General features: G+C 41.3%; 3 protein-coding genes and 1 non-coding gene across 4 annotated transcripts; 2 read left to right on the forward strand and 2 right to left on the reverse strand.

Annotated features, from left to right (window-relative positions):
- Nucleotides 1–34,047: 34,047 nt before the first annotated feature.
- On the reverse strand, nucleotides 34,048–34,169 carry LOC118574919. The gene has a single exon (XR_004943794.1). It is a non-coding gene; the product is annotated as a U6atac minor spliceosomal RNA (small nuclear RNA).
- Nucleotides 34,170–53,131: 18,962 nt separating this feature from the next.
- On the forward strand, nucleotides 53,132–72,081 carry LOC118573601 (medium-wave-sensitive opsin 1). The gene is made up of 6 exons (XM_036173881.1): nucleotides 53,132–53,265; nucleotides 61,012–61,308; nucleotides 64,306–64,474; nucleotides 65,950–66,115; nucleotides 69,757–69,996; nucleotides 71,872–72,081. The coding sequence occupies exons 1-6, from the start codon at nucleotides 53,169–53,171 to the stop codon at nucleotides 71,980–71,982; spliced, it is 1,080 nt and encodes a 359-aa protein (XP_036029774.1). The 5' UTR covers nucleotides 53,132–53,168; the 3' UTR covers nucleotides 71,983–72,081.
- A 340-nt stretch (nucleotides 72,082–72,421) lies between these two features.
- On the reverse strand, nucleotides 72,422–83,365 carry Tex28 (testis expressed 28). The gene is made up of 4 exons (XM_036174077.1): nucleotides 83,354–83,365; nucleotides 80,990–81,672; nucleotides 73,609–73,744; nucleotides 72,422–72,778 (listed from the first exon to the last, which is right to left on the reverse strand). Exons 1-4 carry the CDS (start codon nucleotides 83,363–83,365, stop codon nucleotides 72,422–72,424), a joined length of 1,188 nt encoding a protein of 395 aa, XP_036029970.1.
- Nucleotides 83,366–91,712: 8,347 nt separating this feature from the next.
- Tktl1 (transketolase like 1) lies at nucleotides 91,713–116,287 on the forward strand. Its single transcript, XM_036175376.1, is given in 16 exon segments — nucleotides 91,713–91,846; nucleotides 96,138–96,255; nucleotides 99,095–99,192; nucleotides 100,789–100,980; nucleotides 101,059–101,186; nucleotides 102,861–103,054; nucleotides 103,714–103,881; nucleotides 106,820–106,925; nucleotides 106,928–106,966; nucleotides 108,639–108,695; nucleotides 108,698–108,768; nucleotides 111,048–111,131; nucleotides 112,117–112,213; nucleotides 112,447–112,472; nucleotides 112,474–112,567; nucleotides 116,115–116,287. Coding segments are annotated over 16 exon segments (1,779 nt in total).
- The last annotated feature ends 6,370 nt before the right edge of the window (nucleotides 116,288–122,657 follow it).

Raw genomic sequence — 122,657 nt, forward strand, 5'->3', positions numbered from 1 at the left:
ACGTTACATTAGATTCCCAGCTCCAGTGTTGAACAGCTCACAATCACCTGTAACTCCTGCTCCAGTGGAATCTGACATGTCTAACCTCTAATGGTACCTGAACTCACGTGGCCATACCCCCCCACACACACACAGACACACATATACACATAATTACAAATAATACATAGAGGAACTATGCCATGACTTCCCTCAGTGATAGATTGTTATTTGGAAGTATAAGCTGAAACTAGCCCTTTCTTTCTCAAGTTGCTTTTGGTTCTGGTGTTTATCACAGCATCAAAAAGCAAACTAGGACAAAAAGCAAGGGCATGCCTCATGATTGGCCACTCCTGGAGTTTTCAACTTGTCCGCATTGTTTTTAGATTTATTCATATTCATCACCCAGCAATTTATCAGGTATAGTTAAGGTGTTCTTGTGTGGGCTCTGGTTCCTAAGTATGTTTCTAGCTGACCTGATGGATTATGAGTCTACCCATCTGTCTGTCTCTGGAGGGGTTTGGTTTGTGTACTCAATTCTATCACCAATCTTAGGTTCAGCTTTTATTTATTGCTAGAATAGAGTAGTAACTTTCAAATTCTTTTCATGTAAAACAAGATGAAAGAGTAGATTAGAGGGCAAATACATTTGAGGGCTGGTTTATCCCTGAATGTTCTCTGTACAAACTCAAAAAGTAGCACATTCTTCTTCAATCTTTCCTCACCCCTAACACTGCATCTTCAGGTTTTTGTCTACAATATTGCTTTTATATTTTCTAGTGATTTTTTTTCTTTGCTGGAGGATCAAACTCTGAAGCCTTACACATGTTCACCCATTGCTTTTCCATTGAACTACAGCCCCAGCCTCAACCACAATTTGTAGAATTTTGAGATTTCAGGTAGTGTTACTCAGGCTGGACTTGAACGCACAAGCCTCCTGGCTTAGCCTCTGGTGTAGCTGCAATTACAGGCCTATATCACCAGGTCCAGATTCTAGCTTTTTGTTTGTTTTTGTTTGCTAGTTTGGTGCTGAGGATTGAAACCAGGGCCTTCCACCTGCTAAGCATATGCTTTACCACTGAGTTTAGGGCAAGGCTACAGAGTTTGTTCCTCCATGGGGCTAGTGATTTTATTTTTGCTTTTGAATCATAATATGAACCTTCATTACTTGGCTGATAGATATTAAGTGTCTTTTCTTGGTAAGATCAGGCTTCTTGAAAATGATTTTATTCTTTTCTATATTTTCATAGCTTCTGACTTCTATGTTCTCAGATGCTTACTTAGCTTTCTCATCGTTCTTCATGTATATGGATTTAATGTTCACTGTCATTCTTCAGACCGATGTTGCTCCATGTATCTGGGCTTGCTAGATGTTGTCATCAAACATCTTGGCATAGATCACTTAACATAGGTTCTAGAATTTTCCTGTCAGATAATCACTTATTTCTGAAATGAAAATGTCTTCACACAAAGTAGTTACTAAAGACATGCCTTAGGCCTGCCTAAACCCCAGGGGCCCTCCATTGTAAAGAATGGCTTAGCTAATCTGTTCCTCAGATCCAATTGATTGAACAGTCTAGATTCTTTAGAATTCTCAGCAGCATCCTTTGGTTTGGCAAACACATGTAAATCAATGGAAAAGCAATATTAGCATCTGACAGAGGAAGATTCAAAGAACATTAAATGATATTAGAAATATAGCTTTTGTTTTTAAGATAGGGCTTGCCATGTAGACCTAGACAACCCTTAACTTGTAATTCTGCGTGCCGTGGCCTCTTGAGTGCTGGGATCACAGGCTTAGGCTCCCACATTTGGCTCTAGAAATGTTGGACCCTGGCCCCCGTTTTGGGGGATCTGTTGCCTTGTTTGCTGACCTTGATCAGATGTCCTCCCTCAGCTAATTCCCTGTCAGTTTCATTCCTCCTAAACAGCTTACCGAAGGTTCCTTGTTTGCATATCCTGCATATTGGTGTAATGCTAGAATGTAAAACATCTATAGCAAACTTTTGCCCTCCCAGGTTCTTCCACTGTGCTGTAAGTCTGTATTTAAGGCCTCCTCCCTCCTTCAATAAAGGGCATTCTACTGAGATGAATGAAGGGCTATTTTTGTCTCTGTTTTAATCCTCAGCCCCTCGCTCAGACATGGTGAATGGGTAGTAATATAGGTGTTGCTACAAGTAGAGATTCCACTGAGATCCGAGAAAGAAGGGACCCGAAGAAAGGCTGGCCAGCATTTTAAAAGAAGGTAAGAGCAGGTGAATTGTTATGGGTGCAGCCATTTCTCAGTCGCTCCTGGAGGAACAGTTAATTGGACTGTTGAAGCAACAGGGCACAACCATTAAGAGCAGGATGGCTAAAGATTTCATTCAGATCCTCCAGAATGATAGTCCCTGGTTTCTGGTCTCTGGGGGATTTAATATACCAGATTGGGAACAGGTTACAATTGACTTACAAAAATACTTGCATAGAGAAGGGACAGATTTCATTCCAGAAAATGCATGATCTGAGAAAGCTGCTAGAGTTTGAGGCAGATTCTGGAAGGAAAAAAAAAAAAAAGCCCCATGTCCAAAGGCAGCTATCAGAGGTACCAAGCCAGAGACAGATAGATACTTGAAGCTCTGCATCCGGGGAGCAGAAGGAACAAGCAAAATGAGATAAATATCTATCAGTGAAAGACTCTGAAGGGCTATGGAAAAGCTCTGTTGTAAATGCTTTTGTTTTTCACTGACTAGCTAGGGAAAGACACAAGCTCTGAGGAAGGCTGCTATGAAATGCCCGCCTTGGACACGCTATCAAGGCAGGTGCAGTTCTGATTCAGGGCTAGTGTCTGATAAAGCAGAGACACCAGTTGAAGCCAGCTCAGAGAGAGCAGAAACTTCTGATGTTCCGTAATTGAAAACTTAAACGCTTGGTTCAAATCTCTTGTTGCAAAAGCAAAAACTTAGTAAGCAAGTCTGGTCAAAGTACCAGAAGTTGACTCCCAGACCCGAAAAGAACTATGGGAAATGTAGTCCATAAGCTAGCTTGTAATAGGGAACTGATATTGAGAAATGTATTCTGGGAAATGTAGTTTTTCAGCTAAAGATGGCAATACTGTCCAAAACTGGGTTTTCAGCTCAGAATGAAGTTTCTTCTCAAAGCATTGCTAGACATGGTGAATGGGTGGTAGCATGGGTGTCAATGAAGAGTCCATTTGGACATAAAGAGAGAACTATAATGAATTGTTATGAGCTAAGCAGCCTTTCATTCAAATAGAGAATGAATAATTTCCTGGAAAACACAAAGAAAAGATGGGCCAAGAAATAACAGAGCCTTATTCTTGAGGTGAAAATCAGGAGTGTGGTGATGTATTTTGTACCCTAATAAAATTTGTCTGAAGATCAGAGAACAGAACAAGCCACTAGATTAAACATAGAGGTCAGGCAGTGATCTCACACACCATTAATCCTGGCACTCGGGAGGCAGAGATCTGTCTAAATCTCTGTGAATTCAAGGCTACACTGGACTACATGAGATTGACTCAGTCTAGGAGATAAACAGAGCCAGGCCGTGGTGGAACACACCTTTAATCCCAGTATTGGGAAGCACACATGCCTTTAATCCCAGGAAGTGATGGCTGGGCAGAGAAAGGTATATAAGGCATAAAGAGACTAAAGCCTTTTCAGCAGAAGCATCCCTTTCAGCTAGAGGGTTTTTTCAAGCTGAGGAGTTGGTGAGGTAAGAGGTGGTGGCAGTGGTTTGTTTCTCTGATCTTTCAGCATTTACCCCAATATCAGGTCCTGGGTGTTTTTTGTTTTGTTTTTGTTTTTGTTTTTTATTTTTATTAAAAGACCTTTAGAATTTCGAACAACAAGGGGGAAAGATATAAATTAGCTAAAACTACAACCCATGCTTTTGATTTTTCTATATATGATGTCCACACTAGAAAATATGTTGTCTAGTTCCAATGAGAAATTTACAAAAAAAATTACATTTATCATTCCACAAAAGAAGTTGGGACAATTCCTTGTCTTAGCCTTATTCACTGGTCTTGAAACAGAAGGAACCACCAGTACTGCCACTACCTATCCTTCTTAGCATTCAGCTTGGTCTCCCTTCCATGATGTTAGAGATTCTGCAGGTTGGTATATTTTTTGTCTACTCTGCTGAAAGGAGGGGGCCTCAGCCAGGCATGGCAGAACATGTGTGTGGTTCCAGCACTGAGGAAGTGAAAGTAGGAAGATCAAGGTTAGCCTCAGCTACATTTTCCTGCTCTATCAGTGCCTGGCCTCATATTGGCATGAGAGCATCATGTGAACTGAACTGATGAATTCCCAAAATACACTATACCCCGTCACATTTGCTATTAGTGTCGAGAAAGAACTAGCATCTTTGGTAGAGTTCTCCTCTGTCTCCAGTCTAGAATGTTGAGCAGTGAAAGAGCTACAAAGTGTCAATGAGGTGACAATGAGAAAAGTGATGACTAGAAAACTCAAATGGTAATTAGTACCTATACTATACATAATTAATATTATATATAGGATGCAATGGAGTATTACACACACACACACACACACACACACACACACACACACACACACGAATCAATGTGTATAGAACTAGAGATCACTGTGTCAAGTAAAATAAGTCTCAGAAAAATGAGAACCAGGGACTGGGATGTGGCCCATCTGGCACAGTGCTTGCCTTGAATGGACACTAGATTCCATACCAAGTACCACATAAATAGGCATAGTGCTCCACACCTATCATCTCAGCCTATGAGAGGTAGGGACAGAAGGAACAGAAGTTGAGAATCATTCTCAGCTACATAATGAGTCTAAGGACAGCCTGGTCTATCTAAGACTGGGAAGATTGCTCAGCAGTTAAAGTTCCTGCTGTGCCAGTATGAGGACCAGAGTTTCATGGCCCAGAAACCCACATAAACACCAGGGGTATATCTGTCAGCATGCCTATAATTCTAGCCTCAGAAGGTGGAAATGGGATCCATGGGGCAAGCTGGCTTGCAAGACTAGTTATATCAGTGAACTCTGGGTTTGATGGAGAGATCCTGCTTCAATAAATAAAGTGGAAAAATGATTCCTAATATATGCCTTGGTCCTCCACAAGCACTTGCACCAATTTGCACCACACACAAGCATGCACACACATTCACACCACACACACCCTTATTTAAGAAATGGAAAAAAAAACAAAGATGAACCTCATGATGTTAATCACAAGTGGAATCTCAAAAAGTTCATCTGCTAAATGTTGAAAGCAGCATGGTGGTTATCCGAGCAGAGATTAGGGAGAAGGGAAGGCTAGGGGGAATGTTGATTGATGGTATTAAATTAGTTAGAACAGCATAAGAAGTGTTAATGTACTATTGTACAGTAGGGTATGCTGTGAATATGTATTACTCTCATTGGTTAATAATAATGCTGTTTGGCCTATGGCAAGGAAGGATAAAGTTAGGTGGAACAAACTGAGAACTTGGGCAGAGTTGAGGGAAATGCCAGTGAGCCACCCAAGAAACAAGATGCTAGAGGACAGGTAAAGTCACAAGCCACATGGCAATACATAGATTAATAGAAATGGATTAATTTAAATGTAAGAGCTAGGCATAGCCGTTTAGTCGTTCATTGAAGGAAGAAAGATCTTCCTTTCTACTCAGCAATTCTAAACAGCTGGTCAGCCCAGCCCGTGGCTCTAAGAGAGATCGTCGTTACCAGAAATCGACAGAGTTGCTCATCTGGAAGCTGCCTTTCCAGAGGTTGGTGGGGGAGATCACCCAGGATTTCAAGACCGACTTGAGGTTTCAAAGTGCAGCCATTGGTGCCCTTCAGGAGGCCAGTGAAGCGTACCTGGTGGGGTTGTTTGAAGATACCAGTTTGTGTGCCATCCACGCCAAGAGGGTCACCATCATGCCCAAAGACATCCAATTGGCTCACCAGATTGGGGGGCGGGCTTAAGTCATGGTTTTTATGGCATTTTGTAGTAAATTCTGTAAAATACTTTGGTTTAATTTGTGACTTTTTTTGGTAAGAAATTGTTTATAATACATTGCATTTGTACTTAAGTCATTCCATCTTTCTCTCAGGATGAATGGGAAGAGTGACTGTTCAGACCTCAGGAGTGACAAGTTGCTCATATGCAGAAGGGATGGGTGATACTACTTGCTTCTCATGATGCATGTTTCTGTATGTTAATGACTTGTTGGGTAGCTATTACGGTACTAGAATTGATAAATGTGTACAGGGTCCTTTTGCTATAAAACTGGTTATGACTTGATCCAAGTGTTTAACCATATATCACTGTGATAGAATGTGGGCTTTTTCAAAGTTTGAAGATACAAGTTTTAACCACAGTATAACAGTTTCCTAAAAAAAGAAACAAAAAAAGGAAGAAGAAAGTAAACCTGGCAGCTATAGACTACACTATGTGCATTTATAATAGCTATTTTATATATTGTAGTGTTGAACATTTTTAAATTAAATGTTTTACATTCACAAGTGGTGGGGAGTCTTGTCATTAAGGTGTGTGTAATTTAGTCCAGTTGGTATTTCCTGACTATACTGCATTTGTTTAACAAAGTAGAAAATGCTATCCATATTAAACCTTGTATAAGTCCTCATTCTACCACAGGTTAACTAACCCTCTACCCAATAACACACACACTAACAGGGATTTTATTTACAAGGGCTCTAGAGTACAATAACAAGTTATTCACACCAGCATCACCTGTTACTGATCTAGATAGTGCAGCTTTCCATTGTGTTGTTTGGTCTTATAGGTAGATTGAGTTTGGTTTTGTTTCTTTTTAATCTTTAAGGGGAAAAAGAGTACAAGGTTTGTTTTTTCCTTGTGGAGTTTAAACATGTGGTAAAGAGTACAGCTTCAGTTTATTGGACCTCTGCCAATAATGATGTGTTAGGTTACACCTGGTAAAATCCTTTTTATAGAGATGGCCTTCAAGTGGTTTTTAAAAGTATCCTATTGAAGTTTTTAGGTCAATTATGTATGTTGACTAAATTTACAAATAAACTTGTTTATTCCTAAATAAATAAATTAAATAAATAAATAAATGTAAGAGCTAGTTAGTAATAAGCCTAAGCTATTTGCTGATCTTTTTGTAATTAATATAAGCTTTTATGTGTTTTTCTGAGACCCTGTGGTCAAGACAGAAAAACTCCACTTCCATTTACATATACCCAACGTGGGGCACGTATATCCACATAAAGCCTGAAAAAGGTTTTAAAAAGGATTCTAGACATACAAAAACAGAGCCAATAGCAGCTTTATAGTTCATATTTCTCATGCAGGCCACGATACAAAGATGACCCTGGCTGCATGCAGCATGTTGACTTGAGCTCCAGCTTTACAGATCTTCATAGTCTCTAATGTGGTGATATTTTATTTGTGCTGAAATGTGGTGATATTTTATTTGTACTTTAATAAATAAAGCTTGCCTGGAAATCAGAGGAAAAATCCAGACACATCACAGATGTAATGCAATGTTAGCACATGCCTTTAATCCTTTCATATCGATTGGCAGGAAGGATCTCTGTATGTTCAAGGCCACACTGGAAACAGATGCAGGTGTGGTGTCACATGCCTTAAATTCCAACACTAGTTAATCATGGAGGTCTGTACAGATAGACAGTAAATGACAGAGCTGGGCAGGAAAAGGAAGTGATGTAGCTGAACAGAGAGATCAAATCAGATGGCAGAACAGCAAGGCATGTAGATGTGGGTAGACAGGAAATAACTAGCATTTGTAAGCTGCAGAGTTGGTGAGGTAAGGTTGGCTGGTGGCTTTCCCTGTTTCCCTGATCTCTCTAAAGCTTTCACCCTATATCTGGCTCTGTGTTTTTTATTTAATAAGACCATTTAGAAATTCATCTACACTAACATGAGCTACAATACAGAGAGGCTTCTCCCAGCTGCTGCCTGTAGGCTTGAGAGCTCCCCCAGCACACTGCATGGTGGATTTAGGGTTCTTGCTCATACAGACAAAAAGAGTTAGAGATACCCAGTAAGAACAGGTTCAGACAAAAAGGCCTCTAAACGGGTCACAATATGTTTAAAAATATGTGTAGGCTTGGGAGAGAGAAGAGGAAAAATAGAAACAGTCATAGATTTTAAAAAATAATTAAAAAATAATACTAAAGTCCTTAAAAAGGAAATAGAGTAATAAAAAATTATGATAAGCCACATAAAGATGGAAAATACACCGAGAGTCTGGATTCTATATTTTATTGTGTTCTCTTTAGATTTCTTGTCTGTTAATGGGTGAATGATAACTGCTGAGAGACATTTAATTGTAAAAGCTACTAAATTAAGCCAACCTATATATTTTTAAATTACCTTGACTTCAAAATTTAAGTCAAAAGATATGTTACTTTGAGAGAGAGGTTATTGTAGTTAGAGTTTCCTGCCTGGCCCAGTCAGGACAAATCTCTCTTACCCTCCAGTCCCACAGTCGCTCAGACCCAACCAAGAAAGCACACAGAAACTTATATTGCTTATAAACTGTATGGCCGTGGCAGGCTGTTTGTTATCTACTTTTTCTATCTTAAATTAACCCATTTCTGTTAGTCTATACTTTGCCACATGGCTTGTGGCTTACCAGTGTCTTTACATGTTGCTTCTCATGGCGGCGGCTGGCGGTGTCTCCTTCCAACCTTCTACTTCCCAGAATTCTCTTCTCTCTTGTCCCGCCTATACTTCCTGCCTGGCCACTGGCCAATCAGAACTTTATTGACACAGAGCGATATCCACAGCAGGTTATGCTTTGGTTTCCACAGGAAATGAGAGGCTATGGATTCATTCCAGGTTAAGAAAAATCAGGTCTCATCAAGGAAAACCCCCTGAAATCCTGACTACAGACTTGGAAAAATAAACCTAAAGTAACTACAAGACATGTGATGGACATTTTACCTGCTCAAACATAAAACAAAAAATTATCTTTGGCTGGCTTATATACAATGCACAGTTTCTATTTATATTAATACAGATATGTATGTTTCTTTTAAAGGTTTATATGTTTTCAGAACAACAACAACAAAAAAAGACACCAATAAAAACAGCCCAGATGATCCAACATCCAAAACAGCTTTAAGGCCACTGACTGAGATGATCCAGCCTCACAAAATTCTCCAGTCAAGACTTAATAATTATCCTGATTTTCTCAGGGTCCCACAAAGATTACCAGTGCCCACCAATCAGCAGGAAGTAGTCTAAAAACCTATGCCCACATTCCCAAAATATTTGTTATAAATGTTTTCATTTAAGAGGGGTTGGTTACAAATTGTTATAGTCAATCTCTTTCTAAAAGAAGAAAGGGAGATATGATATAGAGATGATGTGGCGAAAGGTAGATTATTATGATGTGAAAAAGGGGTAGATTATTGAATCTACTTTAATCCCAAAAAATAACTGTTAATCTCAATATTTTACATTGGTATAGATTTTAGTTTATTGATACAAATTTAAAGTTAATTTTGTATATACCGTATATATATTTCTACTCTTGTTTAAGATATAGTGTTTAAGCAGCTCAATAAAAAATGTAATGTATAAGCTGGGCAGTGGTGGTGCACACCTGTAATCCCAGCACTTGGGAGGCAGAGGCAGGCGGATCTCTGTGAGTTCAAGGCCAGCCTGGGCTACAGAGTGAGTTCCAGGAAAGGCACAAAGCTACACAGAGAAACCCTGTCTCAAAAAAAATGTAATGTATAATTAAAAATTACAGATTAATAGTTAATCATATATGATAGCCAAACTTACAGTCATGTTAGGTTTTCTAGGTAAACAGAGATATGTTTCAAATAGATAGGTTAACTTCAAACACTTCAAAGAGCTACAGAATATGGCATTTAAAATGTTTTAATAACTTAGACTTTTCTTGACATAAGATGAATCTGCTTCTGGCAGCACCAAATTACTTCAAAGAGAACTATAGGCATCAAAGAAACTTCACATAAAGTTTATTTTCTTTATGGCAAAAGCTAGCCATGTGTGCAAAGAAACTGCCCTTGCCTCAATTGCAGACTGTTACTATCAAAACTGGACCAACAGGAGCCAAGAAAGGTGACTGCTGAACTTTGTCAAGACAAGGTAGGGCAGTCCTTCAGAATTCCCTGCTTCACAGGAAAGTCTCTCAGATATACTAGGCTTATGGGACAAAGTTAGATGTCCCAATATCACAGAAGAACTTTGGGTGACTGTCCAGGCAACCAGATGTCCATGTCATTAGGTAACATTTCACCCTTCTGGAGTCTTTGATGGAGTTGAACACTAGATAGTCATAGCTATAATTTTTCTTAGTTAGATGAAAGGCTAAATTAGATATAAAACTTTGGACTCACCAAGATAGGATGGACAATTTAGTGTTTTCTCTGATTTTGTCAAATACAAATAGACTGGATATTGTAACTGTAATTCTTGCTTGATAACAGTTTTGTTGTATGTAATTTTACTATGTTAAAGTTAAAACCTTCCTTTTTGATTAGACAGAAAGTGGGAGATGCTATGGGATGATCCCTCTGTATGCTGTGAATATGTATTACTCTCATTGGTTAATAATAAAGTTGATTGGCCTGTAGCAAGAGAGGATAAAGTTAGGTGGAACAATCAACCTGAGAACTGGGATGAAGAAGGGTGGAGTCAGGAGAGACATGAGTGAGCTGCCCAGGAAGCAAGATGCCAGAGGACTGGTAAAGACATGGCCATGAGGCAATACATAGATTAATAGAAATTGGTTAGTTTAAATGTAAGAGCTAATTAGTAATAAGCCTGAGCTATTGTCCAAGCATTTTGTAACTAATACAGGCTTTTGTGTATTTATTTGGGACCTGGCGGTTGGGACAGAAAAACTCTGCCTCCATTTACAAGGGTATGTCTATAATCATTAATAATCATGGGCTGTACATTTTGAACAGCCAGAAGAAAAAACTTTGAATGTTTTTATCATAAAGAAATAATATTTGAGTAAATGTGTTTTGAGCATTATACAATGTACACATATACTCAACATCACATTACTCCATTAATATGTACAATATTATACTTTTGTATACTAGTTGAAAATAAATTGAATAAATAAAAAGGTTGGGCTTGGGAGAATACTCAGCAGGCAAAGGTGCTTGCTGCTAAGCCTGATTGATGGCCCAAATTTGATCCCTGGGACCCATATGGTAGAAGTATCAACTCATACAATCTGTTGTCTAAACCCTTCCCATGTATTGTGGCAGCCAGATGTCCCATTCCAACACATAGACATACCCACACAAAATAATCAAATATAAATATAACAAAATGTTTAATAGCTAGAGACATGACTCAGCAATAAAGAGTAGTTTTTGCTCTTGTTGGGGACCCAGGTTCAGTTCTCAGCACCCACATGTATAGTTGCTTTCTTTTACTCTTTGGGGGCCCACACCCAGCTCCCAAATAAATACATAGAGACTTGTTCTTACTTATAAATGCCCAGGCTTAACTTGGCTTGTTACTAGCCAGATTTTCTAACTTAAATTATTCTGTTTCTCTTTAACTACATTTTGTCTCTGGGCATACCTTTCTCTATTCTATATATCTTTCTTTCCTTCTTACTCCATGGCTGGCTGGGTGGCTGGCCCCTGGAATCTTCTCACCTTCTCCTTTTCTCAATCCTCCCTCCCTAGATTTCTCTCCCAATTTATTCTCTCTGCCCACCAGCCCTGCCTATCTGTCTTTCCTGCCTAGCTATTGGCTGTTCAGCTCTTTATTAGACTCATTAGCTGTTTTAGGCAGGCAAAGAAACACAGTTTCACAGAGTTAAACAAATGCAACATAAAAGAATGTAACTCATCTTTGCATCATTAAACAAATATTCCACAGCATAAACGAATGTGACACATCTTAAACTAATATTCCACAACACACATGGTGGCTCACAAACATTCTCAGGGGATCTGACCACCTCTCCTGACCTCTGCCAGTGCCAGGTATGCACAAGGCACACATCACACACACACACACACACACACACACACACACACACACACATGCACACACACACAGGCAAAACACTCATACACACAAAATAAGATAAATATAGCTAAAAAATATTTTCTCAGCAAAAATGTTTACAAAATAAAAACCTGACAGCCTAATCTATATAGGAAGTTCCAGGCCAGCCAGGATTATATAGGAAGACCTTTCTTCAAAAGAAAAAAGAAAACCTGGATAGTGAGCAAGGAAGGGGCAACTGCATCACTCTGTTGAGATAGGGAAAGGATGTCTTCTCAGCAAATGTTCTAAAATGACTGGATATCTGCTATGGAATGTTGTTCTGTATGCTGTGAATATGTGTTGCTCTGATTGGTTGATAAATAAAGATGTTTGGCCTATGTCAAGGCAGCTTAGAGGCAGGTGGTAAATCCCAGAGAGAGACAGGTAGAAGAGAGGCAGAGGAGACACCATCCTGCACTCCAGGGAGCAGCATGTAATGGCACACAGGTAAAGCCACGTGACAACATATAGATTAATAGAAATGGGTTGAGTTTAATTATAAGAGATAGCTAGCAAGAATATTGAGCCATAGGCCATTGCCATACAGTTAGTAAGTAATATAAGTCTCTGTGTGTTTACTTGTCCAAGTGGCTGCAGGACGGGCAGGACACAGGAAAACTTCCAGCTATAGACATCCATGTGGGAAAATAAAAGAATGTAGATACAGACTACTGTAGTTTGGATGCATATGTCCTCCCTCCAAAATTCCATGTTGCAACCTAACTACCAAGGTGATGGTAGTAGGAGGCAGGCCTTTGTGAGGCTGTGACACCCTTGTAAGTGCCTCAGGAATGGGAGTGGAATTTACTGGTAGAGTACTAGAAGCCTTGAGTCCCATCCTTAGCACCAACTTCTCACCATATACACACAGTCTCCAAAGAGTTGACTTGTTTTGCCTTTTTCAGTGTGTAAAGAGGCTGTAAAGAGATAACACAGTGGGCCAGACTCTCAGCAGACACTGAACCTGCTGGTGCGATGGTTTTCTACCCTCCAGAGAAGTGAGCAACATATTTCTATTGCTTGTAAATTAGCCAGTAAGGTAGTCTGTCACAGCAGGCCAGACAGATTGACAAAGACATTACAATTTTCATGGACATCATCTCAAGTAGAGCAGAGATTCAAATGTAAAACCCCAAACTATAAATCCTAGATGTCTTAGTTACAGTTATTATTGTTATGATGAAACACTATAACCAAAGAAACTTGGAGAGGAAAGGGTTCATTTGGCTTACACTTCCACATTGTTGTTCATTGATGAAGGAAGTCAGGACAGGAACTCAAATAGCAGGATTCCAGAGGCAGGAGCTGATGCAAAGGTCATGGAGAGGAGTTGCTTACTGTCTTGCTCCCCCTCAGCCTGATTCTTATAGAACCCAGGACCACCAGCCCAGGGATGGCACCACCCACCATGTGCTGTGCCCTCCCCCTTTGATCACTAATTGAGAAAAATCCCTACAGCCATATCTTATGGAGGTATTATCTCCAAAAAGGTTCCCTCCTGTCAGTTGACTCTAGCTTGTGTCAAGTTGACATAAAACTAGCCAAGACACTAGAAGATATTCTGAGCCTGGCTTTGGCTTTTGAAATCCCAAAGCCTACCCCCAGTGACACACTTCCTCCAACAAAGCTACACTTCCTAATCCTTCTCAAATAGTGCCACTCCCTGGTGACTAAACATTCAACTGTATGAGCCTATGGGGCCCATTATTATTATTCAAACCATCACAGCTATCAGTTTTCCTGAGAGTTCCCTTCTGGGGAAGCTGGTGGGCAAAGCCAGAGGTCCCCAATCAAGAAGCAAATTGGGCTGAAATCAGGAACTACACTTGTCTGTATCTAGACTAAACTTTTCTGCTTCAGACTGCCTCCCTTCAAGCCTAGGATCTGCACTCATGGGAAATTCTCATGCTGGGTTCCCCTTGCCTCTGACCTCTATGGAATCTTAGATCCTAGTAATCTTTGTCTTCCTTGAGCTTGTCAGGACATAGTCTCCAATTCTTCAGCAGAACTTCTAAAAAGAGAGATGGGATATAATTTTGAGAACTGGTACATCTGACAATGTTTCTATTCTGTCTTTTGATGCTACTGGTAATTTGGCTACTGTTGTGAGCACCCTATGCCAGAAACATAGATGAAACATTTGTGTCTTTCCAGAATGTCAGAATGTATTACACACAGAGAATTTATAACAATGATTTACAAAGTTTAGTGGTTTCAACTATAGCAATTTTCTCATATTCCACCTACCTTGTTAGCCTGGCAATGTGGGTTCTTTTGTCTGAATCTTAATTAGTAATATTAACTCTCATATCACACATCACTCATCACATAGTAAATGCATCTCTCTTTATATATATATATATATATATATATATATATATATATATATATATATTATTTTATTTGTACTGAAATGTGATTTTATTTGTATATTAATAAAGTTGCCTTGGGGTCAGAGCAAGCCAGAGCAGAAGCTGGGCAGTGGTGGTGCATGCCTTTAATCCTAGCATTTGGGAGGCAGAGATAGGCAGGATCTCTGTGTGTTCAAGGATACAGGCAGCATGGAGACACACGCCCTTAATCTCAATACCAACCATAGAAGACCTGGAGGTCTGTACAGACAGGCAGTGACGAGGAGGTCATATGGTTGGGTTTACAACCAATGAGAAAACAGAACAGAAAGTCTATAAAAGACAGGACACAGGAAGTAGGTCTCTTGCAGAGAGGAAAGACAGCAGCAGCAGTGAAGGGTAAGGTTTTCCGCTCTTGCTCTGATCTCTTGGATTTTAACTCTGCAATTGGCTCTGTGTTTCTTATTTAACAAGATGGTTACATCTACATTTGGTGCCCATGTGTCAAGAATTCATTAAAATACCTCTTGGCTTGGCAGTGGGTCCGGCCTCCCGCCTGGGCGGGCCCGGCTCCCTAGCTCAGGCCTAGCTGGCTTAGGACTCAGGCCCAACCTACCTTAGCTACAAGTGGTTACTTCTGCAGCTGGAGTTACTTGCTTAAAAAGCCAGTGCTACAAACAACTCAGGCCTGTGGGAGCTACCACTGTTTGCAGTAGCTACATGCAACTGCAGATAGGCTGCTTTTGGCTGAAATGCCAACTCACGTGGTCAGAGCATAAGGAATCCAGTGCCCAGGCTCGACTCAGCTCAAGCGGGAACACATGGTTGGATTCAAGCTTTTAGCCAGAACATGGCTAAGCTTGCGCTCTCTCTCTCTCTCTCTCTCTCTCTCTCTCTCTCTCTCTGGATTACCACCTCGGACACTAGGTAGCTGTTTTGAAATTCCCTCAGATTTCTACTGTTCTACACAGACTTGGTAAGTCAATTATATCAGATATTTTAAAGGAAAATATTTAAAAGAGAATTTTTCCACATTAAAAAAATTGGTTTTATGTGTACATTGGAAGAAAATTGGGCTTTGTTTGAAATTTTAGGCAGTCTGACAATGGAACAACTATACGAGATTAATGTTGATCAAATTATGCACGTTATTACTCTTCTTATCCTTACTTTACTATTTAAAAAGATAGCCAATTTAAGTGCCAGGATAAAAATTTTAGAAAAACCTGTTAAACTTGTTAAAATGAACTATAGAGAAACTCAGATTCAGACAGAAAAAATTAACAGTGAAGTTGTTTCAGGATTGGATTATAAGGTTACAGAAAGAAAGCCTGTTTTCACACAATCACCCTTAATTCATCCGGTAACCATACAACAGCAACCTGTTCAAGTGAATACACAAAATATTTGGACTCCAGTTGAAATGTTAGCTTACAAAGGTTTAAGGAGGCAATAGTATCTTATGGCATGCATTCCCCATATGTAAAACAAATGTTAAACTCCTGGTCAACTTATAATAGGGTTATACCACAGTACTGGTGGGAGCTGGCACATGCTGTTGTGGAACCCGGACAGCAGCTCCAGTGGCAAATGTGGTTCGAAGAGGAAGCTAAAAACAGCAAAACAATGTAGGGATAAAGGTATACAAGTCTTCCAGGATCAGCTTGTTGGAGAAGGCCAATATGCTGCAGTAGAAACACAATGTTTATATGATATCCAAACTCTAATTCTATGTCGAATGGCAGCCTTGAATGCATGGGACAGAGTTGAGGAACCAGGAAAGAAAACTGAGTCATTTACAAAGGTTATACAGGGCCCAAAAGAATCTTTCACAGATTTCTTACAAAGACTGACTTCAGCAGTAAATAGAATGGTCCCAAATTCAGAAGCTAGCCAGATAATAATTGAATCTTTGGCTTTTGAGAACGCAAATGCAGCATGCAAGAGAATAATCAGGCCGTTAAAGGCAAGATCTGCACCCTTGGAAGATTGGATTAGAGACACGGTTAATGTTGAGGCTCACGATCATGATAATATGTGGATAGGAGAAGCAATTTCAAGAGGTTTGAGGAATGTCAGATGTTTTGGATGTGGAAAACAAGGACATTTGAAAAGGGACTGTAAACAGGGAACTTCTAGAAACAATGTTTCTTCAAGGAACAATGGCAACAGAATGCCCCTTCCTTCTGGAGTATGTAGAAGGTGTGGTAAGGGAAAACTCTGGACCAACAAATGTAGATCAACAAGAGACAGACAAGGTAATACTTTGCCTCAGTCTTCGGGAAACTCCCAGAGGAGCCCCAGGCAGGCCCCTACAGTGAATCCAGTTCAGACCTTTCCTGCAATCGTAGAGGAGACCCCTACTCAGAGCAGTTAAATGACCAAATGCCTACTCAGAGTAATGGAACAACTGAGACAGAGAGAACAGAAAATTCAGGAGAAACCATAAAGAAAATTTTTGGCAAACTTCTATAAATGAACAAAAACCAAAATTAACAATAAAAATAAATGGGTTTTTTATTGTTTGGCCTGGTAGACAGGTGCTAATGTGACCATAATTGCACCAGAATTTTGGCATCCAACTTGGCCTCTTCAGGAGGTAAACGTTCAACTCTTAGGAATTGGAACATTATCTCTGTAGTGGATAGCCAACCCAGCACTGGCCTGGAAGTTCCAACCCCCATTGAGGCTTCAGTAATGATCACTCCCACAAGGCGGGGCAGAGGAGGGAGCGGAAGACCAAGGATCAGGAGGAGGTTGCTCTCTTTGTTCGGGGATGCTGGACACTGGAGGTAGACCGAGCAGAGTTCTCCAGAGAACACCGCCAGACTGCGCTATACCTTTGCCAGACCCTGCAACCTACCCCTTCATTTGTAAGTTACCCCACAAAATAAACCTCCCTTTTAACTACGTGGAGTGGCCTTAATAATTTCACCAATATATCTCAAGTGAAACAGAGTACAAGATGGCTCGAATGTATAGGTTCAGAAGGACAGAGAGGCAGATTAAAACCATACGTGGCTAACATAGCTATGAACCTGTGGGGTCGAGACCTGTTACAACAATGCAATACTCAGATTAACATCCCTCCAACCTCAGAAATAAATCATAAACTAGCACATGTTTCTGAGAGAAATATTAGAAGGTATTATTCTAATGAGTGGTCACCAGCCATCCATATTATACAGGAACAGGGCATAACAACTGATGATCTTCCAAAGACACCAACAGCTCTAACTTTAAAATGGTTAACAGACAAGCCTGTATGGGTTCATCAATGGCCTTTAACAACAGAGAAACTCCAGACTTTAGAAGAGCTTGTAGAAGAACAGTTAAATGCTCACCATATTGAAGAATCTACCAGCCCTTGGAATTCTCCTGTATTTGTTATTAAAAAGAAATCTGGTAAATGGAGAATGGTAACAGACCTTAGAGCAATTAACAAAGTAATTCAGCCAATGGGCTCTCTACACTCTGGGATTCCTTTGCCTACTCTGTTACCAAAAGGATGGCCTCTCATAGTTATTGATTTAAAAGACTGTTTCTTTTCAATACCCCTACAAGAAAAAGACAGAGAAAGATTTGCTTTCACAGTGCCTACTTGTAATAATTCTCAACCAGTTAAAAGATTTCAATGGAGAGTCCTCCCACAGGGAATGTTGAATAATCCAACCCTGTGCCAATATTTTGTACAACAGCCATTGGAAGTGATACGTAAAAAATTTCCTAAATCTATAATTTATCATTATATGGATATTTTACTAGCTGACTCAAATGCAGATACTTTAGAAAGAATGTTTGAAGAAGTAAAGAAAATTTTGCCTTGCTGGGGCTTACAAATTGCTCCTGAAAAGATACAAAGAGGAGATTCTATTAATTATTTAGGATATAAAATAGAGCTACAAAAAATTAGACCTCAAAAGGTGCAAATTAGGAGAGATCGACTACAGACTCTTAATGACTTTCAAAGAATATTTGGAGACATTTCTCATCTACAAACTATTGTTGGGGCAAAAAATGATGAACTGAATAATTTGTTCAAAACCTTAGAAGGTGACAAGGGCTTAAATAGTCCAAGAGAATTATCACCTGAAGCTGAGAAAGAATTGGCCTTGGTAGAAAAGAAAGTACATGAAGGACACGTGGATCATATTGATCCAAAGCTGGATTTCATTTTGGTTATTTTACCTTCTAGGAATTCTCCTACAGGAATATTAATGCAGAGAGAAGATATTATATTGGAATGGATATTTTTAACAAATAAACCAAATAAAAAATTAAAAACTTATGTGGAAAAAATCTCTGACTTAATTTTGAAAGGAAATTTGAGACTTCATCAATTAGCAGGAATAGACCCAGCAGAAATTGTTGTACCTTTAACTAAAGAGGACATTGAAAAATTATGGACAGAAAGTGAACCTTGGCAAAGAGCTTGCAGTAATTTTTTGGGAGAAATTAACAGCAAATATCCCAAAAGCAATAGAATTGATCTTATAAAGAGAGATGATTGGACCTTGCCTCAAATTGTACAGGAAAAACCCATATCTGGAGTTTGTACATTTTATACAGATGCCAACAAACAAGGAAAGTCAGGTTACAAATCAGAAAATTTAAGTAAAGTGGTTCAAAGTCCTAATAATTCAGTTCAAAAATTGGAATTTTATGCTATTTTGTTGGTATTAATGGATGTTTTAGAACCTCTCAACATAGTTACTGACTCTCAGTATGCTGAAAGAGTGGTATTACAAATTGAGACTGCAGAATTTATCCCTGATGCTTCAGAATTAACTTCACTCTTTATTCAGTTACAAGATACAATCAGGAAAAGGAGTCATCCTTTATATATAGCTCACATCCGATCCCATACTGGTCTGCCAGGCCCTCTAGCACAAGGTAATGATGAGATTGATAAATTATTGATAGGAAATGTGCTGGAGGCCTCAGAATTTCATACAAAAACATCATGTAAAGGTTTAAAAAAGGATTTTGCCATAACCTGGCAACAAGCCTAGGAAATTGTTAAGAAATGTCCTACTTGTTCCTTCTACAATCAGACACCATTACCAGCAGGATGTAACCCAAAGGGTACTCAGAGTAATGAAATCTGGCAGATGGAAGTGTTTCACTTTGTGGAATTTGGAAAATTGAAATATGTACACCATACTATCGATACTTATTCAGGATTTCAATGGGTGACTGCTTTGAGTTCTGAAAAAGCTGATTCTGTAATAACTCATTTGCTAGAAGTTATGGCCATCGTGGGTATTCCTGCACAAATTAAAACTGACAGCCCTCCTGCATATGTCTCTGGTAAAATGAAACAGTTTTTTGCTTATTACAATATAAAGCATATTACAGGTATACCACATAATCCTACAGGCCAAGCAGTTATAGAAAGATCAAACATAACTCTAAAGGACATGCTAAATAAACAGAAAGGGGTAACAAAAAACCCCAGAAATAACCTGCACAATGCTCTATTATCTTTGATTTTTCTCAGTGCTAATGAGAAAGGAACAACAGCTGCAGAGAGACATTGGATAATAGAAAAAAACTACAGAATTAAATCAGCCTATATACTTCAAGGATGTGCTGACCTCAGAATGGAAACCAGGATATGTGTTACATTGGGGACGAGGTTTTGCTTTTGTTTCTGCAGGAAAAGATAAGCTGTGGGTCCCATCAAAATTGATAAAGGTTTGATTTGAACAAGAGAGACCTCTTAATTAGAGGAGGTGATAGTTCATCAACCAACATGACTATCCAGTATAAACTAACTTATACCATTAGCACATGCCTTTTCATTTAATCAGATATAACTTGCCAAAAGGGAACCTCTCCAAAATTAGTCTTGGGGAAGGGTTTTTGTTTTTGTCTTTTAGGAGAATGAAGGCTCAGGAATCTGAAGAACACTGGACAAATGAGACAACTGAAGAAAAAGGACAAATCATCTGTCCCAGGAAACAGAGTAAAATGGCCTATTGGTATATCATCTACAAAATTTCAGAAGTTTTCCTAAATGTTTGTTTCTGCTCGTCTCTAAAAAAATTTAACACTATTGGTCTTCTTGTAGTCCCAGTTCAATTAAAATTTAAAGCTGACTTTGGAGTTGGAGAATGGCTCTCTCCTTCTTTAAACCCAAGCATGTTGTTAAAAGGAAAATTTAAAATGCAAACTCCCTGTATCATACCAGAAGAAAGAGCCATCTTCTGACATGGGACAGGAGAAAAACCAAATTAATTAAGGGACTATTCTATTACTAATCTCAATTCTTTGATTCTATTCTGATTCTTCTTAAAGTATGAATTTTATATCAAAATTTACAAGATTAACATATATATATATTTTAAACTTCATTAAGATAATAATGGTTGTATAGAGTACTAACTAATTTTAGAAAACAGGCTTCAATTAGCTGCCTATATATGTCTTTGTGTTTGAGTCTCTTATCAGTTTTCTGCAAGAAATCACGGCCAGGCCTAACATCTACTGAACTCTCCAGGAAGAAGATGGGGCCCCGCAAAAATAATTCCACATGGACAATAATAATATCACTAAGCTGACAAACATCATCTACAGATCAGCTTTGGACTACAAAGTGCTTAGAGCAATTTTGAGATGGCTAGCCTGAGATGATCCAATTTCAAAGACTATTTGAATAAGGACTTGAGATAAACCCTAAACTTTGGAATTATAGGTAACAAAGAATATAGTTACCATTCCTAGAATTTGACAATTAACCCAAAAATTTTCTTTTCAGAATAAAGATACTTTTGCCTATACCCAGCAAGAAGCAATTTCAAGAATACAATGCCCACATGACCAAAGAGGTGGTGTGGGGCAGGTGGTTTTTTGGTCTTTTAATGGGTTTTGGGTCTGGGATAGTTTTCATTGTTTAGGAGGGTTGGTTACAAGTTGTTAAGGGTTAGGAAAAGGGCTAGGCAAAGGAGATTAGATAAGGTGCTTGTTTTTTAAAGAGAGAGAGAGAGAGAGAGAGACAGAGAGAGACAGAGAGACGAGAGAGAGAGAAGAAAAAGACAATTACTAGTTTTAAATATTTTACATTGGATTGGTTTTTTTATATTATATACAAATTATATATATTTATTTATATAAATAGAGATGGTTAGAATATGCCATACACATATTTCTAATCTTGCTCAAGATATTGTACTTATACCATTCATTTAACAATGTAATACAATTTACTGATCCTTGAATGTTATTATTACCAACTATTAGGATATAAAGAAATGAAAATTAGTAGTTAGACACTAAAATTGAACTTGCAGTCATATTAGGTGTGTTTTCAAGATCGAGCAGATATTTTTTAGATAGACAGGTCATCTTCAAACCCTTCATAGATATACAGAATATGGCATTTAAAATGTTTTAATAACTTAGAAAATTTTTCTTTTTTGTTATGACTATGAGACATGTCGGCTCCTGGCAGTATCAATCTACTTCAGAGAAAATATGGGCATTGAAGAAACTGCATATGGAGTTAACTTTCATTGTGGCAAAAGTTAGCCACTGGACAACAAAGTATCCTCGAATCAACTGCTGACAAACAGGACAGACAGGACATGAAATAAAGGACTACCAATTCTTGCCAAGACAAGTGTGGTTGTAGCTTTAACAAAAGGCATCTTCTGAGGCCAGGACAATATGGCACCATACCTGAAGTGGCCTTTGCAAAGGTACCATGCCCTTTTCGTCAAAGGCAGCTGAACAGGCAGTGGACCAATGTCTTCTGATATGCAATGGAACAGCAGCTGAAACAGTTATTCTTGAAGAATAACTAAGCTCACCCCTCTCAATAGTAGACTGGCATTTAATAGAAGGATGTGGAAAAGAACAGGATGCTGAGATGAAGCCACACACACACAGCCAAGAAGAATGGACAGCTGAATTAAAAAAATATCAACAATTTCCAAAATTTAAAATCCTGAATCATGACATGACATTAGTGGAATTCAGATGTTTCTGGTACATGGACTGCTCTCACCAAATCTGAGGTCAAACTGTTTACCTTCTGTACATCCTAGTTCACAAATGAGTCTGTCAGATACACTAAGGCTATAGACTGAAGATAATGCCCCAACACTGCGGAGAAACCTCAGGTCAAGGCAGCTGGCTGTTTCTGTAAACTCTCATTTTTTTTTTGGAAGCTGCTTGCATGCATGCACTTCCTGTTTTTATTTTTTATTAGGTAGTAGTATTTCCTTCTTGGGTCTCTGAGGGAGTTGAAGATCAGTTAGTTATAGTTATAGTTTTCCTTGTTAAGAGTTTCAGAAAAGGAACTCACTAAGAGGTGTATGTGTATAAATTTGAAAGATGTTATAAGACAGTACTACTAGTAATATAAGTTACGATAGCAAGTGAATCAGGTACATTTTGGACTTACCAAAATAGGATAGATAATGGAATTTTTTTCTCTGAATTTGTCAAATACAAAAGGACAAGACATTTTTTAGGTATTTATTGCTTGTATATATGGTACATAGTTATTGTACTTTTGTATATAGTTTTTCTTATATTAGTTATTATATATAACATTTTTCCTTTTTTATTTTTACTAAAATAGAAAAGGGGAAATATGGTGATATTTTATTTGTACTGAAATGTGATTTTATTTGTATATTAATAAAGTTGCCTTGAGGTCAGAGCAAGCCATAGCAGAAGCTGGGTGGTGGTGGTGCACGCCTTTAATCCCAGGATCTCTGTGAGTTCAAGGATACAGCCAGCATGGCCAAACATGCCTTTAATCTCAATACCAACCATAGAAGACCTGGAGGTCTGTATAGACAGGCAGTGATGAGGAGGTCGTGTGGCTGGGTTTACAACCAATGAGAAAACAGAACAGAAAGTCTATAAAAAAGACAGGTCACAGGAAGTAGGTCTCTTGCAGAGAGGACAGAGCAGCAGTGAAGGGTAAGGTTTTCAGCTCTCAGCTACTGCTCTGACGTCTTGGCTTTTAACTCTGCAATTGGCTCTGTGTTTCTTACTTAACAAGACCATGATATCTACATTATATGAATATATACTGTTTACAGAACAAATACAAGTTAAAGAGGCTGCAGCAGAGTTCAAGAGGTTTCAAAAGTGGGCCAAGAAAGAGTCTGTATTGATAAGATAATGAATCAGACCATTGCAGGAGGGAGCTGCTGCTGGAGCTGCTGGAGTCAGGGTTTGAGAACTACATTGATCCATTTAAGTTTCCAGGTGAAAGGCTAAACCAAGAACAGGAAGTAGTTGGTTCAGGTCCAAATAGGTGAACAGATGAGTGGGCTGATAGTCATGTAGGCTGCATTAACAGTGAGAGACTGAACTGAGCTGAAGCTCCAGAGATAGTCAAGGAGTCCTCTGCTTGTATGTCTTGGACATACACATCAAGTATCAGAGGATAGGTAAGTGTGGACCCATACCATTGAATCATGAGGTGTACATCCCATTATGGGTGTCAGGTGAGGGATTTATACCATTTCCTTGTTCTGATGTGTCTGATAAAATTCTTGGGCCTGCTTTCCCAGATGTGATTTTAATATGCCTCTGTGTCCCCACAGTCTCAGCTCTCCCTACACTTACAGGGTGGCTCCCTTTCTAATCCCAGGAAAAAGCCATTCATCATTCTGTGCACGATGGGGCTACCAAAAGATGGTGCAGTTTCTGTGTCCACCCAGGGGCTCCAGTCATCCTTCTCCCTCAAAATGGAGTTAAAAGCTACTTCTCAAATGGAGTTTCCTAAGGCAAGGCATAGCCTGAAAAAATTTTTTATACAATATAGTGCAACTTAGAGTAGGGCATAGCCTGAGCTCAACAGCCACATAGAGAGTTCTAATTTGGAAATGTTTTCCCCCTTGAGCATTTGGAAGGAATTGTTGCATTAGCTACTGTAGCATGAATCTTAAAAATTCTTGTTAATAAAATCAAACCTGAGGCCAGGTATTGGGGTGAATGCTGGAAGATCAGAGAAGCAGAACAAGCCACAGTTTCCTCACCTCGCCAGTTCCTCAGGTGATCCTGTTTCCTCAGACTGGAAGCCTCTGAGTCCTCCTATCCAAATGGATCTCAGCTAAACTACTGCTAGAAGCCTAAAAGCTTGACCAGCCAAATGCTTAACCAGCCAAATGCTTCTAGTTTCTGGTTCCCACGACTTATATACCTTTCTGCTTTCTACCATTACTCCCTGGGATTAAAGGCTCATTTTTTTTCTAGGATTAAAGGCATGAGTTACCATGCTTGGCTGTATCCGTGAACAGATGGACTTCTGTCTCTGAAATGCTAGGATTAAAGGCATGTGCTACCACTGCCTATCCTCATGTTTAATATTGTGGCTGTTCTGTCTCTGACCCCAGATAAGTTTATTAGAATGCACAATATTTTGGGGAACCCAATACCAGCACAAGCTACTAGTTCTAAATGTTGTCATTGCAGTGTGTATGTGTGTGTGTGTGTGTGTGTGTGTGTGTGTGTGTGTGTGTGTGTGTGTCTATGTGTGTATGTGTGTTCTGTATATCATGATGTTTAGGCATAAAAAAATTACCAAAGCTGGATTGTGGGTGTAGCTCAGTTACCTAGCATTCATGAAGCCCCACTGGGTTCAATCCCTTGTGTAGCTAGAGTTTTCCTGCCTGGCCCAGTCAGGACAAATCTCTCTTACCCGCCAGTCCCACAGTCGCTCAGACCCAACCAAGAAAGCACACAGAAACTTACATTGTTTACAAACTGTATGGCTGTGGCAGGCTGCTTGTTATCTACTTCTTCTATCTTAAATTAACCCATTTCTGTTAGTCTATACTTTGCCACATGGCTCGTGGCTTACCAGTGTTTTTACATGTTGCTTCTCATGGCGGCGGCTGGCGGTGTCTCTCTCCAACCTTCTACTTCCCAGAATTCTCTTCTCTCTTGTCCCGCCTATACTTCCTGCCTAGCCACTGGCCAAACAGCATTTTATTTGTACAGAGAGATATCCACAGCACCCTTGCACTGCATAAAATGGATGTGGTTGTGCATGCCTATAACCTTAGCACCAGAGAAGTGAAAACAGGAGACTCAGAAGTTCAAGGCCATCTTATGTACCAGGGTTTTTCTTTTGGGTCACCAAACAGCTCCCACATCATGACACAGAGATTTATTATTAGGTTTGAATGCTGGGCCTTAGCTTAGCTCTTATTTTAATCTGTTTCTCTTTATCTATGTTTTACCCCAGGGCTTTTTACCTTTCTCTCTTTCTGTATATAGTATTTTCTTGCTGTCTCCATGGCTGGCTGGCAGCTGCCTGACTTCTGGCTTTGGGCGTGCCCCTCTATTTTTTCCCTCATTCTTGCCTCCTTCTCCCACTTATTTTCTCTGCCTGCCAGCCCCACCTATCCCTCTCCTTCCTAGCTATTGACAGTTCAGCTTTTTATTAGACCAATCAGGTGCCTTAGGCAAGCAAAGTGAAATTAATGCAACATATCTTACAAATTTAAAGAAATGCAGCATTGTGGGAGCCCACAAAGGTTTTCCATTGAGATCTGAGTTTGCTTTATACAGCAGGGCTGCATTAGGGGATGGTTTGACTATGTGTGTGGTTACTAGGTGTTTGGGATGATCTGCACTTGGCTGTGCTGGGGAATGGTCTTTTGCTCCACCCCTTGGCATTCCTTTAAAAGCCCTTTAATAGAGACAGAAGGGGTCGGTGGGTTTTGACCCAGGCCTTCCTGAGGGTGTCCTATCTTCTAACTATCTCTCTCCTCTATATTTCTATCTAAATATTTCTCACTTCTCCCTCCTCAAGAGTACTCTGGGGGATAAAGTGGAAGCTGGTCTCTCTAACAGCATAAACAAATGTAACATACCTTTACATGGTTTAAGTAATATTCTGCAGTGTAAACAAATGTAACACATCTTTACATAGTTAAAATAATATTCCACAACATCCTTAACCACAAAATGAGTTCGAGGTCAGTCTAAGCATATATGGCAAGAAGTTGTTTCCAAAAAAAAAAATGAAAGGTAACTGCGGGGGTGGGGGCATACTTTTAATCCCAGCACCACTCGGGAGGCAGAGGCAGAGAAATCTCTGTGAGTTCAAGGCCAACCTGGTCTACAAAGCAAGTTCCAGGACAGACTCCAAAGTTACACAGAGAAACCCTGTCTCAAAAAACATTAAAAAAAGGAAAGGAAAGGAAAGGAAAGGAAAGGAAAGAACCAAAGAGAGAGGGGGGAGGGATAAAGAAAAGAGGGAAAAGAATACTGATGATACCACATATTTCAGTTGCAACACACAGAAAAATAAAGCTGGAAACTTCCTAATTTGCTGCCTTGAGTTCATAGTACAAGAAGATGCTAAGATGCTTGCTGAAAGTGGGGGAAGTCATCAAGAACAGTCTTGCCCAGCTGTGAACTCTTTGAGCTTTAATACCATTGCCAGGCAATATTAGCTTGCCTATTATGTGTTAACCAATCACTTTCTGATTAGATTGAGGCTTGATCATGAAGGGAATTCATTCCTGGAATGGTAAATCTGGTCAAAAGCCTATGTCAAATTTCTGTCTTCTAAATACTTATGTTTATGCTCATAGATTAATGCTACTCTCATCCTTGATCTAAGAAAGATTCCAATTTACAGGAGGTGAACGTTAATGTAGAGGCTCATAACTGGTTAAAGTGTTGAGAATAAATAACGGTTGAGTTTTTAGCCCTAAACAGGACATCTATGTCTCCCCCCACATAAGGCTCAGGAAAAAACACAGAAGGGCAGAAAGAATGTAAGAGCCAGAACCAGAGGATAAGGAAGATTCTTGTGGCTATGAAATGCTGTCTTCTGGACATGGCATGGCCATTGCATTCATGAACTTACAGCAGTTGTGGTTACTTGTACAGACCTGCACAAGATGGACTTATCAGTATTCCAGCATGCAGGGGGAAGGGGCTCATGAGGCCCCACCTCTCTCTGAGGAGCTATTGGCAGTTAATGGTTGCTGGGGAAATCATTTTATTCAGTAGTGTAGCCATGTTCATGCAAGTAACTCTAATTAAACTCAGTGGGCCATGCGTGCACACATAAACATGAACACACACACACACACACACACACACACACACACACACACACACACACCAAAAAGGACATGAAAATAGGAGTACTTATTGAGAAGAAGTGTTGGCCATACCTGAAGTGCTATCTCACAAATAAAAACCCTGCAGCATTCTTGACTGGTAATTCTTGATACTGAATTCTCCACAAACTCTGCTTTCCTCTTCTCTTCTCGCCTTTCCCTTCCCTTCCCTCCCTTCCCTTCCTCCTTCTTCTCTTCTATTTCTCTCTCTTATTTTGCAGTGTGCTGTGGTGTGGTGTGTGTGTGTGTGTGTGTGTGTGTGTGTGTGTGTGTGTGTGTGTGTGTTGCATATATGTGAGTCTGCAGGTGTGTACACAGGCAGAGACCAAAGTAGGGCACTGAGTATCTTTATTGTCTTTTGCCTTATTCCTTTAATTCATGGTCTTTCACTGAACTTGAAGCTCAGCCAGGCCAGTTTGTCAGAGGAGTCTCAGGATCCCCCTGTCTCCATCCTCCAGTATTGAGGTTACAGACACATGCAATCATGCTCAGCTTTGTATGTGGGTGCTGGGATTTGTACTAAGACCCTCTTGCTTGTAAAGCAAATGTTTTCACTCACTGAGCCATCTCTCCAGCATCTCCTTTATTTTTTGAGACAGGGTTTTATGTAGCCCAGGCTGACCTTCACTTCCTGATTCTCTTATCTGTTTCCTAAATGCCAAGCTTACAGGTGTGTGCTGTCACACCTGAGCATTTTTCCTTCTGCTTCTCTTCCCTCTCCTTCCCTTCCTTTCCTCTCCCTTTACCTCCCCACCCTTCCCTTTCCTTCCCTTCTCTTCTCTTTACTTTCTTTTCCTCTTGTTTTCTAAGACAGGGTCTTGCTATGCAGCCAGGGCTTCGTTTCTTCACAAAGTCTACTTATTTTTTTCTTCTTTTTCTCTTCTGCCTCAAAAAGAGGGTAATATACAGGCAACATACAGGCAACAATCTCAAAAAGAATATCAAAATAGTTGTAAGCAAAATTAGTAAAGATGCCAAACAGAAGAGGGGTAGCTACTATATGCCTACTTATATGGAAAAATCTAGAACATACCAACAAACCTGCGATAGACAGCAGATGTGGGGCTGTTTGCATGCTCCTAATTATGGAGACATTCCCACACTTATAGAAGTCATTTCTAGCTTTACCCTTCATATTTACTTTTTAATCTTTGAAATTGAGTTTTGCATGTATCATGAAACAGAGGTGTAGTTTCTTTCTCTTCTTTGTGTGTGTGTGTGTGTGTGTGTGTGTATTCATATGTGGATGTAGGCACACACACATGCACATGCATGTGGATCCTGGACGACAGCTTCAGATGTTCTCAGGCACTGTCTTACCTTTTCTTTTTCCTTTTTTTTTATTATTATATTTGTGTTTTAATTTTACATATCAGCCATGGGTTCCTCTGTCCTCCCCCCTCCCACCCACCCCCACCTTCCCTCCAGCCCCTCCCCTCCATTCCCATCTCCTCCAGGGCCAAGACTCCCCTGGGGATTCATTTAAACCTGGTGGATTCAGCACAGGCAGGTCCAGTCCCTTCCTTCCAGGCTGAGCAAAGTGTCCCTGTGTAAGACCCAGGTTCCAAACAGCCAGCTCATGCACTAAGGACAGGTCCCGGTCCCACAGCCTGGATGCCAAGCAGTTCAAGCTATTCAATTGTCTCACTTATCCAGAGGGCCCTGATCCAGCTGGGGGCTCCACAGCCTTTGGTTCATAATTCATGTGCTTCCATTTGATTGGCTATTTGTCCCTGTGCTTTTTCCAATCTTGGTCTCAAAAATTCACACTCTTACAGTCCCTCCTCTTTCTTGACAATTGGATACCTTAAGCTCCACCTGGGGCCTGGCTGAGGATCTTTGCATCCATTTCCATCAGTTATTGGATGAGAGTTCCAGCATGATTGTTAGGGTGTTTGGCCATGTGATCACCAGGCTAGGTCAGATCAGGCTTTCTCTCGACCACTGCCAGCAGTCTACAGAGGATGTATCATTGTGGATTTCTGGGGACCTCTCCAGCTCTCTGCCTATTCCTGTTCTCATGTGGTCTTCATTTAACATGGTCTGTTATTCCTCATTCTCCCTTTCTGTTCTTGATCCAGCTGGGATCTCCTGCTTCCCTAAGCTTTCTTTCCCGCAAATCATGCCCTTCATTACTCCCACTGTCGTCCAGGTTGTTCATGTAGATCTCATCCATTTCTCTGTCATTGGGTGATCCCCATGTCTTTCCTAGGGTTCCATTTTCTAGGTAGCGTCCCTGGGATTGTGTAGCAGTCTAGTCATCTTTGTTTTACATCCAGTATCCTCCTATAAGTGAGTACATACCATGTTTGTCCTTCTGAGTCTGGGTTACCTCACTCAGGATGATTTTTTCTAGATCCATCCATTTGCCTGCAAACCTCATGATGTCATTGTTTTTCTCTGCTGAGTAGTACTCCATTGTGTATATGTACTATATTTTCTTTATCCATTCTTCAGTTGAAGGGCATCTAGGTTGTTTCCAGGTTCTGGCTATTACAAACAATGCTGATATGAACATAGTTGAGCATGTGTCCTTGTGGTATGATTGAGCATTCTTCGGGTATATGCCCAAGAGTGCTACAGCTGGGGCTTGGGGGAGATGGATTCCCTATTTTCTAAGGAAGTGCCATATTGATTTCCAAAGTGGCTGTACAAGCTTGCATTCCCACCAGAGGTGAAAGTGGGGTGTTGAAGTCTCCCACTATTAATGTGTGGGGTTTTATATATGATTTAAACTTTATTAATGTTTCTTTTACATATGTGGGTGCCCTTGTGTTTGGGGCAGAAGTGTTCAGAATTGAGACTTCATCTTGGCGGATCTTTCCTGTGATGAGTATGTAATGTCCTTCATCATCTCTTTTGATTGATTTGAGTTTGAAGTCTATTTTGCTGGATATTAGGATGGCTACACGAGCTTGCTTCTTAAGACCATTTGATTGGAAAGTCTTTTCCCAGCCTTTTATTCTTAGGAGGTGTCTGTCTTTGAATTTGAGGTGTGTTTCTTGTATGCAGTAGAAAGATGGGTCCTGTTTTCGTATCCATTCTGTTAGTCTGTGTCTTTTTATAGGTGAATTAAGTCCATTGATATTAAGGGATATTAATGATCAGTGATTGTTTGTTCCTGTTATTATTTTTATTTTTTGTTGGTAGTGTGTGTGCACTTCTCTTCTTTGGGGTTTCCTGCTGTGGTGTTATCTATTGCCTGTGTTTTCATGGGTGTATCTGCCTTCCTTAGGTTGGAATTTTCCTTCTAGTGCTTTCTGTATGGCTGGGTTTGTCGATAAGTATTGTTTAAATCTGGTTTTGTCTTGGAAGGTCTTGTTCACTCCATCTATGATGATTGAAAGTTTTCCTGGGTATCTTAGTCTAGGCTGGCATCCATGGTCTCTTAGTGTCTGCAGTATATCTGTCCAGGTCCTTCTGGATTTCAAAGTCTCCTTTGAGAAATCGGGTGTTATTCTGATAGGTGTGCCTTTATAAGTCACTTGTCCTATTTCCTTTGCTGCCCTTAATATTCTTTCTTTATTCTGTACGTTTAGTTGTTTAATTATTATGTGGCGAGGGGACTTTTTTGGGGGGTCTTGTCTATTTGGTGTTCTATAGGCTTCTTGTATCTTCATAGGCATTTCCTTCTGTAAGTTGGGAAAGTTTTCTTCTATGATCTTGTTAAATATATTTTCTGTGCCTTTGAGTTGCTATTCTTCTCCTTCCTCTATCCCTATTATTAGTAGGTTTGGTCTTTTCATGGTATCCCAAATTTTTTGGACATTTTGGGTCATGACTTTGTTGGTTTAGTGTTTTCTTTGACTGATGAATCTATTTCTTCTACCGTATCTTCAACACCAGAGATCCTGTCTTCCATCTCTTGCATTCTGTTGGTTATACTTGCATCTGAAGTTCCTGTTCATTTACTCAGATTTTCTATTTCCAGCATTCCTTCTGCTAGTGTTGTCTTCTTTTTTTTTTCTATTTCCCTCTTCAGGTCTTAGACTGTTTCCCTTGGTTTTTCACGATTTTCTTTCAGGGACTTATTGTTTTCTTCTGCTTTAATTGTCCTTTCCTCTAGTTTTTTATAGTGTCCTTCCCATTTTTTGTTTGTCTGTTCCTCCACTTTATTTTTGATTTCTTCTATATAAGGCTCTAGCCTCTTCATGATGTTACTTATAAGGTTGTTTTCTTCTTCTTCTTCTTCTTCTTCTTCTTCTTCTTCTTCTTCTTCTTCTTCTTCTTCTTCTTCTTCTTCCATTCCATGATGTTCAGCTCTAGCTGTTGGAGAAGGGCTAGGTTCTGGTGATGCTGTATTGCTCTTTATTTTGTTGTACGTACTTCTGCCTTGACATCTGCCCATCTCTTTGTGGGTTCGTTCTTGGTCTTATCAGTGTACTTGGTCCAGACAGAGCTGACAGATTTAGGGAGCCTCTCTCTGGTCTAGATGGGAGCTCTGGGCCAGATGGGAGCTCTGGTCCAGATGAGCGTGCTGGCTGGATACAAGCTGGGGGGCTGGACTCTGAGTCTCAGGAAGTCCCTGGAGTCTCCTTATCTTGTTCAGATGGGAGCTCCTCTTGTCCAGATGGGAGTTCTGGGACAGGATGGAAGGTCTGGTCCAGATGGGAGTTCCGGGGCGGATGGGAGCTAGGGGCTGGCCTCTGAGTCTCAGGAAGTGACTAGGGTCTCTGGTAAATGGGTGTGGGGGCAGGGTGTGGAGACTGCAGGGTCTGCCTGCAGTCTTGGAAAAGGGGAAAAGCCTGCAGGGCCTGACAAATGGCTGGAAATTGGGACCAAGTTGGGCAGGTCCTCCCAGGATGGTGCCCTGGCGTGGGACCCAGGGATAGTTGCCTCTCTGACTACAACCCCAGGCACTCACCTCTGGTCCAGATTGGAGTTCTGGGGCAGGATGGAAGCTGGGGGATGGTTTCTAAGTCTCAGGAAGTGGCTGGGGTCTCAGGCAGATGGGTGTGGGGGCAGGGCATGGAGGTTGTAGGGTTACCCAGAGGGTCTTGGAGAGGGGGAACCTTCCCGGTGGGGATGGGGGGTCCTGCCCTATGGATAGAACCTGGGGCCCAGTTGGGCAGGTCTTCCCTGGAGTGGCTGGTGCCCTGGGCTATGACCCATGTTCGGGCCTTTCTGGGTGTGACCCCAGGCACTCACCTCTGGTCCAGATGGGAGTTCCCCTTCTTTTCTTTTTTAAAGACATATTCTCCCGCTGACTTGAAGCTCACCAACTGAACTATACTGACTGGCTGTCGAGCCCTAGGGGTCCTCCTGTCTCCATCATCTCTCCTGACTGCAATTACAGGTTCCCAATATTGTTCATTATCAACAACTTTGGAGACTCTGCATTTCACGCCTTTAATCCCAGCACTCAGGAGGCAGAGTCAGATCTCTGTGAGTTCGAGGCCAGCCTGGTCTGCAGAGTGAGCTCTAGGACAGGCACCAAAACTACACAGAGAAACCTTGTCTTGAAAAAGAAAAAAAAAGGTGTGTTGCATTGCATTCATGTTGCATTTGTTTAACTAGGCAAAGATGTGTTACATTTGTTTATGCTGCATTTGTTTAATTATGTAAAGATGTGTTGCTGTTTTACCTTGTCTGCCTAAGGAACCTGATTTGTCTAATAAAAAGCTAAATGGCCAATAGTTAGGCAGTAGAGGAATAGGTGGGGCTGATGGGCAGAGAGAGTAAATAGGAGGAGGAATCTAGGCCCAGAAGAGAGGAGAAAAGAATGATGGAGAATGAGAGGGAGATGCCCCAGGGCCAGCCAGCCAGGCAGCCGCCACACAAACAGACACAGAGCAGGACATACAGAATGAAAGAAAGGTAAAAAGCTATAAGGCAAAACATAGATGAAGAGAAACAGGTTATTTTAAGTTATAAGATCTAGCAAGAAAAGAGCATAAGATAAGACTAAGCATTCATAACAAATAAGTCTCTGTGTCATGATTTGGGAGCTGGTTGGTGGTCCAAAAGAAAGCCTGCTACATATGGTGACACTGTAAATGTTCTTTATAAATTTTTTGCTAAGCAATTTTATTTTTGAGTTCCTGAGTTTCCTTCTTAATTAAGCCTGAATGGACATTGAGTTGTAGCCACTGATTCTTATGTACCTGAGAGTTGCCCACCTCACATAATTTCACTGACTTCAAATAGTCTGTTCACATCTTGAATCCCTTAGTTGATGAAAATACTGATGAGATCCCTTTGTGATCTAGCCCTCTCAGAAATCTCTTCCCAATCATACCCAGAAGCATTCTTTATGGATCTCTGAGGCTTCTCTCTTAATTAAATTGACAGTCAACATTAACCATTACAAGATTATTTTTCATATATATTCACAAGTGAGCTTGGCTTAAAATTCTCTTTTTCATAATATTCCTGACAAGTTTTAATTTTTTTTTTTGAGCTGAGGATCGAACCCGGGGCCTTGCGCTTGCTAGGCAAGCACTCTACCACTGAGCTAAATCCCCAACCCGACAAGTTTTAATTTTAAGCTTATGTTTGCTTTCTGTCAAAAGTGTATCCTTTTGTATGTTTAATGCTGGGGCTAGAATTCAGGGCCTCATGCATGCTAGCTCCACCTTGCAAATTATGGTTATGTGGTTCAAACTAGGTACCAATCTCTTAAACATGTGTTTGTTGTCATACCTGAGGGCTTCTTCTCTTCCTGTCAAGAGAAGTGTTGATCTCTCCTTTCATACAATTCTTTTTTATTCTCTTAAAAACCCATAAATTGGAACTATTTATTTTTAAGTAGTTGATAGATCATGATGATTAATAATAAACCATTAGAACTTACTTTGGAATAAAGATATTTGGTCACTGAGAACAATTTATAAATATAATTCCTTTTTTGTTTTCCTTCCTTCCTTCTTCCTTTCTTTTTTTCTTGACACAGGATCTTACTGTGCAGCCCATACTGGTCTTGAATTTGATTTGTAGCCAAGTTGACCTCAAACCAAAAAAACCTCCCATTGGGCATAGTAGCATACACCTTTAATACCAGCACTCAAGAGGCAGAAGCTGGCAGTTCTCTGTTGTAGAATGGAATATTTGTTTAACTATATAAAGATGTATTGCATTTGTTTATGCTGCATTTGTTTAACTATGTAAAGTTGTGTTGCTGGTTCACCTTGCCTGCCTAAGACACCTGATTGGTCTAATAAAAAGCTGAATAGCCAATAGCCAGGAAGAGGAGGGTTAGCTGAGGCTAGTGGGCAGAGAGAAAAGGGGAGCCAGCCAGCCAGATGGTGGCCAGCCAACTGGGGAACAGACAGACAGACAGGAGGAAGCAGGAAAGCAGGATGAACAGTATGTAGATGAGGAAAACAAGCCTCAGGGGCATCACATAGGTTAATAGAGATGGGTTAATTTAAGTTTTTTTTAAAAAGCTAGCTAGAAACAAGCCTAAACTAAGTCCAAGCATTTATAATTAATAAGTCTCCATGTTATGATTTGTGGGCTGGCAGTCCAAAAAATCCTGTAAGTCCAAAGTCAGCCTGACCTACATAGGTTCAGGCCAGCTAGGACAACACAGTGAGACCCTATCCCTCCAATAAAGAACTCTTACAACTCAACAATAAACAAACAACCCAAATTGGGCTGAAATGATGGTTCAGCCGTCAAGAGCAATTGTTCTTCTTGCAGAGGACATGAGTTCACTACCTAATACCCATATGGTGGCTTACAACTGTTGGCAACCATAGTTCCAGGGAATATGACCTCTGTTGGCACCAGGCATGCACATATATGAGTGCAGGCAGAGCACTTATACACATAAAATAAAAATAATAAAAATATTTTTTAATCCCCACAATATTTTATCACACTCCTGCCTGTGCTCCCCAAGTTTTAGAATTAACGGTGTGTGTTGCCAAACCCAGCTTCCATTTTTCTTTAACAGATACTAGCAATAGTTTTTTCTAGAAATTGGTTCATTACAACTCTATTTTCAAATACATTGATATATAGCTAGTTACAACATCTAAAGAGGAAAAATCAGTAGCCCTCTTGAGAGTCAGCCCCCATCTCAAGGTATCTGCTGACTTATAAATGAACCCAGAAGCTGACCAGTAATTTAGATCTGACCAGTAATTTAGAGCTGACCTAGAGATGAACCCGATGCTAACCAGTAGGTGAACTTAGACTGAAACAATAAATCTGAACGTATATATCCTGGACCCAGCAAACAGGACATAGGGAGTAAAAATGTACGTCTCATGGATACCCTGCATCCTGTCAGGCATTAGTAATTTCATGCTTATAGTTCAGCCAATAACTTCAAAGAACTACCTCACCCCTAGCTCCCTCATCCAATCCTAAGACACTAGGATGTGTAACCCACTGCATATAAACTTTTCCTATATAAACCCCTTGTAATAAGTGCTCAAGGTTTCCCCCTTCACTCACTGTAAGTGTCAGATGATGAAGTCCTTGCTGAGACTTCGCTTGAATAAAGAAACCTTTTGTTTTTGCATCAGAAATCCGCTCCTTGGTGGTCTTGTTGGGGGAGGGGAGAGACTCTCAACTCGGGCATAACACATCCATTGTTTTAAAATCTTGAGGTCTGGGGATCTAGCCCAGTTGATAGAATGCTTATCTAGCACTCATGTATTCAGGGTTCAGTCTCCAGCAGCCCATAAAACCAGCTGTGGTGGTGCATACCTGTAATCCTAGTAGTACTCAAGAGGTAGAAGCAGAAGATCCAAAGTCCAAGGGTTGTCTTCAGCTATGGAGAAGGTTTAAGGCCAGCTAGGCTAAATGAAATATCTTAAGAGCAAAAACAAGGGGTTGGGGATTTAGCTCAGCCTAGCAAGCACAAGGCCCTGTGTTCAGTCCTCAGCTCCGGGGGGGGGGGAGAAGCAAAAACATGAAACAACCACCTCCTCCCTTCATTACAATTTCAGGTTATTTGTCCCTTCCTATTTGTCATGTGGTTTACCTTGGCTTTTCTCCTTCCTGTTAATGAAATTTTTAAATAGGAAAGGGCTGGAGAGATGGCTCAGTGGTCAAGAGCACTAGCTTCTCTTCTAGAGGACCTAGGTTCAGTTCCCAGTACCTAGATGATGGCTCCCATTTGCCTGTAACTCCAGTTCCAAAGGAGCCAATACCCTTTTCTGGCCTCTGTAAGCACTGCACACATGTGATACACACATACATACACGCAGGAAAAACACCCATACACATAAAATAAAATTAAAATTTCAAAATAATTAAAGAATGACACAAAGATTCCATGCACTTCATTCTAAACAAGACAAAACACATTTCCTCCAAAATTAAGCAGAATTTCATTGTAAGAAAACACCGGATTGTCATGATATATACACAACACCTGGCTTCTGTTATTTCTGACAGACGCTCAAAATTATGTTAATTGTTTTTTCTTTTTTTCTTTTGTTTTTTTTTGTTTTTTTTTTGAGACAGGGTTTCTCTGTAATTTTGGTGCCTGTCCTGGACTATCTCTGTAGACCAGGCTGGCCTGGAACTCACAGATATCAGCCTGGCTCTGCCTCCCAAGTGCTGGCATTAAAGGCGTGCACCACCGTCACCCGGTGTTAACCATTATTTCTAATTAAGTTTCCTGTACCTTCCAGTCATGGTGTCACATACCTATAATCCCAACACTCAGGAGACTAAGGCAGGAAGAGGAAGATTTCCAGGCCAGTCTGGGCTATAGAAGGAAGGGAGGAGAAGGAAGGAAGATAGGAAAAGGAGAAGAAAAAAGAACAGAAGAAAGACAAATGACAAAAGAAGAAAGATTCCCATATCTGGTGTTTCTTGGAGATGTATCTGGGTTGTAGGGTCCTGGAACCCCCAATTTGGGCAACTGTTACCTGCTTGCCGACCTGGACCAGATGTCCTCCCTATGCTGATTCCCTGCCGGTCTCCACCCTCCTGGAAATTCAAACTGCATTGACTTAGCATTCCAAGTCCTGACTGAAACCATTTTCACCAGAAGTTGGGCCCGTTTAAACTTTTAGCTCTAGTCCCTCTCTAGGCCTCTGCTCGCTTGGCACTGGCTGAGGCTGGGGCTTCAGCTTTGGCTCCACCCAGTGCTTGGGCTCTAGTACTAGCACCCGCCCAGGCTGTGCTCCATTGCAGCTCCACCTCCCATGGGGGCCATCCCGTGCCTTTGTCCACTGCGCAGACCCACACACGCTCATTCCCCTTTAAACTTCCTCTTATTCCCGTGAAAGGATTATCTACTTAAGGGAAGTCCCTTGTTTGTATATCCTGCATTTGGTATAAACAGCTTAGATGCAAGAATGTAGAACATTCAGTAGCGAACTTCTGCCCTCCAGGGTTCCTCCATTGTGCTGTAAGCCTATATTTAAGGTTTCCTCCTTCTTTCAATAAACAGCATTTGGCATTCTGCTGATACGAATGACCCGCTGTCTTTTGTATCTTTTTTTCGATCCACAGCCCCTCACTCAGACATGGTGAACTGGTGGTGGTAGCGCAGGCGTTATCGCAACATGGGTCAGTGTGATTCAGGTTTAACCCACACAACTCATAAATAAAGAGTAGATTTTTGTTGCCTCGAGACAAGGTCTCACTATATTGCTCACAATAATCTTGAACTCCTAAACTCAAGCAAGCCTCTGCCTCAGCCACCCAAATATCTGGGACTGTAGGTGCTTGCCACACTTGGCTGACTAGCAGAGTTTTACCCTGTGGGTAACTAACCTGTTGAGTTTATCAAAGCTTCCACCTACATGCTCCTTTCCCTCTGAAGCCTGGGAACTGTACCTTCGACTAGCTGGCTGCTTCACTGCACTTGGACACAAACTCTGTGTCTCCTTGGCTGAAATCACAGCCTACACAAGTTAGAGGTTTCCCCTAAAGTCACTGGCCTCAGGCTAGACGCTATCTAAGCAGAACCCTGGCATGGGAATTTTCTTCAGGGCGCACTGTGGGGTTTCAGTATTCCACTCTCTTCCCTAGGAAGACTGCTGCTGCTAATGAAGGTGGGAAAGAGTCTTGGTCTCAGCCATTGAGCTAACTTCTATGTTCTTTGTCTATAGAAGTCTAAGAGCCACTTGTCTTTCTGGTCCTCTGAAATTTTTGGTTAGTTCCCCTTCTCTTTCAAGATACAGAGCAAAAGCCCTGTTTCTGGGGGGCTGGAGGGATGGCTTAGTTAGCAAAGTGCTTGCCTGAAAGAATGAAGACCTGAGTTTGATCACCAGAACCCAATTAATAAAGGCCAAGTGTGGCTACTTGTATTTGAAATTCCAGTGCTGGGGAGAAAGAGACAGGTAGGTCTCTGGAGCAAACTGGCCAGCCAGTCTAACCTATTTGGAAAGTTCCAGGCCAACAAGAGACCCTGTCACTTAAAAAGAAAAAAAAACAGTGAATGACACCTGAAGAATGACAGCTGAGGGATGACTTCTGACCTCCACACATAATATGAACACACCTACACACGCATACATGTACGCACACACACAAAGTCCTGTTTCTGGGAACACGACAATAGAGCAACAAAAGAAAAATCCATTTTGTCTCAGTTCTTATGGAAACGTTGTGATATGAAACAGGGATTCTGTTTGGACTTTATTAGTGTAGTTGGACATTTGTTTCTGTTGTTGTTGGGGATATGGTCTCATTCTGTAGCTCAGGCTGCCCTAGAACTCATGCCAGCCCTCCAGTCTCAATTGAATTATAGGTGTAAGCCACCATACCTGGCTTATATCTGGTTTTGTATGCTTACTTATAAATATTTTAATTTTACTTATTAGAGTGTAATAACCAAAAATTCTACAATTTGATAAACTTTCCCTCTTCTTTTTTAAGTATTTAGAAGTTAATTTTGTGCACCAAAACATGGTTTATATCCACAAAATTAACTTCTTTATACTTTTTCAATATCTAAGTTACCATGTACACAGGAAGGAAGATCTACACTGTATAGGAACCAAAGTCTATACAGTTGTAGGTCCTTCTTTAGAAAAAAGGACACAAAATTAGTTGCAAACATGTATGTTTACTTAGAAAAAAATAAATCACAATAAACTGCACAAATTAGGAACTTGACAAATTCCATGAAAAAATAGCAAAAGCCAACAAAATGCTATTACTGTTGTTATTATATTTTCTTCTTGTCTTATCTCCAGTATCCTACCCCCATTTTAACTGCATACTCTCTGATTATGTTTTTTCCTTTTTTTGTTTTTTTTTGTTTTTTTTTTTTTTTTTGGTTTTGTTTTTGGTTTTTGGTTTTTGTTTTTTCCAGACAAAGTTTCTCTGTGTTGTTTTGATGCCTGTCCTGGAACTCACTCAGTAGACCAGGCTGGCCTCAAACTCAGAGATCCTCCTGGCTCTGCCTCCCAAGTGCTGGGATTAAAGGTGTATGCCACCACTGCCCAGCATCATGTCCTCTTTTAACAATGATTTTGTAACGTAATTTTCTCTAAAGGCATAGAAAGAGAAGGCAATCTTTCTTATACCCTGGCTGATGTGTTTTATTGTTGATGGTTTTGCAGTCTCCTGTTTCATAGGTCTTAATGAGTCCAACTATGTAGTATGAATCTTAAAGGTTCTTATTAATAAAAATCAAACCCTAGGCCAGTTATTGAAGTGAGTGCCGGAAGATCAGAGAGACAGAACAAGCCACAGCTTCCTCACCTCAACAGTTCCTCAGCTGGTCTTGTTTCCTCAGACTGGAAGCTTCTGAGTCCTCATCCAAAATGAATCTCAGCTGAACTGTGTTGCTCCAAAGCCTTAAAGCCTAACCAGCCAAATTCTTAACCAGCCAAATGCTGCTAGTTTCTGGTCTTCACGCCTTATATATCTTTCTACTTTCTGCCATCACTCCCTGGGATCAAAGGCTGAATTTCCGGGATTAAAGGCGTCTGTCACCATGCCTGGCTGTTTCTAATGTGGCCTTGAACTCAGAGATCCAGAGGTATTTCTGCCTCTGGAATGCTAGGATTAAAGGCGTGGGCTACCACTGCCTATCCTCATGTTTAATATTGTGGCTGTCCTGTTCTCTGACCCCAGATAAGTTTATTTTGGGGAACACATAATATTTCAGGGAACACAATACCACATTTCCCCTGTTTTTGTCTAAAATTAAAAAAAGCTTATAACTAATACAAGAAAAAAATCACATCCAATAAGTATATACAATATAAGGTCAAGATTTACATTAATGATATCTAGTCCATTAACACTTGACAGATTCAGATAAACAACACCATTAATATATAACCATGTCCAGTCCAGTAAAACAAGTAGTTCTTTTTTAAATGTAGATTCAAAAATTGATCTTTTTTCCTTATCATATTTATATTCTCTTTTTTCTTTTCATAAAAGTTCCAATAATCTACTTTTTGTCATTTTTATATCTTTCCCTTTTTCTTTTTAGTGTAGATTCAATGATCTACCCATTTATCCTATTATTTCTTTATCTTTTTTTCTCAGGGTAGATTCAGTAATCTACCTCATATCTATATTCTCCTTTTTCTTTTTTAAATAAAAACTCTATTTTTGGGTTAATTGTCAAGTCCTGTATCATTTGTCCATTCTCTGCATAATGGGAAAGTGCAGAGCTTGTCACAGGTCCTTGTTCAAGTAGTCTGTCAGGCTGGATCATCTCAGCTAGCCATCTCAAAATTGTCCTGAGTAGTTTGTGGTCCAAAGCCAATCTTTTGGTGATGTTAATCACCTTAATGGCTTTATCATAGTCCATGTGGAATCATCATTGTGGGATCCTGTCTTCTTTTTGAAGATTTCAAAGTCACTGTTAAGCATGGTCATGGTTCCCTTTAGATTTTTTTTTTTTTTTTTTGCCTCCTCTGTGGTTTGGAGCAATCACAGTCTGATAAATGTCTGTCTCTCGGAACTTTGAACACTCTTCCCTAGTAGAGAATATCTTCACAGCAATTTCTCCCCACCATTTGTCTTGCCAAACTTTTCCAAACTGACCTTTGCTGAGGCTTTCTTGTAACAGGATGGTCCTGGCAATTCTTCTCTGAACAAGCAGTAGTAAACACTTCGTCCCAGGTAGCAGCATCACCACAGCCACCAACACAATGAGAAGCAGCCTGCAACTCAGAGCAGCAGCCGATGCCTCCATAGTTCCACTGCCACTGTTTGTGGCCAGGTCCTGGGCCGAAACTTCTCCTTAGCAAGCCTCCTAGGCTGGTCTCAAACTCAGGGTCCTCCTGCCTTTGCCTCCCTCAGTAAATCCAACCAGTGTGCACCACCACAACCGCCCGAGTGTAGCTCGGGCGTGAGCTGGGGCTCACAGGGTCACAGGCAAGAGGCTTTCTCGTGAATTCGTACCACGAACGTTGGGCACCAGATGTAGTATGAATCTTAAAGGTTCTTATTAATAAAATCAAACCCGAGGCCAGGTATTGGGGTGAATGCTGGAAGATCAGAGAAGCAGAACAAACCACAGCTTTCTCACCTCAACAGTTCCTCAGCTGATCCTGTTTCCTCAGACTGGAAGCTTCTGAGTCCTCAACCAGAATGAATCTCAGCTGAACTGTGCTGCTCAAAAGCCTGAATGCTGAACCAGCCAAATGCTTAACCAGCCAAATGCTGCTAGTTTCTGGTCTTCACACCTTATATACCTTTCTACTTTCTGCCATCACTCCCTGGGATCAAAGGCTGGATTTCTGGGATTAAAGGCATGTGTCACCATGCCTGGCTGTTTCTAATGTGGCCTTGAACTCAGAGATCCAGAGGTATTTCTGTCTCTGGAATGCTAGGATTAAAGGAGTGTGCTACCACTGCCTATCCTCATGTTTAATATTGTGGCTGTCCTATTCTCTGACCCCAGATAAGTTTATTTTGGGGAACACACAATATTTCGGGGAACACAATACCACCACACAACTACCTCAAGCACTGACCCCAGCAGAGAAACAAAGCCACTCTCACAACTGAAGCATCTTCCCAAACAACATGCCTTCAGGGAACTACCAAGGAGACATCCCCCAAGGACAGAATTCCTTCCCCTTAGGCTGGGCCCAAGATGACATCTTCAATGGGTATCCCTTGGGTGCCAAGTTGATCAACTGACAGGGGGAGAAACTGTACCTTTTTCTGTTCTAAGTAAAAAACCCTTGCCATAAAACAAGCATCAGAATTCTAGAGCTCTAGGAAGGTTTGATTCAGTTCTTGGTCAGGAACCTCCAAGCAGGCCATGAGCTTTAAGCTTGGCTTTCTTGACCCGAGAAGTGGATCGAGCCAGCCACCGAAGCCAAGCAGAGCCAGGCGGTGGTGGCTCATGCCTTTAGTCCCAGCACTCAGGAGGCAGAGGCAGGTGGATCTCTGTGAGTTCGAGGCTAGCCTGGACTACAGAGTGAGTTCCAGGAAAGGTGCAAAGCTACACAGAGAAACCTGTTAGTTATTTGGCGGTGCTCTTACCCTGTAAGGAAATGTCCAAAACACGACAAATCCACAGAAGAGTTTTTATTATGATAGGAGAGAAAGAGACAGATGCGAACAGGCCTGTGGGAAACACACGTGGTCAAGAGAAAGGAGAGAGACCTGTGCAAAATGGCGCAAGCTTATAAAGGGTGTGCTGCACATGAGTATAGGAACTCATGTGGCTACTCCACGCATGCGCATAGATCACATGGCTTCGCGCACTTTACACAACCATGCAAAGCCACGTCCTAGTTGCATGAGATGTTTTGACCTGGAAATGGCTATTTTGAACCGGAAATAACTAGGCGGAAGTGTCTAGGTTCACTGGGCACGCCCAAACGTGTGGGCATGTTGTGACTTCATATCAAGATCCTGTCTCGAAAAACAAAAACAAAAACAAAAAGCCAAGCAGAGGTCCTAGCCTCAGTGCTTAGCAGTTTTTGCTCATGCAGAGAAAAAAGGCTAAAAGATACACAGTAAAAGAGATCCAGACAGAAAAAACTGTAAGCAGGTTCCAGTGTGTTTTACAATGTGCATAGGTGTAAGAAAGAAAGAAAAGGGGTGTGGACAGTCATAGAAAGAAAGAAATAGTTTAAAAATAATAGTCTTTAAAGAGAGAAGTGAAATGATAAAAAAAAAAGCCATGTAGAGGTGGGAAATCCACGTGAGTCTGCCTCCTGTTGTGTTGGTTTTAAATTTTTTGATGGACGTTGGGGAAGAGACAGCTGCTGGGCTCTCTTCTCTGATGAGCTCTCCTCAAAGCTCTCAACACTTGTTTCCATACCATCAGTTTCAATTGAACATGAGGAGTTGCCTGAAACCAACGGCAATGCCGTTTAATTAATACCAAAAGCTTTTTTTCCTTCAGGTTCACTCCATTCTTTCAACAGGAATTTTAATAACTGCATATACCATTGTTCCTGAGATGGGAAGTTTCCCATGACCGTGCCAATCCTGGAGTCCTCTTACCCTGAAAGCAAGATTTCCTCCAGTCCTTCAAAGTGTCGGGATCCACTGTTCTTCAAGCCAAGTGTTGTAGAACGAGTGTGTATTCACACTGGTCCGTGGGAAAAAGACACAGTGCACTTTAAGGATGTCTTTAACCTTCCAGCTTCAGGGGGAATCAGCCTCTCAAGGGACTGAGACACCGCTTAGCCAAGGGTATTTTTATTGTTCTCCAAATTTACACTTTTAGCAAGTTGATTTCCATATTCCCAAAACACCCTGACTAAGCTTCCAAAGGGACAATGCCAAATGCAAATTCTTGATTAAGGAACATCATAGTGTGCTGGATTTTTCTCAACCAAGTTTTGCATAGGCTTTGTACCCTTGGGAAACTGTCAGGCAAAATTCACATAGAGGACAAGAGAAAGAAAAGGTAATGGAGAATCAAAAGGTGGATTAAGGCTAGGTGCTAGCACTCTGGGTCCAGACCAGGTGTAGCTCAGTGGGAATTCTCCCATCAGAGCCTCCTTTCTTGTATACAAGAATTAATTATTTTGGAGGTTATGCAGCCTCACAGCATATACAGCTTTTTCCCTCGCTTTCTGCTTTACAATCTTATGTAAGTAAACTAAAACACATTTTAAAGCCAGTAAGATTACTATTGCTAGCACAAGAGTAACACACGCTAAAATAATAAATCTATTGAAGTGATTCATAGGGTTAAATGAGGTTATAGTATCTGCAAGACCTTCCATAATATCTGTTTCTGTCTTATCAGGTAACTTTTTTTGCAAATGTTTCTTTAATTTTCTGCTGTAAATCATAAATCATGTGAGAAGAATTAGGGTGACCCATCAAATGCATTTAACCTTTTCCCAATCATACTTGCTTTCATTAAATTTTAAAGGTATAATACAATAAGATGTAATGTTCCATTCACATTTTAGTTTTATTTGCTCCTTTAATATTTCTAACTGATCTCTCAATAATATGTTTGTCTTAAATCAGCTAACTCATTAACTATCTCCTTATTTATCCTATTTTGTTCAGTCCAAAGTTTGTTAGATTGTTTATGTCAGTCTCTGATGAACTCAGCAGTTTGAATTTCTTTTTTGTTGTTGTTGTTTTTTGTTTTTGTTTTTGTTTTCTTCAAGACAGGGTTTCTCTGTGTAGCTTTGAGCCTTTTCCTGGAACTCGCTTGGTAGCCCAGGTTGGCCTCGAACTCACAGAGATCCACCTGGCTCTGCCTCCCGAGTGCTGGGACTGAAGGCCTGCGCCACCACCGCCCGGCCTTGAATTTCTCTCTGAAGCACCACTCCAACTGTTGCAGAGTATCCGTCAATGCAATAATTCCAATAATAACTGCAATAACCAGTCTGACCACTCGATGTGTCCTTTTTAATATTCTTTCAGTGAGCTTCTGTACCAGGATCATCACAGGAGAGTCTTGCCATGGCCTTGACAGCTTCACCGGTATCCAGATTGCTGGCCTTGCTCTGAGAATGTACAAATTTTTGTTTTTGTTTTTGTTTTTGTTTTTTTAGCTGAGGATCGAACCCAGGGCCTTGGCAAGTGCTCTACCACTGAGCTAAATCCCCAACCCCAAGAATGTACAAGTTTTAAGAGGTTAAGTTTAGGAGAGCGCAAACTCCCAGAGAAGAGGAGGCTAAGGTTGGCCAAGTTTGGAGGCTCCTTATACCTTCGTAAGGGATGAAAAGATGTGCTTTGGATGTTTTGAGAGGAGTGTTTGATATATGAACTTGTGTCTTTAAGCAGAATGTTCTCGAAGACGAGTCTTGGCTGCAGGCCAGTCTGCCAATTGGACTCTGGTTCCGTCTGCTCCAGCTACTTGTTGGGTAGAAGAGCCACGTGCATTCCATGTGTAACATGGACTTAGAGCAATCCAGGAGAGTCAGCTGCACACACCTCAAGAGCTCCAGCTGACAGCTCTGCACTTAGTGCCTCTGTGAGGCCCTAACCACATCCGGCATGTACAGGTTTTTCAGGGTGACAGTGTGATTTACAGCACTGCACAAATATGGGACATGTACCCCAGTGGTCTAAGGACTGTAATAGGGATGAATTTACCTTATCAATGTCAGTTTATAAAAAGACATAGCGTTTTGTAAATATGATGGCTACAAAAGAGATGAAAGAGCCTTCGATGAGTTAAGCTGAAAATGGAAATTATTTTAAAGATTTGCCTCTTCTATCTGTATGGCTGAAAGTATGGATGTGTACCACAAAAGTGCATCAAGAGCGGGCATGAATGAAATGGGAAACAAAAGCAATGGTGTCCACAGCCAGCCTTGTGCAGAGAGCTGTCTGTGCACCCCTTCTCAACTCCATGACCAAAATAATCATTGGTAGCTTGAAACTAACCATAATGCAGCACTCACACTGTGGAAAATGGCAAACCAGAACATTGCTTTCCACAGGGATGGAGCCAATTCACTAACGTGTAACTGCTTCAAACATGGACGAAAAGAAGGTCAAGTTGAGTTTTTTGAAAAAAATAATAAAATCAACAAACATCTGGTGAGAGCTGTTAATAACAGGAATTTCAGTAATGAAGGCTAGCTCTGTAGAAGACAAGAAAGTTAAAAGGTTTTTTAAATAGCTGAATCTAAGCAAGTAAAGGTTATAGAAGTATGCAGATTTCCAGAGAGATGAGTAATGGTGTTAGTAAGCAATTCAAATCTGTACTAAAAAATAAAAAAATTCAAAAAAAATCTTTCTAGAGACAAAAAAGAGGTTAAGTTTAAAGACATACTAGAATTAACACAGGTATGAAGGGATAGCCTTCACAAGCAATGCTGTAATTATTAGGGTGCCATTGTACAGACTTTTTTTTTTTTCCGAGACAGGGTTTCTCTGTGCACCTTTCCTGGATCTTGCTCTGTAGACCAGGCTGGCCTCAAACTCACAGAGATCCTCCTGCCTCTGCCTCCTGAGTGCTGGGATTAAAGGTGTGCACCACCAACCACCTCAGACCTCTTTAGTAGAAAATAAGATAATGGTACACATGCCATAAAAGGATGGCTTTGATTTAGTCTAAAAGACTGAGTGTACTAATCATCCTTAATGTTTAATTTTCCTTCCCATGCCTTAAGAGGGTGGAAGGCACTTGCCAGTTTTCACAAGTTAGTCTGGTTGAATTGCCAAATTGCAGGAGAGGACTTGACATTCCAACTCCATGCCATTGGATAGGTTCATTAACAGAAGCACTGATTTCTATAGTGCCATTCAAACTATACCTCTTCTTTCTTAACTCTGAGTGAGACTATTTTCCAATCTATGATGTTTTCTTGGGAGATATTAATTAGCACTCGAGGTTTCTCACTTACACTGTTGCCAATGGACCTAGTCAGATTCCTTGTTGGTAACCCTCATTTCACAGAACGCTAGATTTATGGAACTAGTAGCCTGCTCTTTTTGAAAGGAAGTAGAAGAGGAGTAGATCTGGGACAGAGGAGAGGTGAAGGGGGGACTGGGAGGAGTAGAGGGAGGGGAAACTGTGGTTAGATGTATGAAAGAAGAATTTTTCAAAAACTTGCATTTATTTTTTTCCCACAAAAAAAGGAAAAACAATGAGCACAGCAGCTAAAATTTGTGTATATTTTACCACAATTTTGAAAATGTCACCAGGCAGTGGTGGTGCACGCCTTTAGTCCCAGCACTCGGGAGGCAGAGCCAGGTGGATCTCTGAGTTTGAGGCCAGCCTGGTCTACAGAGTGAGTTCCAGGACAGGCTCCAAAAAGCTACAGAGAAACCCTGTCTCGAAAAAACAACCACAAAAAAAATGTCAAAGGAAATTACCAAATGGTTCCTTATTCTCTAGCAAATTTAGCCACTGGCTGTTGCTGATAAAGTTCCTGACCTACTAGATGGAGCTGAGAGCTGAATGAAGGTGACAGGCAGTCCCCAGAACTCCTAATAAGCTCTCCTTTGTAGAGTCATTTAGAAATAGATTAAAGACAAGTGTGACATTTAATCTTCTAGGCTTCCAGGACACCAGCTGGCACAAGGGTGGCAGATGATGCTGGGGTGGGACAGAGCAGAGGATGTTGATACTCAAGTTCTTTCTCATTCCATCTCCACAATTACTCTATTCCTCTATACTCCCATTTTCTCCCCACCTTTGCCCTTCATCTCCCTTTCCAAGGCCCCTCTCCTTCCACCCACTCTTTTTGATGGATCCCCAGGGAGCTTTCACTAGAGCTAGGGCGTTCACATGCTCTTGCACGTGTTTGGGGACTTTCTAGGGCAGTAATCAGCTTTAAGCTAAATTGAGACTTGATCTTCTCTTAGCCCTAATCATCAATTAGCACCCTATCGTGCAAGAACCCTAAGACTTAGAACTCACTGCCTTACTCTACCTCCTGTTCCCACCTCTAAACTCCTTCCACAGAATTTGGGGGCACTACTGTGAGTTGTCATCTGTGTAATATTGGACAAGAGCAGGCAGGGCAAGCAGAGGGCTTGCTCTGGATCTCAAGCAAGGTTGGAATCTCTCTCAAACACCAAACTGCTCTACATTTATATAGCACTTCATCTTCACAAGGAGAGCTTCCTGACATTTTCATTCAGTTTTTAATTCCATCCAGCAGGTCAGAGACTTTATAGGTAACAACCAACAGTTGATTTAGCTAGAGGACAAAGACCCCCTTGGCCAGCCACTTCCCAACAATATGGCAGCCCTGGATGTTCATAGCCAGAATAGTCAATTTGAGGGGTCCTGGGAGAAACTCAACCAAAGCTTATGAAACCTCAGGGCAGCCACATACAACTGTGTGCAGTGATCCAGAGAGGAGGTCACAGATCAGGGACCACAAGTTCACAAGTCTCCAGAAGGCCAACCTTTAGGGGGATATTGCTGGGTCCTAACCTAAAGGAAAAATCAATTGAAAGATAAGATGAAAGAGCTATGTGGTGGCATCTAGCATGCTCTCTGAGTTGGACAGTTAGATGGCCATTGTTCTTGTTATTTTCTAATCATTCCTAAGTGACTCCACAAGACTGAATTTATCAGCACTTCTACTGGATGTCTCTCATCTTTATTTAGCTCTCAGCTCCATCTAGAAGACCAGCTACAATACAAAGAATTATTCGACCTTTGCCTTTTACATCTCTAAAATAGTAATAAAACACATAAAAAGTCTACCATCCTAGCCATTTTCAAATGCAACGTCCAATGAGACCAAGCATGACTCTTTTGCTGGGCAGATGTCAGTACCTCCAACTCCAGACAACCAAAAGCCTGCACCCATGAAACACAAACTCTCAACTGCCCTGTCCCCTAGCTCCTACCAATCACCAGCCTACCTGTTATAAAAATGTCTACTCTAGGGACCTCCCAGAATTCATTTATTTGTCTTTTTGTGGCTGTTTCATTTCACAGGGCTTCATGTCCTCAGGGCCATTCATGTTGCTGCATGTATCAGAATTTCCTCCCTTTTTAAAGAATTTTATTGGTTATTTGAGAATCTCACATCATGCTCCCTGATTGTGCTCACTTTCTAGTATTCTCATGTCTTCTCCCTCCCATGTGACCTCCCTCCCCAAAACAATACAAAACAGAACAAAACAAAACAAAAACAAGTCCATTTTGTGTTGTCCATTTATTCACTGGAGCATGGTCAAATTCCTAGTGGTCATCCCCCCAAGGGAAGATGAGTCTTTCTTCATCTGCTTCCCCACCAGAAGCCATCAGCTGAGGAGATATCTTCCCAAATGTAGTGTGACTAGCTCTCCCATACCTTATCAAGATCACTGACCCACATCATGGCCCTCAGCAGCTGCACTAGCCACATACCTCAACATGTCCTCAGGTGGCTACACATGCCAGTCATATCAGCATGGTGCCCCAAGGCAGAAAATCCTTGGGACATCAGCAAGGCATCAGGCAGCGGCACAGACTGTGTATATCCACATGGATCTCAGGCCACCAAGCCTAACTATCCCTGAGATCCACATGGTAGAAGGAGAGAACCGACTCCCACAAGAGTTGTCCTCTTGTCCTCTACACACATGCATGTACCCTCCCTACACATAAACAAACAAATAAATGTAATTTAACATTTTTTAAAAATTGTTTTTATTTTACATGTATGAGTGTTTTGCTTGCAAGTGTCTGTGCACCATATGCATACAGAGCCCACAGAGGCCAGAAAAGGGCACTGAATCCCCTGGAAGTAGAGTTACAAACAGTTCTGAGTCACGATGTAGGTGCTTGGTATGGAACTTAGGTCCATGATCAGTGATCTGTGCTTTCACTTGAAACCATGTTGTGTAGCTGGAATCTTAAAAGTTCTTGTTAATAAAATCAAACCTGAGGCCAGTTATTGGGGTGAACACTGGAAGATCAGAGAGACAGAACAAGCCACAGCTTTCTCACCTCGCCATTTCCTCAGCTGGTCTTATTTCCTCAGACTGGAAGCTTCTGAGTCCTCATCCACATGAATCTCAGCGGAACTGTGCTGCTCCAAAGCCTAAAAACTTAACCAGCCAAATGCTTACCTAGCTCTGGTGCCTGGTCTTCATGCCTTATATATCTTTCTGTTCTCTGCCATCACTCCCTGGGATTAAAGGCTCTCTTTCTGGGATTAAAGGTGTGAGTAACCATGCCTAGTTGTTTCCAATGTGGCCTTGAACTCACAGAGATCCACCTGGCTCTGCCTCCCAAGTGCTGGGATTAAAGGCATATGCTGCCACTGCCTATCCTCATGTTTAATATTGTGGCCGTCCTGTTCTCTGACCACAGATAAGTTTATTTCGGGGAACACACAAAATTTTGAAGGAACACAATACCACAATGTTGATGTCTGTAATTCAGGCTGCAGCTGGAGACCATGTTAACCTCTATGGTCCCATGCTGCTGCTGGAGGCCATGTTCATTTCCATGATCTGTGCTGCAGCTGGCTGCTATGGGCAAGGAAGTTTCTTTTGCAGTGGTTCTAATGACTATAGACTCATAACTGAGAATGAGAGACACTGAAGGCTTCTGTGACAACCTATCCTCTCCTAAAAACAAAAACAAAAAACAGTCCAGACAGAAGCCATTGAAGAGAACTATTAAAAACTGTGATAAAAATGCTGATGCTCTTCACAGCTGATGGCTTCTGGCAGGGGTTGGGGGGATGGAGGGGACTTAGTTTTCTATAAGGAGCTGGCCACTGGGGGTTTGACCATGCTCCAGTGAGTATATGGGCAACACAAATTGGACTTGGTGGGGATATTTTTGTGGGGCAGTGGTGCAAGGGTGGGAAGGTGGACCTGAGAGGAATGGGAATTGAGTGTGATGGAGCACATTGTGTGAAATTCCCAAATAATTAATAAAAATATTATTTGAGGAAAAAATATAAATCTTTAAAAGGAGAGGGGTGGACAAAAGAGGTTGCATTTGAGCAGTGACCATGAGGAACTAGTATACCTAACTCCTCTAATATGAAAATCAATACATACTACTAAAATATTTTTAAATTCTTAATAAAAGATTTATCATGACTAACCAAAATCAATGCAGAGCAGTTGTTAAGGTAACTTTCCATGAACCTCTTAAGTGGTTAAACTTGGCACATACATTCAGGGCTTCCTAATAAATTTGTCAATAATATAAATGAATGTTTTTCAAAATCCTGTATCACAAATGTCCTTCAATTGAAAAGATAACATCAATTTTAACCCCCCTCAATTGAAAAGATAACATCAATTTTAACCCCCCCCCAAGGAATTTAGAAATAAAGATTAAATGTTTAAAAAAAAAGAATTACTCCCATTTCTCCTCCTCCCATGACTTGGCAATAACTTACCTATTTTCTGTTTCAGTGGATTAGCTTTCTCATTTGATTTGCCATCCTAGAATCTATGTGGCTTTTTGTGTCTGCCTTCTTTTGTTTAGCATACTATTTCAAGACTCATTCACTTTGTAGCACAAAAACCACTTCATTCCTTGTGATGGATGGATGATATTTCTTTATGTGAATAGACCACACTTGACTCATTTACTCATTTTTTTCATAGACTTTTGAGTTGTTTCTCTCTTTGAGTCTCATCTGGAGAGTGCTGCTATAAACATACATGTGTGAGTTTTGTGCAGACATATGGTTTCTAGACTGCAGCTGGGCAAGGCTGTGACCAAGATTAAGTTCCACACAGAGCTCCTAGCTTGGTCCTGACACAGAGTGCATCAATTAATTCTAAGAGCCATTCTTGGGATGGGTAATTAAGGTTCTACCTGGCTCCAGCCTTAAGCTTGGAGCCAGGAGTACTGAAGAATGATAGCACAGAAGTTGGAGACATTAATTCCATCAGCTCATGTGACTTTACTGAGGTCAAGAAGCCAATCCAAAGGCAGCTGGATTTCAAGACCAAGTAGAAAGGAGCTTCTGGAACCCTTAAGAGTGGATGTGTTTCCTGAGGGGGCCATAACAGGACATCAGGAGTCTTTGCTTGGAACTGGCCATGTTCAAGGAATTAGTGGCTCCTGCTAATTGTGGAGCCAGCAGCAGCCACACTGCTGTGAGCAAAGGAGGACAGTGAGGCACCCTGTCTAGACACTGTCAAGAAGCAGGTAGCAATCTGGTATAATCCAAGGACAGGTTGTGCACTTGAACAGGCAAGATAAAGGTACCATGTAGGCACTTTCCAGTGCTGTGCCAGGCTTCTGGGAAAACCTACATGGGCCCCTGGTGATTGTAAGAGCTGCAGCTGGTAGAGGTGGAGGAAGAGGGCTGAAGCTGAAAGAGAGATGCACAGTCAGTGCCTATTCTTTTTCCCACGGGAGCAGTCCTGCTAACACACACTGTGGCACAAGGCCCAATTAAAAAAAAACAACAACAACAAAAAAAAACAAAAACAAAAACAAAAACAAAAACTCTGTCCTGCAACACAGTCCTGTTCCAGATCTCTGCCTGAAAGGTTTCCAGGGACTTTCAGCAAAGCCAGAAAGGTACATTGGAACTTTGAGCTGCTTTGATACTCAACACTCTGGTCTATAAATCCCATCCTAGGACCTGTCTGACCTACAGTAGAAGAAAGAGATGGAAGACACATAATCACAAGCAAGGGCTACAGTGACTCCCATAAGCTCTACTGCAAGCCAAGGGTGGAAGGGGTGGGAGTGTGTACTATCCAGGTTCCACTGTGGGCAAATGGCCCTGAGCCACCCCTGTGGGTTGAACTCAGGAACAGGGAAGTGAGGGTAGGAGGGGGTGATCTAAGTCCTGGGCCCAATTAAGAGATCAGATGGTGAAGTGTTTAGGAGCCCTTAAGGTAAGGAGGTCTGGCCTGATCCTGCAGGTTGATATAAAGTTCTGTAACCTCACAGGCAATGTGCCAACTCTGGCAGGTTCCAAGGACAGTGTTTTCCATAGCCATGACCCAAAGGCTTACAGAAGGAGAGATACTGGACCACTATGAGGATAGCACCCATGCAAGCATCTTCACCTACACCAACAGCAACAGCACCAGAGGTGAGCAACAGGTACCCTGGAGGTTCAGTCACCAAACCAAGGTGGCTATGCTAAAAGCTACCAGCCACCCTCAATTTCCCAATTTCCCTCTTCTACGTAACCTTATCTCCCTTAGTTTTTTTTTTTTTTTTTTTTTTTGCCAGAGATGAGGATTGAACCCAGGGCCTTGTGCTTGCTAGGCAAGCACTCTACCACTGAGCTAAATCCCCAACCCCCTCCCTTAGCTTTAATGATCGTGTCATAGTGAGCAGCTAAAAGAACAGTCATCCTAAAACCACACGCACTTCCCTTAGCCTCTGGAAATCTGTGTCCTTAGAAGGATTCATAAGATCTTCCTCCTTGGAGAAGAACAGGATTTGTCTTTTTATCCTCTAAAGCCACAAAGAGACTGAAGAGATGGTCTGGAGAACATAGATCCACTGAAGGAAATGGGAAAGTTTGGCAGGTCTCTGACTGTGCCTGACCCCAGAAAGGGAAGCTGGGGAAGCTACAGCAGAAGACAAATGACTAGGTTAGAAGACCCTGTGACAGCTATATTGTCCAACCCAGGGCCTAAAGCACACCACCAAAGCTGTTCACTTCTGAGGAGGAGAGCTAACAAATGGTCTTTCTGTCTTGAGCAGTCCTAAGAACTAAGGACTTATCAGGGCAGCCTGAGTTCTGCCTTTAGAAGCTATGTATGCAAAAAGCTTTGCATGTGGGGCTATCAAATGACTGAAGGCAGGCCCCAGCCCCCAGCACCAGGTCTCTCCTTAAAGCTTCCCTAAAATCCTGGGTTGGCAACACCCTGCTCTGGGGTTACCAGGGCCACCACTGTAGGAACAGGGACTTTAGGCCAGACTAGCTAGGTTTCTGTACTTCACCTCCACAGGGTTGTTGTGGTTCTAGGCTTCATTATGGCACAACACCCCTGTTTTCTGATGTCAGAGGCTTTGTTTTGTGCAAAGCTTCAAGTATATATCAAAGTAATAGGGACAGTATCATGAACTCAGACCCTTGTCATTCAGCTTCCATGGTTTTTTTTCTTATTTTGTCTGTGACCCATCCACTCTCTTTCTTCCTGATTATTTTTATTTTTATTTTGCATTTTATTTATTTATTTGCTTGTTTATTTATTTATTGAGAGAGAGGGAAGAGGGGGAAGAAAGGAGTTGCATGTGGAGATCAGAGAACATATTGAGGACATATGTGTAGAGGTCTGGGGATAAGATGGGCCAGTCAGTTCTCTCTTTCCACCATGTGGGGACCTGTTGTTCAAATCTTAGATGATCTTTCAATTTAAAAAAATCCCATAGCCAGATATCAGGGCAAAAGCTGAAAGATCAGAGAAGCAGAACAGCCAGCCACTAGTTCTTACCTCTATGAAATCTTCAGCCTGAAGAGAGTGAGTTCTTGTTTCCTCACACCTTATATACCTTTCTCTGCCCTGCCATATTACTTCCTGGGATTAAAGGCGTATGCGCTTCCCAAGCAAAGGCATGAGATCTCAAGTTCTGGGATTAAAGGTGTGTGCCACCATGCCTGGCTCAGTTTCTCTCCTGTACTGGATCAATCTCATTGTAGCCCAGTGTGGCCTTGAACTCACAGAGATCCAGATGGATTTTTGCCTCCCAAGTGCCAGGATTAAAGGTGTGTGTAGTTAGAGTTTTCCTGCCTGGCCCATAGTCAGGACAAATCTCTCTTACCCGCCAGTCCCACAGTCGCTCAGACCCAACCAAGAAAGCACACAAAAACTTATATTGCTTACAAACTGTATGGCTGTGGCAGGCTTCTTGTTATCTACTTTTTCTATCTTAAATTAACCCATTTTTGTTTATCTATACTTTGCCACATGGCTTGTGGCTTACCAGTGTCTTTACATGTTGCTTCTCATGGCGGCAGCTGGCGGTGTCTCCCTCCAACCTTCTACTTCCCAGAATTCTCTTCTCTCTTGTCCCGCCTGTACTTCCTGCCTGGCCACTGGCCAATCAGAACTTTATTTACAGAGAGCGATATCCACAGCAGGTGTGTGCCACCACTGCCTGGCCTGTATGTTTAATCTAGTGGTTTGTCCTGTTATCTGATCTTCAGTCAAAATTTATTAGGGTACACAATATATCACCACAGGAACTAGGATCAATCTCAGTTTGTCAGGCTTGGCAGAAAGCACCTTTACCTACTGAGCCATCTTACTGGCTCCTCCTGATTCTTAGACATAAATCTAACACATCATATCCTTTCTTTTGTATGTACTTTGGATGTATCTCTAAGATGAAAGGACTCTGCAAAACATAACTATGATGCCATCCTAATATCAAAAGGTTAGCAATGTTTCCAGGATATTGTACACTATCTTAGTTGATGTTAGCAGTATCTTACTTTCAACTGGTCATGGTGGCAGATGCTTGTAAATCCAGTGCCTAGAATGAGGAGGCTGAAGGATCAGAAGTTCAAGGTCATCCTCTGATACTTAAGGAGTTTGAGGCCACTCTGCCACACATGAGACCCTGTGTCAAAAATGTAAGTCAGCTAGTAGTAATGGTGCACACCTTTAGTCCTAGCCCTTGTGAGGTGGAGGCAGGTGGATCTCTATGAGTTTGGGCCACTCTGATCTACATAGCAAGTTCCTGGCCAGCCAACGCTATATAGCTCTTAAGACCTTGTCTCAAGAAGACCATGTTTTTGTTTTGTTTTACATTTAAATTTAGTTATTTTGTGAGAAGGCACCACAACATACACACAGAGGTCAGAACTTGTGAGAGTGAATGCTCTTCTTCTACCATATGTTCTCCAGGGACCAAAGTCAGATCGTCAAGTTTGGGGCAAGTGCCTTTACCCACTGGAACTTTATATCCCAGGGTGACTTTGAACTCACGATCCCCTTCCTCAGTTTCCAGAGTCCTGGGATTATAGGCATGCACTACTATGCCTAGAAAAAAAAAAGCGTTATACTTTTTTTAAAGTTGAATTGAATCAAGGCTCAAATAAAGTGTATATATTCGTGTTGATTACTAGATCAAACTCAGACCATTTTCCTTGCACTTTTTTTTTTTTAAGAAAATAACCATTTTCCATGAACTTTTCCTCACTTCAAATATTGCTGGTTACTAGCCTATAATGTGATTTAACATGCTCCTTTGAGTGTATTCATTACTACTTCTTTTGTGGTTTGTAGATTAAACAGTTCATCTGAAGGTCTGACTGGTACCAGAGGCAGAATTTTTTGGCAGAAGTAATAGAAGTGAGAGCAAGCCCTGGGTTAGGAGCTTCCGTGTAAAACTTTATTGGGACATCAGCTCAAGCAGAACATTCACAACTTGAGCAGAAAGGCTGCTTTCCAGACAAAGGGAGAGAGGCAAGCTTGTCTTTGTTTGCTGGAGTGGCCTGGAGATTTTCTCCTGGCTATAGATGTGGTCTCAAAAGATGCTCTATTTTTCATACAAGATATTGGCTACTCCTAGAAATCCAGGTGCTGCCTCTTTTATACTTCTTTCCTGGACTGGTGCCTCCAGTCATGATGGTTGGTTGGTGTCTGAAGCTTCTAGGAGGGAGAAGACACTGGATGAGTGTGGATCAGCGTAGTCCTGGGTTTTGTTTTCAGTTATCAGCAAGTCTATATATACACAGAGCTAAGTAAAATCTAACTCAGAGTTCAAGGCACCAAGGGGGAAGACAGATGGACCAAGCCTTGTCACCCCATCCCAGTAACCCTGTCAGACACCTGCAGACCCAAGTAAAGAGACAGTGCTTTCAGTGCTTTCAGTAAAAGCAGCCTTCAGGTCCCTGAAGAGGAACGTAAGCTACTGTTACCACAACTCACACCTCAAAGTTATTCTCTGCATCAAAGCTAGCAGGGTATGAATGGTGCATGGCCCAGCTGTATGATCTTCAGAATTAGTGATCTTTGGGCTGGAGAAGTGGCTCAGTGATTGAGAGCACTTACTGCTCTTCCAGAAGACTCAAATTCAAATCCCAGCATCCACAACAAGTGTCTCACAGTTGGAGTCTATAACTCCAGGTCCAGGGGATCTAACACCTTTGTCCTCTGAGGGCAACTACACTGACATGCACACACCTGCATGCAGACACACACATCTGTACATAATTAAAAATAATAAAAATAAATCTTAGAAAAGAAGAATTAGCAATCTTGAAGTTAACTAAGAGCCACTAAAGCTAAAGTTCTTAATTAGTTTTCCCTCAATGGCTAGACCAGTATCCAGCTGGTGTTGTGTGTCTCAGTGAAGACAGCTTTCAGAAGAATCTCTTTTCTTGGGGAATCACAAGTTGCTGAAGCACAATGCCCAGATGTGCTAAGCAATTGGAATGCCAAGCTGTTCTTTCCTGACTTCCCTTCCTAGCTTGATTACTTTAATAAAGGGAATCATGCCTCAGTTTCCATCACTGGACTCTCTGAAGTGCAGCATGCGTGAAAAGTAGGATGTATGCTCAATTCTTTCCCCTTCATATTTTAGGCTAAGTCTCCCTATGTAGGCCTGAAGGCCTAGAATTCACTATGTAGACCAGATGGGCCTCAAATTCATGGAAAATCTTCTTGCCACTGCCTCCTGAGTTCTGATATTATGAGAACGCACCACCATGCCCAGTTCTCTTCTTTTTTATCTCTTTTTTTGTTTTTGTTTTTGTTTTTGTTTTTGTTTTTGTTTTTGTTTTTCGAGGCAGAGTTTCTCTGTAGCTTTGGAGCCTGTCCTGGACTAGCTCTGTAGACCAGGCTGGCCTCAAACTCACAGAGATCCACCTGCCTCTGCCTCCCGAGTGCTGGGATTACAGGCGTGCGCCACCGCCCGGCCCACTTCTCTTCTTATGTTTCCATTCTCCAATAGTGATTTGGTTCACCAGTGAAGACCAAAGGTATTACATCTATTACATCTCTTTCCTTTGCCTCCCAATAAGAATCTTCTTATCCAGGAATTAGAACTTAATGTCATATAATTACTCATTTTCTCTATGTTAAAACACATACACACACACACACACACACACACACACACACACACACACATCTCAAAAGAGTGATACAAACACTACTATAAACAATGATATCAATAATGGGTATGGTGGTACCTATCTGGAACCCCAGAAATTGGGAGGTAGAGGCAGGACAATCATGTGTTCAAAGCCATCTTCAGCTAAATAAGCAAGTAAGAGGCCAACCTGAACTATATTATACTTGCCTCCCCTCACTGATGCCCAAAAAGAAAATGACTAAGGTCTCGAGTGACAACTCAATACTTAAAAGCACTGACTGCTCCTCCAGAGGATCTGGATTTGTTTCCTATGGCAGCTTAAAACCATCTATACTTGGCTGGGTGGCATTGGTGGCGGACGCCTTTAATCCTAGCACTTGGGAGGCAGAGGCAGGTGGATCTCTATAAGTTTGAGGCCAGCCTGGTCTACAGAGTGAGTTCCAGGACAGCCAGGGCTGTTATACAGACAAACTCTGTCTTTAAAAAACAAAAACAAACAAACAAAAAATCTGTAACTCCAATTCCAGGAGATCTGATACCTGATACCCTCTTCTAGCCTCTCACACAGTGCATAGACATACATGCGGGCAAAACACCCATGCATATTTAAAAAAAAAAAAGTGAAAATAAGTCTTTAGGAGATTGGATAGATGGCTTAACTGTTTGCTCTTCTAGAGGTACCAGGTTTGATTCCCAGCACCCACATAATGACTCACAACCATCTGTAAGATCCAGCTCTAGGGGATCCTCTTCCAGCTTCTGTGGGCATTACATTAGCATGGTGTACAGACATACATGCAGGGAAAACACCTACATGTATAAATAAATAACAAAATTTTTTTAAAACTTAAATAGGATTACTAAAGACCTAACATTTGTACATGTCCTTTCACACTGAGGATGTATGCCATTGGGTTGTGTAGTTGAGACACTGTACTTTCAATCCCTCTCTCTGGAGTTACACTATTGACTGGACGTGTGCATTTAGGCTCATTTGTTTTGGTTTTGATAACCAGGGGTTACCTTTTTTGTAAAATGACAGGTATGCACCACCACATCTGGCAATCAGATATTACATTTTAAGTTTGAATTTTAGATCAGACACTATGCTTGTAATCCCAATATACAGGATGCAGAGGCAGGATAAATTCAAGGCCAGCTTGGTATACATAGCAAGTTCCAGACCAGCCAGGTCTACATAGACAAACCCTGTCTCAAATATATTTTTATATTTTATATTATATTATGTAATATGTTAGTTATAAAGTTCCAAAGGAGGCAAGCATGGTGGCCCACCATGCTTTAATCCCAGCAACCAGGAGACAGAGGTAGGCTGATCTGTGAATGTGAAACCAGCCTGGTCTATGTAGCAAGTTCCCGCACCATCTAGGGCTCTATAGATCCTGTCTCAAAAAACTATAGTAATAATAATAAAATAATAATAATAATAATAATAATAATAATGTTCCAAAGGAAAATCTAGAATACAAGATAGATTTGAAGAAGTCCAGCTTTCCTGACCCCATCCAACTCAATTGTTTCCTTGCCTGTTTTCCTTACAAACTTTTTGCCTGGGAGTTCACTTTTGCTACCTTTCTCTTGCTAATCTCTTTACGAATCTTGTTCTCCTACTTTCAGGCAGGAGAGACAGGCTGCTGTGGTGTCATTGCTAGAGGCTCTGGACCCCCTCCTTGACTGCTGCCTGGGCCTGGTAGGCCTTACCCACCTTTGTTAGTGCTCTGCCTGGTCTATCATCTGGAAAGGGTGCTGGCTTAGAATCTGTGACATTCAATTGCTCTAACCTCTTTGCTTATCTATAAACTAGAGGTTCCAAATACCACCAGTTCCCCCTGCTCTGCTCCAGTTCACCTGCTGCACTTTCTCAGGGGAGATACATTGACAGTATGAGGGTTCTCTGGGGTCTTTTAAAAGGTCCTATTGTGCTGGGTGGTGGTGCCTTTAATCCCAGCAGAGGCAAGCTGATTTCTGTGAGTACGAGGCCAGCCTAGCCAAGTCTACGAAGTAAATTCCAGGACAGCCAGAGCTGTTACGAAGAGAAACCCTGTCAAAAAAAAAAAAGAAAGGAAGAAAAAGAAAGAAAGAAAGAAAGAAAGAAAGAAAGAAAGAAAGAAAGAAAGAAAGAAAGAAAGAAAAGAAAGAGCCCTATTGCTTCACACTATTCCCTTCTACATAGAGACAGACTCTATGAGTCTTGGGTTGTCAATGTCCTGTTCCTACATCTCATATTGGGGGTTCCTGGGAATCTGTGCAGAGTTTCCTATTAGAAACAAATCGGCCAGTACACAGAGTGAAGCAGAGGTATCACAGAGTACAGCTGTGCTAGGGATGAAATTTACCTGTCCTTCCTAGCATAGCCAGGACAGCCCTGTTTTTCTTGAGCTATTTTGTTCTGGTTTTGGGAGGGGGCTGTGGTTTTTGTTTGTTCGTTATTTGTTTTGTTTTGTTTTGTTTTTTCAATGCATAGACTGTAGAATTCTTGCAAGCATAGGCCTCTTTGTGTGTACTTTCCTAGTGCTGTGAAGCTTTATTATACAGTAGGAGAGATTGGGGCTTGTGACTCTGTCCAATTATTCTGGCAAAAACAGCAATAGTAAATGTCCCCCTTTTATAAGGAAACCAGTCCTACTGAATTAGGGCTCACCTTAATAGCTTCATGTGCAGGGCTCATTTAGAGCAAGGAAAAGTGGGTTCAAGATGCTAATGCAGCTGTGTAATGTTTTGTGCAGTTTCTCTTCTATTCTGTACCTCTTGCCTCCAGGTCCCTTTGAAGGCCCCAATTATCACATTGCTCCCAGGTGGGTGTACCACCTCACCAGCACCTGGATGATCCTTGTGGTCATTGCATCTTTCTTCACTAATGGACTTGTGCTGGCAGCCACCAGGAGGTTCAAGAAGCTGCGTCATCCTCTGAACTGGATTCTGGTGAACTTGGCAGTTGCTGACCTAGCAGAGACCGCCATTGCCAGCACTATCAGTGTTGTGAACCAAATCTATGGCTACTTTGTGCTGGGCCACCCTCTGTGTGTGGTGGAAGGCTACATTGTCTCCCTGTGTGGTAAGCTGAAAGAGACACAACCTGGTGTGCCTAAAGAAAACCATACTGCAAACCCTGAGGTTCATACATGGTGTGTATATATGAGACACAGTATAAAGGGAGATACTCATGGTAAAAGCTGGATCACAGTCAGCACAGGGGTTGTAGGACAGGCTTTAAAAATTCTGAAGGCTTATATCTGAGCACACATTTTCTTTCTTTTTTTAATTAACTTTTTTCCCTTTATTTTACATACCGATCACAGTTTCCCCTCCCTCCTCTCCTCCCATTCCTCCCTGCCCCCCCCACTCCCATCTACCCCCTCCCCATCCACCTACTCCTCCTCTGTCTCCATTCAGAAAGGAGCAGGCCTCCAATGGACTTGAACAAAAGATGGTACATCAAGTTGAGGAAGGACCGAGCTCCTCTCTATATATAAAGGCTGGGCATGGGGAACATGTTCCCAAAAGCCAGGAAAGGGCCTAGTAACTAGATGGTGACAACACAGTATCTCCAGGTCCTAATCTTACTGCCAGGAGCCTTACAAACAGACCAAGCTACACAACTGTCACACACATGCAGAGGGCCTAGGTCAGTCCCATGCAGGCTCCCTAACTGTTGGTCCAGAGTCCATGTGCTCCCACAAGCTCAGGTCAGCTGTCTCTGTGGGTTCCTCCATCATGACCTTGACACCCCCTGGATTGTACAATCACTCCTCTCTTTCTTCAGAACAACTCCCAGAGCTCAGCCCAGTGCTTGGCTGTGGATTCTGCATCTACTTCCATCAGTTACTGGATAAAGGCTCTGTGATGACAGTGAGGGTAGTCATCAATCTGATTACAATAGATGACCGGTTCAGGCACCCTCTCTGAGCATCCATTCTCAACTGTTTGCTTGAGTTCAACATTGAGACAGGCTCTAACTATATGTACCCAGTTTTGGACTGTGGAGCTTATGTGGGATGAGATAGATAACGAAATCAGAGAATTCCAGAACCATATGAAGGGTAGGCTCTGGGCACCTTGGATGGACTCCTATCCAAATCAGGAATATGTGTGTTTCCATCCTGTCTCTAAGGCTGTTAGACACTGTGTGAGCTGTTCCCAGAGAAAGACATCAGAGCTTTTGAGATATTGACTGGATCTAGACACCTTTCTTTACAACCATCACTAAGACCTGTTGGCTATGATTTGCTTAGGTTAGGTAGCTAAAGGCTGATGAGTAAAGATGCCTAGCCTGATGAGGTGTGTTTAATTCCTAGGATCCACATGGTAGAAAGAGAGAAACTCCTGAAAGTTGTCCTCTAACCTCTACATATACCCCATGGCTACACATACATACACACCCTAAAAAGTGCTCGCTAAGAAGTACCATTGTGCTAGGCTCTGTGTTGGAAAGGGCCCAGTAACTAGATGGTGACAATACAGTATCTCCATTACCCCTCTCTTACCTTATTTCTAAATGGTTAAGGAGAGCCCAGTAGTAGCTAGTCTGGAAGACAGGCTCTGTTGAGCCTATATGAATAGGGAGAATTAATTGCCATGTGTATAAAAAGAGACTTTGAGAGGTCTGGACTGGGGTGAGAAACCCACAAATAGACCTGGTTGGAACCCCACTTACCTACCTGTGTACCTAGCAGATATCTACCAGTAGCTTCCCTGCTCTTGGTTCCTCGCCATTGTCTCTCCTTGCCCCTCACCCACTGGGCAGATTAAGTTCAGACCAGAGGGAGTACTGGACAATATCCCAAATCTATAGGGTAATCAGGAAAGATCAAGTAAAGAAAGTCTCTCTCCCAGGCCCAAGCACTTTCAGTTAGAGGTGTGCACCTTGGTGGTTACGTGACCTTTCCCAAGTGGCATCCTCATGTCTGGCTCTGCTTCTGCTAGGCTTGCCTTTGTCCTACTCATAGAGTATTCTTTGTTTACCCATACACACAAAATAAAAATAAATACATCTTTTTAAATTATGCACTAAAAACATTAGCAACAGTGTTCTACACTAAAGTATTTCAAACAAGGATATGATCTGACTACCAATAAAAATTCAGTGAAGTGACAATGAACAGGAATGACATTTTATAGTCTGCCACCTCAGTAGAGTGATCTGAGAACATCTGTCCTTTCTCTAGCTGACCAAACTAGGAGTGTTCTAATACTGCCTATTTCATAATAGATGGAATACAGAGTGTCCTTTAGAGGTTAGGTGAATGAAAAATAAATACTTTTCCCCACCCTGGTTCATGGGTGCCTAAGGCCTGTGTGCACACCTTTGGGCATAAGAAGGAGTGGGAACCTGTGTCGCCTTACAAACAATTGGAGAAACTCTGAGCTGTCCCCAAACACTTAAAAGAACAGCAAACAAGCAGAAAGGATACAGATCATATGTTCTGTTTCTTTGAAACAATGACACCTCAGTGTGGTCAAGCCCATATGAATATGGGCTTCCAGAAACTCCATCAATGGCATCAGAAGAAGAAATTATCAGAGGCCAAGAGGACAAAAAGCCCTTGAAGTACCCCAGTGGACACATAAGTGCAAGGCCATCAGCTACCATAGCATTTTTTGCCTTCTTTTTGGTGATGGGTTGTGCAGGCTGAGGTTGAGGATAGAGAGCTATGAGATCTCTAAGGTACAAGCCTCAAGATTCTATGACTCAGTGACTAAACTGAGAGCTAGGACATCCTGCCCCAGAGCAGAAGCAATTGTGGTTAGAGGGAAGATTAGAAAGAGAGTAGGAAGACAGAGGGGAAGAAGGCATGTCATTGGATTTAGCACAGATGCAAAGCAAAAGAGCCTAAAGAAGAGAAAAGAAGGTGAGACACACATGTCATAAAAATGGACTAAAAAAAAGTCCATTCACCAAGAAGTCCACTGCACTCTGGACCTGAAAACATTTCAGAGGATTTGATGTGGTAGCTATGAGGGAGTCTTGAAAACTGTCAGCTAGGAGGAGGAAGTAGTGTGAACAATCCTTTGTTCCAATTCAAAGCCCTGGTCTATCTCTTCTCCCCCATAGGCATCACAGGCCTCTGGTCCCTGGCCATTATTTCCTGGGAGAGGTGGCTGGTGGTCTGCAAACCCTTTGGCAATATGAGATTTGACGCTAAACTGGCCACTGTGGGAATCATCTTCTCCTGGGTCTGGGCTGGTATGTGGACGGCCCCACCAATCTTTGGTTGGAGCAGGTAAGGGTGTAATGATGCTAGGAAAGTAACCTCTGTAGGACCAAGTGGGGAAGGTCAGACTGTGGTCTCCAGGAATATCAATTCACTTCTGATTTCTGGGCCTGCATGGCTCCCTGCTTATAAGGAGGGAGGAAACTCTCCCTGGGCTCCCAGTGCAGCATGCACATGAATGTATGAATATTTGCCTACAGTATTAAAAGGGGCCCTGTGACCTACTCCCTAGACTATGTAAATGTTTTTCTCAAGTATAAGAAGCTCACAAGATGCTGGGCGGTAGTGGCGCATGCCTTTAGTCCCAGCACTCAGGAGGCAGAGCCAGGTGGATCTCTGTGAGTTCAAAGCCAGTCTGGGCTACAGAGTTCCAGGAAAGGCTCAAAGTTACACAGAGTAACCCTGTCTTGAAAAACCAGAAGAAGAAGAAGAAGAAGGAGGAGGAGGAGGAGGAGGAGGAGGAGGAGGAGGAGGAGGAGAAGGAGAAGGAGAAGGAGAAGGAGAAGGAGAAGGAGAAGAAGCTGCTCAAAAGAACATAGAAAAATCCAAAATGCCCAACCTAGGGCTATAGTGTAAGTAAACACACAGGGTACATTTTAGATTTCAGGGCCCTCTTACAAGCTCTGTGCCAGGCCTTTCTCATACATTTTACCCTACCACCTTCAGAGGTTTCTTGGAAGGTACACCAGGTCATCTATATCCTGGCCAGGCTCATTCTTTGGGGAAAATACTCAAAACTGATGAGGCAACGGCTCAGATGTTTGGTTGGAAGGAATGAGACACGGACTATTGATTTCACTGTTGTACACAACAATCTTGAGTGTGTGTTCTTGTGGCATTTGGACAGGGAATGTTCTTTCTTTGGGAAGCTTCCATCATTCTATAAAATAAGACTTGTAAAAAGCTTGTCTTTCTCCAGAACCACAATGACTGCCAGAAACTAAGAATTTCCTAGGGCTAGTCCTGGGTGGAGGCCCAGACTGGATGATCTAATTTCATCTTCATGGTTACCCAGGGAGCATGTCCATTCATTACAGCCCTGGCACAATGGCCTCAGAAAAATTCAGATATTCATAGGTGTTCTTAAAAAGTAAGAGGAAGAGGAGGCCTCCTTGCCGTCTTATGAAAATAGCCTAGAACCAGGTAATGATTATAATTGCATAACTTTGGGAAAGTCTTCAATGTCATAATGTCAAATTTTATATTATGCATATCTTGCTACAAAGAGAAGAGAAATGATATGAAGCATATGATGGAAAAGTATTTACTAAAATCTTACTAAAAGATTTTAAGGTGATAAGAATGTTCTGAAATTACGACACTGTGTAGATATGAAATGCTATTGACCTGTTAACTTCTCATTGGTTAATTTCTTCTCCATTTAAAAACCTTCTGACTCAAGTCAGGGGTGTGCCCTGGTTGATTGGGCAGGTTCCAGGTTGCCCTAGCCTGAATCAGAATGGATTGCTGGCCCTTCTCTCTAGGTACTGGCCTTATGGCCTGAAGACATCCTGTGGCCCAGATGTGTTCAGTGGCACCTCATACCCTGGGGTTCAGTCTTATATGATGGTCCTCATGATCACATGTTGCATCTTCCCACTCAGCATCATCATGGTCTGCTACTTCCAAGTGTGGCTGGCCATCCGAACAGTAAGCCTTTCATCCTCCTGCCCTCATCCCAAGCTAGCAAGATGCCTAGGCAAGCTCAGAGGCATACCTTGTAACTCTCCTATCTCCACACTACTCTGATCAGAAATCTATCAGTACACCTGAGTCTCTTAAACTACATTTTTGGAGGAAAAAAATCACTATGGAGACCTGGCTGGCCTGAAACTTGCTATGTAGATCAGGCTAGACTCAAACTCACAGAGATCTACTTGCCTCTGCTTTCTGAGTGTATACCATCACTCCTGGCTTAAACTGTTTTTTCAATTCCCATGTGTCTTAGTCACTGTTATATTGCTGTGAAGAGATATCATGACCAAGGCAACTCTTATAAAAGGAAGCATTTAATTGCAGGCTTGCTTACAGTTTCAAAGGCTTAGTCCATTATCATTATGATGGGAATCAGACAGGCATGATGCTGGACCAGTAGCTAAGAGCTACATCCTGATCCTCAGGCAGAGAGAGAAATACTGGCCTGATGTGGGCTTTTGAAACCTCAAAGCCGACCCCCAGCAACACACTTCCTTCAAGAAGCCATACCTACTCCAACAAGGCCACCTCTCCTAATCCTTCTCAAATAGTGCCACTTCCTGATGGCTAAGCACTCAAATACATGAGTCTATGGGGAAACATTCTTGTTCAAACCACCGCACTATACCTATAAGAAAATATTAAGACCCAGTGGTATGGGTGGGACAGGAGATGTCATGTATTGAAGCCCTGAGTTACATCCTAAGCACTGGGAGTGGTGGCACATTCCTGTAATTCCAGCACTCAGGAAGTGAAAGCAGGAGTATCAAAAGTTCAAAGCCATCCTCTGCTACATAGCAAATTTAAGGCTAGCCTGATCTCTACAAGACCCTATCTCAAAAAACAAAACAAAACATTGAGTAGTGTGAAGCAGGACATTCCTTGGGAGATAAATTTGAGGTTCTTTTTTTAAATTAATTAAACTTTTTATTTATTTTATAACCTTCCTCTCCTCTCATTCCCTCTCCCCACCTCCCACCACCAGCCCCAGTCTACTTCCCCTCTGTTTCTGTTAAGAAAGGGGCAAGCCTCCCATTGGGTATCAACAAAGCATGGCATATCAGGTTGCTGTAAGACTAAGCACCTCCCCTTGTATTAAGGTTGGGCAACGCGATCCAGTATAAGGAATAGGGTCCCAAAAGCCAGCCAAACACGTACAATATATTTTGATCATATTCTTTCTCTCTCCTAAATCCTCTCAAATCCTCCCCCACCCAACTTCATGTGAACTCTCTCTCTCTCTCCCTTCCTCTCTCTCCTTCTACCCTTCTCATTAAAAAAAAAAAACATAAAACAAAAAAACAATGGTCAAAACAAATTAACAAAAATCATTAAGACAAAATTATCAAAACAAAACAAAAATGTACACACAAAAAACCAACAACAAGCAAGCAAACAAACAATAGCAACAAAAACATGGAGTCTGTTTTATGTTAGAAGCTAAAAAAACAACAACAAGCAAGCAAACAAACAATAACAACAAAAACATGGAGTCTGTTTTATGTTAGAAGCTACTCCTGGGTATAGATTAGCTTCCTGGAGTGTGGTAGATATACCTAGTGACATTCCATTGGAGAAAACTGATTTTCCCTTTTCCAGCATGTATCAGTTGCAAATAGCTTCTTGGTTAGGGGTGGGACTTCTCTCTGTGCCAGAATTTTGTATGGTTTAAACTTGTGAAGGTCTTGTGTGTACTGTCACAGCCCTAAATGGGATGTCTTTATCAAACCCCAGTCCTCAGGGCTCAGGGATCTGTGCAGAAAAGGAGTCAGAAAGATTGTAAAATCTAGAGGTGGTGAACAGCTCCAAAGAAACAGTGTCATCCAGACACAACAAGACTGATATACATGAATGAAGTTCTTGCGGTCTCAACCTTTGCTTCCTTGTTCTCACTCCTATGGGATGGAAAGTCACTGGGTGCCCATTCCTAGAGGACCCAGTAAGGGAGCATAACTGTGTCTTTCCCCTGGCCCAGAAAAATCCTCCCACAGAGCATAACCACCAGAGCACCTGTATTCCCTTCACAGGAGTCTTAGTTATTGTTCTACTGCTCTGAAGAGACATCATGACCAAGGCAACTTATAAAAGAAAGCATTTAATTAGGGGATGCTTATAGTTTCAGAGGGTGAGTCCATGACCATCGTGGTGGAGAGCATGGCAGTAGGCAAGGAGGCATGGTGCTGGAGCAGTATCTGAGAGCTTACATCCTGTTCTGTAAGTTGGAGGCAAAGAGAGATGGACTGACCCTGGCATGGTCTTTTGAAATCTCGAAGCTCACCCCTAATGATACATCTCCTTCAACAAGGCCAAAATTCCTAACCCTTCCAAAACAGTTCCACCAACTAGGGACCAAACATTCAAATACATGAGCCTATGGAGGGCATTCTCATTCCAACCGCCACAATGGGGTTCTTGAAGACGACCAAGAAGTAGACTCAAGGGTGCTATTTGCCTCCAGGCCTGCTCTTCATTGTCCTGTGTCTGTTGTTCCATCTTAGAAAGCCAATTCTGTCAGAAGTCCCTAACCCATCAACATCCCTACCCAGGCCAGGCTACCACTGGGGATTCTCCTGCAAAAATGATAGTAAGGGGATATGTGAGCTCGGTACTGTATGCTAAGAGCTCTGTGCTCCTCTACCGGTCTCCCTTTCCAGCATAAATTGTCCCTTTGTCCAACAACTTTCCTACCATTTACTTTGTGTCCCATTTTTTCATTGCTGGGACCCTGTGTAACAGAAAGTTCTCCAGGTGGTGCTTTTCCTATATGAAGCTGCTTTGTGCTCACCCCTGCATGAATGGGTGAGCACAATAAGCTCTTTCTGGAAAAGACCATGAGCTCCACCAGGCGGCTCCACTCACTTTAGTGTCTTGTAATGAAGGCTGCAATTTGGTCCCTGGGTTGGTGGTACCATATCAGAATCAATTTCGCTAGCTCCCACAGGGTTTCCTTCAAGCGTTAGCAGTATTAGCTTTTGGCTAGTAAAACCCATCACTGCTGTTTCAGCTCTCCCCAGATTCTAGCCCTCATGGTTCCTTTTACAGCTAACCTTCCATGGCAGATAATGGCTGACCTCTATCCTTTAGAAAGCCTGGGTGAAGTGTGTATATGTCTCTTGCATTGCCACTGGGCACCCTGCCAGACCCGGCTTAGTTAAAGCAAACTTGACTTCTAGAGCTCAGTTAAAGACTCCAGACTCAAACCTGAGCACAAGACTAGATCTTCTTGGAAGGGATCATAGAAAGGCTAAACTCAGTCTCCTTAGTTCTCTTTCACAGGCTTCTGTGAAACTACAGGCAACAGCTTCAAAAGTCTAGTCTGAGGGTTGACCTTGGCCAGGCCAGCCACTTGTTACCTCAAGGCCTACAGGAACTCCTGCAAAGCTCCAGGACCACTCTGTCTCCCAAGTCAAGTCATTCTCTGACTTAGGGTGGAAAGCAGGATTGGGATACTAGGTGGACTATTTCCTACTCCCCATAGATCCCTAGGTATCCCTCTTCTTGTTAGTATCCTGACTCAGTGGCTGAGTAATAGCAATAGTCCCTCTAGATATAGAGCCCTAACTGACTCCTCCACTCCCTGCTCTTGTCTTCTCTAGGTGGCAAAGCAACAGAAAGAATCTGAGTCCACCCAGAAGGCCGAGAGGGAGGTGACACGAATGGTGGTGGTGATGGTCTTTGCATATTGCCTCTGCTGGGGGCCCTATACTTTCTTTGCATGTTTTGCTACTGCCCACCCTGGCTATGCCTTCCATCCTCTTGTGGCCTCCATACCATCCTACTTTGCCAAAAGTGCCACTGTCTACAACCCCATTATCTATGTCTTTATGAACCGACAGGTAAGCAAGAGCATGAGCAGATCAAATTCAAAATGGCCCATAACTCAATGAAGGTTCTTACCTGGAATAAAGTCATCAATGAGAAAGCTTTATGGAGAACCTGGGTGTGGGGACTGCTGATGTGCCTCCAAGAAAACCAGTGTGAAAAGGCTCTGCATGTGATCCACCCTCTCCAGAACTCATCTCAACCATGAGCTCTGTTATCCTTGCACTGTCTCCACCTGAGTCTGGTACTTAAGAAAGTGCAGTGCACTGCAAGTTCTTCCCTTCTGATGACCCCACAACTATGGACAGGAATCTTCAAAGGGTGCTGTTATAATCCAGATGTACTAAGCACTCAGTGAGCACCCAATGACCCTAGCTCTTCCTGATGGCAACTATCCTTAGCTATCATATTAGACTTTTACACAAGTTGCTCATGACTCTTAGACCATTCTGGTAGGTTATAGGTGAACCTTTAGAGGTTCATCACCTTCTGAGTGCCATTTGCATTTCTCTTCCTTGAATCCATCACATGCACTTCATTAAGGGGTATCTTCTGTGTGAGTTATTAGTAATCAGAAGTGTTCACTGGGGCCTCTCATTTCATCAGACTCTGTGAGTCCTTCTAATTGACTCTTCTTTCCTCTATTGTCTTCCTTCCTCTGGTGCTTGGGATGGAACACAAGGTCTGGTGCATGCCAGGCAAGTGCCCCACCCCAGATCTCCTCTGCTAAAAACTGAAAGCAGTTCTAGAAAGAGATCCTTGTGAAACACAGGAAATAAAGGTGGCCAGGTGTGCAAATTTTACTTTCATTCATTCATTTTTATTCCAAGAAAATTGGAACAGGGGATTCCATTCTTGTTCACTGCTATCTCCCTCCAGAATAGAGTCAGGCATGAAGTGAGAACTCAGTAAGTAGATGGTAAATGAATTTCTTGCCTTATCTGCCAGTTTTTCAGCCAAGTTCATGTTGTTATTTAGCCCATCTCTAATGTTGTCAATGAAAACACTTAAGTGTTTTCATTTTGAAAGTTTTAATGTGAGAGGGAATGGAGATAGTCATAAATAGAGCTGAAATTAGATGACACTTTTAGTTTGGGTTCTCAAAGCTTTGTAGTTGAGCTCCTTAGAAGGCATTGGTTTTGGTCACTGCCTAAGTATCCCGAGGTTACCACAGGAAATTCCACAAGCTTTGTGGCTTAAAACAACACAATTGTAGTTCAGTGACAGAGTACTTTCCTAATATACACAAAGCCGTAGGCTAAGTTCCTAGCTCAGCAACAAACAAGCAAACAAAGCAAGAAAATAGGAATTAAGTTTCTCACAGTTCCAGAGGCCAGAAATCTGAGGTCTAGGTGTCAGCATTATTATTGTTCCTTCTGGAGGTGCTGAGACAGTATCAGTCTTGTGTCTCTTTCCTAGCTTCCCTTGTCCTACTACTCACAAACATGCTGTCCCAATATTATTCTTCACATAGTCATTTATCTGTATGTAAAGTATTATCTAAATCTTCCTCTTCTCACAAGAACACTGTCCACTGGACTAGTGACAATGCTAATCCAGTATGACCTCATCATAACATACATGTACAAAGATTCCAGTTCCAAAAAAGGCACAGTCACAGGTTCCAGTAATTAGGATTTGGTATTTTTTAGGAGCAGTCACAATTCAACTAGAATCACCATTAACCACTAAATTAGATGATTCAGACCTCCTCTATTCATATGTGTAAAGAATTAGCTGAACCATCCTCATCCCACTCATAGTATTCCAAATGGGAGAAGGAAAGGTGTACATCCACAAAGTGACAGTACCAAATGTCCAAAGCCTCACCTTCAGCACAGTGCACTAGCCATTTCTGCTTTGCTGAATAATGTTTTCTGTCCTTCTAGTTTCGAAACTGCATCTTACAGCTCTTTGGAAAAAAAATTGATGATATCTCTGAACTTTCCAGCACCTCCAAAACAGAAGTCTCGTCTGTCTCTTCGGTGTCACCTGCATGAGGTCTGCTTCCAACCTGTCCCATCCACCAAAGCTTTGGCCATGTCTTACCTCCTTTCTCCTCCATCATTATGAAATAAACATAATTTCCCCTTGCCCAATCAAGTTCCAGAGATGACTACTACAATTTGGGATTATCTAAGCTACTGGGTGTTCAGGCACTGGACCTGGAGAGAGTACAATGTAGACAAAGAGACCAGAACATATGATTTCTTTCATTTTTAATCCAATCCCCATGTCTATAGATATTATGAAAAGATCATGGAAAATTGGAAGGAGAAGGCAAGTTGTCATCTGCATACATCTCACTGGGCTGGTGGTTACAGAATTAAGAAAATGAGGACAACAGAGTAGCTCTCTAGGGAAGGCTTACTAGATGCACTCAACATCTGGAAAGAGGGAAGAAATGAACAAATTCAGGTGGTTGAGACTCCTTGTCCTTCAGTGTTCATCTAATAGAGGCTTAGCATCCTTGAAGTCTGGTCTCCACTTAAAGGGAACCCAGGCCTGCCAGTCCATGATGGAGATGATATGCCACTTCTGCCAGACCAAAATTCCAAGGCCAATCAACACAAATATAGTGAATGTGTGCAGGCGTGAGTTGAGTAGGGGCAAGGGGCAAGAACACAAGGTAGAGACCAAGACCAAGAGGATAGTGGTCAGTGTAAGAAGTAGGCTTATGAATCTGAACAAAAAGTCCTTGGGACGGGTTCTGATGCTGGCCATCATCTCCAATTGGGTAGCTTGCTGTAGAGTTTCTAGCTTGGCTATTCTGCTCTTGAAAGTCTCCATTACATCCTGTAGGTAACAAACACATATACTCACCAGATGTCAGAACATAAATGTGTTTATCTAATTTAGTAATTTATTTGCTTAGGGGTGTTCAAGAAATACTGTTGAGATAAAAAAAAAAATTGTTTTATTTGTTTGTTTGTTTGTTTGTTTGTTTGTGACAAGATCTCACTGTATTGTTCCAGCTGACCTGAATTTTGCTATGAAGACGAGGCTGTTCTCAAACTTAGAGATCTGCTTGCCTCTTCCTCCCAAGTCCTGGGATTAAAGTCCTGAACCATCACACCTGATGAGTTGAATCTCTTAGGAGAGATAGGAAGAACTTCTAGGACATTCACAGTAGAGACAAGACAGTTGTGGGATGCTGGGCTAATGGGTCCTGGTCCTTATCTACTGCTGAGACTGAGGACCTAGGTGGGAAAGGGATAATCAGGGACAGGAGTAGGAGCTATGAGTGTGGCAAGGACTAAGCGGCAGGAAGGTAGACCCAAAGAAAGGGTTCCCAGAAGCTTTCCCTTTATTAGCAATGCAAACACCTCAGCATCCCTTGGGCTTGTCAGGCTTTACCCCTGATCTGTAGCTCACAGACTCTAGCTATGGCTCAGTGATTGCCCCGACAGGATGAGAAACACAGTCCAAAGTTCACAAAGCAGCTTGGTAAGGAGTGGAGCTTACACAGACAGGCAAGGTAAACACTGTTGGTTCTAAAGCACCATCAGGTAGTCACAGCTACAAGATCTTCTCTTGTCTTGGCTTGGGAGCATACAGATAGATTCACTCATTACCCACCCACCCCCCCCCCCCCCCCACCAGCCCTTCCTCCCTGAGGCCCTCACCCATATTTCCTTGGCTCTTTCATAGGACAAATAGGCCATTTTCTCTTCAGTGCATGCCAAATGCTGTTTGAGGTGGCAAATCTCATCCAGGTATCTCTGCAAGTGATCATTCACCTGTTCTTCCATCAGTGATTGTCTAGAAAGCAAGAAGGAAAGTAATATTCCCTCTGTAGCTTACTCAGAGCTCATGCTGGCACCTTGCGCTAGATTTACTACCCCCACCCCCACCATACCCTCACTAGAATGTAGTCAAAGATGGCTGCCTTCTCTACTTCTGCCTGGGAATACTTACATTGATAGACAGTATTTACAATTACTGTCTAGTAAAAGTCTTACCAAATGTGCCATAGACTAGAAAGTGTAGGAAAAAAATGTTGTTTTTCAAGACAGGGTTTCTCTGTGTCATTTTGGTGCCTGTCCTGGAACTCGCTCTGGAGACCAGGCTGGCCTCAAACTCACAGAGATCTGCCTGGCTCTGCCTCCTGAGTGCTGGGATTAAAGGCATGTGCCACCACCGCCCAGCGAAAAGAAAATTTAAGCTATCTGTACATGCTATCAAATCCCCCAAATATTCCTAGGAGCAGTGTTGAAGTTGCAGTAGTTACTCCATAAATCTATCTCTATTATAGAGCATGGAAAGTCACAAAAGACCACACTAAGTAAAATTCCATTTGTATGCAATGTCCATAAACACAAACAGATGAGTGGATGACAGGGGCTGAGAATCAGGATGAAAAGAGTGACTGCTAATAGGGTTTATTTTTTTCAAGGACGATAAAAATGGAGATTAGACAGTGGTGCTACTAGCTTACTGGAATGGAGTAGAGGTCAAGGCCATTGGGGCCTGAGAGTCCAAATTGTCTAATGGGATTCTTGCCCTTTCAGCCCTGTCTGGCTCTGAATAATACCCCTGCCAGACTGTGCTACCTCTACTTACCCCATAAAGGGGTTCCATGTCAATTGGCAGCAGATTAATCAATCCAACCTTCTCCATTCTCTCTCCACACTTATTACAGTCTTAGATGTTCCAATCATCAACTGGTGCCTACTGTGATTTCTTTGAGAAATCCAGAGTTTCATGAAGCAAAGCTAGCAACATCTTGAGGCAGTGTGAGGAAGAATGAGCTGCAGAACTTGGGTGAAACATTCCCACTTGTAAAGGTCATATAAAGTAGGAGAAATCAGCAAAAGAACAAGAATAAAACCAAGGGATTCACAGAAAGAACAGCATTTAAAAAGCAGGGCTGAAAGCGAGTAAAATTACACACAGCATCATCACAGCGAAATCTTTGAACACCAAAACAGAACAAGTTCCAAGATAGTCAAGGCTACAAAGAGAAACCCTATTTCCAAACAAAACCCTATAAACTCAAAAAAAGAGCTAGAGGAAAATAAAAATATCCTATTCAAAGCATCACCATCAAAATAGCAGCAGCTGGTGGACCAGCCTGGCTCTATCTTAAGATTAGAAACCATCTTATTACAAGATCAAAATATGTTCATCACTGTTTTCTGTAAAACTTAAGTTTGACCCTGTCTTGACCCATTTTCTGGAATTTGACATGTTCCACACTCCATACCCTGACCATACTCTGAACTCCTCCCTGATAAGACGTTCTGCCAAATAATTTTGAGATGTTCTGACAAGTTCCTGTGACCAAAAACCTTTGGAAACTCCCTAGCCTTAAAGTTTTTGAACTTATAAGCCCCATTTTCTCCTATGTTCAATGCTATCCTCTTAACCATTGCTTTAGGAAAATAGCCCTGTCTAACAGAAAATAAAGGTTGTTTAATTTGACCAAAATTTTTTCAGTGGTCTTTACTCTCATTTAGTGGTATTAGCACAGCCTTTTCAACACAAACAAGAGAAGCCAGAATTGATTGTTTTCCAAATGCATCATATTTCAAAGAAATAAATGCTAATCCAGACTTCTGTGACCAGCAAAGATATCCTATAGAAATAAAATGACTCTGCAGGTAAAGACAATTGCTACCAAGTTTAACCACTCAAATTCAAGGGAACAGGAAATGAAAAGAGAGGAGAGGAGGGCATAGGGGTGGAGAGGAAAAATAGAGAAATGAAGAGTCATTTGAAGAATCCATCCTTGAAGATGTGGCCACAAATTAAGGTATATAGCAGCCATCAGGAACCAGAGAAGACAGTGCAACCTTGCCTGGTAAAACTAATTTTAGATGTCTAGTCTCTAAAACTGTGAGAGAATAAATTCAGGTTATTTCAAGCCACCAAGTTTGAGTATTATGTGATGGCAACAAAAGGAAATCAAGGTAGGCAGGGTGCTATTGCCATCTGGTATGTAGAAGCCACATGTAGTATCAATGATCTTACAGTGCCAGAGAGGTCTAAAGGTCAGGGGCTGGCTCCCTGCTACTTCCAGTCAGTACTCCTCACCTATGAGTAATCAATCTCTTCTGCTTCCTGCTAAATTTTAGTTTCATCTTCTCCTTAGGAATTCCCTGACACAATAACTCTAACATCTCCTAGAGAGTGACTATTTTAGCTTATGTCCACTCTTGTTTTTGTTTTGTTTCATTTTGAGTTACCCAGCTGGTCTCAAAGTCATAGTGATTATCTTGCTTGTACCTGAGTTCTAGGATTACAGATGTGTACAACCACACCTGGCTTAGGGCCACTCTTAACAGATACCTTAAAACCAAATTAGAAGGGGTAAAACAACTACAATGATAAACATTCTGGTAGCTGTAGCTGCGTGTAGCGTGTAGTGTAATCTCAGCACTTAAGAGGTAGTGGTGGAGGACCAGGAACTCAAGATCATCTTCAGCTACATAACAAGTTTGGGGCCAGTGAAATCCTGTCAGTAAAAAAAAAAAAAAAAAAAAAAAAAAAAAATTACATCTGAGTACAGATTTAACTTTGTTAAATGTTAAAGGATTTTCAGTTTTAAAAATCTTAGTAGGTGCTGGAGAGATGCTTCAATTGTTAGGAGCACTGGCTGCTCTTCCAGAGGACCCATGTCCAAACTGCCAGTACCCACATGGTGGTTAACAACCTAGTTCCAGGGGATCTGATGCCCTCTTCTAGCCTCCATGCCCACTGCATGTGGTGTACAGACATACATGCAGGCAAAACATCCATACACATAAAAATTTTTTAAAGAAAAAGAAAGCCAGTGGAGCATAATTCTTCAAGCAAGCCAATGAGCAACCTTCTTTCATGGTTTCTGCATTAAACTACTGTTTGCGTTCCTGCCCTGACTTTCCTCAATGACGGACTGTGTGTGACCTGGAAATGTAAGCCAAATAAATTCTTTCTTCCTCTAGGGTAGTTTTGGTTAGAGTGGTTTTTTTTTTTTTTTCAGTTTTTTGGGGGGTTGGTTTTGGTTTTATTGTTTTTGTTTTTTTTCCCAACGGAGTGTTTGTTTGTTTGTTTGTTTTGTTTTTTCAAGACAGGGTTTCTCTGTGTAGCTTTGAGCCTTTTCTGGAACTCATTTTGTAGACAAGGCTGGCCTCGAACTCACAGAGATCCACCTGCCTCTGCCTCCCGAGTGCTGGGACTAAAGGCGTTCATCACCACCGCACGGCTGTTTTTTGTTTTGTTTTGTTTTGTTTTGTTTTGTTTTGTTTTTTATAGCAACAGAAAATAAATTAGAACACAGGATCTATCACTGAACCTAGAACTCATTGATTTTGTAACACTACCTGGCCACTAATCCCTAGTGATTCTTCTGTCTCTGTTCCCCCAATACTGGGGTTACAGGAGTGCACCACCATTCCTGGATTTTTATCTGAGTGCTGAGGGTCTGAACTTAGGCATTCATACTTGAACAGTACTTTACCCACTGAGCCATCTCACTAGCCCATAAAATAAACAATGTCATTCATCTTTTATATGAAAGTATGAAAGACCCACATAGCCAAAGCAATCTTGATCAAAAAGAATAATGTTGAAGGTATCACCACACTTGATTATAATTCATGCACTACAGAGCTATAGTTAAAAAAAAAAACAGCATGGTACCCACATAGAATAGATATATAGATCAATGGAATAGGATAAAAGACCCAGACAAAATTCAGCATTAAAAGAAGAAGAAGGAGGAGAAGGAGGAGGAGGAGGAGGAGGAGGAGGAGGAGGAGGAGGAGGAGAAGAAGAAGAAGAAGAAGAAGAAGAAGAAGAAGAAGAAGAAGAAGAAGAAGAAAGTCAAGATCATGATGGGGAAACCAACAGAGACAGCTGACCAGTGCTAGTTGGAGCTCACTGATTCTGGACTGACAGCTCGGGAACCTACATGGGACCAAACTAGGCCCGCTGAATGTGGGTGACAGTTTGACAGTTGTGTGGCTTGATCTGTTTGTGGGGTCCCTGGCAGCAGGACCAGGACTTATCCCAGGTACATGAACTGGCTTTTTGGAGCCCATTCCCTGTGGTGGGATACCTTGCTCAGCCTTGATACAATGGGGAGAGGCTAGGCTCTCCTTCAACTTGGTATGCCAGACTTTGTTGACTACCATGGGAGGCCTTACCCACTCTGAGGAGGTGATGGGGGTAAAGTGGGAGAGAGGTGAGGAGGCGGGAGAAGGGGAGGGAGGGAGAACTGGGGTTGGTATGTAAAATGAAAACAATTTTAATAAATAAATAAATATAATTTTTTAAATGCATGCAGTTGTAGACATCTAATTTTTGACAAAATGCAAATATATACATATATATATATATTAGAGAAAAAGAGCCTCTTCAACAAATGGTGGTGTGAAAATTAGAATAATGAAACTAGGTTCTTATCTCTCACCCAGTTAAAAAAATCAATCTCAAATGGATCAAAAATCACAATGTAAGACTTGAAACTACAAAAGGAAAGGATAAAGAAAATTCTTTAAAATATAGGCATAGTCAAGGTTTTTCTGAAGACCGTAATAACTCTGTAAATAATAAACAAATAACTGACAAATGGGACTTCTTAAAATTAAAAAGCTTCTATACAGCAAAAGAAAGAGTAATTGTCTCCTCCTGCCTCAACTAAATTGCCCGGCTCTGCTGACTCTTCATGGGAGACCTTGCCTTGGAAGAGGCAGGAAAGGGAGGTGGGTTGGAAGGCAATGCTGGGGGGTGGGAGGAGGGAGGACAGGGGAATCTGTGGTTGATATGTAAAATGAATAGAAAATCTCTTAATAAAGAAAACCTACAAAAATTGTTAGGTAATTGTTTTCAGAATATAATCTCATAATCCGAATAAATTTAAATAAGACATAAAAAATGAAAGAGTAATTGAATGAAGAGATAGCCTATAGAATGGGAAATCTTTGCTAGATATACATCTGACAGATGATTAATATCTGCAATATACTCCAGGCAGTGATGGCACACGCCTTTAGTCCCAGCACTTGGGAGGCAGAAGCAGGTGGATCTCTGTGAGTTTGAGGCCAGCCTGGGCTACTGAAAGTTCCAGGAAAGGCACAAAACTACACAGAGAAACCCTGTCTGGAAAAAAAAAATCTGCAATATACAATGACTTTTTTGTTTTGTTTTGTTTTGTTTTTTGAGACAGGGTTTAATTGTGTAGCTCTGGCTATCCTGGAACTCGCTCTGTAGACCAGGCTGGCCTCTAACTCTCAGAGATCCACCTGCCTTTGCCTCCCAAGTGCTAGAATTAAAGGTGTGCACCACCATTGCCCAGCCTACAATAATTTTTTTAAAAAAACTTAAAAGAAATCTTTCTTTCTTTTGGGGCTGGTTAGCAAGCACTTTCCTGTTGGATCTCTGGGACCTACATTGTGAAAGGAGAGAACCAACTTTTGCAAATTGTCCTCTGACCTCCGCATGTGTGCTATACACACATGCACACACACACATACACAATGCATAAATGTAAAATACTAAAATAAAAACAATTCAATAAGTTGGTTAATGAAATTAACAGATGGTTCTCAAAAGATGAAACATAAACTGCCAACAAACATATACAAAATGTTCCTCCTCTATGCAAATCAGAAGTACACTGCAACTCTCGAATGGCTGTCAGAAAGACAAAACAAATAACAAATGCTGGTCATGATGTGGACAAAAAGGACTCCTTTTATACTACTGGTTGGAATGTAAACTAGTCCCAGCTTCTACAGAGACCATCAGTATGGAGGGTTTAAAAAAAAAAAACAAAACTAAAAACTGGACTGTAGTTGGTGCACACCTTTAATCCCAGCACTCGGGAGGCAGAGGCAGATGGATCTCTGTGAGTTCAAGGCTAGCCTAGGCTAAAGATCCAGTTCCAGGACAGCCAAGGCTACATAGAGAAACCCTGTCTCAAAAAGCCAAAGAAAATAAAAATTTTAAAAACCCAAAAATGCATAAAATCATGTATGTATATGTGAAATGAAAGTAGAAACAAAATTGTCTATGAATATACACAATGAAAGTAATAATAGTAATGAAACCTGTATTTCTCAGTGGCTAGCTTACTTAATGATAGGCTTCTTTATGATGCTCACTAATTTCTCCTTACAGAGACTTAAAATGCATGAATGCTCCTAGGAATCTCTGGGAAAACCCAAGACAATGGTTCCCATTTTCGTTTTCTTCCTTGTATATATAGGTACTAAAATGACTGCAGAGTCCTTATTTTCATGAATATTCTAAAACTCTTGGATTACTGAAGCAACCCCATTCTTCTCTTCCTAGGCTGTTGAGTGTATTTGTATTAATTTATCATTGATTATGCTGACTGTGACATGAGAGTGATCAAGGTACCCAAGGCTGGTAGGGAACCAGAGAAGGAGTGCAACGGAAGTGGAATGGATCCATTGAGAGACTAGATTTATGTTTTGTTGTTTGTTGTTGTTTTGAGACAAGGTCCCACTGTGTGTTGAAGGCTGATCTTGAAATCACTACACAGCGAATACCTAGCTTGCCTCTTTTTTAAGTTGTTGGACCCCTGTTTTGTCTTAGAGGAAAAAAATGAATTCAAGACACAGCATACTGAAGAGAAAGAACTCACAAAAGGTAGTCACTTTCAAACTGAATATCCAATACATCCAGTGCTTGCATTGTACTCCAGTTCGGACTTGAGTCCAGACAAACTTTCCTAGCAAATGGGACCTAGGGGACATTACCTTTCTAATGCTAGCAGAATGCCAGGCTCCCAGTGCACCTGGATGCCTCTGTTGTTCCATTGCTACAGCCTATCTAACCAGCAAGGGGTAAAGGCTGGTGTGAGGCAGCAGGAAAAGAACCACTCATTCCACTGGAGGTAACAGCCACCAAAGAGAAGCGCAGACCTGTTCTTCTCACCAGCCTTCACTCTGACTCTGTCCCTGGCTCCTTCTCAACCTTTCATAGGTGGATCTCAAATTGTATCTCTTGACTGCTTCTTATCTTGGAAGGCAGGGTGTATAAAGGGGCTTTCCTCACCTGGTTTTCTTTTCCTGGAGGGACTCTAGTATCTCCCGCACATCAGTCACATGTCTTTCCTTGAGGCTTTGATGGGAGACCTGAAGACCAACATGAACCTTCTTGGCTTCTGCCAGTTCTTCCTTCATCTTCTGCAATAGCAGCTTTTGTTGCTGGGCCACATACTTTTTGTCTGGGAATTTACTCTGTTGCAAGACTGACAAGTGACCTTCCAGAGTGTAGGGCCTAGCTATGTTAATGGGCAGGCTATCTTCCCCACCTGGCTTATGACTGTCCATACCACTGCCCACTTTCAGCACTGAGCTTGTAGGGCTGCAGCCCTCTTCCAACTCCTTCAGCTGCACGTGACACTGATAGAGCTTTCGTTCTATGTGAGCAATAGTGGCAGAGGTGCGCTGGTTCACCCTCTCAAAGGCCTGTCGGATATGTGGGGCCTGGTGTCGGTCAGCTTTGGATATCAGCTTGAGGTAGCTCATGGTATTCTCATCCCTACTGGCCTTCTCCACTCTCAGTTGCTCTGAGAGGTAGAAGATTCGATGTTTGACACCTTCCCTCACGTTCCGGGCAAGCTCGCCATCTGAGAAGCTGGTGTGACTGCTAGGGCAATCCTCATGGGAGGACAGGGACCTGTAGGAAGGCACATTGGTGGGGAGGGTTGCACTTGAGCTCTTGGTGCTTTCTACCTGCATTGGGAAACAACAAAACATGCAACAGGTGCCCTGTGAGCTTCAAATATATGAATTCACTTCAGAAAAATACATGTGTGCATAGACAGTGATGTGTACAAGGTTTGTGTATTCAAGATAGGCCCAACACAGACTCCTTACTTTTCAACACCTAACTCCTTGCTGGTACCCTACTACAAATCTCAGATGGGTATAATCTGCCCTCTACATCTGCCTCACCTGGCCTTGAACTTCCTATTATTTCTTCCAAGAATTATCAGTTATGTCTCTCGCTTATTAGGGCCTATTCTTACAAAGTAGCAGTAAACTTATTCCCATTAATCCATATGGCTTCCTGTGAAAGACAAACATGGTATGTACTCACTCATAATGGATACTAGATGTAAAACAAAGATGACTAGACTGCTACTCACAACTCCAGGGAGGCTACCTAGAAAACAGGATCCTAAGAAGGACACAAGGATCGCCCAATGACAGAGAAATGGATGAGATCTACATGAACAACCTGGGGGTGAGGGGGTAATGGAGGGCAAGGGTCAGGGGAGAGAGAGCTTAGGGGAGTGGGAGGTACCAGCTAGATCAGGAGCAGAGTGGGAGAATGGGGAGGGAGATATCATGATGAATGAAGACCCCATGGGAAAAGGAAGAAGCAGAGTGCTAGAGAGGTCCCCAGAAATCTACAAAGATACCTCCACTGTAGACTACTGGCAATGGTTGAGAGAGTGCCTGCGCTGACCTGCTCTGGTGATCGGATGGCCGAACACCTGGCTGTCATGATAGAACTCTCATCCAGTGTCTGATGGAAGCAGATGCTGTGTTGCTACTTCTGGGGAGATGATAGGTAGAGAAATTTCTATGCTAACAGGCTTATCCATTCATGAAATCACTTGTCCCATACATGATTTCCTAAGCATTAATGAGACAAAACAGGCAGGAAGTCAAATGAGAGCACTACAAAGGAAATAAACTACATCCTTGAGAAATATGAAGGAATCTTACAAGCATAATGTTGAACAGAAAACTTCACATTGTACCTGGTTTTGTTTGGATAAATTTTAAAAGCACACAAAATGCAGTAATATTTATAGGAAAGTCTACATAGATGACAAACTATAAAGGCAAAGCCTAGTCATGTGTTGTATAAGCATCAGGAAGAAGATTTCCCTGAAGGGGGTTGTGACTGTAATGGAGGTAGAGACTGTGGTGCATGGTCTGGAATAGCAGTTACTTATCCTTATTTCTTAAGATACATGTTTATAGTTCCTGCACCATTATGAGCATATTCCAGATTCTGCAATTTTAAAAATGTTTTAAGTGTGTTCAATAGATGGATGTATTGGCAGATTTTATATGATTAGATAAAGCTGGTAAATAGTAAAACAGAGCTGAAAAAAAAGTATATGAAATCCAGCACGGAGGTATAAAGAAATAGAAACTTTTCAAAGTAGAAACGGAAGACAGGATGAGGAGTTCTAACAAAAATCTTCTCACTGTACCAGAGTGAGAAGATAGAATAAATATTTAAAGAGATAATCCATAAGAACTTTTTAGAACTAATGAAGGTCACAAATCCACATATTAAGAAGTTTAATAAATTCCAAGTAGAAAAAAAAAAAACTCAGAAATCGATCTGTATCAAGAGACAAGATATTAAAGCTAGAGGGGAAAAACATATTACCTTTAAAACCATGACTTTCAGACTGCAATCTGACTTCTTAATAGCATCAATAAAATCAAGAATATGGCTGAATAGTATCTTCAATACCATAAAAGATATACTGTTGGAGAAAAATAAATCAAGTCAGATTCAAAGAACTGGAACTTAAAATGTCTTCAGACTTCTCAGCACAACTAGAAGACAATGAAGAAATGCCTTCAAAGCTTGAAAGATAAATGATTTCCAACCTAGAATTTATTTTATAACAAAGCTATTATGTAAGTTAAGGACTCTTCTTTTCCCTTTTCCTTTGCCTCCTTTTCTGTTGTCTCCCCTACCTCTGCTTTCCTTCCTACCCTTTCTCATTCTAGGGATTGAACCCAGGGCCTCATATGAGGTAAAACTTGTTGCTCACATTCCCAATCCTAACTGTGAATGTACAGTGAAACATTTTCAGACATGAAAGAACTCAAATAGTTTACTTCTTCTATAATCTTTCTTCACATTTTTATGACACATACAGAGAACCACCACAATGAACAAGAGACTTAGGAAACAGGGTACTGGATGGAGGGATGGTGAGGGGAAAGAGGAAGTAGAGAAGCAAGCATCATTTTCTATTTCCCAGATGACAAAAGGAAAGCCTGTACTCATGACTGAGCAGCAGGCCAGGAAAGTAAATTAAAGGCTCATTTGGGGTTGGGGAGATGGCTCAGTGGGTAAACTGAGGGCCTGAGTTTCGATCTCCAACATCTGTAACCCTAGTGCTGGGGGTTGGAAACAGGAGAATACCAGTGACTCACTAGAATTGGTAAGTTCAGTGAAAGACCTCGTCTCAAAAAAAAAAAAAAAGAAAAGAAAGGAAAAGAAAAGAAAGGCAAGGCAAGGCAAGCAGGCAGGCAGGAAAGGAGAGGAGAGGAGGGGAGAGGAGAGGAGGAGAGGGGAGAGGAGAGGAGGAGAGGGGAGAGGAGAGGAGGAGAGGGGAGGGAAGAGGAGGGGAGGGGAAGGGAGGGAAGGAAAGGAAAAAGGAAAGGAAAGGAAAAAGAAAAAAAAAGGAAAGGAAAAGCCAGGCAGTGGTGGCACATGCCTTTAATTCCCAGCACTCGGGAGGCAGAGGCAGGAGGATCTCTGTGAGTTCGAGGCCAGCCTGGTCTACAGAGCGAGTTCCAGGAAAGGTACAAAGCTACACAGAGAAACCCTGTCTCGAAAAACAAAACAAAAAAAACAAAAAACAAAAAAAAGGAAAGGAAAAGGGAAAAAGAATAAAAAAAGGAAAGGAAAGGGGGAAGAAAAAGGAAAGGAAAGGAAAAGAAAGAGAGAAAAAGAAAGAAAGAGAGCGAAAGAGAGAGAAAGAAAAGATTGGCAGGGCTAGAGAGATGGTTCAATGTTTAAAAGCATGTGTTGCTCTTTTAGAGGACCAGGGTTCAGTTCCTAGCATCCACATGGTGGCTTACAAATATCCATAACTCTAGTTCCAGGGGATCTGATTCATTCTTCAGCCTTCCTCTGGTACCAGGCATACATATGGTGCTCATACATACAGGCAGGCAAAACATGCATATACATAAAATAAATATTAAATAAAAGTTACAAAAATGTAAGGTAGAGATAGAGGAAGACATCCTGACATCTACTTCTAGCCTGCACACATACATGCACACAAAGTTCCTTCAGAGAGCTACTGGGAATCAAGTGAGTACAACGCTAGACATCTTTTAACACATGTGTAGAAGGTTTTTACATATACAGTTGGTGGAAGTACTGAACTCAATACAGATAATAGAGAACAAACAGAGGGGAGTACAAATATTGACTCTAAGGAAAAGAAAATGTTATACAAGATAAATAAATAAATGAATGAATGAATAAATAAATAAATACATACATTACATTACATTACACCAATTATTCATTTGTGACTAGCATTCCCTTGGATTTGAAGATTTGACCGTGTAAACCCCAAGAAATGATGGACCTGAATTTACAGCAATCCACCTGCCTCTGCCTCCCATATGCTGGGATTAAAGGTGTGTACCACCATTCTAGGCTTATATTTATACCTTTTTTTAAAATTATAACTGCTTGGCCATTAGTTCAGGCTTATTACTGACTAGCTCTTACACATTTATACTTTTTAAAGATTTGACCATTCAAAACATAAAAATTACACAAAATTAAATTCTCAGTATTCAAACTGAGCAGTGGTAACACACGCTTTTAATCCCAGCACTCATGAGGCAGAGGCAGGCAAATCTGAGTTTGAGGCCAGTCTGGTCTACAGAGCTAGTTCCAGGATGGCCAGAGCTATACAAAGAAAAGAAAATCAAGAAAGAAACATCAGTATTCATAAAAAAAAAATTATTTGCCCAGAGCCACATTTATTAACTTCCCCACCACCTAAGGCTCCTAAATTTTCTACAAATGCTATTTGACCATTTATAGAAAACTTTGTTGACCTATGCTTAAAATAGTTCATATATACCTTTGACAAATGAAGGAACTAAATAATTCCTCAAGGAGCAAGTTATAAATATGGAGAATAAAAATTTGCTCATAACTTTTTCTGGGGGAATTTTATAGACACAATATAAAACTCAAAATTAAAGGGAAATTGTTGGTGTACAAAAAATTAAAAGGGAGGCAGCTATGCTCACCACTATACCACCAACGCTGGATCAAGAACAGAGAGGGAGAACAAGGAATAACAGACCATGATAAATGAAGACCACATGAGACCAGGAATAGGCAGAGTGCTGGAGAGGTCCCCAGAAATCCACAATGATATATCCTCTGTATTCTGCTGGCAATGGTCGAGAGAAAGCCTGATCTGACCTAGTCTGGTGATCAGATGGCCAAACACCCTAACAATCGTCTTGGAACTCTCATCCAATAACTGATGGAAGTGGATGCAGAGAACCTCAGCCAGGCCCCAGCTGGAGCTCCAGGAGTCCAATTGTCAAGAAAGAGGAGGGAGTGTAAGAGTGTGAATTGTTGAGACCAAGATTGGAAAAAGCACAGGGACAAATAGCCAAACGAATGGAAGCACATGAATTATGAACCAAAGGCTGTGGAGCCCCTAGCTAGATCAGGCCCTCTGGATAAGTGAGACAATTGAATAGCTTGAACTGTTTGGGAGGCACCCAGGCTGTGGGACCCAGACCTGTCCTTAGTGCATGAGCTGGCTGTTTGGAACCTGGGTCTTACACAGGGACACTTTGCTCAGTCTGGAAGGAGGGGACTGGACCTGCCTGTACTGAATGCACCAGGTTTAAATGAATCCCCAGGGGTGTCTTGGCCCTGGAGGAGATGGGAATGGAGAGGAGGGGATGGGGGGAAGGTGGGGGTGGGGGTGGGAGGGGGGAGGACAGGGGAACCCATGGCTGATGTATAAAATTAAAACACATAATAATAATGAAAAAAATTAAAAGGGACTGGAGAGATGGTTCAGTGGATAATTACAAAAGCATGAGAACCTGATTTCAGATCATGGTGCCTATGTAAAACACTGGGAATGGCCATACTTGGACCTGTAGCCCCAGTGCTGTGGAAGAGTGGAAACAAGAGGATTGCTTGGGCTTGCTGGCCACCAATGTAGGGTCAGTGAAAGGCCCGGTATCAAAGAATAAGGTAGAGAGTGATAGAACAGGAAACTTGACAGCCTCCTATGGTCTTTGCATGTGTGCACTGCTGTATGCACACACATATGTATATACACCACACATACTACACACACACACACACACACACACACACACACACACAAATTAGTAACTAAAAAAGTGCTGGGGATGTTGTTCAGAGGGCCCACCTAGCACACCAAAGGCCCTGGGTTAGATCCCAGCATTGCTTAAAATGAGGTGATGGAGGTACACAGGCCTTTAATCCCAGCATCTCCAAAAAGGGGAAGCTGGAGGAACAAACTTCAAGCTCAACCTCCTCCTCAGCCAGCTTGAGACCACCTGGGCCACATTAGACCCTGTCTCAAATCAATATAAGAAAAGTTCAATCTAAATGTAAACAAACAAAATTACAAAACACAAAGCAAAATAAAACAAGAAAGAAAAGGAATGAAAGTTTCTTTGCTCTGGCCTGCTTCCTCTCCCGTGGAATTATACTTACTCTTAATAAACTGTCCCTGCTTCTGCTATTTAAAAAGCTAAGGGCTAGAGAGATGGCTCAGTGGCTAAAAGCACTGGCTGTTCTTCCAAAGCACCTGGGTTCAATTCCCAGCACCCACATAGCATCTCACAACCATCTGAAACTCCAGTTTCAGGGGATCCAATACCCTCATACATTCAGGCAAAACACCAATGCACATGAAATAAAAATGAGTAAATCATTAGGAAGGAAAGTAAAAAAAAAAAAAAAAAAACTAGTGTAACCTTGGTGGTTAAAAGTTCTTGCTTCAAAGCCAGACAACCTAACTTGGATCCTCAGAACTTATAGCAGAAAGAACCAACTACTGAAAATTGTCCTCTCACACCCACATATGCACACACACACACACACACACACACACACACACACACACACACACATACACACGCACACACTATACACATAGTAATAAATAGCCAGGCAAAGGTGAAATCCAGGACAGTGAAATCCAGGACAGGCACCAAAACTACACAGAATAACCCTCTCTAAAAACCAAAAAAAAAGTAATAATAATAATAATAAAAGTGTAAGCCAGGTGGTAGTGGCACATGCCTTTAATCCCAGTACTTGGGAGGCAGAGGCAGCCAGATCTCTGTGAGTTCAAGGCCAGCCTGGTCTACAGAGGACCTCCAAGACAGCCAGGACTGTTGCACAGAGAAACCCTGTCTCTAAAACCAAGTTAATAATAATAATAATAACAGTAAATCTTTGTAAATAAAAAATATAAAGAAGAAGCCTGGCCTAGTGGTACCTGTAATCCTAGCACTTGGGAAACTGAGACATGAAGATCTTCAGTTCCAAGCCAGCCTAGGCTACTGATACCAGGTCTTTAAAAAAATCCACAAGAAGAGCTATAAAAATGGCTCAATGGGTAAAGGTGCCTTCCATGCAAGCCTACAGACATGAGTTCAATCCCCTAAACCAGCAAAAAGGCAGAAGAGATCCAACTCCATAAAGTTGTCCTTCTACCTACCTGCACACACACACACACACACACACACACACACACGCATGCATGCATACAACACTAAAAATGATTTTTTTTAAGAGATGGGAATTTATCTCAGTAATAGAGGGCTTACCTGGGATTTACGGGGACTAATGTTTGATCTCTATCACCACAAAAAAGAAAATATAAAATAGGATGTTAATAAAATGTAATTATAAATAGCTATATATCATGATCTTGGGGAGATTACTTAATATTATAAATATCCCAGTAATATATATACTAATTTCTACATTCCATAAAATGACAGTTAAAAATGAAATGGTATCACGTATGGTGACACATGCCTGCAATCCCATCACTTGGGAGGCAGCAGAAAGAATTCAAGGTCAGCCTGGGCCACACAGTGAGACCCTATCTCAAAAAAGCAGAAAGAAAGAAAAAAGAAAGAAAGAAAAGAAGGAAGGAAGGAAGGAAAGAAGGAAAGAAGGAAAGAAGGAAAGAAGGAAAGGAAGAAAGCCAACCAAATGAACAAAACAGCCAAGTGAGAATATCTTGAGTCTTTAATTAACTGACTTCAAAGTTTAGAAGAGAAAAATGCAAAATGCAAAGTAGCTAGGAAAATTTGGGAAAAAATATTGAATTAGGGTCTTAGACTATTCAAAAAATAGAGTGCTTCTTTACTTTATGTACAATAATATAATCAAGACAGAATAAAGAAATAAACATAAGAAACACAACCATAAAAGTATTAAAAGTATCTCTTTAAAAAGGAGGGTTGGAGGGGCACTTAGCAGTTAAAAGCATTTGTTGCTTGCTCTTACAGAGGACCTGGGTTCAGTTCTCAACACCAAGATGGTGGCTCACAGCCATCTCAAACTCCAGCTCCAGGGGATTTGATCCCTTATTCTGATCTCCTTGGGCACTAGGCATGTATGTGGAGCACACACATACATGCAGGCAAAACTCTCATACACATAAAATAAATTAGTTAAGTGGATAATTAAAGAAAAATGAAAGCATGTAATAAATATTTTTACAATTTTTTTTAATAGAAAAGACCTTTCTAAGCAATGCTCAGGCCTAAATGCCATGAAAAAAGATTTACATATTTTATTACCTTAAAAACTCTTATAACCTACTATATGGAAAGAAAAAAAAATGAAGATACAACTTAGGTTTTGATTCACTTTTTAAAAAAATAAAATATCTACCTTACCATTAAAAACTAAAAACAGATATAGGTTAAGGGACAAAGACTAAATATATGTAATAAAGGAGTAATTAGCATCATATTTAAGAAAATCATACAAATTAGTAATTGAAGAACAACCTTACTAAAATAAAATATCAAAAGATAGTATCACATACTTCAGATAGACTGAACTTCGAATGAGCAACAAATATTCTTTTTTTAAAACGGTAGGAAGGGGGCTGGAGAAATTGCTCAGTGGTTAAGAGCACTTGCTCCTCTTACAGAGGACCTTGGTTGGATTCCCAGCACCCAGAAGGTGCCTCACAACCATTCAAAATTTCTGTTTCAGGGGATCCAAAACTGACTTCTTCAGGCACCAGGCATATACATGTGTATATATATATATACACACATGCAGGCAAAACATTCATATACATAAAAAAGTAAACATTTTAAAAATACTAAAAAAATTAAGTAATTAGTAATTTGTATATCAAAGCATTAATTAAATGCCATTCACTTATCCATCAGATTGTCAAAAATTAAAAGTGCTAATAATATACATTAGTTATGAGAATGTAAGGAAAGGAATACTCAGATACTCTGCAAATAGGATCAGTTCAGATTCTTTACTATGCTAAATCAGGCAGCATCTACTGAAAATTTAAATGCAGGAATCTTTTAACATAGCAAGAACAGCAAAGTCCAGTGGCACTCAGGTGACAATTTACACAGGAACTCCTAACTTTTGTATCAAGAGACTGCATTTGGAATCCCATGTTACTGAACCTCGGCACAGCACTGGGTGCTGTGCTGGTGTGAAAGGTTATCCCAAGTCTCTGAGATGAACAGTGTCATCTTTATGGGTAGATACAGCCCAAAAGTTCAAAGAAAAAGTGTATACATTCTACTATAACGAAACTCACCCAAGCCAGGCTCCGCAGTCAAGTTACAGGCCAGCTTTGGACTAAACACTCACTCCGGGCTTGTTGGACAGAAAGTTCTAGAAAGGAAAATAGCTCAGAAATGTCTTTAAGTCTCAAGAAGGCCAGCTCTCCTCACCAGCTGAGAAACCTACTGGAGGTTGAGCTGCTGCATGTGAAGGGTAACCATCCAAAAACGTTGGAATTCTGGGGTGTATTTATTAATATGGTAATAAATTGTGAATATCAACTTCACAATTATAGCTATTTTCAATTGCAAGCTTCAGTTTCACAACGTTCACTATGTTCTTTACATCTCCAGTCACGCACAACTACTCTCTAATTACAGAACTTTTTTTCATCACCTCCAAAGGAAAACTGTACCTGAACATGGAGGTAGTCCCTTTGAGGAATTGATAACACAAAGAAAAATATAAAGAAATAGAATTAGTCTGTATAGAACTGAAAATGCAAGTTACAGATGTTCAAAATTCTTCTGAGATGGCCACACAGAGACAGCATACAGTCGTGCAGTAAAGGGGTAAACGTATAATGAAAAGTGTACACATCTGTGGAAAGCAGAAGGATACACGTGGCGAAGTGATGCAAGAGCAAAAACGGTGGGACTACACGTGCAATGCAGTGGAAGACTATATGTGCAATAACAAAAGAATACATGTATGGGGCTGGAGAGATGGCTCAGAGGTTAAGAGCACCGACAGCTCTTCCAGAGGTCCTGAGTTCAATTCCCAGCAACCACATGGTGGCTCACAACCATCTGTAATGAGATCTGGTGCCCTCTTCTGTATACATAATAAATAAATAAATCTTAAAAACAAAAACAAAAATACATGTGTGGTGGAGGGGATATATATATATATATATATATATATATATATATATATATATATATATATATAGAGAGAGAGAGAGAGAGAGAGAGAGAGAGAGAGAGAGAGAGAGAGAGAGAGAGACATATAACCAGGATAGACTTATAACTGAGTCACGGACTTGTGGTGGAGGAATGGACCTGCAGAGTTGAGGTATAAGCCCGTGGAATATGTGCGGAGGAAATCAGTTCATGCCTGGCCCTTTTAACTGAGTCGCAGGGCTGAGGCAGCCATTTAGTGCTGCAGAGCAAGACGCTCTGGTAACATGTCAGAAGAAGACTCAAGCCATGGGATGGCCCGCAACGCTGGACCTGATGAGAAAACGTTGCAGGTGTTGAGGGACATGGCCAACCGCCTGCGAATCAGCTCCATCAGGGCCACAAGTGCCTCAACCACTAGGTAAGGCTGCCTGAGAGGGCCTTACCATGCGTTCTTCAGTCCTTACTGAAATTGTGAGGCGAATGGAACCTGCCGTTATCCTCCATTTTCTGCCTTTTGGGACCACCTACCGCCTTTAGATACCCATGAAGTATATATAGTCTTCTTCAGCCTTGGCGGCAGGGGCACTCCCCTGACTACTTTGTGACCAAGGTTCTGGAAGCCCACAAGACCTCCCTTAGTAAGGAAAAATCTAGAACCTAGTCGAGTGAGTGAGCAGGGTTCTCTGGCTAGTTCTAGTTTGGCATTTTAGCGAGGAATGGAGTTTTGTGTGTAAGTTGCAATGGAATTGGGGGGTGGGTGTGATTGAGTGGACCCTTACTCAGGACATTAGGGTGAAAAACGAACCACGCTCTCTGGAGAGCACACCAGAAGGGTAGTGCTCTAGAAGGTCGAGTGGGAAAGAGAGGAGGAAATGTGAGAGGCAGCACTTAAGAGGTGTGGTTTCCAAAAAAGTAGTTGACGGCTTGTAAAAGAAAAAAAAACGGTTAGTGGATTTGTTGATATTTATTGTTTGCTGAAGGTAATTTTGCACCGATATCGATGAAGGATAGAGGTCTAAAGTTTTTTGTTGTCTGTGGCCCAGGCTGGCCCTGAAGTTGATACAAGGGATTCACCTGCTTCCCCAATATTTGGAATTAAGACCTATAATGCTGCTAGTCCACAATTCATTCATATTCTCTCTATTCTTCCCCCTCCCCCTCTCGTTTTTTTTTTGGTTTTTTTTTTTTTTTTTTTGAGACAAGGTTTCTCTGTGTAGCCTTGGCTGTCATGGAACTCCCTCTGTAGAAAACTCACAGAGATCTGCCTGCCTCTGCCTCCTGAGTTCTGGGGTTAAAGGCGTGTGCCACCACTGCCCGACCGTTTTTGGGTTTTTTGTTTGTTTGTTTGTTTTGTTTTGTTTTAAGATGTATTTATTATGTGTACAGTGTTTTGCCTGCATGTATGCCTGCCCACCGGAAGAGGGCATCAGATCTTATTATAGATGTTGTGAGCCACCATGTAATTGCTGGGATTGAACTCAGGACCTTTGGAAAAGCAGCCAGTGCTCTTAACCTCTGAGCCATCTCTCCAGCCCCTCTCTATCTTTTTGAGGCTTGTTTGTTTGGAGGTTTGGTCTTTTGGTTTTTTGGGGGGATAAATGTCTCCCTACATATCCCTGGCTATCCTGGAATTCGAAGTGTAGATCAGGCTGACCTTGGACTCACAAAGTTTCGCCTACCTCTGCCTCCTGAGTGCTGGGATTAAAGCTATGCACCACTACACCCAGCTTGTCCTGTTTTTCAATGACTAAAGTATTAATTGTATGTCTATTCAGACTTCCTAATACTAACTAGCTCCTGTTAGAGTTTCTCTTTCTAGAATTTTTTTCAGTTATTTTGGTTAACAAGTTTTTTTAGGAAACATTTATCCACATTATTGTAAAAAATATTTTTCATTTCTTTAGGAGTGACAAGAATAGCCTCAGCTAGGCAATGGTGGCGCACGCCTTTAGTCCCAGCACTCGGGAGGCAGAGCCAGGCAGATCTCTGTGAGTTCGAGGCCAGTCTAGGCTACAGAGTGAGTTCCAGGAAAGGCACAAAGCTACATAGAGAAACCCTGTCTCAAAAAAACAAAACAAACAAAAAGAATAGCCTCATCTTCATTTTCTGAGTTATGTCAGTCTTTTCACAGTTTCGCCTATCTAACTAAAGCTTTGCTAATGTTTTGCAAGGACCAACTTTGGGTCCTGTGGGTTGTACTTCTGTGCAAAATACTTGCCTATCATGCCCAGGGCTTGATCATTAGCACTGCACAAAAAAGAACTAAGTTTAGTTTTGTAGATTTTCTACCTCTTTTGCTGCACTATTTTTTATATCTACTATGATCTGTATTATTCTTTCCTTCTCTTAAAAGCTTTTGGTTTACTTCTTTTGTAGTTCTTAAGTAGGAAAGTTAAGGTTGTTGATTAGAAATTGTTTTAAAAAAATGAGGTTTAGCTTTACATTTTTCTTTACACTGCTTTTGCTGCATAAGTTTTAGATTTTTGTTTTTATTTTCATGCATCTGTTTCTAATTTTCCTTGTAATATTTTTCCTTTGGTTTGTATAAGAGTTTATTATTTAATTTTCACAACTCTGTTGAATATTTTCTGTTTTTCTGCTGGTTTATAATTTCATGTCCTTGTAGTTACACAAAGTACTTTGCATGTATTTTCTTTTTCAACCTTCCCTGGAGTTCGGAGCACAGCTCAATAGTAGACTATTTGCCTAGCATGTGCAAGGCCCTAGGTTCCATCCCCAGCACTGCAAACATAATTTGCCCTGAAACCTAAACCATGACATTAAGAGGACAAGTTAGTTGCATTTTAAGACACAAGATTTTGGTTGGGTGGTGGTGACACACGCCTCTAATCCTAGCGCTCAGGAGGCAGAGGCAGGTGGATCTCTGAGTTCCAGGCCAGCCTGGTCTACAGAGTGAGTTCTAGGACAGCCAGGGATACACAGGGAAACCCTATCTCATGGCAGGGAAAAGACACAAGATTTTGTTTTGTTTTACATTTTTGTTTTATGAATCTTAAATACAATCACATTGCCAGCTTAATGTTATGCCAAGTCTACCACCACCACCACCACCCCCTGCTGAGGTTACAATTATAGGGTATTACACCAGGCTTTTTTTAAATGAAGCAAATATGTTTATTATGTCTTTTATTTTATCAAATACAGAGAAGGATTTAAGAAGGCAAATATTAACGAGGCATAGTGGCAAACACCTTTAATCCCAGCACTTGGGAGGCAGAGGCAGGTGGATCTCTGAGTTGGAGGCTAACCTGGTCTACAGAGTTAGTTCTAGGGAAATCATTTAAAAAGAAATGCTTGTTACAAGTATACCTTACCTTTTTTTTTCTTTTCTTTTTCACCTGCCTCTGTCTCCCAAGTGCTGGGATTAAAGGTATGTACCACCACCACCCAGCTTGTCTATCTTACCTTAAAGTAGAGAGATGATTAGATAATACAGAAGTTTCTCCAGGTTTTTTTGTTTGGTTTTGATTTTGTTGTTTGTTTGTTTGTTTGATTGATTAATTTTTAAGCATGTGTTCTGGTGATTGGCAAACACTTTACTGATGGAAGTAGCTCTCAAGTCCCCGCTTTATTTGTTTCTTACAGTAGCTTTTTTGGCTGGGATAAGATGATATTTCATCATTGTTGTTTGCTTGTTTGTTTGATTTTGTGATGCTGGAGATAGAACTTGAGCACCCACGTGCTAGACAATACTGTACCACTAAGCTGGCTTCCAGCCTCAGCCACTTGAATCCTGGGATTACAGACATCAGCCACCATGTCTGGCCCTTATTGTAGTTTATATTTACATTTTCTTGGTAATTAATGATGCTATTTTTTTTTAGACAGGGTTTTGCTGTGTAGCCCTGGCTATCCTGGAACTCACTCTGTAGACCAGGCTGGCCTCAAATTCACAGAGATCCACCTGCATGTGCCTCTGGAAATATTTTTTATATACTTGTTGGCCATTCACACTTCTTTCTTTGAAAAATCTATTGAGATTATTTGCCCACTTTAATTTGTTGTTAAATTTTTGAGTTCCTTACCTTTTGAATATTAATGATCTGTCAAATGAATAGCTGGGAAATAGCAGGGAATAAGTTTTGTCCCCTGTCATGTTCTCTCTCCCCTATAAGAAATTCATTTTAGGGGCTGGAGAGATGGCTCAGTGGTTAAGAGCACTGGCTGCTCTTCCAGAAGTCCTGAGTTCAATCCCTAGCACCCAAATGGTGGCTCACAACTATCTAACTGTAATGCCCTCTTCTGGTGTGGAAATGTACATACAGACAAAACACCCATATACATAAAGTAAATAAATAAATAAATATTTCTTAAAAATTCATTTTAGGTAGTAGAATGGAATCTGTGTGATGGTTCTGATAGAGTGAAGCACGTGGAAGTTCTAAAGATGATAGCATATGAGTAAAAGAATGCTCAAGTCAGTAAGAAATTGAACTAAGCCCACTGCATGTCACGTGTAGAAAGAGGGATTGGAAGGTTGCTGACCTCTCAAATGGCCTTTAGTGCCTCAAGCATAGGAGGGCATGGCCCAGCACCCTGATCCTTGGCTGAATTCAGTCAGGCCGGGGGAAATGACTGCTGCTTCTAGTTGAAAGACACAGTATACTGCTGCTATACATAGAAGTACAAGGTGCCCACTGGGAACCATTTGCCTGTGAGAAACAACTTGCATTGTGTCTGCCTTTCAGCCATCTCACACTATGCAGCAGTGCTGCCAAGATCATGTCTGTGCTGTTCTTCTACACAATGAGATATAAACAGGCAGACCCAGAAAATCCAGACAATGACTGATTCATCCTTTCAAAGGTATAATAACAGGGGAATACTGCTGCTTGTTGTTGTTTGTTTTGCAGGGGGTTGTTTTTTGTTGTGTTGTTTTGAGACAGGGGTTTGTATAGCTCAAGCTAGCCACCAACTCACCATGTAGCCCAGGCTGACCCTGAACTCCTTATCTTCCTACCTCCAACTTCTGAATTCTGGAATTATAGGTGTGTACCTTGCTTGATGCTTGCTTCTTAAACTACACTTTAAAGACACCATATGTCAATAGGTGCCTTTTGAAATGGACCCTTTTTTTGTTTTGTTTTGTTTTGTTTTTGTTTTTCGAGACAGGGTTTCTCTGTGTAGCTTTGTGCCTTTCCTGAAATTCACTTGATAGCCCAGGCTGGCCTCGAACTCACAGAGATCCGCCTGCCTCTGCCTCCCGAGTGCTGGATTAAAGGCGTGCACCACCACTGCCCGGCAAAATGGACTCTTATAATGGGCCATTTGCTATTTTTTTTATTCACAGTACAGAGTTGTTCTAGTGAGGCCCACTTGGAGCATGTATAGCAGGAAAGATGAAATGTGGCAGCTGGCTGTCATTGGTAATCTGCCTCATTCCACCTCACTCCTCTGAAGTCCCCATAGATCATACTTTCCCATCCTCTGTGCTGCTTTGAGAGGCAGGTGACTTCAGTGAATCTGCCTTGCTGAACCTGCAGAAACCTGATAATGACTTGGAAGAAGCATCAACCCAAAACTGAAGGGCTTTTAGTTTTACCAGTTTTCTTTCGTTGTTTTGTTTTGTTTTGTTTTGTTTTGTTTTGTTTTGTTTTGTTTTGTTTTGTTTTTCCCAGCTAAGTAAGCCTGGGAAGTAGCCAAAAGATCTTTGTATGAGCAATTTCTTGAAACATACTTGGTGCTAGAACAAAGATAAGTACTTCCTAGAAGCTAATTCTTCCCCTTGGGAGTGTACATATCTTTATTCTAGTTGCCACCACTGAGTTGTGCCCTTCAATACATAATAGTTTATAAGAAAAAGAAAACCCTATCTGGGTATGATAACACATATCTGTAATCTATACACTTAGGCAGCTGGTACAGGAGAATTACCAAGTTTGAGGCCAGCCTAAGCTACATAGCTCCAGGCCAGTCTGGGCTACAAAAATAGCCTATCTAAAAGAAATGTGGGGTAAGAAACCTTTTCTGGACCCTTGTGCCATATCATGCTTCTTGCTGTCACCCCACCCATAATCTCAATAATCTCCTACTTCTAAGTGGAGACTCTGACTCCATGCCAAAAGATAAGTGCTAAGACTTATTTGCCTTCTGCTTCACAGTTAGGAGAAAGCAGAGATGTAGGTCTGTGCTCCAAGGGCATGTAAGACATCTGGGAGCCAGGGCTTGTTACTCTAGGTGGTTTTTTTTTCTGTTGCTAATGAAACACTCTGACCAAAAACAACTTGAAGAGAAAGGATTTATTTGGCTTAAACTTCTAGGTCACAGCCTATCATTTAGAGAAGACAGAAACTCAAGATACTTTACTGGCTTGCTTTCTTCTCTGGCTCATACACAGCTAACCTTCATATATACAATCTAGATCCCCTTGCTAGGGATGGTGCAGCTTGGCTTTCCAAAATCAATCATCAGTCAAGACAGTCTGTATCAGCCATAGAAATGGGTTAATCTTATTGTGGCAATTCTTCAATTGAAGTTCCTTCTTAGGTGACTCTAAGTTGTGTCAAGTTGACAATAAAAACTAACCACCATACTCCATCTCTTGTCAACTTGACACAAACATGTCACTGTTAAACCATAACTTTTCCTTTCTTGTCTGTCCCCTAGGTTTCATGTTAATGTCATATTATAAAATGCAGTACCACATTAAAAGTCACCTATTCTTTAAGAATCTCAATGCTTTACAAGTTCAATGTCTCTTTAAAAGATCAAAGTATCTTAGCTGAGATCTTACAAAATAAAAAAAAATAACTTACATACTTTCTTCTTCCAAAAGGGAGAACCAGGGCATAGAAACAGTTAAAGCAAAGCCCAAAATCCAGCAGTATAAATCAAATCCTGTAGCTCAATGTCCATTATCTCAGAGTCACTCATAATATAATCCTCTGGGCTCCAAAGAGCTTGGGTAGCTCCACCTTCCCAATTCTGGCATCTGCAGCTCACACTGCTTGTCTCCTAGGCTCAAGTTCACACCACTTCACATCTGCTATTGTCCTTGGTGGATAGTGGCAATGAATAAATTTAGTGTGTCTGAAAGTTCAGGAGCAAGGTGTCTCCCACCAAAGCAGCAGTATTTTGACATGGCATTTCGTCCTGTAGGGAAGCACATTCTTTCCATGGAATACTAGTAACCTGTATATAGACTAATGGATATTAGCCAAGGGAAGGTAGAGTGACAGAAAGTTAATCACAAGCATTGGCACTGCCTAGAATACTCAAACACTTTTGTGTTTATAGTTCTTTGAGAACACATATTCTCCAAAAGATTTAACATCTGACTTGTGCACAGCTGAACCAAAGACTATGAAAATGCCTTACATTTTCTATTTTGCACTTAGGTTCCTTTCTCTGTGTTCTAAAAGCTCCAGTTGCCATCACTATGCTGTGGATTCTGTGGCAATGGGTATCTTCCTTGTCTTTGTCACCCAGCTTTGAATTTAGAGTGGGCCCCAGATTTGACCCCTGGTCATCTTATGACCTTGATCTGAGACTTTGTAGATGAGGCAAAGATGATTTCATCCAGTGGGGTGGGAGGGGTAATTCCAATGAGTCAGCAGCAGTAGCCTGCACTCAGTACTAGGCATCTGCCTGAAGCCCATGTTCTGTAGATGTTCCTATATTCAACCGGGTCTCTTTTTTCTTACAGGGACTACCATTTGTTAATATGGCAACAGGATGGCCTGGGCAAGGACTAGGGGCTGCCTGTGGGATGGCATATACTGGCAAGTACTTTGACGAAGCTAGGTAAAGCTCTTACCAAAATCCATTTCACTACCCCACCCCTGCACTTTGCCTCATTAGTTTGAGAAGACAATGATGGTTTTGAAAGTTCTGGTTGCAATGTATTGAAGCAGTAAATAAATTCTATTTGTAGATCTGTTCTAGCATCTCTGGTTGGATCTAAGTGGTGACTGGAGTATTAGAACACTAATATTTTCTGAATCAGCTTCACGTTTTCTGTTCTGCAGAGTTTCACTGTGGAATGAACAACATGTACTTTGCATTAGGAACCCCCAAATATTAGTAACAGATGTCCTTTACTGGGTTGGTTCACAATCTCTTTCTTGGATCTGTGCTCATCTGCTGCTTATAATGAGCAGTACTACAAGTGAAATGCCTGGTTTAGACCTGGGACTTCCTGCAGCTCTGCTGCATGTGGTGAGCCTGAATCTAGAGCTCCTCTGGTTTAGTTTCTCTGGGGTGTGAGCTTATCTTTCATATGATCTCAGGAGATAGCTACCTAGCTCCTAGGAGGCCTTGTTCCAACTCAGAGAGTCCCTTTGGAAGTACTTAGTTGTGTTTCCTCCACCCCTCCAGCAGCTTTCTTGTTCCATTTCTCACAGTTTACTCACACATTTCTCACTGCTGTAAATTTTCACTCATGATTGCCTTTCTTAGTGACAACCTTGAGTTTAATAACTTTTCTTAAGGGTTAGGGAGTTAGGTGACTCAGCAATTAAGAGTACTGGTTGCTCTTCCAGAAGACCCAGATTGGATTCCCAGCACCTACAGGCAGTTTACAACTGTCTGTAACTCCAGTTCTATGGGATCTGACATTTTCTTAGGCATACACATAGGCAAAATACTCATACACATAAAATAAATAAAACATTTTTAAAAAGCTTTTCTTAAGCCCACAGTACTTTCATGAAGTCTGGGGTGCATTTTATTGGTATTCATGTCTCTGCTGCAGAAGAGTGTATTGTTTATGGTGGAGCATAGCTCCCTAGGTAGGATATTTCCATTACTATGATGATTTGTAAATAAATTTTAAAGTCAGAAGTAAAAGGCACCAATGCTTTTAAAAAATGGAGCTTTGCGGGGGGGGGGGGGTATTACCTTATTTATATGTTTCAGGGACCTGCTTTCTCGTTCCCTCTTGCTTGCTGACAAACCAGGAGAGGGAGCAGAAATAACTAAAAATAGTCTTAGAGCTGTAATGAAACCACTAGTCAAAAGTAAAGTTTGTCTCAGGAGGCTCAGACTTCATTTCCTCAGCTGCTAAGCTTGTGAAGATTTGATGAAGAAAATAGCCTTAAGGACCTTCTGAAGTCTGAAGCAGCTCCCAGAGTCTCAGTCTCTCTCTCTCTCTCTCTCTCTCTCTCTCTCTCTCTCTCTCTCTCTCTCTCTCTCTCCCTCCCTCCCTCTCCCTCTCCCTCTCCCTCTCCTTCTCCCTCTCCCTCTTCTTCGCCTCCTTCTCCAACTCTTCTTCTTCTTCCTTTTCTTCCTCCTATTCCTCCCCCCTCCTCCTCCTTTTTTAAAATCTCTCTAAAATTGATTTGCTTGGGTGGCCCCAGTGAGCCCCAGCAGGGTCCTAACTGATTCTTGATTTGTTTCTAGCTATCGGGTGTTCTGTCTTCTGGGTGATGGGGAGTCCACAGAAGGCTCTGTCTGGGAGGCATGAGCCTTTGCATTCTATTACAATCTGGACAATCTTGTGGCAATATTTGATGTGAAGCACATTGGACACACTGGCTCCATGTCCGTTGAGCACTGCATTGCTGTCTACCGGAAGCATTGTGAAGCCTTTGGGTAATTGTTTCTTTGTTTTTGTGCCTTCTTTCTGTCTCATCCTCCTTCTTCATCGTAATCTAACCACTTCCATGACAGGTGGAATACTTACATAGTAGATAGCCGTAATGTGGAAACCCTATGCCATGTGTTCTTACAGGTAGCTCAAGTGAGAGGCAAGCCCACTGCTGTGATTGCCAAGACCTTCAGGGCCCGAGGCATGCCAAGTATGTGTTTACTTCCTATGAGTATTCAAAACATTTGTCCATGGAGCAGAACGGACAGAAGGAAGCACTGACTAGGCTGATGGTTTCCTTACTGAACAGTGTTAATGCTGGTAACATGTGAGGCTGTTTTTCTCTCTTGACCTCATTAGCTAATATATCTTGTTAGGATAGGAGGGGAAGGCCAAACTTCTACCAAGTAAACAAAGGGTTTTTTTGCCCTTGTAAAGAATGGCTAGTAGAACATTTCACCAGTGGGAATATTTCACTAACAGGGAAGGATCTATTATGGTTAGTAATGAGAAAATATGCTATATATAGGGGGCAAACCCATGAGTAAGATGGTATATCCATATACATTTGTCCAGACCCAGATCATCTAGAAGAACACATAGAGAACAGACGCTTGGGAACTGGGGCTGGTGATAGAGAGACTTATTTTTGAATAAAATTTTATTCTAATTAATTCACAAATAAAAACATCAGCTAGTTTAAGGAAGCCACTCAAACACTTTCCTAGTCCCAAACTCTATATATTTCACTGAACTTCAATACAGTTAGAATGGCCACTCTGAAGTAGTGGAGCTTTCCTAAGGGTTTTTTTTACTTTCATTATTACATTTTTTATTCAGTTAATCCACCACATAAAGAGTTAAAACTAGGGGGGAAATGAGACATAATACAAAATGTAACTCTTTGTACATTTCAAGATTACCATCTGGAATTGTCTATCTCAAATTTAGTTTCTCACGTTTAAGTAGTTGAAGAAGACATGATTCATTGTTTTTTTTAAATAATATAGACAATTTAAAATAACACTGATCTGTGACTCCTCCCAAAAAAATACAGCCTTATTCTGGTTCTACAAATTTGGCAAATTTACCAATGAGCCACTGCCAGAACCTGAATGTTTTCCTTGCCTTCACCTCTCCCTTACCCTCCTTACATACCTTGTCACTAGAGTGTATCTCATATGCATTCCCTCCTCTTTCTCTCTACTGCCTTACTGTCACTAAGTCCCCATTACCTTTGTAGAACTACAACAGCTTCATGAAGAGTCTGTCTGCTTCCTGATCACTCTTTTGCAAGCACAGTACTGCAACAGTAATCTTTCTATAGCAAATCTGATCATTCACTCCTCTTCCAAACCTTTCATGGTTTCCAATCTTACTTCAGGTAAAAACTCATATATATAATTGTCACTGTGCTTGGTCTGTCTTTTCAGCCTTGTTTCCTTCATAAAACCCTCCTTTCACCAGCACGTGTGTCAGTGCCTCCCTTAAAAGCCTCAAGACCAGGGCCAAGACTCCCCTGGGGATTCAGCTCAACCTGGTGGATTCAGTACAGGCAGGTCCAGCCCCTCCTTCCAGGCTGAGCAAAGTGTCCCTGTGTAAGCCCAAGGGAGGGGCTGGGGGAAAGGCGGGGGCGGGAGGGGGAGAACAGGGAAACCCATGGCTGATATGTAAAATTAAAACACAAATATAATTTTTAAAAAAGAGAAAAAAGCCTCAAGACCTTTCTTAGGCTGCTCTTACTACAGTTCTATCCCAAGACCCCTATGCCCAGTCCTTATTCCTGTGATTCCTATTCAGATATCTTTTCTTTCAAAGTGACTTTCAGATGATCTGGAAGGTACTCATTAAGCACCTGGAGTGAATATCCTTTGTTTTGTTGTAGATATTGAGGATACAGAAAGTTGGTATGGAAGGCCAATGCCAAAAGAAAGAGCAGATGCAATTATCAAATTAATTGAGAGCCAGATATAGACCAACAGGATTCTTGTACCACCAGCTCCTATTGAAGACTCACCTCAAATCAACATCATGGATATAAATATGACCTCACCCCCTGTTTATGTAGCTGATGACATGGTAGGCAAAAATGTATAAGATTAACTAAAGTCATGTACATCATCATCATGGTTTAAAAAAAATATTCCTTGGATGGCTGGAGACGGCTCAGTGGTTAAGAACACCGACTGCTCTTCCAGAGGACCCGGGTTCAATTCCCAGCACCCACATGGCAACTCACAACTGTCTGTCACTCCAGGATTTGACACCCTCACACAGACAAACAAACAGGCAAAAACAACAATGCACATTAAATTAAAAAATATATATATATATTCCTTAATACACAGGAGTCTTCATTATCCTGACCTCTGTGAATGAACCAGTTGGTAGACAATAATGGAATTTTATTGATGATTTTAAGCTGTAAAGATCATTTTTGCCTCCTCTATATTAACTCTGAAATTTCTTCTTGTTTTGGGTGGGTGGGTGGGTTGGTTTGGAAGAAAGTTTTGTTTGTTTTTTAAAATTGGATCTCACTACAGCCTAGGCTAGACTTGAACTCATTATCCTTCTTGAATTCTGGAGTTACAAATGTGAACCACCATATATGTGATTCTGAAGGATACTGTTGATAAATCAAAAATTTATCAAAGATAACAATTTCTAAACCTATAAAGTAGTAACTACTTTCTAAGTGTACTCCCAAGAAACTCTTACCACTTGACTTTTTGTTCTAGGTGTCTACTCAAAAAGCATGTGGTTTGGCTCTGGCTAAATTAGGCCATGAAAATGACAAAGTTATTGTGCTGGATGGTGACAAGAACTCCAACTTTTCTGACGTATTCAAGAAAGAACAGCCAGAGAGATTCATCCAGTGTCATAGTGCTGAACAAAACATGGGGAGTGTATCATGCAGGTCTCTCAAGTCTTCTCTGTCAGTAGACTATGAAAAGCCTTCTACAGAAGCATTCCAGAGAAACAAGAGGTAAGTAGTCACCTAAAGTCAGAGAGGTGGTTTCTCTGTCTGTTAGACAGAGTGTAAACTTCCCAACACCCCCTGGGCATCCCACCCATACAGATTGAAGTCAGGCTGAGAGCTCTAGATCTGAAATGTCCTAAGCTCCATAGTAGCCCTTTCTGTCCCATCTAACCTGTAACTAGGCAACTTTACAGCCACCCAGGGACAAACAGATTGAGGAACTACCAGATATCTGTGAGTTTGAGGTCAGTCTCATCTATATAGTGAGTTCCTTGCCAGCCAGAGCTACATAGTGAAACCCTGTCTCAAACAATTTCTTTTAATTAAAAAAATATCAATAGTAAAAATTGTCAAAGAATTAAAAAGAAAGAATACTAATAGTTAAAGCTAGTACCTGGGCCAGGCGGTGGTGGCGGCGCACGCCTTTAGTCCCAGCACTCAGGAGGCAGAGCCAGGCGGATCTCTGTGAGTTTGAGGCCAGCCTGGTCTACAGAGCGAGTTCCAGGACAAGAGAAACCCTGTCTTGAAAGGAAAAAAAAAAAAAAAAAAAAAAGCTAGTACCTAAGGTAAATCTGTTGCTGCCCAGAGTGATAATATGCAGAGATACCTGCACCATTCTCAAGAGAAAGGAGTTCATGTCAGGAAACCCTTAGAATTCTAAAACCAAGACCTGCCCACATAGAGGATGACAACTGTCTCAATGCAGAGGCTAAAATAACCCTGAAGAGCACTTTTCTGGACAGGGAACTGGACTAGCAGAGCTCATGTGAATGTATTTTGAAACTAGTAGTCTGATATTTTAAAAAGATGAATTGCCAGCATTTAAAAATCAGATTTTTATGTAGAATCCAAATTTCTACATTCTCTTGAAAAGCAGAAATACCTGCCAGTGGGTTGGCATTCCCTCACAATGCCCACTGGCTGGAGTCGAGCATCATCCCTGTTTAGATGGACATTCCTAGCCAGCTCTCCAGGGGTACTGTACTCTGCTGGCCCCATTGTTCTTTTATAGCACTTCTCTAACCCACCAGTACCGGAATTTAAGCATACCTGTTACATAATAGGTCATCATGATGTTCATTCTTGGGTCTTTTCATTTTGCTTTTATTGTGGTGTTATAGATTGAACCCAGGGCCTTGCATAAGCAAGGCAAGTGCTCTACCACTAAGCTACATCCACAGCAGCTCTTTTTACTTAGAAAAAAGAAGTACAATCTTTATTTTTTTTTAAATTCACCTTCCTGTCAAAAAGCTTGCTGGTATGATTGCTTCATTGATTACTTCAGTCAACAGCCATGTATTCTGGGCCTCACTTTGGTAGGCTCTCCAACAGGAACTTATTATTCAGCTGAAAATGAACCATACATTTTTGATCTTCATGCCTCTGCCTCCCAGCCACAGTGCCTGGCTCAGCATGATTATTTCAATTTATTTACTGTTTGATCTGAAGGTTTTATATTCCAGAATGCCACCCAATATAAAATTAAGGTAGGTGTAAGCATGCCTTTTAACAGTTTGTTAGCTGGAAGATAGTTGGTAAAAGACAGTGGGAAAAGAGGCCATGGGCCTTTTCTCTGGCAGATGAATGTAAAGCCAAATCAATTAACATTTAAGTATCTTGATTTTGGAACCAGCCACAACCATCACCACCCCCTTGGAAAGTTTTTGTTTGTTTCCAGAGATCATGTCCTAGTTCAAACCTGCCTACAGTATATGAGTCTGGAGTGCCAAGGGAAATATAAAGAATAACAATATAGAGTGGAGGTCATTAATAATGTGCATATCAGGGGCTAGAAAGATGGTTCAGGCAAAAGATCCAAGTTTGCTTTCCAACACAATGCTGGGCAACAGCCTGTAACTTCAGCTCCAGGGGATCCTATGGTCTCTTCTGGCCTCCATGGGCAACCAAACACACTGACACACATGGGAGGCAAGAGGAGGGAAGAGAGAGAGAGATTTTTTTTAACTTTGCACATCAGAGAAGCTTTAGACTAGTCTTCCAGAATCAATGGCTCAAAGAGGAAGAATGAACATAGAGCTTTGAGAACTCACCCTATGTACCCATCCATCAAAAAGAGGTTTGCACACTCTAGCCACCTTCATGAGGCAGCAGGACTAGTCCTATTACCACACCACAGAAATCGGAAGCATGATGGATGGTCCTTGTAACAAAGAGAGGTAATTTGTTTTGAATACTAGTGAGAGGTCAATTATGATGCCACTCAAGGTAAAGAGACCACTTGGAAAACTTTTAACTTTAGGGTTCTTCATGGGAATGGAGGCCTGGATGAAGTAGGCTAAGGAGAAAGTAGAAAATGAGAAAGTGGAGATAATGACTAAATGACTTTTTCGACAAATTTTCTATGAAGTAGAACCAATTAGGGCAGTTTCTGGAAGGAAGGGTAAGGTGGAATGGGAAAGCAGAGATGGAAGGTATTGACACATAATTGAATGATAACAGATGATTTAAGAGAAAGTGAGAAACTGATTGAAAGGGAAGGAGTAATAGAATTGGAGATAACCATCTAGTAAGAAAAAGGTTGGGATACAGGATGAGCAGTGGGCAAACCATCCACAGGGAGGGGCAAGCTGATGGCTCAGGGTGGAGGGCAGGGAATGGACAGGCAGATGGATAGATGCTCCATTTCTTAACTTGGTCTCTAGGAGGTGTGAGGTTAAGTATACAACCTGAGGTGGGTAAGAGAGATCCAAGGAAGAGCATAGAGAAGAGACATGCTAGGACTGCAGAATCGTTAACCATGTGCAGAGTAGGAGTTAGTTATATCATGTAGTCTCTGTGGTTTAATGGGGGAGGGGATGAAGCCAAATCCAGGGATGTTCTGCTTCCTGTTCTTTGTGTTTTAGGTGAATGTGGCTCTGGGCTGTACCACCCGTGACTGAACCATTGCTTTTGTTTGCACCTTTGCTGCCTTTTTCACCCAAGCATTTGATTAGATACACATGGGAGCCATCTCATCAACCTTATTGGTTCCCATTGTGGGGTAGCTATTGGTATGCATTCTGAATATTGTCATGTTGATAGCTTTGTTTAGGGTTTGCATTTTCTTACTGTTCACAAAAGGAATTTATTTTTTAAAATCTTCATTGTGTTTTAGATGTTTCAGGTACTCTGGATACCAATCCAGATGAGACACATTACTGTAAAGATCCCATTCAGTTATTGAGAAATGTTTGTCTGCAGGCCTTTCTAAGATTTGCAGCATACCAAATCTGGAATAAGGACAACACACACATCCCAGAATTGTTTTCTGTGCTCTGTGTGGTTACAGCTAATTGGAATAAGCAGCTGTGAACAGCTGAACACACATTTAGGTAGAAGTAGAGCAAGGATTGCTGTTCCACATTTTTGCTTTGTGCAATGGGAAACTTTGAGGAATATGATGCAGGAAATTATGGTAATGAAAACTTCATTCTAGTATCAGTAACCTGCTAGGGATTGCTGGAAACAGGAAAATCTAAGATAGGATTGAAGAAAGATGGGAACCAGCAAGAGGGTAGGAAACCAAAAGTAGCCCTGAGAGAGTAAAGAAAAGAATAAATGTTGCTGACTAATGGAAGGATCTGGAATTATATAAAAAGCAAAAAAGCAAGTATCCAGGAGTTTCTTAGTTCACAATGTCAGGGAATCCTGATCATGAATTACAGAAATTGCATGAAAAAGATGAGTAAACTTGTGGAATATGTCATCCAGATAGTTGTGGCAACTTACATCTGCTGCTAGAATGCTACTTATGTGCACTCAGGAACCATAAAGTGACTCCCTGGCAGAACTAAACTATAGAAAGCAGCTCTGGCTAGAGTTGGGTGTGAAGATAGCTAAGTGAATCTGAAGTGAGGCACAGATGGTAGTCCAGGGAGCAAGTATAGCTGAGAGACAAGGCAACTGAGGCATACCAGCACTTTAGCATGGACAGGGATAAGAGCTGAGAAAGTGCCCCCAAATCTTTACCCAAAACTGGGTTCAGTGAGAATTTGAAAATCAGGACAGCTACAGAGACAAATGGATCTAATATAGAGAGGATCTGGGCTTCTGAGGTTAGACAGTTGTACACAGGACACTCCTTTTCCCAGGAAGAAGTAGGCTCCCTCTCAGTATGTACATTGTGATTTCTGTACACTAATCCCACAGACCCAAGGGCATTCTTGGTCACAGCAGCATCTGAGGGTAACCCAAAAGTATGTTGTCCAGTACTTGAAAGGCCTGCCTAAAATGAATAAGATACTTCAATCTAGAAAAATCTGATTTCTTGAGAGTGAGAAGTAGAATAGAGCCAGAAATACAAAGCCTTGGGATGCTCTTAAGAAGAGGAAGACACAGGATCAGAGACTGGGTAGGGCTGACTCCAGCCTGTGACATTTAGGTAAGAAAGAGCATTGGGTTAACTTGAACAGTGCTTCTTCTACTGTGTGACCAGCCAACTGATTACTGATCTGAAAGATCATTTGATAGCCTAACCTAGAATATTTTAGTGAGCTTTCAAGGAAGATGGTTATGTAAAAGCTAATGTAAATCACAGCAAGTGTTGAACCATGCAGGGCTTTGCTGTAATACAGGGTGTTCTGGAGCAGTAGAGTAGCTGCTTCTCAAGAACGATGGAAGGAGTTGAGAGTGGGTTCCTGGTAGGATTGTGTTCATGTTTTTGTTGATCTGTGGTTTTCTCAGGTGATGACAATCCCTATCACATGGCCCTGGAAGATCTGGCCATGTTCCAAGCAATTCCCAATGTGCTGTTTTCTATCCAAGTGATGCCATCTCCACAGAGCATGCTGTTTATTTGGCAGCCAATACTAAGGTATGTTTAAAGGATGCCAAATCAGAAAATGGTTCTGGACTCTACTACAAGTTTTGAACTGGTAAGAGTTTTGCTTCTTTTCCTACCATAAAATATAAAATGTGGTGCTAGATACTGAGGGTGCTAGCATATTTACCTAGCATGCATGAGGCCCTGGGTTTGATCCCCTGCACCATATAAACTGGTCATGGTGGTACACACCTAAAATCTTAGCATTCAGAAGATGGAGCCAGGAAGGTCAAAATTTCAAGGTCACCTTCAGCTATATTGATAGTTTTAAGCCAGCCTAGGATGCATGAGACCCTAACAACAGGTGACTTTGCACATGAATGTATTGGAATTGTAAAACATGCAAAACTTTCTATATAGGGCAAAAGAGATGGCTCAGTGGAAGTGTGAGTACCAGAATTCAGATCTCTAGAACTCATAAAAATTGGACATGGAGTGGTTGGGGATTTAGCTCAGTGGTAGAGTGCTTGCCTAGCAAGCCTAAGGCCCTGGGTTCAGTCCTCAGCTCTGGAAAAAAATCTTTTAAAAAAATTGGATAGGGATCCAAGTGTGTTGATGCACACCTTTAATCCTAGCACTTGGACTTGAAAATGTATGCATTCAAGTTGACAATACAGTTATATTTACACCTTCTCATTGGAAATGGCTGACTCACTTCATATTCACATATTTAAAGTCTTTCTAAGAATGAATCATTACAAACTATATTGTGGTGAAATTAATTTTTAATGTGTTTTGGGCTTTCTTGTCATCATGAGTCAGTGCCCCTACCATGACTTTTTGTTCCATGAGGACAGGAAAAGTCAGTGCATATTTTAGAAATCTTCCCAAATCAAAAAATTGGACAACATGGAAAATTTATCACTGAGGATATCATTAGGGTCCTGCTTGAGATATTCCTGTCTCAATAGCAAAGTCAGAAGTATAATCTGTTCACTGGCAGTTGAGCTTCTCCCTCACTCCAGAGTCTGCATTTTGTTGTTATGTTAGTAAGAAGAACTGTTCATTCCTCTTTCCTATTGTTTAATGACTTATTACTTAGAATTTATGGTTTGGTTTAATTTTCATGTTTTTTTTCTAATTTTTGAGATTATAATATAACATTTCTCCCTTTTCTTTCCTCTTTCCAAACCCTCCCATATACCCCTCCTTGCTCTCTTTCAAATTCATGGCCTCTTTTTTCATTAACTATTGTTGTTGTTGTTGTTGGCAGTGGTGGTGGTGGTGGTGGTGGTAGTGTGTGTGTGTGTGTGTGTGTGTGTGTGTGTGTGTGTGTGTATACCATATATATTCCTAAATATAACCTGTACAGTCTGTATAATGTTACTTGGACATTTATGTTTTCAGAGCTGGCCATTTGGTATTGAGTAACCAATTGGTGTGCTCCTCCTTGAGGAATCTCTCTCCCACTCTTTGCATTCCTTAGTTACCTGTAGTTCTTTGTGTAGGGTTGAGGTATCCTGGGCTTCCCTGCCCTCATCCATGTTAGCTTGTCTATAGTTGTCCTTGTTCAGTTCATGTTTTGGCAGTCATATTGGTAAGACTTTATGAGTGTAGCTTGTGACATTTCTAGGAGACACAGACTCATGGTACACTCCCTGTTCCTCTGGCTCTTACCATCTTTACACCCTCTCTTCCTCAATGTTCACTGAATGTAGTGGATAGCCATTCCAGCCTTGGCCTGGAAGTTCCAACCCCCATTGAGGCTTCGGTAATGGTCACGCTACAAGGCAGGGCAGAGAGAGGACGCTGAAGACCCAGGATCAAGAGGAGAGGTTTCTCTTGGTTCCAGGACCCTGGACGCTGGAGGTAGACCGAGCAGAGTTCTCCAGAGAACACCGCCGGACTGTGCCATACCTTTCCCAGACCCTTTAACCTACCTATCCCTTCATTTGTAAGTTACCCCACAAAACAAACCTCCCTTTTAACTACTTAATAATTTCACCAATATCTGACGCCCAATGTGGGGCACAAACCCATGACCCTGGGATTAAGAGTCCCATGCTCTACCGACTGAGCTAGCTTAAATAATATAAATGTCTGTGTGTTTATTTTATAAGTGGGTTGTTGGACTAACAGGGCTTGGTGGCACCTGGAGAGAAGCTCTCCAACTACAGCTGAACCTTACATTTGAGAGTGTTTTGTAGATGTATCCATTGAGTCTAGGCTCCACAGCCCTGCAATTTGATTGGTTGTAGTTTTCTGTAATGATCTCCATTTGTTGCAGTTTAATTTTTTAACTGTAGTTCTTGTTTGCACTTATGCCACAGAAAATGTGTTTCATTTGTACCAGCCAAGCAGAAACTACAGTTATTTACACCACTCAAGAAACCTTTCAGATTGGACAGGCCAAGGTAAGGGCATAAGTTTTCCTGTGCTGTCCAGTATCCATTATATAAAGAAATCCATTATAACCCTTGCATATATTCTGGTTGCTTTTCCATTAATAAATCTGTTGTGATCTTTGCCTGATTCTGTACTTCGTTCCAAATGGAATCTTTTTTGTTGAGTTTTTTATTTTGTTTTGAGACAGTATCTCATTATGTACCCCAGGCTGCCCTCAAACTTGGAAACCTTCTACCTTACTGTCTCATATGCAGGGGACTATAGATATGTGGCAGCACACCCAACTTTGTTGCTTCCTTTTATAAGAGAAGGGTTTGTTTGATTTTTATGGTGCTAGAAATTGAGACTGGGTCTTTATGCATGCTAGGCAAATACTCTATCTCTGGGTACATTGCCAGCCTTTTTTGCATTTGTATTTATCAGTTGTGTTTGTGTGTGGCAGGTGCACCACTGCATGCATGTGTAGAAGTCAGAGGACAGCCCTGAGGTGTGGTTGGTTCTCTTCCATGTGGGTCCAATGAATTAAACTCAGGTCATCAGGCTTGGTGGCCAGCACCTTTACCAGCCAAGCTTTCTAGCCTATACAATTGTCAGCCCTTTCTTTTAAAAAGTTTTTTTTTGTTTTGTTTTGTGAGACAGGGTTTCTCTGTGTAGTTTTTGTGCCTGTCCTGAATCTTGCTCTGTAACCCAGGCTGGCCTCGAATCATAGAGATCCACCTGCCTCTGCCACAAGAGTGATGGGATTAAAGGCATGCTCCACCACCACCCGGCTAAAGTTTTATTTTAAGGTAAGTTCTCAACCAAATTGCCCATGCTGTCCTTAAGCTTGAAGTCTTCCTGACTCTAGCTCCTGAGTGAGTGGGAATTCAGATGTGTACCACTGCACCTGGCTTGTAGGTGAATTAACTAATAAATTTGTTAGTCAGGAGCAATTTGTCTTTGAGATGTCTCTTTCCACAGTAACCACATTTTGTTTTGTTGGTGCTGTACCAGGTTGTCCAACACAATGACAATGACAAGGTCACAGTTATTGCAGCAGGAGTCACTCTGCATGAAGCCATAGTGGCTGCTGATGAGCTCTCTAAAGAAGGTCAGTTGAGGGATTGGGGATTTAGCTCAGTGGTAGAGCACTTGCCTAGCAAGCGCAAGGCCCGGGGTTCGATCCTCAGCTCCACAAAAAAAAAAGGTCAGTTGATTGTGTAAACATTGATGTTAGAAGCTGAGAAGAAGTAGAATGTCAGCTATGTGATATACCCGGACTGATCTTTTCATTTTAACCTCTGAGTTTGCTTCTTATACTAAGCTGATATTACTATTCTCCAAATATCTCCATCCGTATCATTGACATTTTTTACCATTAAACCTCTGGACACTGCCACAATAATTTCCAGTGCAAAAGCCACATCTGGCCGAATTATCACTGTGGAGGAACACTACCCAGAAGGTGTGTTGGATACATTGGGTATGGTTTTGTAAGTTTGTTTTGGTAGAATTTTCTTTTTTGGTAGAAAGTGTTTTGTTTGACTGGAGATACACCATGTTCTGTACGTAGCCAACAATAGTTCAATATACCTTTGTTATACTCTTTACAAGTGCATCCATGTAGAGGCCTCTCAGCCATGCAGAGTGGTTTCTTGAACATGGAACATTGTCTGTACATACTTTGTGAGTCCCTGTCATAGAGCCCAGTCAACTAGGGTGGGTCAGTAGCAACACAAAGGTGCCTAATTGAGCAATAGACAGGGAAGCATTCACAAACACTTCTATAGCTTCTTTTGAGTATTGAATTAATAGTTCACTCCCCTGCCCCTTAAAAAAACTAGCTCCTGGCAGAGGGTGGTGGCACACGCCTTTAATCCTAGCCGTTGGGAGGCAGAGGCAGTTGTATCTCTGAGTTTGAGGCCACTCTGGTCTACAGAGCAAGTTCCAGGACAGCCAGGGCTACACAGAGAAACCCTGTCTTGATAAACAAACAAAAACCTATACCCTTGAACCTCGCTTGCTGCATACACCTTTAATATGGCACTGAGTCAAACACAAAGGCAGGTAGATCTCTGAGCTTGAGGCAGTCTGGGCCTACATATCATGTTTCAGATAACCTAGCTTGTCTTCATTAGGATTTCTATTACTGCAACAAAACAGCACGACCAAAAACCAAGTTGGGGAGGAAAAGGTTTATTCAGCTTATACTTCGACATCGCTATTCATCACCAAAGGAAGTCAGGACAGGAACTCAAGCAAGGCAGGATCCTGGAGGCAGGAACTGATTGATGTAGAGGCCATGGAGGGGAGCTGCTTACTGGTTTGTGTCATCCTACTTTCTTATAGAACCCAGGACCACCAGCCCAGTGATGACACCACCCACCATGGGCTGTGCCCTCCCCCATTGATCACTAATTGAGAAATTGCCTTACAGATGGATCTCATGGAGGCAATTTATCAACTGAGTCTCCTTCCTCTCTAGTAATTCTAGCTTGTGTCAAGTTGACACACAAAACCAGCCAGTACAACTGACCCCTTGTCAACTTGATGCCCAAACACATCACTATTAAGCAACAACCTTTCCTTTCTTATTCATCCCCAATTAAAACATTAAAAACATAAATAACTTTAAAAGACCCACAGATTTTACAGATTTACACACATTAAAATTTCAGTCCCTTTAAAATATCCAATCTTTTAAAATTCAAAATCTCTCAACTGCGGGCGCCAGTAAAACACTCTCTTACTTCAAGAGGGAAAAATCAGGGCACAGTCACAATCAAATCAATGCAAAATCAAATTCCAATAACCCAATGTCTGGGGGCCACTCACAATCTTCTGGACTCCTCCAAACAGCTTGGGTCACTTCTCCAGCTCTGCCCTCTGCAGCACACACAGCTTGTCTTCTAAGGTTCCAGCTGGCTCCACTCCACTGCTGCTGCTGTTCTTGGTGGTCATCCCCCCATGGTACTGGCGTCTCTAAAATGCTGGGGTCTTTGCTGCAACTGGGCTTTACTTTTCACCAATAGCCTCTCATAGGTTCTCTTCATGCTGCCAAGCCTCAGTCTCTTGCATATTCCCTTCAGTCCTGGGCCTTCAACTGCCACTGAGGATGTACCTTCACCAATGGCCTCTCTTGGCCTCTCACAGTGCCAAGCCTCAGCTGTTCTCCATGACTCACCCCTTCCTGCTTTCAAAACCAGTACCATCTGGGTGACTCTTACACATTACCAAGTCTGACTACCAGGACAAGGTACAACCTTGGCCTCTTCTGGAACTCAGGTTCTTTGTGCTCTCAGGAAACACTTCCCAGAAGATTTCACCTCAGTGATGCTGGTCTCTTCTTAATCACCACTAATTTCTTAGCTCCAACTAACCAGCATAGATTGTGCCAGTAGCATAAAGGTTTCACTTCAGTAGTTCTGGTATCTTGTTAATCACAGCTGATTATTTAGCCCCAGATAGCCAGAACCACAGAATTTTAAATCAAAATAACAGACAGCCCTGATAGTCTTTAATCTTCCCTTTGAAATTTCACAAGCCAGGCCTCCATCTTCTGCACTGCTCTCAACATCCTTATCTTCCAAGCTCCCACAGAACATCCTACTGAGGTCTCAACACTCAATGGCTTTTCTCCCCAAAGTTCCAAAGTTCTTCCACACACAGTCCTCCCAAAAACATGGTCAAGTCCATCACAGCAATATTCCACTATGCTGGTACCAATTTGTCTTAGTTAAGATTTCTGCTGCTGTGACAAAAAATAAAACATGACCAAAAAGCAAGTTGGGAAGGAAAGGGTTTATTTGGTTTACATTTCCAGATCATAGTCCATCATTAGGAGGAAGTCAGGACAGGAACTCAAACAGGGCAGGAACCTGGAGGCAGGAGCTGATTGATGCAAAGGCCATGGAGAGGTGCTGTTTACTGGCTGGCTTCCCATGGCTTGCTCAGCCTGCTTTCCTATAGAACTCAGGACTACCAGCCCAGGGAACAGCACCACCCACAATGGGCTGTACCCTTCCCCATTGATTACAAATTGAAAAAAAATGCCTTACAGCTATATCTCATGGAGGCATTTCTTCAACTGAGTCTCCTTTCTCTCTGATGACTCTAGCTTGTGTCAAATTGACACATAAAACCAGCCAATACATAGGGATTAATAGACCTGTCTCAAAAAACAACTGGATCCTTACAAACAAAAGAGGAAATGGCAAAAAGTGAGAGTATTTCAGGGAGCTAAGGCTTGGGCTATATTTGGGCCTAGAAAATAGGTTTAAAAAGAGACAACATTCTTTTTTTATGACACAAGACCCTAAGACCACTGGGTATTTCTCTGGAAGGGCTCCCAAATCTAGCGTGCAAGTATGGGAACCTCTGGTAGATATGGGAGAAATACCTGAAGGATCCAACACTTCCCACAATGACCATGTCTGTCCAAGGGTACACACAGTTAGACTGGGCACCCCATGATTCTATTGAAAGCTGGTCATGTTGGCATCTTCTGCTAGACATTTGTACCAAAATTCACCTGACTCCTGTCAGAAAAGTGGGCATTTGTCATAGTCTGCATCACTTGTACTTGTATTCTAGGCACAAGGGCTACACCTGAAGAGGGAGAGAGGTAACAGCAGTAAAGAATGCTTGTACCAGCCAAGGGCCACCATATCAAGCTAGTAGCCAGTTATTTCTCTTGACATGGTTCATTGTGTTTAGTGGTTTTCAGACCTCTGGCAGCTTTAAGAGTCCTAGTTTCCACAATGCCCGCCCCCAATTGCCAAATTACTGGAGACCAGGTTGAGATTAGCCCCCTGCTGTGTGTGTGTAGGGTGGATGATTAGGAGATATGGGATTAGAAGTGAGAACTCTTTAAGCCAGTTGGAGCATGATGATTTGGGTGAATCAAAGACTAATGAAAGTACTTTGCCCGAAAACCAGCAGATTTAAAAGTGTATCACAGGACTTTTAAGGCTTACAGAAGAGATGTTAATATCCCAGCTTTTTCCCCCTAGGTGGCATTGGGGAAGCTGTCTATGCAGCAGTCTCCATGGAGCCTAACATCATAGTTCATCAGCTCCCAGTGACAGGGGTGCTTCAGAATAGGAGATCCAGTGTAGCACTAGATTTTTCTGGACTCAGTACCAGACACATCAATGTAGCTGTGAAATGCATCTTAATGAATTAAATTAGCTGTTGGTTTCTGTCTTAGAAGACTAGCCTCTTTTCTGTGTATTTATGCTTATACCAAAACCATCACTTAGATAGAAATGATTGTGCTTTGTTCTCCTTAAAGGCAAAACCAGCTAACAGCTTTATTCCTCATTCAGTAATTCTAATTTCCCTTTCATATGTGACTACATATGTGAATATTAGTTATTTTAACCATCAAAATGGGTTCTATTTAAAATGGCAGAATAGCTAACAAGACAACCACCTGATACTGAACTTTCTCATAAGACTGCATATAAGTGAATTAAGGTTGGGGTTGGAGATTTAGCTCAGTGGTAGAGCGCTTGCCTAGCAAGTGCAAGGCCCTGGGTTCGGTCCTCAGCTCTGAAAACAAAAAGTGAATTAAGGTTCAATATTGAAGTGACCATTTAAAATGTATTTCCCTCATAAGTAAAGCAAATATATGTTGAATTAGAGTCCTCAGCCCAGCTTTCCAACACTTGACCCCTGAAATCCATAGTGCAGTTCGACTTGAGTTACCATGTATGCTGCCTTCCTACCTGCAGCTTCCTGAGTAATGTGTAAATTCAGGTGCTCTTGAATTTTCTCTGCTGTTTCCCTTCATATCTCCTCCACAGTTCACAGGCTGGTGAACAGAACAAAAGCAGTTAGGATGTCTTGTGCTGTTTGTGATGACTGTTCTGTGAAGATACAAGGATACTAGCCTTGATCTCCACACTATGCTGTTTGATATTAATAAAGCATTTCAAAATCAGCTATGCCAGGCAGTGGTGGCGCACGCCTGTAATCCCAGCACTCGGGTGGCAGAGGCAGGTGAATCTCTGTGAGTTCGAGGCCAGCCTGGTCTACAAAGCAAGTTCCAGGACAGCCTCCAAAGCTACAGAGAAACCCTGTCTCGAGAAAAAAAAATCAGCTACTTTATTCATTTTGTGCCTTCTATTCAATTTGGTTCTCCCTTGCAATAATCCTAAGGGAGAGCCTTCTTTCTCAACCAGACTAGAAGGCATAAAGGGCTACAAACAAGTCACTCATTGTAAAATAATATAGCCTTGAAAATCTACCCTAGTCAAATCTTCTATCAGCTGGAATGTAAGAAAGGTGTCAACCAAATAAAAATAGGACTGAGTTTCAAAAGCATGTGTCAAATATGTCACATTTCTTATTACTTCATTAAGTGGACATTGGGAATTTGGGGAGACATGACCACATTGCTCCTGGAGTTATGCAACAATGTGTGGTAGATTTAACCTGTACATGGTGCCATTAGAGCCTGCTCATTCTATTCCCACCCCTAGTCCACTGATTGGGTTTCCTGGTCTGTAAAAGGAAAATCTTCATAAAGACTGCAAAATTGGGCTGCAGATATGGCTCAGTTGTTAAGAGTACTTGCTTCCAGGTTTGGTTCCTAACTCCCACATCAGGTGGTTCATAGCAGACTATAAACCGAGGTCCAGGGAATCTGACCCCTTCTTGCCTCTGGGCACTCACACACATGTGGCATACATTCACAACTAGCTTGGGTTGACCCAAGAGCAGCTCAATGAGACACAAAAGCTGCCTTCTCCAATCAGACCAAGAGCAAAGATTAGACCCAGAAGGGCCCCCTGAGACACAGACACAACAAACACAGAGTGCACCAACAGCAACTCACTCAGACACAGGCACCTCTTCTACCTATTAGACAAGGAGATGGGAAGATGTCAAGGTAGAAGCACATACAACAACATAAAGAACAAAACTGCAGCATCAGAACCTAGCCCTCCTTCAACATTAAGACCTGAACATCATAAGGAAGCAGAAGCAGAAGAAAGCAACCTTAAGAACAGCATCAGTAAGATGTTAGAGTCCTTTCAAGAAAAAATGAACAATGAAATTGAGGAAAAGATGAACAAAAAAGTGGAGGAAATCAATAAAGAAAATGAGAAAAAGTCAAACAAAAATGGGAAGAAATCTATAAAGAACTAGAAGGAAAGACAAATAAAAAAAGTGGAAGAAAACAATAAATCCCTTAAAGAAAACCATGAAAAAGCAATGAAATAGGTGAGGAAAACAGTTCAAGACCTGAAAAGGGAAATAGAAACAATGAAGATACAAACAGAGGGAATGCTGGAAATAGAAAATCTGAGTAAACAAACAGGAAACACAGATGCAAGCATAACCAACAGAATACAAGAGATGGAAGAGAGAATCTCTGGTGTAGAGGATACAATAGAGGAAATGGATTCATCAGTCAAAGAAAATACCAATGCCAAAAAAGTTATAACACAAAATGTCCAAGAAATCTAGGACACCATGAAAAGACCAAACCTAACACTAATAGGGATAGAGGAAGGAGAATAGCAACTCAAAGGCACAGAAAATATAGTCAACAAGATCATAGAAGAAAACTTTCCCAACTTAAAGAAGGAAATGGAAGGAAATGCCTATGAAGATAGAAGAAGCCTATAGAACACCAAACAGACTAGACCCCCAAAAAGTCCCCTCGGCACATAATAATTAAACAACTAAACTTACAGAATAAAGAAAGAATATTAAGAGCAACAAAGGAAAAAGGACAAGTGACTTATAAAGACAAACCCATCAGAATAACACCTGACTTCTCAATGGAGACTTTAAAAGCCAGAAGGACCTGGACAGATATAATGCAGACACTAAGAGACCATGGATGCCTGCATAGACTAATATACCCAGCAAAACTTTCAATCATCATAGATGGAGTGAACAAGACATTCCAAGAAAAAGCCAGATTTAAACAATACTTATCCACAAACCCAGCCCTACAGAAAGCACTAGAAGCAAAATTCCAACCTAAGGATGTCAGATACACCCATGAAAACACAGGCAATAGGTAACAACACAGCAGTAAACCCCAAAGAAGAGAAGTACACACACACTACCGCCAAAAATAACAGAAATGAACAACCACTGGTCATTAATACCCCTTAATATCAATGGACTTAATTCACCTATAAAAAGACACAGACTAACAGAATGGATATGAAAACAAGACCCATCTTTCTGCTGCATACAAGAAACACACCTCAAATTCAAAGATAGACACTACCTGAGAATAAAAGGCTTGGGAAAGTCGGCCCAATCAAATGGTCTTAAGAAGCAAGCTGGTGTAGCCATCCTAATATCCAGCAAAATAGACTTCAAACTAAAATCAATCAAAAGAGATCAAAAGGGACATTACATACTCATCACAGGAAAGATTCACCAAGATGAAGTTTCAATTCTGAACATTTATGCCCCAAACACAAGGGCACCCACATATGTAAAAGAAAGATTGTTAAAGTTTAAATCACATATAAAACCCCACACATTAATAGTGGGAGACTTCAACACCCCACTCTCACCACTGGACACATCTGCCAAATCGAAACTTAACAGAGAAATAAAGGACTTAACTGATGTTATGACTCAAATGGACTTAATTGATATCTACAGAACATTCTATCCTAACAAAAAATAATATACCTTCTTCTCAGCATCCCATGGAACCTTCTCTAAAATTGACCACATACTTGGTCACAAAGCAAATCTCAACAGATACAAAAAAAAAAAATTGGAATAATCTCCTGTGTTCTATCAGACCACCATGGCTTAAAGTTAGATTTCAACACCAACAAAAACTACAGAAAGCCTACAATTTCATGGAAACTTAATAATGCTCAACTGAATCACCAATGGGTCAAGGAAGAAAGAAAGAAAGAAATTAAAGACTTCCTAGAAATCAATGAAAATGAATATACCACATACCCAAACTTATGGGACACTATGAAAGCAGTGCTGAGAGAAATTCATAGCACTAAATGCCCACATAAAGAAGTTGGAGAAATCTCACACTAGTGGTTTAGCAGCACACCTGAAAGCTCTAGAACAAGAAGAAGCAAAGTCATTCAGGAGGAATAGACGCCAGGAAATAATCAAATTGAGAGCTGAAAACAATAAAATAGAAACAAAGAGAAAAATACAAAGAATCAATGAAACATAGAGTTGATTCTTTGAGAAAATCAACAAGAAAGACAAGCCCTTATCCAAACTAACCAAAAGACAGAGAGAGAGCATCCAAATTAACAAAATCAGAAATGAAAAGGGAGACATAACAACAGACACTGAGGAAATCCAGAGAAACATCAGGTCATACTTCAAAACCCTCTACTCCAAAAAACTGGAAAATCTAAAAGAAATGGATAATTTTCTGGATAGGTACCACATACCTAAGTTAAATCAAGACCAGATAAACCATTTAAATAGTCCATTTAATTTAATTTAATAAACCATTTAAAAACTCCTAAGGAAATAGAATCAGTCATTAAAAATCTCCCAACCAAAAAAAGCCCAGGACCAGATGGTTTCAGTGCCGAATTCTACCAGATCTTCAAAGAAGACTTAATACCAATACTCTTTAAATTGTTCCACACAATAGAAACAGAAGGAACATTACCAAAATCCTTCTATGAGGCACAAATACCCTGATTCCTAAACCAAACAAAGATGCAACAAAGAAAGAGAACTACAGACCAATCTCCCTCATGAACATTGATGCAAAAATACTCAAAAAAATACTGGCAAACAGACTCCAAGAACACATCAAAACAATTATCCACCATGATCAAGTAGGCTTCATCCTAGGAATGCAAGGGTGGTTCAACATATGAAAGTCTGTTAATGTAATACACCATATAAACAAACTGAAAGAAAAAAAACCACATGATCATCTCACTAGATGCAAAAAAGGCATTTGACAAAATCCAACACCCCTTCATGATAAAGGTCTTGGAGTGATCAGGAATACAGGGAACATACCTAAACATAATAAAGGCAATCTACAGCAAGCCAACAGCCAACATCAAATTAAATGGAGAGAAACTCAAAGCAATACCACTAAAATCAGGAACAAGGCAAGGCTGTCCGCTCTCCCCATACTTATTCAATATAGTACTTGAAGTTCTAGCCAGAGCAATAAGACAACATAAGGAGATCAAGGGGATACAAATTGGAAAGGAAGAAGTCAAGCTTTTTCTATCTGCAAATGACATGATAATATACATAAGTGACCCCAAAAATTTGACCAAGGAACTCATACAGCTTATAAACACCTTCAGCAATGTAGCAACTGGCAGGATGCTGCTAACTTGAGAGAGACAACTAGGAAGCTGTTTTTAGCTCCGTTTTAGAATCTTTTTTTCTCAGGTTTTAGGTGGAAACTCTTGCCAACATGTTGGGCACTATTTGTAGTTGGAGAGCTTCTCTCCAGGATCCACCAAGCCCCCATGGTCCCACAACCCACGTATAAAATAATCATACAGATACTTATATTATTTAAACTGCTTGGCCATTAGCTCAGGCCTACCATTGTCTAGCTCTTACTCTTATATTTAGCCCATTTCTGTTAGTCTATACTTTGCCACATGGCTTGTGGCTTACCTGTGTCTTTACATGTTGCTTCTCATGGCAGCGGCTGGCAGTGTCTCCTCCCAGCCTTCCTGTTCCCAGCCTTCTCCTCCTCCTTGTCCTGCCTATCCTATCCTTCCTGCCTGGCTACTGGCCAATCAGTACTTTATTTATACAGAGTGATATCCACAGCAAGCCTGGGCTACCAAGTGAGTTCCAGGAAAGATGAAAAGCTACACAGAGAAACCCTGTCTCGAAAAAAAACCCAAATCAGAAAGAAAGAAAGAAAGAGAGAGAGAGAAAGAAAGAGAGAGAGGGAAGGAGGGAGGGAGGGAGGGAGGGAGAAGGAAGGAAGGGAGGAAGGAAGGAAGACAGAAAGAAAGAAAGAAAGAAAGAAAGAAAGAAAGAAAGAAAGAAAGGAAGGAAGGAAGGAAGGAAGGAAGGAAGGAAGGAAGGAAGGAAGGAAGAAGAAAGAAAGAAAGAAAGAAAGAAAGAAAGAAAGAAAGAAAGAAAGAAAGAAAGAAAGAAAGAAAGAAAGAAAGAAAGTATGATCATCCCAAGTGCTAGAATAAAGGTTTGTACCACCACTGCCTGGTTTCTGTGGCTAACTCTGTGGCTGGCTCTGTCCTCTGATCTTCAGGCAAGCTTTATTTCCTAGATTACAAACAATGTATCAAACCACAGCACCCACATCAGACAGTTCACAATGACTTGTAACTCTAGCTCCAGGATATCCAATACACTTTTATGGCCTTGGCAGGCACCTAAACTCACACCTTAACAGACCCACACATATATACATAATTAAAAATAAATTTAAAAAAATAACAAAAAAAACCTCTCCTGTGCCTTGATAAGCAAAAGAACCTGGCCTAAAGTGCATCCTCTCTTATTAGTGGGGATTAGAACTTCAGGTGAATATACAGGGGCAGGGAGAAGAATGTGAATATGAATATGAATGTGAA

This window comes from Onychomys torridus, chromosome X, assembly GCF_903995425.1.
Source record: "Onychomys torridus chromosome X, mOncTor1.1, whole genome shotgun sequence".
Taxonomy (NCBI): domain Eukaryota; kingdom Metazoa; phylum Chordata; class Mammalia; order Rodentia; family Cricetidae; genus Onychomys; species Onychomys torridus.

What these genes read in the sequence shown, in the direction of transcription:
- Tex28 (XM_036174077.1), bottom strand. An exon ending in CTCCAGGAAAAGAAAACCAG is followed by an intron (nt 73,745 to 80,989) that starts GTGAGGAAAGCC and finishes CTTGCTTTCTAG; the next exon opens with ACAATCACTGATGGAAGAAC. An exon ending in AAAGAGCCAAGGAAATATGG is followed by an intron (nt 72,779 to 73,608) that starts GTGAGGGCCTCA and finishes TGTTACCTACAG; the next exon opens with GATGTAATGGAGACTTTCAA.
- LOC118573601 (XM_036173881.1), top strand. Translation starts at nt 53,169, where the DNA reads ATGACCCAAAGGCTTACAGAAGGAGAGATACTGGACCACTATGAGGAT. An exon ending in CAACAGCAACAGCACCAGAG is followed by an intron (nt 53,266 to 61,011) that starts GTGAGCAACAGG and finishes TCTTGCCTCCAG; the next exon opens with GTCCCTTTGAAGGCCCCAAT. An exon ending in TGTGGCTGGCCATCCGAACA is followed by an intron (nt 66,116 to 69,756) that starts GTAAGCCTTTCA and finishes TGTCTTCTCTAG; the next exon opens with GTGGCAAAGCAACAGAAAGA.